The sequence below is a fragment of the Enoplosus armatus genome, chromosome 11, assembly GCF_043641665.1.
Source record: "Enoplosus armatus isolate fEnoArm2 chromosome 11, fEnoArm2.hap1, whole genome shotgun sequence".
NCBI lineage: Eukaryota > Metazoa > Chordata > Actinopteri > Centrarchiformes > Enoplosidae > Enoplosus > Enoplosus armatus.
Window position 1 is genome coordinate 3,564,125 of NC_092190.1, and position 142,821 is coordinate 3,706,945.

General features: G+C 42.7%; 9 protein-coding genes and 1 non-coding gene across 11 annotated transcripts in view; 3 read left to right on the forward strand and 7 right to left on the reverse strand.

Moving 5' to 3' along the window:
* The first annotated feature begins 2,805 nt into the window (after positions 1–2,805).
* LOC139292324 (trace amine-associated receptor 13c-like) lies at positions 2,806–3,972 on the forward strand. The gene is made up of 2 exons (XM_070914637.1): positions 2,806–2,999; positions 3,153–3,972. Exons 1-2 carry the CDS (start codon positions 2,842–2,844, stop codon positions 3,970–3,972), a joined length of 978 nt encoding a protein of 325 aa, XP_070770738.1. The 5' UTR covers positions 2,806–2,841.
* Positions 3,973–6,494: 2,522 nt separating this feature from the next.
* LOC139292122 (trace amine-associated receptor 13c-like) lies at positions 6,495–8,028 on the reverse strand. The gene is made up of 2 exons (XM_070914299.1): positions 7,853–8,028; positions 6,495–7,314 (listed from the first exon to the last, which is right to left on the reverse strand). The coding sequence occupies exons 1-2, from the start codon at positions 8,026–8,028 to the stop codon at positions 6,495–6,497; spliced, it is 996 nt and encodes a 331-aa protein (XP_070770400.1).
* Positions 8,029–18,732: 10,704 nt separating this feature from the next.
* Positions 18,733–19,674, reverse strand: LOC139292611 (olfactory receptor 4K1-like). The gene has a single exon (XM_070914972.1). It carries the CDS (start codon positions 19,672–19,674, stop codon positions 18,733–18,735), a length of 942 nt encoding a protein of 313 aa, XP_070771073.1.
* Positions 19,675–38,632: 18,958 nt separating this feature from the next.
* Positions 38,633–39,574, reverse strand: LOC139292919 (olfactory receptor 10A6-like). The gene has a single exon (XM_070915321.1). The coding sequence runs from the start codon at positions 39,572–39,574 to the stop codon at positions 38,633–38,635; it is 942 nt and encodes a 313-aa protein (XP_070771422.1).
* Positions 39,575–43,417: 3,843 nt separating this feature from the next.
* On the forward strand, positions 43,418–50,839 carry LOC139292695 (uncharacterized). Of its 2 annotated transcripts, none has more exons than XM_070915058.1 (10): positions 43,418–43,681; positions 45,128–45,620; positions 45,699–45,848; positions 47,008–47,240; positions 47,835–47,990; positions 48,148–48,235; positions 48,329–48,534; positions 48,714–48,800; positions 49,308–49,386; positions 50,190–50,839. In XM_070915058.1, exons 2-10 carry the CDS (start codon positions 45,182–45,184, stop codon positions 50,468–50,470), a joined length of 1,719 nt encoding a protein of 572 aa, XP_070771159.1. In that variant the 5' UTR covers positions 43,418–43,681; positions 45,128–45,181; the 3' UTR covers positions 50,471–50,839. The 2 variants fall into 2 exon arrangements, with proteins under 2 accessions (XP_070771159.1, XP_070771160.1); XM_070915059.1 differs by having other exon boundaries at positions 45,171–45,620.
* A 186-nt stretch (positions 50,840–51,025) lies between these two features.
* Positions 51,026–74,345, reverse strand: fer1l6 (fer-1 like family member 6). The gene is made up of 45 exons (XM_070914004.1): positions 74,260–74,345; positions 73,357–73,468; positions 73,103–73,157; positions 72,684–72,815; positions 72,487–72,549; positions 72,184–72,262; positions 71,764–71,920; positions 70,863–71,049; positions 70,122–70,223; positions 69,928–70,018; positions 69,641–69,758; positions 69,304–69,538; positions 68,880–68,988; positions 68,058–68,301; positions 67,024–67,144; positions 66,678–66,778; positions 65,451–65,553; positions 64,600–64,719; positions 64,322–64,474; positions 64,041–64,212; positions 63,504–63,628; positions 62,509–62,643; positions 62,239–62,388; positions 62,025–62,132; positions 61,558–61,620; positions 60,289–60,387; positions 59,968–60,193; positions 59,527–59,663; positions 59,310–59,432; positions 59,176–59,221; positions 58,428–58,472; positions 57,762–57,856; positions 57,313–57,441; positions 57,083–57,223; positions 56,179–56,306; positions 55,931–56,101; positions 55,497–55,651; positions 54,508–54,650; positions 54,053–54,141; positions 53,854–53,952; positions 53,557–53,677; positions 53,313–53,433; positions 53,003–53,160; positions 52,815–52,915; positions 51,026–51,914 (listed from the first exon to the last, which is right to left on the reverse strand). The coding sequence occupies exons 1-45, from the start codon at positions 74,330–74,332 to the stop codon at positions 51,734–51,736; spliced, it is 5,616 nt and encodes a 1,871-aa protein (XP_070770105.1). The 5' UTR covers positions 74,333–74,345; the 3' UTR covers positions 51,026–51,733.
* Positions 74,346–80,682: 6,337 nt separating this feature from the next.
* prkag3b (protein kinase, AMP-activated, gamma 3b non-catalytic subunit) lies at positions 80,683–91,245 on the reverse strand. Its single transcript, XM_070915357.1, has 14 exons — positions 91,228–91,245; positions 89,077–89,146; positions 88,559–88,665; positions 88,353–88,434; positions 86,262–86,320; positions 86,094–86,139; positions 85,900–85,951; positions 85,319–85,445; positions 84,764–84,929; positions 84,469–84,506; positions 83,989–84,135; positions 83,331–83,424; positions 82,525–82,623; positions 80,683–81,086 (listed from the first exon to the last, which is right to left on the reverse strand). Exons 1-13 carry the CDS (start codon positions 91,243–91,245, stop codon positions 82,559–82,561), a joined length of 1,071 nt encoding a protein of 356 aa, XP_070771458.1. The 3' UTR covers positions 80,683–81,086; positions 82,525–82,558.
* A 5,317-nt stretch (positions 91,246–96,562) lies between these two features.
* Positions 96,563–107,641, reverse strand: ttll4 (tubulin tyrosine ligase-like family, member 4). The gene is made up of 20 exons (XM_070914806.1): positions 106,941–107,641; positions 105,718–106,195; positions 104,607–104,781; positions 104,420–104,496; positions 104,209–104,272; positions 102,174–102,292; positions 101,810–101,920; positions 101,199–101,275; positions 100,863–101,057; positions 100,657–100,739; positions 100,435–100,563; positions 100,053–100,175; positions 99,466–99,564; positions 98,830–98,964; positions 98,563–98,700; positions 98,245–98,341; positions 97,794–98,004; positions 97,411–97,478; positions 97,233–97,303; positions 96,563–96,984 (listed from the first exon to the last, which is right to left on the reverse strand). Exons 1-20 carry the CDS (start codon positions 107,565–107,567, stop codon positions 96,795–96,797), a joined length of 3,267 nt encoding a protein of 1,088 aa, XP_070770907.1. The 5' UTR covers positions 107,568–107,641; the 3' UTR covers positions 96,563–96,794.
* A 693-nt stretch (positions 107,642–108,334) lies between these two features.
* Positions 108,335–108,444, forward strand: trnal-caa (transfer RNA leucine (anticodon CAA)). The gene is made up of 2 exons: positions 108,335–108,372; positions 108,399–108,444. It is a non-coding gene; the product is annotated as a tRNA-Leu (tRNA).
* An 18,823-nt stretch (positions 108,445–127,267) lies between these two features.
* abcb6b (ATP binding cassette subfamily B member 6 (LAN blood group) b) overlaps positions 127,268–142,821 on the reverse strand; it is a 25,843-nt gene continuing 10,289 nt past the window's right edge. Inside the window, exons 15-19 of the mRNA XM_070914770.1 lie at positions 135,666–135,840; positions 135,359–135,471; positions 134,675–134,769; positions 129,531–129,599; positions 127,268–127,389 (exon numbers count right to left, since the gene is read on the reverse strand). Of these exons, the coding sequence (XP_070770871.1) occupies positions 127,275–127,389; positions 129,531–129,599; positions 134,675–134,769; positions 135,359–135,471; positions 135,666–135,840 (567 nt within the window). The 3' untranslated portion in view covers positions 127,268–127,274. The remainder of the gene's footprint in view (positions 127,390–129,530; positions 129,600–134,674; positions 134,770–135,358; positions 135,472–135,665; positions 135,841–142,821) is intronic.

The window sequence follows — 142,821 nt, forward strand, 5'->3', positions numbered from 1 at the left end:
AAACTACCTTGTTGTGGCTTTTAGGTCAGCCACGGACAAGCAAGCTAAATGCTGACGACATGATGTTTTTGTGTGAGGAGTGCAGAGAGCAGTTCCAAACCTGCAGCCTATTGAGTTTTGTCTTTTACCAGAGGGAACTTAAACACAACAAACCCCAAACCTAAACTCGTAAGTTATCAGTCAAAACATTGCTGGTGATCCTAGCTTGTTGGTTAGAGACCAAGCTAGCATCAAAGCTACCAAAAGCCAATCTCAACCGTCAGCTAATAGTAACCACACTAGATATCATAAAAACTGCACTGGCCACCAAGCTAACGTTGTTCCCCCGCTGCTTCTGAAATTTCATTAACTCACCAGTATACTGCTGGTTACCTCACACAATGCAGTCACCTTTGGTTATGGCTACCCAACCTTTCAGTGTGTCGGTTAATCCACTGGTGCTAGCTAGCTTGTCTCAGCAGGACCCCATGCTACAAACACAATGTTGCTGACCCCACTACCAGAGCTAACAACTCCAGGAACCTCATAGCAGGACTTAGATTTAGACTTAGACTTTATTAATCCCACAGCGGGGAAATTTACAAGTCACAGCAGCAAAGACAGAAAGGTGCAGAAGCACACAGCAGACAAGCACTGTGTCAATAAGAATTAAAAGTATTTTTTTAAAAAGAAAAACAACATACAAATAATAAATACAGATATAAAAAAATATGGGTAGCAGGTGGAGGCGGCTTTGGCCCTTCTTGTACAGGGCCTGAGTGTGGTTAGACCAGTCCTGTTTATTGTTCAGGAGAACACCCAGGAATTTGTAGTTCTCCACCACCTCAATGTCCAAACCCTGGATGCTGGATGACACACCATCCACACCAGCTGACAAAGTCGCTGATGACCTCCCTGTATTCCAGGTCATTCCCCTCAGACACACATCCAACGATGGCAGTGTCGTCAGAGAACTTCTGGATGTGACAGCTGACAGTGTTGTGTCTGAAGTCCGAGGTGTAGAGGGTGAAGAGGAATGGAGAGAGAACCGTACCCTGGGGGGGCCCCCGTGCTGCAGACCACCACATCAGACACACAGTCCCGGAGCCTCACATACTGTGGTCTGTTGGTGAGGTAGTCCATTGTCCATGAAGCCAGGTGACGGTCCACTCCCGCTCCCTCCAACTTCACCCTCAGCAGTGCTGGCTGGCTGGTGTTGAAGGCACTGAAGAAGTCAAAGAACATGATCCTCACAGTGCTTCCAGTGTTTTCCAGGTGGGAGAGGGATCTGTGTAGTAGCTGTACCCCGATTCCGGGACGGTACAGCAAACTGGAGAGGGTCCAGCATTGTGCTCACCAGGGGTCGCAGGTGTTTGAGGATGATCCTCTCCATGGTCTTCATAAGGTGAGAGGTCAGGGCGACAGGCCTGTAGTGGTTGAGTTCCCTGGGGTGTGCCGTTTTGGGTACCGGGACCACGCAGGAAGTCTTCCACAGGGCCGGGACTTTTTCCAGACCGAGGCTCATATTGGACATGTGCATGACCACCCCACAGAGCTGGTCTGCACAATCCTTGAGCAGTCTGGGGCTGATTCCGTCTGGCCCCGAGGCCTTTTTCACCTTGATGGATCTCAGCTGCCTTCTCACCTGGTCCGCTGTTAAGGAGAGGGGGGTGGGGTGGGGGGAGTTGTGGACTGGTGACAGTCTGGTGTTAATAAGGAAGGGGACTCCAATGGGTCTGTTGAGGCATTTGATGCTCCTCTTTCCGATGGAGAGTATTTTGACTCTCTCCGGGTCTTTTCATCTGGCCAGGTCGCAAATCCACTGCCGCCAGAAAGAAATGACACTGAAGGTGCACCCATTGGCTTGTAGCATGTGTATGTAAATGCACCTGTGACAAGCTGGACATTCCTGGGCCTTCATACTGTCATACCAGGCCAAGCTAGAGGAGCACGTTCTGGCTGTCCCTGACAGTGAGATATGGGATTAGCCTTCATCACAGATCAATCTCACTTCTACAGAGCGTCTTGGTTGTTTTGGTTTTTCAGTGTGAAACTTTATCGTTTGCGGTCAGTCTCATCCCTCTTATCAACCTCTCTTCCAGCCACATCAGGCACCTGTTTTTAAGGTAAAAGCTCTCAATAGACCCACTACGCTACCTGGCAGCTAAAGATCCTGATACAGTATTTCTCAGGAGTTCATTGAGACCAAAACAGAGCTAAAAGGAGAGAGAGAATATTGGACTTATATCCATCAAGTGGACACAAACACAGAGTTGTTTTCAGCAAATGGTACCTGCAGCAGCCAACAGCAGACAAAGTTAGCGACCCACTGGAGAACATAGTGTAGCATTTAGCTGCTGAAGAGCCAGATATTTCTCTGAGGAGAGGGTGGACACCAAAACGAAGCTAAATGAGAGTGAATATAGGACTTGTATTCACCAGGTGGCAAGAAACATGACTCAAAATGAACGCTTAAGTTGCTGCTGGATGTTTTGCTCACATGTTACAATATGTCAAACATGTGTGCAATGTTTGTTATGGATTTCTGCCCCCAGGTGGCCAAGAAATTGATGAATATTGCTTTGAGAATTAAATTGTTATCACAACATTTCAAAAAAACATTATCAGATTATTATTCAAATGCAAAGAGACAGACAAAACAGAAAACCAAAAACAAAACAGGTATACAGTATGGAAAAAAGTACGATGTAAAGATTTAGGGAGGAGGGACGTCAGTCTCCACGTACGAGAAAATGTGAGCTCTAGGGTGGAGGAGGCAAAGGGAGGAGAATGATAAAAGAGCTGTGTGACAGAGTTCTGGCCAGTAAGCTGCCAGAGCTCAGCAGCTTCTCCTCTCTGGTGATGGAAACCCCCGCTGAGCTCTGCTTTCCTCAGCGAAACTCCTCTTGCAAGAAGCCTGCACACCCTCAGGCCATGCTGATTTATGTTCTGCTTTCCTCCATTTCTCTGACCACTGTGGCTCTTAACCTGGTGGTCATCATCTCCATCTCCCACTTCAGGCAGATATAATAATCTGAAATGTTCTAACTGTCCTAAACTATCAGAAGACATGTGTTGTTATTTTGCCATTGCCATTTCCAAATGCATTTAAACACATTACTCCTTTTAAATGTCTAGATGATGATAATAGTGATGGTGTTCTTCCTCTCCAGGCAGCTCCACACCCCCACCAACCTCCTCCTCCTCTCTCTGGCTGTGTCAGACCTCCTTGTGGGCCTCCTGCTGATGCCGGTTGAAATCATTTACATAGAGGCATGCTGGTTTCTTGGTGACATTCTGTGCACTCTCTATTATGTTGTAGACTACGTCATTACCTCTGCCTCAGTGGCCAACATGGTGCTGATATCAGTTGACCGCTATATAGCCATTTGTGACCCTCTGCATTACTCCACCAAAGTCACTAAGAAAAGAGTGCAAATTTGTGTTTGTTTGTGTTGGGTTTGTTCTGTTTTCTATAGGATTCTCCTTTTAAATGATCACCTGGAACAACCAGGCAGGTCCAACTCCTGTTCTGGAGAGTGCGTGGTTATAATCAATTACATTGCAGGAATTGTTGACCTTGTTTTCACCTTTATCATACCCATTACTGCCATCATACTTCTGTATTTGAGGGTATTTGTGGTGGCTGTGTCTCAGGCTCGTGCACTGCGGTCTCATATTGCAGCTGTAACAGGCCAACGTTCAGGGACTGTAAATTTGAAGAAAACGGAGATGAAAGCAGCCAGGACTCTTGGTATTGTTATAGTTGTGTTTTTGTTTTGTTTCTGTCCATACTATTACCCCGCTCTGGCAGGTGAGGACACCTCAGTCGATGCTTCCTCTGCAGCCTTTGAGATCTGGCTGGCACATTTTAACTCCTGTTTGAACCCCATCATCTACGCCTTTTTCTACCCCTGGTTCAGAAAATGTATTAAACTCATTCTGACACTTCAGATACTGAAGCCTGGCTCCCGTGATGCTAAAATGCTATAGTGACGTGCAGAGGTGTTCGACCTTTGTCTTTAAACTGAATTGTCCTTCATGAAAGGGGAAATGTAATAATTTGTGTTGTTCTTGAGCAAAAATATCTTGTGAAAACCTGTTGTTTTTTAATCCTATATTACACTGTATATGTGTATGTAACTTTTGATTAATCTTGGGGCCTATGAAACATACTGCTATCAATTTTCATCACAGACATACATATACACACGCTGACATTTATGTGTGAACCTGTGTTTGTATGTGTGATTAATATACTTTCCATGATTAGCTCAAGCCAGAAACATGCACTAAAATGAACTTAATTTCGAATTATTTGATTAGTTTCATACATTCAGTCATACATTCATTTCTGTTTAAAAACCAAAGCCATGTCTAACTTTTGTTTCATTCTCTCCTGTCCAAATGACAGTTCTACAACAGAACGGAGCCATAGTTTTCAAATAATAAAGATGCTGTGTATAAAATAATAGTCATGTTTTATTTATTATATTGGCACAAGAAACTGTTTTGCTTAAATATAATCTACTCTCATCAGACAACAGCTGTCAGGGAGTAAGTACAGCGGCAGGAAACACACTGAGAGAAGTAGAAAGTTGATGAATGTCTGTTTGGAATTAATAATACGATGAATTAATAATATGATGGCTGCAGGAGCTAAAAGAGTAAACAACTGGGGTGGAAATGCAGGAAAATAACATTAGTAAAGGTGCACAAAATGTCCAAACAGTAACCATACAGGGCCTCATCCCAAATGTAGGAGGGACACACACACACACACACACACACACACACACTGAGTGTTGTGGCAGATCATGCAATTCAATCAATTCCTTGATTCTTCTTCTGAGAGAAATGTTGGGTCAAAGGTGATAAAAGACCAGTTCAGTTTAAGACACTTACTAACTAATTGTGTAACCAAATTAAACTCCCAGCACAACAGACACATCAATAAGTGTACAGTATTCAGAATATTATGAATATATGAAGTCTTTGTAAAGTCAACATCAAAAGGTTCAACAGATATATGAGTTGATGTATGTGAATGTAACTGGATGTTACGAGTAATATGTGAATGAGCCACTGATGGTGAAGCATGAATGAAACAGCCAATAGCCAATCAGCAGAGACTTCACTGCTCGTCCTGAACTGACGCAATCTGCTAAGCAGCTGTGTCCGAAATCACTTCCTCGTTCATTCATTCATTACTCCTGATGTGATAAAAAACAAAAAACAAAAAGAGCGTTCGGACACTCTTCACACAAGCACTAAATTAAATGTTTAGATAGAGTGAGATTTTGTTTCGTCAGGATTTCAGTATGAGTGTATTCACAAAACAAATTAAATAATATTGGCTCTGTTATGAACTCGCCACGTGCGTACCTGATTGCTTTTGCACTTGTATGAATTTATTTTCTGCTCATTAGTTCATCTAAAATGATCAGCAGGAGAAAAGCTAAGCTCAACTTTTATTCCTGGCAACAAAGACACGTATAATCATAAAGGCAGGTTTTCCTTTATTCTGCCTAACTAGACTTCTGCTCAGGTTAAAAACGGTTGACAGAGCAATCCTGGAGTTAAGTGAGGTCAGACTTCGTGGGCATTTGTCACATTGTGTTTATTGTCGCCTGCTGCTTGTGATCACCTCGCTCCAACATTTCAGCAATTATATGACCATTTTATGATATAACGTAAGGTGTGACAAACATCGACCTCTTTGAATTTGCTGGTGTTTATGCTTTATTATGTGTTAACAACAATATGATATCATAACAGAAGTTGTCTGAGTTACCATTTGAAATGTGTGCTGATACCATATTTCTTCTGTGTTGTGTGAAAAGATAATTCATGGTCATATATCAGATCCCAGACCAACAGAGTAAAATCATCTGGTTTAGTGATTGTTTGTGAAGAATGCAAATAATGTTGATAACTGAACTTAAAAATGTTGTTTATGTGTACAACGGCAGGTTATCTTTATCTTTAATGTGTCAGATAAACTATTCTTCAGATCAAACATAAAAAGATTTGACCAGTGTCATCAGAGGTGATCTCACAACCTGTCATTAATTATTAAGATATAATCGATAGATTAAATCATTTACAGCATTGTTTTAATGTTTTGCCTTTTATTGTGATTTCAGTCAATCACCTACTTTTTTTCTCTGTATTTTGTCTGTGTTTACTTGATCATTTGAAAGCTAGGCAGGCCACTTCAAAACCATGGAGAAAACAATTAGCCATTTTTCATCTACGTTAGTTCACAGACTCAGAATACACAAATGAATCATGATAATGTTCATATACAAGTTCAGGGTATTTTAGCAAAAAATAAATGTTCTGTTCTGATCCAGCTAATGTAAGGTTGTTGAACTGAGTCACCCAAAGACATGAACAATAACAGTCTCTTGTGAAAACAACAACAAGAATCTGCTCCTTATTTACTTGGTAAAAAAAAAAAACCCCCAACAAAAAACAAACTTTTCTGTGATTTTAGTTCTCTACAGACGTCTCTACAGTATGTTGGCATCACATGAGTCAGGCTGCAGTATCTGAAGTGTAACAATTAGCTTAATAGATTTCCTGAACCAGGGGTAGAAAAAAGCGTAGACCACTGGATTTAGACAGGAGTTACAATAAAGGAGCCAGACCCCAAAAATTGAAAATGCCACACTGGTTGACATGTCCTGGCCCGCGAGAGAGGGATAAAAATAAGGACAGAAACATATTAGAAACACAACCACGATGACACCGAGAGTTCTGGCAGCTTTTCTCTCAGATTTCTTAGCAGTTACTTTCACCGAGTGCCGGCGTGAAACAGCTGCAATATGAGACCTCGTGGCTCGAGCCTGAGACACAGCCACCACAAATACTCTCATATACAGAACTACGATGACAGCAATGGGGCCAATAAAGGTCAACATGACATCAACAGCTCCTGTTACGAAGCTGATTACAACTACACACTCTCCATAGCAGGAATTATATCTGTCTGGATGTTTCAGGAAGTCAATCAGTATCATACCATTATAGAACACGGAGCAGGCCCAACACAGACAAACACAGATCCGAACTCTTTTCTGTGTGACTTTGGTGGGGTAACATAAAGGGTCACAAATGGCCACATATCGGTCAACTGATATGAGCACCATGTTTCCTACTGAGGCAGATGTAAGGATAAAAGAGGCATAGTAATACAGTCCACATATCAAGCTCCCCAAAAACCAGCAGCCCCCAATAAGGAGGATTTGAACCGGCATCAGCAGGAGGCCAACAAGGAAGTCTGAAAAAGCCAGCGAGAGGAGGAGGAGGTTGGTGGGGGTGTGGAGCTGCCTGGAGAGAAAGAATATCATCAGGGAACATATTATTATACGTAGTAGTTGTAGAATTCATAAGGATATTATCATCTGAATAATAAAATAAACAAAATATGCCCAGATACAAAACAATACAGTATAGAACAGTATAGTATGGTCTAGACCTGCTCTATGAAAAGAGCCCTGAGAGTGAACTTCTGTTATAATTTGGTGCTATATAAATACAATTTAAATTGTAACATGTTTTAAATAGCTAGGATGTGCTTATCAAAGACAGATGTAGTACATATACCAGTTTTGAATACTACTTTGTTTGTGTCTGAAGTCGAGGAGGAGAAGGTTAGAGAGTATGCAGCAGCTTGGATGACTCCGACATTCATATAATTCATACATTCACTGATAGCTATTATTAGCTGTAGTAGTAAGTTAGTACTGGTAGCACTATGTTTCATCTCAAAACATCACATTTTTTTGTAAAATGTAACAATATCTATGTTGTCCCAAAGCCAACTCTTTCAACATTAAGTACTTATGCTTATAAATTCATCTTATGCCTGAAGTGGGAGATAGAGATGACGACCAGCAGGTTGAGAGCCACAGTGAGCAGAGAGATGCAAGACAGCAGGATGTAAAGGAATACGGTCTCAGCACGATGCTGCAGTGGCTTCCTGCAGGAGGTGTTGAGGAGTTGTGGGAAGCAGAGTTCGGTTCCTTCCAGGGTCTCCATCATCAGAGAGAGAAAAGGAGGCGAGAAGCTGTGGAGCTCTGATAGCTTTCTGTCTCAGTTCCCGTCATAAAGCTCTTTTATCTTGCTCCTCCCTCTTGTCCCATAATCAAAACACAACGCATTGATTCTATGATGTAATGATCAAATGCATTCACTGTGACTCCTGCAGGCTATTGAGTTTTTATAGTTTTAACAACAGCCAAAGAAACAAACAACTTTAATGCAGATTCTATGAAATATAAAAAGAAAATTAACATTTAATTAACATTGTCGGTCAGTATGGAGACCTGTCCTCAAATTAGTAAGAGTATCCTTGTGCAGTTAAAGGACAGAGCCCACCAACACCTAAGGCTATGGCACATGGCATGGTGTTACACACGAAAGCCTTTGAAAATGAATGAAATCTTTTGGTTATTGAGCAAGAAAGAGATCTTCTGCCATCTTTAGTTGTACATGGTTTTACTGGCTTTAACACTTGTTAATGTGACAGAATATTTGACTTTTTGTCCAGTAATCCTCTCTGGAACTCATGTTGCAAAGCCTAAGAAAAAATAATTTCCCTGGGAAAGGACTTGAGCTGTACTGGAGACGTAATAAACGTGATAAAAAATATATGGTGGTAGCCTTATATGTCTTTCATGAATGAAAGTCCCGGTGATTGTGTGTGTCCAGGATCCGCTGTCCATAACATTTAGCAGAATCAAACAAGGATACCAGCAAAAGAATGAGCGAGCAGCAAAGCGTCTGCACTGTAAGAAAGCAGGAAGCACACTCCAGGGAAGATCAGGGAAGTGGTAACAGGTGTCAAGATGGGTGGGACAGTCAGGTGATGGGGTATAGTCCGAGGGTGGCCCGGTTAAGGACGGCCGTTGCTCAGGATGACGGCTGTCTCTCTGGATCGCTGTTACACCGGTGCCGCCCAGGAGGTGGTATAGAGCTACAAGCTACAAGCTCCATACTCAACACACTTAACAAAGAGAGAGTCAGGAGATGAGGCGAGGTACAAAGTGTAAGGCCAGTGAGTGGCGCCAAATCATGAAACAAGCAGAACAAAACCGAGCTTTCAACACAACCCCCACTGACTTACCACAGCTGAAAGTAAAAAACTAATGAACTAACATCGATCTATACACTTATAAGTCTGAGTTAACAGCATCACAAAGTCAACATCACAACACAGAGGGGCACAGACACGGACTGCTCACAACGTCACTTATATCAGTGGGAGTAGCACTGCCAATCATGGAAAGACTCATGATTGGCAGCCGGAACCAGTGACAGACCAAAGGGGAGGAGCCGCCGAAGATGGGGAAGACTGAAGGCAACCACAGGTCTCTCTGCAGTTTGTGGTCGTAGTGGATATCTCAGATACACGTGTGGGGGCCATCCTCTCGCAAAGCTCCAGTTCGGACCAGAAGCTTCATTCTTGTGCCTTTTTCTCCAGACACCTAACCCCTGCTGAGAGGAACTACAAAGTCGGCAATCGGGAGCTGCTGGCTGTCAAGATAGCATTGGAAGAATGGAGGCATTGGTTGGAGGGAGTTGAACACCCGTTCTTGGTTTGGACTGCTCATAAGAACCTGGCCTACATCCAAACAGCCAAGAGGTTTAACTCACGGCAGGCATGGCGGGCACTACTTTTTCGGTAGGTTTAACTTCACCTTAACTTACCGCCTGCTTCTAAAAACATTAAACCTGAGGCTCTCTCTCGCCAGTTTGTCTGGAGGTTTCCCCCGTCCCAGATAGCATCTTTTCACGTGTGTGGTGGCAGCCATTTCCTGGGAGATCGAGTCAGCAGTAAGGGAGGCCCAGCAGTCACAACCTGATCCTGGTAACGGTCCACACGACCGTTTATATGTACCTGATTCAGTCTGCTCCCAGGTCCTCTAGTGGGTGCACAACTCCAAGTTCTCCTGTCACCCTGGTATGTCACGCACTCTATCCCCTCTTAAGACAAACTTCTGGTTGTCATCCATGGAAACTGATACCCGCACCTTTGTCTCCACCTGCATGGTATGTGCCCGAGGAAAATCCTCTCACCGTCTTCCATCTGGGCTGCTCCAACGCTTCCTGTCCCGGTTCGTCCCTGGTCCCACGTCGCCTTGGACTTTGTGACGGGTCACCTGCCCACCAAAGGTAACACAGCCATTCTCACCATTGTAGACCGTTTCACTAAAGCTAATCCATTTTGTGGCTCTCCCCAAGCTTCCATCTGCCAGTGTAATGGCCGATCGGTTGGTGTTGCACGTGGTTCGGGTCCATGGGATTCCGCTGGACATTGTATTGGACCTGGGTCCCCAATTCATATTTCAATTTTGGAGGGCGTTCTGCCAGGCTCTGGGTACCACCATGAGCCTCTCATCTGGTTTTCACCCCCAGTCCAATGGTCAAACTGAGAGGACAAATCAGGACCTCGATGCCGCTCTGCACTGTGTCACTGCTTCCAACCTCTCCTCCTGGAGTTCTCATCCCCCATGGATTGGATATGCGCACAACTCACTCACCAGCTTTGCCACAGCTTTGTCCCCTTTTGAAGTTTCTTTGGGATATCAACCATCTATGTTTCTCTCTCAGGAGAGCAAGTTATCTGTTCCCTCAGTCCAGATGCATCTCAGACGGTGCCGCCAAGTCTGGAGACACACCCGTGCTGCAATGCTTTGCTCTGTGGAAGACAACCAAAACATCACCAACCGCCATCGGACCCAGGCCCCGAATTACATACCAAGTCATAAAGTTTGGCTCCCAACCAAAAATATCCCTTTAAAGACTGCCTCTAATAAATAACACCTCAGCTGTCCGCTTAAAACTACCAGGTACCATGAGAGTTTATCCCACATTCCATGTCTCACAAATTAAACCAGTCTCTGACAGCCCCCTTTGCCCTCTGTCCGAACACCCTCCACCCGCCCGGGTCATCAATGATCATCCCGCCTACTCAGTTAATCTGCTCCTGGACGTTTGCCGCCGCGGAAGGGGCCTGTGTTCCGTGATCATTCATTTTGGACACTCAGCTCATTAAGGACTTCCAACATTGTCACCGCTCCACGATTCAGGTCTTAGCACTGTTAGCCATAATGTTTTGGGTATTAGCACTGTTAGCTGTGTGAGGCGTCCCACCTGCATCAGAGGGGACGTTCCCCCTTTCCTCCCCCGTAGAGGCCGATCCTGTCGCCTTGGCGCCAACAGCCCATCACCTGGCATGGGTGTGGCTCTGTGGTCCTCTCTCTGCCTGGTTGGACAGGACGCTGCGAAGGGGCTACGCTATAGTTCTGCGGCCAGCCACCTCTGTTCAGCGGCATAGTTCAGACCTATCTCTCTGTCCCCGCCGAGAGGGCAGCCTTGGAGGAGGCTGTGGCTACGCTCCTCCGAAAAGGAGCCACTTTGGTGGTTCCGCACTTGGAGGCACGAACAGGCTTCTACTCCCCATATTTCTTGGTGCCCGAGAAACCCTTTATACTGAACAGCAGACTGTTGTGTTGTGGTGCATACATGTGCTGTAGGAACAGATTTTATAGGTGATTGATGAAGAGCAGCCCTTTGAATAATCTTTGTTGAAGGCCTAATAGAATAGAGAGCGTCGTATGTTGTACAGATTGTAAAGCTCTGAGACAAATGTGAGATGTGTAATTTAGCTGATTATAGGACCACAATGTGAATGAAAAGCTGTTGACACCTGACACTGTAGTGCTCAGGTTTCAACAATTCAAGTTTGTGTCTGTGTTGGGTATTTTCTGCCAGAAGCCAGAAAACGTGGTGTTGTGGTTGTAGTTGTTCTCTGCTCCTGTCCATATTATTGTTTTAGTGTTGTAGCCGCAAACAACGTTGTTGAGTTTTTTGTTGTATTTTTAACTCCTGTCTAAATCCTCTGATCCATGCCTTTTTCTATTCCTGGTGTAGAAAAGCTATGAAACTCACCATTATACCCAAGATACTGCAGCCCAACTCCTCGGCCAAGATACTGTGATGAAAGTATGTCATGCAGAGAGTACGATGGAGTGACAAAAAGCATTTCTTGCCGCTGAAAGTGAAAGTAAAAGTTTTTTTCAGGTTGTTTTGAGTCAATAGATAGATGTCTGGATGAATAAAAATATGAAAACAAATAGTGCTAAAAATATGAAAACAATAAGAATAAATGTCTCCATCAAACAAGCTTTTTTTTCTTTCCAACAGAGATATTATCTAATTAAATATGAAATATTTGATAAGAAAAGATACTTTCATTCTTTGTTTTTGACTACATACGCTTGGCTCCCGTCAATGCAAATACATCAGCTCAAGTCCAACATGCCACACAGGTCAGCAGTATTGCGACGTCAGCACAGGAATGATGTGGATTCAGTGTTTTTCCTCTGGAAGTTGATGTTCCTACTAAAGGCCACCAGAGGGAACCCAAGTGAATTTTAGTAGTGATTACAAAGGCCAATTACATGCCGTGCAATCTGATCAGCAACTCCCATGGTTGTTGTTGAAACGTGCATATTCCAGGGCCATATAGATTAAACAGAAACAAAACAATAAAACAAAGGAATGTGTCCATACTTTTTTCTTGATGCCTGGCCATTTTTGGTAGTGTAAGGTAAAAGCTTCAAAGGCTTTGTCAACAAGCAGGAAAAAAAAAAAAAGTAAAGATGTCATAATGGATGCCTTGTTTCGCATATTCTGCCTCTGTCCCTCCCTTCAGCAACATCCCCACTTTCCCAGGCTCTTGCATTTCCTTGAAGCTTTGTAGTCACTGCCATTGTCTACCTGTCCAACAGATGCCCTCAGACTTTTCCACCTGTCCCAGTCACCTGACTCCCATTGTCAATGTTGCTTCGTGCCTTTGCTTTCTTAGCCTCTGAATCGCTGAAACTTCAACATGCATCCAGCATCCTGAAACCTTAACCGGATTCTGTACTCGCCTTTGAAAAGCATTCAGAAGATACTGTAGAGATAACACACTGCATTACATTTTACATTTCAAGCATTTGGCTGATGCTGTTATTCAGAACAACTGAAAAAAAACTGATTTAAATGAGTAGACTGACAATATGGTAAATGGCAAATGCTGTCAGCAGAGCTTATATTGCAAAAATTATCATATCTCCTGAACACTTTGTGCTACTGTAACCAAGTTTGGTGGAGATGTTTAGAAGTCTGACGTCTGAGTGACTTTAACAAATTTGGTGCCTTTTCGCCAACAGGTGGCACTGTAGCAGCATCACGAGTTTAAATAGCCATAATGCTCCTGTTTGGTCCGTGCCATTTTGTTCCCTCAAAATGTGAGAAGGTGCATGACAAAGCAAGTCCTCAGTGGCTCACAGTGTAAGTCACCTCACCCGAGGTCCTGGGTTCAAGTCCCACGATGATCAAGTCCTCGCATAGTCTTCAAGCTTTTCAAGCTCTCTTCCTCTCTGAAGCCGGACATTGGACCCCACCAATATCCACTTGTGGCTGTGTTTGATATTGATCTTTAGAATTGTTAGAAAACAATGCATCGAAATACCTCTTATTTTTGTTAATCAGAAATGTATACTTTAAAACTATAAGAAACTATAAGAACAATTGCCCCCCTGGATATTAAACTTTAGCTCTATGCTTAGAATTTGATTGTGTTAGGGTACATTCATTTTTTTGTTTTTTTCTTTAATGCATTCTGTCACTGCTAAGTTACTGAAAAGCTCATCCACTCTCATCTAAACCAGCACTGGTGCGATCTTAATTATTGCCAGCAGATTGCAGGATCTACTGTAAAATGTAACTTATGGGTGCTGTACGCAGACACATGCTGTTATACCTGTATTCATCTAAAACTAGTGCAGACAAACTCCATATAATATACATATATACATGTTATTTCTCTGTTAATGTGCGGTTCCATATTTTATGCTCAGCAGGATATTAGTGTTGGAAACAAGGCAGTAAAAAACATGTAAAACCACATACCTGTATTACTTTTGCCTAAATATCAGTCACTTTACTAGTTGCACAAACATATCATCCAAACGCATTTTACAGGTGTATCAGCATTTATCTCTGCATTTATATATATGCACTATACAGTAGTCTGTAAATGCATCAATTGAAGAAGCGTGCAAATTGATAACAGTGAGAATTTTACTTGTATTTTGCCTCACTAATTCATTCCTTTCGCCCTAAATCCTTCCATTCAAATGCAATACCAAGAGTTGGCCAGCAGATGTCACCATGTTGTATCAAATGCTCCACAGTGATGAACCATTTTCAGCCCTGTTGCTTTAAAGTGGCTCAGTGTTTCAGAGATCTTTGTTTCCTCCGTCACTGCCCTGGAAGAAGCAACAAACTCCTTCTTGTATAAGCCGTAACCTCTTCTACTCCAGGAGTTTCTTACCCTAGACTGCGCAAAAACGTTCATTTTTCCCCAAAGACAACCTAAATAACTGAGGCCCTTTGACAAAGTAGGAAAAGCACAGGTGTGAATGATAAAATGTATCATGGTTGAATTCCATTTCCGTTTCAGGGTCCTGCTATTACTCTTCGCTATTAGTAACACCTGTGCTTTTCCCACAATGAAAAGTCAAAATGCCTGCTGTGAAAAAGGCCTACTGGCTGGGTCTGGGATAAACAGAGGGGACAACTCAAGTACAACTGAGAGAATCTCAGATCAAATTGATTAAATTAAGATGTCAAAATACCCAAATTCACGTTGATGTTTTCTGGTTGTGGAGATAGCTAAAATTATGAGTCTGGTTTGGTTTATTAATTTGAGTGACACATGACAACTTTGTGGGAGTTCGTGGGAGTGATTAACTGATATGACAGTGAGAGGTGTGTTCAACTGGTGTCTGGTCTCATCTGTTCAGAGCACATTCTCGCAAAGATTTTTGGCTTCTCCACAAATGGTTTGGTGAACTCCAGTCAGGCTTTCTTACGTCTCTTATGGCCACAAAACATGGGAGGTAGCGTCTTTCGCCTCAAACTTCTTGGTAACATTGTACTCAGTGAACATAAAAACAGCTTCATTACTTCGTCTCTTCGTGTTGTGTGTGGTGTACACAGTGATGAAAAGAGTGACAGAATTCTTCTCTGGTTCAACAGGTCGACTGATTTTTTACATTGCACACACCTGCCACGCAGCACAGTGAGTTTATTTACAAATGAAAGGAAAGTTTACCTGTGTGGAATCCCATTATTTCTTAAGACCTCTGAAATGTGCAAATATTGTCCAGAACAATGGGCCTCATGCAGCAACATATAACACGATATAAGGCCAGGTGTTGAGCTGTGTGCAAATACTGTGGCACATACTCAAGAATTGGAGAGATGCCACCAACAAAAGGCTGTATGAAGAAGAAGAAGAACTTCAGCAGCAGTGAAATCGAGGTACTGTTAAATAAACTTAAACAAAGTAAACAGGATTTCCCAGAGCGTCAGTACTGGTGTTACAGGAAAATCAAAAACAAATTCAAAATTCAAACAAAAATGAGTAAATAGCAAATGAGAAGGAGAAGAAAGCAAAGTGCATTGGATTTCCCTGCATTCATTTGCTTTTTTTGTTGCAGTGTAACACTAATTTAGAAGTGATTGCGTTAATGGAAATGACAGCCACATATATTTAATTCACGCAAATTGACAGAAAAAAAGCAATAAACTAAACTTTTAAATTCTGGAAAAAGTACAGCAGGTGCACCCCAAAAGTCTGGTGTTCATTTGTGTCTCAGACGCATGAACCGAATGATGAAATACAAGTAAGTTATGTAACAATCCATCTTGGCTTACAGCATTTAGATACTGTCATTTTAAATAGCAACAACAACAAGCCCAGAGGTGATGTAAGCTTACTGTAATGAGTGTCATTAGGTCCTCTACTGTGACTTCCCCAGTGTGCCGCCTCTACAGTGGTGAACAGGCCTCAGGGAGCAGGGCTGGCTACTGTCTGTTGGCCTCATAGGATGTCCCACTAAGCGCATAATTCTCAACTCAGTGAAATTATCCAAAAGATTCAGTGTCATATTTAGCGTCGGTCTTTTTGTGTCAGTTGTGATGTGTTAGTTAGATGCACAATCATCACAGTCGAAATGGTCAACATGTGCCTGTACCTTCGTTATCCCTTGAGACCAATTAAACAAACTGCACCACTGTGGACAGCCAGCCTGGGCATCAATCCAAACAGACATACAGCAGGTTTTCACTAACAAGCAAAACAACAGGGTCACTGATGTATTTTAGAAAGTCCCAGTTACCTCACGCGACTGGTTTTAGGCCACTCATTCTCCAACAAATCCTCTACACGGATCCGCTATGGTTAAGGTTTTAGGTACAGAAACATCTTGGGAGAGGTCATGGTTTAGGTTAAAAAAAACTGCTTGGTTAAGGTTAAGAAAACAATCGTGGTCATGATTAAAAGAGACCATTATTGACTGTAAATATGATGTGAACCACGGCCTCCCATGTCAAAAAGTCACACACTTTGTATGTCCACCCTAACCTCCTCCCTAAGAGATAAGAGACAATGTCAGGCTCGAGAAAGGTCAGGAGGTCACAATCACAATTAGTATTGCTCATCCATACCATAAATATCCACTCAATATGTCATGAGGACTGAGATTGAATGAGAAGACGTCTTGTGGGCAGAGAGAAACCTCATGGGTGGGCTTGGAAAGGATTCATCGTCTGGTGCACATGCATGAGCTCAGTAGATTTCATGGCAATCTCCTCAATGGCTGAACAATACTGCATATTGAATTAATTTGATTCATTTGAATTTTTATTTTTGCACAATGTGTACAATGTCTACATTGTGAGTCATTACAACATGCACAAAAAGGTTACTTTTAACCAAAAAGTAACGTCGATGACAGCTGGCTACATTAGCAGTCTTGAGTCACGACAGTCCTGTAAACTGTGACGTGAATAGTTCAACTATATGCACATCCGCCGCAGTTTATGGGACTCTCTTGACACAAGGTGTTTCCCAACTTTCTAAAACTCAGCGCAGATTCCATCCTAAAACATTGCATACTCACAAACCTCAGAATCTCCTTGAGCCAGAAAATATTTAGATGTATAAAACACTCTTCTTGTTATATATACCCACCTGCGGTGACTTGTGCGCGCATGTACTCCTCCCAGTGTCGTCCCACAATCATTCATAAATGGTCGATGCTAGATAGTGCTCATCGCTGAGGTTGAGCACCGTAGAGGTGTACTGTTTGGGGGGGGGGCTCTTTCCCACAGTGTTTAAATAACTCGAGCCACATGCATGAAGTATTTTGTTCCATTTTATTTAGACACTATCTTCAGTATTGCAGTGGCTGGTGGAGGTGAGGGGGGCACCCCAGCGGCGTCTCCAGTGTGCACCACTCGGCCGCAGCGTCCAGTCAGTGAGATTCGCACAATCAGTTTTGTTTTAGTATATTTGTTCAGCCCATACTTGTACTTATGTGTAAGATATGTGACTGGTGATAATAATAGATATATACAATTAGAGGTAGGCCTATATATGATGAAGTTTTATTTCGTGATCTCACCATTGGGCGCTAATTCCCGCGTCCAAAAAACTTTTGCGTGAGCTCTATGCATGTGTGAAAGGATACGTAGAAAGGGAAAGATCAAGGTGTTGCCAAATAAACTGTGGTTAAGGTATGGTGAAGTTGGCCAAGTAAACGCTTGGTTAGATAATGTGACCTTATGCGAGAGACAGCGGGTGAAATCTACATTACCAGTTTATAGTCGAACCCCTCCTTCTAAGTCAAGATTCAAAAGCTTTATGACGGTTAAAACCACCTATCAATCCATTCAGTTGTTCATTCAGTGCAAATCTATGGTTTGGAAGTTTTGGATAATACGCTGTTGACTTCATGGAAGTTCTCTGCACTTTGAGTAGTTAAACAGGCTAAGTCAGGATATATTAGGGTTATTTAAATCAAAATCTAAATTGACTGACTTTGGAAACCATTCAATATGTCCATTTATCCAAAACCTTTATCCCGTTTTACTACATGATTGCAGTCAGAGAGATGATTCCTTTGGGACTGAATCCTGTGCAGGACAAGTGCATGGAATTGAAAACAACGTTTTATAGATGTCACAGTTTTTTCCTGGAAAATAGTGTCATATTATTTCAGTCATTGCTTGTGTCCTATAACTATAATGAATCATAATTTATTCAATATGTACGTCGCTTGTGTCCCTCCCCAGGCAGCTCCACACCCCCACCAACCTCCTCCTCCTCTCTCTGGCTGTCTCAGATTTCTTGATGGGCCTCCTCATGTTCTTTTAAGTTATGCTCATAGACGGCTGCTGGTTCCTCGGCGACCTCATGTGTACTCTGTATCATGTTTTTGACTATATTATTACCTCTGCCTCAGTAGGTGCTCATATCAGTTGACCGCTACATGGCTATTTGCGTTGTCACATTTAAAAAACACATTTCTGAATCCTTATTCTTGTTTGCTAAAAACTGCTGTACTTTAACCCACAGTACTCCATCAATCCTCCATCAATATAATTCTAATAAAAATGTTATTATTACAAATATTTGCATTTGGAATATTGCAAACACAAAACATTACTTGCTCTTAGTAAAGTGAACAACCCCAGCAGAAATGTCTTGAATTTAAAGCAATTGCATTTTTATTGTCAATAGAACAGAATCCGAACTGGACTGTGTATTATATAAACACAAACTCTATCTTCATTTCATTTTCATTGATAATGAACTGTAGAATTTAAAAACACCACGAACATTCAGGGTTGAATTGTTTCTAATGTAAAGAAATGTTTACAAGCATGTCTAATTTTGGACAGTTTAAGACCATACATGATTGGATTTTGAAGAGGCTGAATGATCACTACATACATGGACAAGAAAACACACAGTGGATATGGAACAGAGAACATGTCAAATCTCTGGGTGATTAAACTATAAAAACAGGCGAAGACGAAGCTAATAAGTGAAACAAAATGTGGAGTGCACGTCTCAAAAGCCTTCATTTTGGTCTCTCTGGAAGCTTTTAAACATACAGCAAAAATCTTTACGTAAGTGAATGAAATGTAACTGACAGGAGCAGCAACAGTGAAAATGAGGCCAAACACAAGATCATGAATAAGTGACACTGTTCTGTCTGATGAACAAGAAAGTTCAACCACAAGGTGGTGTGCACAAAAAACTTTGTTGATAACAGTCCCACAACGCTTTAAACGGATGGTGAATGACAACAAAACTCCAACCTCTACAAAAGAAACTATCCAAATAACAAGAATGACCTTTTGCACCTTTCTTTTAGTTATTATGACATTGTAATGTAAAGGCTTACAAATACATATATATCTGTCATACGCCATTATTGTCAAAGTTCCAAATTCAATGGCTACATATGTATGAATGTTGAATATTTGAAGGAAGCAGTAAAAGGCAGAAATTTCGTGAGTCTCTGACAAAATGTGGACCATCAAGCAGGGCAACAAAGACGTGCTGCCATATATCTCATTAACAAACAAGCTACACAGGAATAGATACATGGGCTCGTGCAGATTTCTGTCCACATAAATAATAACAATAAGAACAGCGTTGGCAAAAATAACTGATATGTAAAATAGCATTGCCAGAGTGAAATACAGGTACTTTAAGTTTCCTATGTTAGTATACATAGACAACACGAATGACACGATCTGTGTTGAGTTTTCCATCGGCCCTGTAATAAGACACCAGAATTCATGTGATCGTTTGTATTTTGAGTAAGTGTGTTGTGTAAATGTTGAGTTTCAAGAGACAATGGGAAAAAAATACTAAAACCATTTTCTTTCTTTTGTTATTCTGTTTTGCACATACAGGCCTTAGAAATATATGTGTTTCGATCATGTTTTCAAATATGTGCATCCCTGAACAAGATAAGCAGCTTAAACAGTGGATTAAATCATGGTTATAGAATATAGTTATAGAAAAGCGTGGTTATTTTACTAATAAACATGATCTATTTAGTAGATTTTATTATCTATAGCAAAACATATAACACATAACACACAACAAATTCCCCAAACAGTCTGAGAGATGGAGAATGAATAGAAAACAGGAGACTGCTATGACCTACTGGGACAAACAGAAGCAGTTGCTGAACCTTTATGATGTTCTGGCAGGCAAACAAACATGACAAGCAGAATATGACCAATCAAGACTGAGTTATTTTTTCACGTAGAACGCAGCCATGTATGGATGTAGAAAGTTCCAGAGGTGGGACCGAAACATTATTTTGAAATTCAAAAGTAAGTCACGAGCCATGACAACATAGTCCCAACACAGGTTCCAAAGTCAAAAAATCATTACGCGCTCTTCACAGCATTAAATACCGATTAAAAAAACGTTAAAACAGTACACATAAAAGTAACAAAATGTGGTAAGATTTGATAATAGAAATAGTAATAACCTCTGCTGGAATAAGGAATTGGGGCCTACTCCTGGAGCCAGGCCTGACAGGGGAGCTCGCTGGCGAGTGCCTGGTGGCCAGGCCTGTACCCATGGTGTGATGTCAGTTAGGCAGCAGGCAGTGGCCTTGTCGTACTAACCCCTGGCTGTATAAACTTGCAACTGGGATGTTGGATATCACATATGGGGGAAAGTAGCTGGAGTTTGTGAGGGAGGTGGAGGTTGGAGAGGGGCTGGATTCTCTCTCCTTTAGAGTTGCACAGGGTGAGTAGCACTGGCTGATGGTGGGGATACAAACGTGCCCTCCCTAAAGAGGGAGCTGAGCCTGAAGGAGAAGTTCTCAATTTACCAGTTGATCTAAATTTCAACCTATGGTGACCCTCTAAGGATAAGCGGTTATGGATAATGGATGGATGGATCTATGGTCATGAGCTTTAGGTAATGACTGAAAGAAAGAGATCATGGATACATGCAACTGAAATTAGTTTCCTTCGCTTATATTTATATATATATATATATAAATAACATTGGGCTGCCCTAATATCATGTCAGCATCAAGGATAGGTGAAGGGGTCTGGTGTGTTTGTATGTAAGGTCAGTTTGGGGACAGGCAGAGGAAGGGGCCTTGGCATACTGACCCCTGGGTGTATAAACTGGCATGATATATAATATCACCTCGTTGGTGGGGAAGTAGCAGGAGTTACTGATGGAGGTGAAGTGATACCAGGTAGAGTAGATTGTTGAGTTCACCTCTGCACAGCAGTTTGGAGCACCTAGCCTTAGAGGAACCAGGTGGTGCCCAGGACTTTGCCCATGGGAGTTATCAAATCCAGTCTACATGTGCTTTATCTTGGGGTTTTGGTATCTAGGAGATTGACTGTTTGGTGCAGCGTTGGCAGTGATGTGGGTATTTTACCGGTCTGTAGTGAAGAGGGAGTTGAGTCTGAAGGTGAAGTTCTCAATTTACCATTTAATCTACATTTCAACCCTCATCTATGGTCATGACTGCCTGAAATGAGTTTCAGAATCAGAATCAGAATCAGAAACTGTTTATTGCCAAGTAACATACATTACAAGGAATTTGCTGTGGTCTGAAGGTGCTATTGTTTTGATAGCAAATAAGTAGAATATAAAGCTAAAATAAGAATAAGAATAAAAATAAAAAATAAGATAAGATAAATAACAGCAGTGCAGTGACCAGAATAAAGTAAAGTGTCCAGGTAAAGTGTCCAGTAGGGGGTGGGTGCGGACAGGGGTGATGTACGTTAATATAACGTATAAGTAGTGTTTGTGTTCTGGGGGGGGGGGGGGGGTCAGTGAGAGTTTGTCAGGTTGACTGCAGAGGGGAAGAAACTGTTTTTGTGGCGGGAGGTTTTGGTCCTGATGGACCGCAGCCTCCTGCCAGAGGGGAGGGGGTCGAACAGATGGTGTCCGGGGTGGGAGGGGTCGGCAGCGATCTTCCCTGCTCTCCTCAGGGTCCTGGAGGAGTACAGGTCCTGAAGAGATGGAAGGTTGCAGCCGATCACCCTCTCTGCAGAGCGGATGATACGCTGCAGTCTGCGTCTGTCCTTGGTGGAGGCAGCAGCGTACCAGACGGTGATGGAGGAGGTGAGGATGGACTCTATGATGGCAGTGTAGAAGTGAACCAGCATTGTTTGTGGCAGGTTAAACTTCCTCAGCTGCCTCAGGAAGTACATCCTCTTTCTTTTGCAGAGTGGCTGGGTATCCCCTCCTGGAGCTGGGCCCGGGAGGTGGGCTCTTTGGCGAGCACCTGGTGGCCAGGCTTGTGTCCATGGGGCCCATTGGGCTCAGCCCAAATAAGCTCTCAATTTGCCAGTTGATCTGCATTTGAACTTCCATTTATGGTAATGAGCTTTGTGTAGTGACCCGTGAATAAGATCATGGATAGTGGCAAAATTTGTTTCCTTCCAGGGGGTTGTTTAGCGCATCCTTGTGGACAGGGTGAAGAGCCTGGGTATTGGGTAGAAACTCAGACTAGAAGCGTTGCTCTTTACCCTTGAAAGGAGTACGCAGAGGTGTTTCAAAGCTTGCCAGATTGTTCATTAGCCTTTTCCTGGCTGCCGGCCAAAGTTAATGAGACTTCTGCTGCAGTTTAGTTGATAAACTATTATAGTTCATGGTATTGTCATGCAATTGTTGTGTAATCATCTCCATATATGTGTTGGTAGATTTACAGGGAAAAAGATACACAAGTAAACTGAACACAGAGGTTGAAAAAAGCATTTTTGAATTTTATTGTGACTTAACCCATTTGTGCCCGCGACAGAAATTTAGAATTTCCTTTGGTGGAAGTGTTCTCTGGGCTTTAGATGAAAAGTGAGTTTTTCTCACTTCTATCAGGGAAGCAGCTTGATACTGTTGCTGACCTGACAAGTCTAAAACTTGGTTTATGCAAGTTTCTCTTCATCGTGTATGCATGTGTGTGTGTACTTGTACTATCTTTCTGAGAATCCATTTAAGTCTTAGACCTTGGCAGTGAGGACATTTTTGGAAAGTGAGGACTTCTTGGCCAGTCCTCAGTTGGACAGACCTTCAAAGGATGTTTGAGGGTTCAGAAGGTTCAGGTTAGGATTAGGATCGGGGTCAGGCATTTAGTTGTCATGGTTAACGTTAGGGTAAGGGGCTAGGAAATGCATTATGTCAAAGAAGGTCCTCACGAGTATAGAAGTACATCAAATGGAAAACATCTAATAAACATAATTTTAGTATTTTCCCTAATTTTTCAAAACTCCTAACTTTGACCATTGATAAAAGTGTGATTTTGCTTGTGATCTAAAAAATTCAAAGTTCTCCTGTTAGATACTTGTCCAAAGTACGTCTGTACCAAATATCACGACTTTAGACCAATCAGAACAAATGTTGTGGCATTTCCTTATCATACTAAATATAGTCTTTGGGCGCAAATGGGTTAAAGAATCATAGAAACAGTTCTTTGTCTGGGTGACACCCCAATGTTACCAGTGGCACTGTGAAAGACACAAAGCAGACAGTGTAAAGATGGAGGATTTGACATCCATCAAGGTCCTCCTGTGCCAGCAACCAAAGACCAACAAACTACAAACTGAGCAACATTTAGAAGTCTTATTTTCATTCACTTTTGTGTGTTCTCCAATGTATGTCAGTGCAGCCACGGCAACAGAAACAGAGTACGGACTCTGGACAACCTAGCAACAGGGACTGAACACACACACACACACAGAGTGCAGTCTTTGTAAGGGAGACAGCAGGTGAGTCCAGTGTTTTGTATTTTAATGCTGCTATAAAAGATGATACAAATCAAGAAGATGTGACGAGGAGCTGATAAACTAAATGTACCGACACAAAAAGTCTAAATCTCCCTTCCTTACTCGACTTTTTGTCAGGCAATTCCTTCTCAGGGAATATTTTCAGGGCTCCAATCCTTGACCTCCTCTCTGTTGGTTACTTATAATGTTGATGATTGAGGAAATTAAGTTTATTCTGTTGTTATATTCACTCACTCTGTCTGAATGAGGACTAGCTAAACTGAAAGCTTGATTATTCACGACTTTTCACTCGCGTCTTGCCCTCCATGTGTTATCAGCTGTGATTCATATCCAGTTGTTGCATTTAGGCAATATTGTCCTTCTTATAGTATAGTATAGTATAGTATAGTATAGTAAGACAGAAGTACAAAGTAACAGTCTGAGATAATGAACTGTGGACCACAATGACACATTAACACCAATGTGCCTATAGCTTTCCTGTTTTCTATCTTAAACTTTATTTGCACCCAGTGCCCCATTAAAGGTGATTTCTTACAGTACATTCATACAACTGTAACCCTATGTATGAGATTAGGAAATGATTTGGGGACTAGAGATAGCATGGTTCTGTGGCTAGACAATGTATCTGGATACAAGGTAAAGATACAAGGGGACAGGATATTCCACAATTGGAGGACTAGTGAATTAGCCACACACCTTAGGAAATGGTTGCTGGAATTGTATTCTAAGTAATGTCCTCATTCTTATACCCAGTATTCAGCCATCTGCTTTCTATACCCTTATGGTTGCAGGGGTCTGGAGCCTGTCCCAGCAGACGTTTGGTGAGAAGCAGGGTTCACCTGGACAGGTTGCCAGTCTCTCTAACACACATATAGAAAGAAATCCCAATTCACACTTAAACTCATACCTGCAGGCATGAATTCACCAAAACCAACACAGACACGGGGAGAAAAAAAATCATTGTTATCTTGCTTACCTTGGAATCTATGGAATAACCTAATTAAGCCTTGTCCCACTTGACTCAGCTGTCCTCCATGACGGAATGACATCATGAAGGATTTGTCTCTGTCCCTGCTGAGTCGGGGGTGTGGTCGATTCGTCTCGTCCAACAGAAACACAGGGAGGCATGATGGACGGCTGGACGTCTGCTTCACACCGCAGGTACTCGCAGAGGCTGTACTGTTGGAATATATATTAGTATAGTACATTAGTATAGTTATTTGTTTGTTTGTTGCTGGTTTACTGTCCTTGTCGTGGAATGTATCCGCATTCAACCTCCTGTCATCAATCAATGAATCAATGAATCAATCCAGACAATCATATAATCAATGTCATCAATCAATCGACCAATAGGATTACTATATCTGGAAGTCCCAGGACTCTCACCTGCGACTGTCCAACAGCGCCCGTCTGCTTGCGGAGGCAGAGTCAACCCTTCCAAAGACTTACAGCACTCGCAGGGGGCCACTTCTACTGTACTCCCAGGTATCTGTCTCTGTGTGTGTGTGTGTGTGTGTGTGTGTGTAACTACAGTTATGGTCATAGTGTTTCAAGGAAAATGTGGCCAGACACAGTTAACAAGACAGAGACCCCTGCCGAACCTCTACTGAAATCTTCATATTGACCTACGCAGACCTTTGTCATACAGAAACCAAGAATGATGTTTTCAGGTTGATTTTTTTCTCCCCCCACCTTCTTCTGTCTCCAGGACTTGGTTACTATGGAAACCAGTTGTCATTCAGAGACCAGAGACAGGAAGCAGCAGGTTGTTCGGCGGTACACTCAACGAGTGGAACAGCAGCTGAGCACCCTCAAGGAGCTAAGTGCAGCCATTTTGAGCTACGGCAACAAGCAGGTAGGTAGATTAGACCCGGAATAACATCTCTAGGTTTACTAAGTGTATATATGTATGTATGCATGTTGTGTACTATATGTATAATGGTCATGTAGGCCCTGTCCTGCATCAAAAGAAGGAATTTGCTGCTGATAATGAGGGCCCAAGTTAACAATATTAATTGACATTATCAACATTTATTGTTTAAGTAAACCGAGCATTTAAGAAAGGTGATGCTCCATTAATCTATCATCACATGGAGCAGTCATACTTGGATCATCTTTTGCTCAACTTTTACTTGTCAGTCCTTTTAGTACCATAACTTTGATCTTTAATGGGATGATTATGTTGCTCTGTGTCTTCTGGATATAGGAGTAGTGGAAATATTTGTTATCTATAATAACTTTATAAGGCCACAAAATGTCAGAGCTGTGTATCTGTCAAAAATTGATTCATGCCAAGTCTAATGTTTCCCTTCCCCCTTCGTCTCCCCTACTTCCAGTTCACCTCTTCCAGACTTGGTCCACCCTTCTTTCCTCCTCTTCATCTTCCTCTTGCTTCAGACTATCATCATCCCAGGCCTCCGACCATGCACACCAAACGAGAGCCAGTCCAGTCCAGTCCAGAGTTGCTTGTACAGTTGAACCCCCAGTGGCTTCCCGCAGAGAGAAACACAGAACAACTGGAGAATCAACCTGAAGGTAAAAAAAATGCACAGACGGGTTGATACAAATTGATATAAGTGGAGATATTCAAAAACAGAAACTCTGTTGGAACCCACAATATTAAATATTATGGGGCAAAATATGCATGGGCGTCAGTTGAGACACTGGAAACCCTGACCCCACCATATAGCATGCAGTTGTGAGCAAGGAAAATGGAACAAATTTGACGTGAAAACAACCCAATATGCAGCCTGTTAATCAGTGTGAATCTACGCAACTTATCTGGCGGAATAACTTGGGAGCCATGTGGCTGAAAAAAAAATGAATAAATAACCAAGTGGAAGAATGCCACCAAGTCACCTCTCCCAAACCAATTGAAAGCAACCCGGTATGGTTAGATCCTAAAATGAAGCTTCTCTGCAGATAAAGAGGAGGAGCAGGGCAGCAGGAAGAGAGTCAGGCTTGATCTGTTCCTCCAGATACCCTGCACCTCCAGGACTCCAACTCCACAGATGGAGCCGCAGCTCTGGGTAAACTATGTAGCAATGACCCCTGAAGAACCAGAAGAACCTCAGGTGACATCTGAAGACGTGTGTTAATGCTCCTTTATCTTTGTAAATGTATGTGAATTCTTGTACATTTTGATTTATTTATCGGCCAAATGTCTTTCCTACTGCCTGCAGACTCACTTCGACATGAGTCCGCAGAACACCGAAAGTTCACAGCATACTGAAATAAACTACCACGGTGCGGGATGGGAGCTCCGCGACGTGGCAGATGATCTAGGCTGTTCCGTTCAAGGCAATGGAACGGTCGTTGATGAAGGCAACTATGAAAGATCGATAAGTGGGAACAGACATGGGAGGATAGGTGTGTGTGTACGTGTAAGGTCTGTCATAAACACAGTAAGTTAAAGTTGTAAATGTGTAATGAATCTAAGTCAACGAGATGTCCTGAAATGCAAGCTATCTTCGTGCACTCGCCTTCCTCTTAGGTATAGCAATAACATTTTCCTGTTTCCTGCTGTCTAGTCAGACTATGTGGAGCAGAGCAGCAGTCAAACACCGAGCCTGAAACAAGTACTACCACAGGTATTGTCCATTGTAGAAGTAGCAGTAGAAGAAGAAGAAGCAGCAACAGCAAAGCAGTAAAACCAAACCTTTACATGGTGTATGTTGATAACCATGATGCTCCAATTGCCTTACCCACGCACAGGCCTCCTTCCTCCTCTGACAGTGGGACATTCAGTCTGTCATGGACCCTGCTGGGAGAAGACAGACAGGGTAGGACAGTTTATTGTTTTACCCTTTAATTTACAGTTTTTATCCGCCAGAGTTTTGAACACATTTCATAATCCCCAAAGAGCAGCGTGGAATCCTTATCCTTATTGAAATCCTTTTTTTGGAAGTTTGCTTAAAACATTGCAAATATATGTATGCAGCTGCACTTTTTGTACCACCAGGTGTTTCTTATCCGAGCTCTGGATAGAGGCACCACATGTGCAGAAAACTGCTAGTGACATAAAAAGTTGCACAATTCAAATCAGTATTTTTTATGTCAAAGAGTCAATGACTCAAAAATTTAAAAATGTATTATTTCTCTCTTTAACTTTTAGTGACATTGATTGGTAAATTAATTTCCTACATCCTTGACTGAAACACACATGTTTAGTTTTATTGGAACTATTTAACTACTTCCATTATTTAACAGAGCAGAATCCTTTCTTTTTGTTGTTGTATGTTTTCATTTCCAGGACAACCAAACAATATTGGTTTTAATTGAAATACTGACTGAAATCCTAATTTCCCTAATGTGGCATTACAATAAAACTAGCAGACACGCCTCTGCTTAATGTTTCAGCCGAGATGGGAGCCCCCCAGCAGTGATGAACACCATGCACAGTGCCTACCTCCCATAGCAGAGAGTCACACTGTTGCCCCTGGCCGGGCGATCCGGGCTCCGACTCGGCAGGATGTGCCAAAGGCAGAAAGAGTCGGGTTTCAATCCCAAGAAAATCTGAACCAACTCCATCAGCAGTCTCTGTTTCTGCCTCTGCTGTTTCCTGGGAAGGAGGGTACCGCTCCCTATTCACTGTATAGTGCACTACATGTACTGTCCGCCATTTTATTTCAGTGTCCGGATTCTGAGTGTGAAAATGTATCCACTAGATTGTGCCCTCGAAAATTCCACAATACAACAAAAAAAGTACTGTGCACTGCTTTCTGCTAACAAGCCCACAATGCATGGGGCTGCGTCGCATAGAAAATTACAGTTGTGCCACTCAACAGCTGTAAGTAAAGATGCAAAATGATGATGATAATTAAGTGTCCAAAATCTTAATTTACTGCTCACTATTGAGTGTCTGTTAGACAGGGAATACTGAATGAGCGGACACAGGAGCGATTTCAGACACAGTCCAGGATTAGTTTGTTAATAATGATAATGATATAATATAATATAATGAATAATATATATCATATATGAAATCCTTTGTACCTGTTGGTATGACTTTGTTTTATTTGGTTAAATGTTGTTGGCGGTACTGATGCAGTGTAGAATGAGTGGTAAATATCACATGATGCTAACACAACAGACACACTTATCGTTTAGTCTAATGTCCTACCTACCTCCTTTACTCTCCATCCTAAATGGGTCATGTTTCGTCAGTTATGCTAGCTAGTTCAGTTAGCTATGCAGTCACTGAGTGAACTATTCAGTCACAAGTTAATTAGTGATGTGCGAATATCCTCTTTGCAAACATTTACATTATAACAAAGTTTGAACTCCTGGCGAGTAAAATGTTATTACCAAAACTGGAAACTTGAATTACTTGCCAATACACAATATACTGTGTTATATTCTGACCCTTCTCCCTCTGTCTTTCAGAAGAGATAAAGCATAAGCAAAGAGGAGGAGGACAATACTTCAAAAAAGAGAGAGGAGGAGGAGGAGGAGGAGGAGGAAGGCTACCCTCTGAGAAAAGCTCTATGATTCTGCTGGAGTCAGGAGAAGGTACAGCACACAAGGAAGTGGAGATGCTGGGAATGAAAGCACAGACTCCTCCACTGAGCTACATCTCAAGCGACACACTCCAGTCGGAGGATATTTTCTGCAGTGGTTCACCATGCTCTTTGTGCTCGTCACACTGTCTTCTCTTCTCTGCCGTGTCCTCCCCTTCAGAGCCTCCTCCTCCAGTAGGAGTGTTGGGTTGTGTTGCGGGACGGAAAGGCCCGGGCAAGCAGAGCTCTTTGGCCTTCTTACAGAACCGACCACCTGACCTCCAGGATCCCTGCGAATCCAGCGATGCTAACAGAGGCGTGGTTAGGGGCATTCTGCCTCTGGAGCTGAGAGGTACGGGGAGCTAAACCACTGTGACAGAACACGAAACCACGTTAACTATTATTTACTATGTCCTGACAGTAGCCACCGTATGTTTAATGCAAACTGACCTGAAAAGGCTACATAAATCCCCCAGTCATCCATGTTTTGTGATAGTGTCAATCATGTAACTGTCATGAGGACACAAAAGGCCTCATGCAAAAACCACTACAAACAAATTCAAGTGATTAAAGGGGGGGCTTGGGGGCTATTGTTATGCTAATGATCACATCTCATAAACACACACCTCCCCATGAACGGGTGGTACCTGAAACGAGCAACTTAGAGAGAGAGTTAGCCGAATCTGACTTGGAACTTGGAGCCAAAAAATAAGAGAGATTTTGGATGCAAATTAGAAAATGGTCTTGCATTTGGGCCATTCTCTGCCTTTTTGTCCCTCCCGTCAGCCTTGTACTTTCTTACTTACTCTTCTGCCAGATCGTACACTGTGCCACCATACCTGCCCTTGTTCTGCTGTGTCTGTCTGCTTGTTCATGATTTCTGCCGGTCTTTTGGATTTTGCCTGTTTTACTGCTCCCCTTTTGGATTCGCTGACTGACCTCATGTTGCCCACCTGTTTCCTCAACATTTGCCAAGTAAACCTTGTTTTAACTCTACCTGCACTGCCTAAAATCAGCGAGGGACAGATAATGTTGTTACACTTTCATTCATCCTTCAAACGGTCCGTGTCTCTATACCTCAGATTTGCAGAACGGAAAATCTGTTGGCAGCCTGATCCTGGGTCCTGATGGGGAGATCATTCAACTGTCGCTGTACGACAACAACCAGGACACATCTCAGGGTGATGGTGACACACAGGAGCAAGGTACGCTCAGTGAGAACATTTCCATCTTCAACAAATCCAAAATCTGCACATTTCGTCTGGAGGAGAGACAACATTGGAGCAAAGTAAAGACTTGCAGCAATTATCAGTAACTCACTCTTTCTGTCTCTCAGCTCTCCAGGTTTTGTCTGCAGCAGGAGAGAAGTTACCCTGGGTTATTCTGCTGCAGCCTGAACAAACACATGGAGGTCTGCACACACTTCAGACCACATTACATTGGCTCACATTCATTTCCTTGAAACTTACCCTAAACTTGAAACTTACTTTAACCTAAACCTAAGTCTAACTAAACCAAGTCCTCTCCCTACATTTACGTTAGATAATTACGTTATGGGGACGTTACATGTTTGGAAACAGATTGATGTCCCCACATGAGTAATACATGTCCAAACACACACACACACACACACACACACACACACACACACACACACACACACACACACATTCTTGTGGTCATTTGTAGAGTTGGAGGGGTGGTTGTGGTATCCAACACTGAGAGAAACACAGATGTATGAATTACACTTCACTTGTGAGGCGCGGCCATATATATATATACAGTGCTTAACAAATGTATCAGCCCACCACCCAGTGTAAGGCGTTTTCCACCGCTGCCCTAAGTTAACAGTATTGCTTGATTGATTACCAAAATATTTTATGTATCTGTAATGAGCAACAACAAAAAAGCAGAAAAAAATAGTAAAGCACGTTATTATTTTTTGATTGAGATGCCAAATTACAGTTATTTACTTGCACTCCTGAACAGAAATATTTGTTTTGTGGTTACAAGAATGCAAGCTGTTATCAGGGCCAAAGGAGGTCATACAAAATATTAAGATTTTTGGTTAATTTATGTGAATAAGGACTACTTAGTTGTTCCAGTTTGTTATTTGCCTAATAAATAACAATACAATTTTTAGTTTGAAACAAGTTTTTGACAGATTTCTCAAATATTTGTGTGTTCTCATTTTTATGACAGGTGGTCTAATAAATTTGTTAAGCACTGTATACATATAACACTCAGACAATTCTTATATCCTCAGCACTAAAACTGTTCTGAACAAAAGACTTTCTGTTTGCCTTTGTATTTTCTTCTATCTTGAATTACTTTTTGCTGTCAGAAGTTCACCGGGTTAGAACAGTGTTTGTTTGCCTTGCAGAGGGAGGGGTGGAGCTGAACACAGGCGTCCCTGTTGGTGACATCCAGCACCATCAGTCCATTCACAAGGTAAACTGACTATTTTCAAAGGTGTAAAGCATGTGCGCCAAAGACTGGAAGTGTCAGGTTTTTACACTAGCCTTGTATTAAAGGTTAGTGAGAATGCACTTTTGAGCTCATCCAATATATATTGAAACGGTTGTATTAGCCCGAGAAGTAGCAACCCTGACGTTTATCTGGAAATTAAAAATCACCAAATTTGGAGATAACAAAATTGATAATGTATTATTCAGTTTCAAAATATGAGGAGCTGATGTCTGTGTTGTGACTCCGTTTTAATGGGTGGTATAATTAAGTACAAATCCTCCATGCCGTGTTCACACTATGGCGCTGCAGCTCATAGCACTGTTCATTTTGTATTGCTATCATGCCAATTTATTAGAATCCTTAGTTTGCAGATTGTGCTGCTCTCCAGTACAATCTAATGGAGCCAAGCAAAACAAACACAAGAGTCAAGGATTTCATTTTACTATTCAGACATTAAGCATCCTTTGTGTCTGTACAATATCTTTCACTATTTGTTGAATTCTGTTCTCCAACCAGCTCTTAGATCTTCACAGATCGACACAGACTAATGCACCCAGCAGCCACGCAGACCCAGGTAAAACCCTGCTGCTCATTTCATCAGAATTTGAATTTGAATGAATTTTATCAAAACTTTTAGTTTGTGGTTCCAGCAGCTTTGACCGAGTCAAAAACAAGGAGCGCAGAGGCAGTGGCGGAAGCATGGAAGGAGCCGAGAAAGGATGCTAAAAGCAATGTTAGGATGCCTCCACTGAAGGAGGGGGCAGGGAAGGAGGAGCCTAGAGGAGGCAACACTGAGGCTGAGGAGGAAGACGAAGAGGAAGAGCGGGGCAGCGCAGGACAGACTAACCATCTGTCTGGATCGCATCAGCCAGGGTTGGTGTAACTCACTTATATCTATCTCGTGTAAATGTATGAATGGATTTTTCCTCAGTTAGCTGATGACTCTAAAAATGAAAGTAATGATTTCAACAAGATTTCTGATACAATTTTTAGTTTCAAAGGCCAAGAATCAAGGTGAGAGTTGAGTCTGAGCCTTTCTTCTTTTGCACCAAAGACAATCATTTCATTTTGTTGTTACACACAAAAGACCAGCTGTTCCCCATGTCCCTGTCAGAACCCTCAAATCTGCATGGCAAGTAACGTTTCATTGGATCTGTGGATGACCCCCTATTTGACCTCTTTGAGCGTCCAGCGGATAAACAAGAGGCTGGACTCAACCAACATGACATCTTTCCCACCGTTATCTCTGCAGGATAAAGGTTGCTGCGCAGGATTTCTGGGCACTAAAGTTCTCAAATTAAAAAAAAAAACTTGCTGGTACTCATAGGTGCCATTCTGCAAACCTTTTATCTCCAAACTGGACATTCAAGATGCCTCTCTACATGGCTCAATCTTCAGTTTAAATCTTGCACCATTTATGCTAAAATCGTTTCTTACTTCTTTGAAATAATCAATCCTTCACATTTGAGACGCCACAGTTTAAAGAAATGATGTCTGACGCAGCCAGCAGAACGCCAACCCAAATGAAGCAACGACAACAACAGGGGGCGCTGTGGACAAAAGGAGGAAGAACACTAAGAGGAAGGACGCTGAAGAAGCTGCCATAACCACAGGGTGAACTAGGGATACTCACAAACTCTCACGAGATTCAAACATTTCAGACACTTTGGTTCGTGAGCCCTTTTGATTTTTCTAAGAAACAAGAACAAGCTGCTCACACTCTCTCCCACCCATGTCCCTCCGTTTATTTAGGAAAAGGGATGTGAAAACATTGAAAAGTGCAGAATCAGATGGACAGAAGACATCAAGGACGAGGAAGGGGGGAAGATGGCAGAGGCAAAAGACAGGAAGTGATGTTCAATCAATCAGGAGCCAGAAACGAGAGAAGACCAACAGAGAAGCAGCAGAGACTCAGGACCATTCTGCTGTCCCGTCTGTGGCAAGTATTAATTGACTGATTGACTTATTGACATTTGTACTGTGTAATGCGGTGAGGTAGCTGCTTCCAATCAGTTTGAGGAGAGCACATCAATTATTGGGGTTATTGAAGTTTCTAAGTACATCCTCAAAGTTTATGAAATAAAGACGTGCCCCAAAAAAGCATTGATTACATACTAAGTTATTTATAAAGTATACCAAAAATCGTCAAATGTTTCAAATGTACACTGAAATACCAAAAATAGGAAGGCCTGTATCAATCTGAAGCGAAACATAAAATGACATGCCGCTCAGGTTTACAATGACTCTTCTGTCTTTCAGCAAAGGAGGACGACAGACGGGGGAGGAGAGAGAGGAGAAATGAAGATGAATGAGGGGAGAGAAGAGCGAGGAGAAGTGACGAGGCAGAGGGAAGAGTCTGCTGCGAGGAAGAGGAGAGGAAGGCTGAAACACAAAGAGTTGGTCGTCGGTGCGACATCGCAAACAGTCATTCTACGTGACACTTGTCTGTTTGAAACTGTCGCCTAACAACGGCCATCTGAAAATCTCTCTCGTTCCTTTGCTCATAGGAGACCACGAGGGCCCCCTGGAGAACGAGGAAGTGGAGATCAACCAGGAAATGGAAGAAGAGTCTCACCCAGAATCCACCAAGAGGCCCTCTGCAACACAAAGACACAGTAACGAAACAGCAACAACTTCAGAGGAAGACACAGACCATCTTTCCACCTATGTGGACAAACACAGCAGCGTCCGATCAGTGAGCTCGCTCAGGTCCGCTGCATCCCGGTTCAATCAGAGGAGCTCCAGGAGGTCAGCTGCCTCTTCCTGTGAGGGGACAGTGCCAGCCAGCGCCACGGGACCCGCTTCATCACGTGGCCGCCTGTCGTCATGTTCAACCGTCATGGTAACGGAGAAACAGCTGGTGCTGAACCCAGTAAAGCCAGAGGTTGGTAGGAAACACTTTTACATGTGTTTGATTTACACATTTGTAACCTTTCTAACGCTGTCTGACAGTTTAACACTAGATTATCTTTATTACATGATTACTGGTAATGATATGATACCAGAGTTATTCATAATTAATCCATCAATTCCCCTTCTTTTACTCAATATATTAAATATATAATATCAAATAGTAAAAAAAACACAACAAAGTATCTGCATTAAATAATAATTTTAGTCATTATACATATTTGGACTGTGCGTTTTAGTCCACCAGGCCCAGAAGGAGTCAGGAGGAGGAGGAGGCTGCAGCAGCTCTGCGTCTGGCCCAGCGGGCGGAGAGACGGAGGCAGGAGGTGGAGAGGAAGAGGAGAGAGCGGGAGGAAGAGGAGAGGAGGCAGCAGGAGAGGGCGCAGACGGAGGAGAGGGTGAAGAGCGAGCTGGAGGAGGAGAGGAGGAAGAGAGCGGAGGAGCTCAGGTCCTACTTTTTCTTCATTGACTCCTCACAGGATAGGTTCCCAAAGTCTGTCTTAAAACACTGAAACAGGTTTTGCTGGCTGTAATCATTCCTCCTGTTGGTACCGGCCATTGAGAGATCCCTTCCTTCCGCTTCATTTACGTTGGAAGCACATTTGGATTGGTCACACACAGGACTTTCCCCCCCGGAGACCACTGACTTATTTTAACTTACCTACTTAAGTCTCGTGATGTTCTTATTTTAACCCTAACCGTGATCTTTTCCTAAACCCAACCAAGTAGTTTCGGTGCCTAAACCTAACCAAACTGCAATCAATAACCACGCGTTTATCATTGTTACCATGACGACAAATGTCCGGTACGCCTAGTGCTGGTACTCTCCAACCATCATATATGTCGTTTGGGGAGTCATCGGTAAGCGATCTATATCAAATTTACTCTTTCAGCTCTGGTTTTGGTCTCTACCAGCTCCTGCTCTCACTGTTTGGTGTTTGAGCTTTTCCCCCCAAAAAATATAGCAACTATATTCTGCTTATAGTGTCTAAAAAGTGATACAAAATACTCACAGACAAATGGTGTCAAAGGCAACAACGAAGATAAACTGCAGCAGGAGAAGCAGCCACACTGTCCTCTACCATGCCTCTTTAATCGGAGGGAAATTCCCTGCTGTTGACTGACCGGGGGGGGGGGGCGCTGCAGCACACAAACTACCATTTAACAGTTTTAAATGATTAGTATTCAATCTCTATCTCCAGACTGAAGAGGCTGGCGGAGGAGGAGGAGAGGAGGAAGCACGAGGAAGAGGAGCAGGAGCGAGCGAGACGGGAACAGGCGCAAAGAGAGAGAGAGGGGAGGAGGCAGGAGGAGAGGAGGCGGCAGGTGGAGCGGCTCCAGAGGAGGAGAGAGGAGGAGGAGCAGAGGAGGAAAGGTGAGGACAGTAGCAGTGAAGAAGAAAAGGATGAAGAAGAGAAAGGATTGGTGGACCTCAGACCCTCTAGGGGGGTCCGGGGACATGCTCCCCCGGTAGAAAATATTGTACATTTTAAAGTTAAATGCATCAATCTGGTGCACTTTCAGAGCAAAATCATGAAGAACTCTGTGCTCTTGCAAACAATTGAATCATAAACACGTTAGCTATATAGATATGAATAGTATTGCGCTGAAAACCGTCACCTCGGTCTCTCCTTGTGTATAAATTGGACTGAGACCAGACAATCAGCCCCCCAAAAACAGCTATAAGGAGCCAGCGAGGCCCAGAGCTCCGAGGCAAACTGCGGCAACTGCATTATCCCGTTAGCTGGTAGTAATTCCATTTCTGTCCCCATCCAGCTGAACTGGAGCGTCTGCGCCTGGAAGAGGAGAGGAGGCAGGAGGCGGAGAGCAAGAAGCTACAGGAGATGGATGAGAGCGAGAGGATAGAGTACCTCTGTAGGAAAGAGCAGGAGGAGGAGGACAGGAGGGAGAAAGAAGAGGAGTGGAAGAGGAGAGAAGAGGAGGCCGCCTCGCGGGCCGCAGAGGAGGCCGGGCTGCAGGCGGAGCTGCTCGCCAGGTAACTGATCATATATTCAGATACATTCAGAAGCGTTACACCTTGTATTCTCTCACAGTACTTCTACCTTACCTCACAGCACTGTCACTGTCCATTATACAACTCTCTCTCTCTCTCTGCGCTCTGTCTGTCCTCCCTGCAGACAGGTGGCGCTGTTGCAGCAGCAGTTGGCATTTAAAAGGGGTCTCGTGTTGGAGGCCGGAGGTCTGGAGAAAACTCAGGGTATCTCCAGACCGTGGATATACTCTTATTTCACTTTGTTGCAGCTACTGGGTCTAAATCCAGCTAAAGCCGAGACCACGACCCCTGACCTTTAACCTCCATCTGACATCATGATGGACAGGTGGGAAAAGATTTTAGTTTGGTGAAATGTTTTGAGGCAAATGGAAGATATTCAGTGATGGGAGACGAACATCTACACGTCCATTCTCCTCAGCTATTGCTAGAAAGGAAATACCTTCTTCATTGTCCGTTTGTCAAATATACACTCCCCTATTGGAACAGTGAGGCCAATTCCTTTGTTTTTGCTGTAGACTGAAAACATCTGGGTTTGACATCAAAAGATGACTACGAGGCAAGAGATCAACATTTCAGCTTTTATTTCCAGGTATTTACATCTGGATCTGATACACAACTTAGAAGATAGCATTGTTTGTAACGCAACACCAAACTTTTAGGCGAGCAAAAGTATTGGAACAGATAGACTTAAAATAGATTAAAGTGAATAAGACTTAATATTTAGTTGCAAATCCTTTGCTTGCAATAACTGCATCAAGCCTGTGACCCACTGACATCACCAAACTTTTGCATTCTTCTTGTTGTGACGCTTTTCCAGGCTTTCACCGCAGCCTCTTTCAGTTGGTTGTTTGTTTTGGGAGGGGGGGGGGGTTACTCCCTTCAGTCTCCTCTTTCGCAGGTAAAATGCATGCCCCATAGGGTTTAAGTCTGGAGATTGACTTGGCCAGGCTAAAACCTTCCACTCCTTGCCCCCTGATGAACTCCTTTGTTGTTTTTGGGGCATTATCTTGCTGCACGATGAAGGATCTCTAGGAGGATCTTTAAATTTGCAGACAAAATGTTTCTGTAGACTTCTGGGTTCATTTTGCTGCTGCCATCATGCGTTACATCATCAATGAAGATTACGGAGCCCAAGCCATGACATCACCTCCACTGTTTCACAGATGAGCTTGTATGTTTGGGATCATGAGCAGATCCTTTCTTTCTCCAAACTTTAGCCTTTCCATCACTTTGGTAAAGGCTCATCTTTGTCTCATCAGTCCTTCCTGTTCTTCTTGCTAATGAGTGGTTTGCATCTTCTGGTGTAGCCTCTGTACTTTTGTTCATGAAGTCTTCTGCAAACAGTGGATTGTGATACCTTCACTCCTGCCCTCTGGAGGTTGCTGCTGATGTCACTAACAGCCGTTTTAGGGTCTTTCTTTACAGCTCTCACAATGTTTCTGTCGTCAACTGCTGCTGTTTTTCTTGGTCTACCTGTTCGACGTCTGTTACTTAGTACACCAGTGGTTTCTTTCTTCTTCAGGACATTCCAAATGGTTGTACTGGCTATGGCCAATGTTTGTGCAATGGCTCTGATTGGTTTTCCATCTTCTCTCAGCTTCACAATTGCTTGTTTTTCACCCATAGACAGCTCTCTGGTTTTCATGTTGGTTACACCTCTAACTATAAATGTACGTACGTAGACATTCAGCGCTATTTGTTTGAATAATCAATGTAATAGGACACACCAGGGCAACAAAACACACCTGTCAGTCACATGTTCCAATACTTTTGCTCACATGAAAAATGGGTGGGTTGAAACAAAAGGTGCTATCTTCTAAGTTGTGTATCAGATCTGGGTGTAAATACCTGGAAATAAAAGCTGAAATGTTGATCTCTTGTCTCATCTTTTGATGTCAAACCCAAATGTTTTCAGTCTACAGCAAAAATAAAGGAATTCACTGTTCCAATACTTTTGAAAAATAAATACAGTATGTTGAATAAACAAAATGTATATGATATAATATTATTCATATATCGCCATCAGTAACAAACTATGGAAATCAAATACCATCACTGTACGATGAAGTTACCATGTTTTTAATGTCACAAACTTACTAAAAGCATGTCTGATTTTTGACAACTTCAGACCATATATCACTGGATTTAGAAGAGGTTGAATGATCAGCACATACATTGACAAAATAACACGCAGCTCAAGTGGAACAAACGACATGTCAAATCTTTGACTGACCAGGCTATAAAAACAAGCAAAGACAAAGCTGAAGAGTGACACGAGATGTGGAGTGCAGGTCTCGAAAGACTTTATTTTGGTCTCTCTGGAAGCTTTTAAACACACCACAAAAATATTTACGTAAGTGAATGAAATGTAAATGAGTGGAGCAGCAACAGTGAAAATAAGGCCAAACACAAGATCATGAAGATATGATACCGTTCTGTCCAGTGAGCAAGAAAGTTCAACCACGAGATGGTTTTCACAATGAACTTTGTTGACAACAGTCCCACAAAACTGTAAACGAATGGTAAAAGACAACAAAACTCCAACTTCTACAAAACAAACTGTCCAAATAACAAGAATGACCTTTTGCACCTTTCTTTTAGTTATTATGACATTGTAATGTAAAGGCTTACAAATACATATATATCTGTCATACGCCATTATTGTCAAAGTTCCAAATTCAATGGCTACATATGTATGAATGTTGAATATTTGAAGGAAGCAGTAAAAGGCAGAAATTTCGTGAGTCTCTGACAAAATGTGGACCATCAAGCAGGGCAACAAAGACGTGCTGCCATATATCTCATTAACAAACAAGCTACACAGGAATAGATACATGGGCTCGTGCAGATTTCTGTCCACATAAATAATGACAATAAGAACAGCGTTGGCAAAAAGAACTGATATGTAAAATAGCATTGCCAGAGTGAAATACAGGTACTTTAAGTTCCCTATGTTAGTATACATAGACAACACGAATGACACCATCTCTGATGATGTGGAGTTCTCCATGATCCCAATGATAAGACAAAATATGTTTAATACGTACATAATATATATTTAATATATTATAATACGTGTCTGCAAAAAAGACATGTAATGTTTCAATCCATGTGTTTCAAGAGATTAAAGAACAGTCGTAGTACATTGATAACTAATAAACATCATATCTTTGGTAGAGGTTGCTTTTTTTAGATTAGTTAGTTGTAAATGAGTTGCAGTAAGATGTGGACAAACTCCCCCCCCCCTCCCTGCTGAGACAAACAGGAGCAGCTGCTGAACTTTATACTCATCTTTCAGCGATGAAAGCACACCAAGGAATTAATCAAGATGCAGCTGATTTTCACATTGAAGGTAACTTACTTGCTGAAGTTACCTTGAGCAAATCATTGCACCTTTCAAAACACAGTTGCGAAGTGTTTTACAATAAAAACAGAACACATTATAAAACACGAAGAGAGCGAAACAAACTCAAAGCCATGAAAGCTAAACCCATTATAAAACACAAAGACAGCATGAAATGAACTAAAATGTCGTGCAGGTCGGACAACATGAATGAAATCATCGAAAGGCAATTTTTGCAAAGTCTCTGTCACCTTTGTGGATCGATCCGGACATTGGAACAAGAAGGAACGACGCATCCGCGGATCTCAGGGGGGGGCGGAAAGGGACACAAGGCAATAAAAGATCTGATAAATAACTTGGGGCGAGGCCTCTCGGGGATTTGTAAGTAGTCAGCGTTAGCTTAAAAATCAATTCTAAAAGCAACTGGTAGCCAGTGTTAGGAGGCCAGGATCGGTGAAATGTGATCATATTTCCTAGTCCGAGTCGAAACCCTGGCAGCAGAGTTCTGGATGAGCTCGAGGCGGGAGAGAGATTTTTCACTGAGAGCAAAGGATTACAGTCTACAGTCTAATCGACTAGTTCTAAAGGCGTGGAGGACAGTTTCCAGATTTTTGGCAGAAAGAAATGGGTCTAATCCTAGAAACGTTTCTGAGGTGATGAAAGCAGGATTGAACCACTGATTTAACATGTTGGTCGAAGCTGAGGTTTTGATAAAGCAACGTTGAGTCATTGAGTGCGACAGTGAACCAAGACTGTTTGATATTACGGTGTTAGCAGCCTCTTGACCTATGATCAGTGTCTCAGTCTTATCAGCGTTAAGCAGGAGGAACCTTTGTGGCAGGATTAAGTTTAGACAATGATGCAAAACCTGCTCCAACAGGGTTAGATTACATTTATCTTTGCAGGCTTGAGTCTTTACTGTAGTCTGATGCTAATTACCTCAACATCACAAAAAGTGCTAACTTATAGGACCAGTGTGAAGGATTTAGGGGGATCTGTTGGCAGAAATAGAATACATACTTGAGACAGAGTTAGGTCCAAAAATAGCTGGCTAACCCGTTAGTCTCACTTCCTGGTACACGTCCCTGCGGGTGGTGCTGGAGCAAAGAGACAATCTTTCATAATAAAAAAAGTCCCTGTTGTCCCTTCAATAAAGGTATGTGAAGCTCAAGCCTGACATATTTGGAACTGCCAACAAGCGTCTTCAACTCAATGATGTGAGGAGAGCCTTGGATGAGTTGTTTGCATAAACAAAGTCGAACCTGGTCTCTGAGAAGCGCTTCACAACGCAAAAAGCAATTCTGTGATGTCAGGCCGAGCTCAGGGCAACTGGAGCAGCCAACTGCCGAGCCCATCAGAGGATGCACGTGTGCGCACGGACTCTCTGATGACTGACTTGTAATGTGCCTCTTGACTTGTCCAAGCATCTAAAGTGCATTTTCAACATGCTGAATGTTTGCCCAGCCACAGCTCTAGCCCTTGATAACACAACTCTGAGCGCTGAACCACTACGGAAATGATTTATGCCAAAATGAGTCTCATGTAGAACCAGGACAATTGTCAGACACTCAGGGAACCTTGCATTGTGCACCAACAACTTGGTCATTGATATCTTGGAACCCTTTTGAGATTCACATAGATGTAGTTGTCATCTGAGAGGGAATGCAACGTCGCGTGTGTGCAGACTGCGAAGGGACAACCTCCACTGATGCGCTCCATGACTCTGTTAAACCACATCACTTCGGGAGGATGCAAAATTCATTACAAATGTGTGATCAAGTTTAAATGTGGATCATGCACATTACATGGTGACACTGTATGTCAGCCACTATTGGTTAGTCTTTTATCAGTGTATTCAATTTGATACAATTTCCCATTTGTCCTATAAATATTAAAACCCAATTGTATCAAAAATGCAACTGCGTCTTGCACCCTCTTGTCAAGCGTCATTCAGACAGAAGAAGTCGTAAAGGTAGTCTACAGTTGCCAGGATGACGGATCACGGAAGGGAATATGATGAAATTTGCTGCTTTTCTGCGAGTCACCGCTGGGAAATATGACAGTGGTGTATCCTAAAAAGTTCATATTGCTATAAGAGTTAGCTTAGTTTGCTGCAATTTTAGGCTAATGTTAACAATAGCCTTTCAAGTGTCTGTTGGTATAACGATAACAAATGGCCAAAAAATAAGGGTGAGGTGAATGGGGCAAAAGGAATTTATAGTGGGCACCACGGGAGTAGACATTAAAGAAGAACTTTAGAGATGCACAGTGCACAGATTCCAGGTTTGGAGGCCTTTCTGGTCTGATTAGGTATTAGGTATTAACTATAACTTGATAGATTATGTGTAATTATACAAACAAGAGGACGACAACAAATTGTTTTGATTTGTGTGTGTGTGTGTATGTGTCCGAAAGATGAATTGAAAAGGAAATTTCCAGTCATGATGAAATACATGCGATGCAATGAGCCCACCCTCAAACTTATTTGGATACAGTAAGTTCACTAACACTGGGCCACACACACACACACACACAAGCCCAGAGGTGATGTAAACTCACTGTAATGAGTGTCATTAGGTCCTCTACTGTGACCCCACCCCCCAGTGTGCCACCTGGACAGTGGTGAACAGGCCTCTGGGAACAGGGCTGGCTGCAGCCACACTTACACAGCTAATTACTGACCGACCCCTCGTGGGACGCTTCCTCGAAGCAAATACCTCACACCTCAGTAAAATGATCAAAAAGATTCCAGATGTAATTTTATTATACAGTCTGAGTCAGTAGTGATGACTGTCCTTCTAATAACACGTGTGATGGCTACCTCAGAGGGCATAGCTGTTGTTTTTCAGCATGAACTTGGGTGTGCAGCTGTTTCAGTATCCTGTGAGAGAAATAATATCAAACTGCAGCACAGTGGAGACCCAAACATGCAACTAACAAAGTAAACAACAGGGTAGTTAGTACTGTCTCTGTAAAGTATCATTTAGTTTGGAGCAAAATGTGGAACTGTGTAATATTTTCTTGGAATAATGGATTAATGGAGTATTTCTACATTGTAGTAATGGTACTTTTTTAAAAAACTTTTTTTTTTACCTGAGTACTTCTTCCAGTACTGTCTGAGTATGTCAATGCTGTCATGGCGATGAAGAGTCTACAACATTAGATGGTGGATTGGTTTAGTCAGAAAATGATCAGAATTTATGGCATCGCAATTGCTTTAAATGAAGTGATCTGTGAGGCCTTGAGCTCAGCGGCCTATAATGCTGTACTCGGAAGCAAACTGATATTTAGAAGATAGAGAAGAAGAAGAAGAAGAAGAAGAAGAAGAAGAAGAAGAAGAAGAAGAAGAAGAAGAAGAAGAAGAAGCGCCAATTTCAACACAGAGTGATCATCTTTCCAGTCTTTTCGATAGACGAACTTTGCTCATCCTGTTTACTTCGGATGTTCTGACCCCGGAAATACTTCCCCGTGTAGCGTAACTGTTGTGATGGCAAAACTACACTGCTGCCCAGACTTATTCCCTAATGTATGGTGAAAGAAACACTTTTTGATAATTAAATCTCTCTCTGCTATTTGTTATAACAGCAGAGTCTATGTAATGGAAAAGTAACATTTAGCAGTCTTTTAGAATAGCTAACGCTAGCTAGTGTTAACGCTACGAATGCTGTGCCTAATTAGCTAGCTAGCTAACTAACGTTATATTAGGAGCTGCGAGTTAGCTAAGTAAGTAATCAGCTACTTTGCTAAACTGTTTATCATAAGCAAGCATAAACGGTGAGTAAAATGTTTTTTTAATTTTGACTTTAATAGGCGCCATTAAACACAATCAGACACAAAAGTGCTAAGATAACGTTTGCTCACAAACTGCATCTGCACTGTTTTTAATGTCGGTATAAACAGACCTGTTTGTGTCTGAAACCATGCTGTTTCTCAAGGTTGGGGATCCTTACATAAGCATAAAATATACTTCTAGGCCGCGGTGTGTTAGGATGTGTTATTAGGTCTGACATGTTCAGTGTTTTATTTAATTACCCTCGACAGGACACTGAAAGTGGGACAAAGTTGTGTCACTTTCTTTGTTTATTGTAAAGATTGTCCACACTGCAGACAATTTTCTTCCCAGTGGAAATACCTTATTACCCCAAACACATGTCGTAGTAGTGGTTGTGATATCTTAAAACACATTTCATGAAGTATGGTTTTGGTCATGTGGCACAAAGATGACACATTTTTGATGTTTTTTCCAAGCAAGGTTTCAATGCATAAAAAGGCAGCTCACTCTCAAATCTAAAATGACCACTCCTGCTCGATTTCGCAGAGTCCCTGCTCAAAACTACATTATTGCATGATGATAATATAACTTCCTCTCAGGAGGATGTATTTCCTGAGGCAGCTGAGGAAGTTTAACCTGCCACAAAAATTGCTGGTTCACTTCTACACCGCCATCATAGAGTCCATCCTCACCTCCTCCATCACCGTCTGGTACGCTGCTGCCTCCACCAAGGACAGGCGCAGACTGCAGCGTATCATCCGCTCTGCAGAGAGGGTGATCGGCTGCAACCTTCCATCTCTTCAGGACCTGTACTCCTCCAGGACCCTGAGGAGAGCAGGGAAGATCGCTGCCGACCCCTCCCACCCCGGACACCATCTGTTCGACCCCCTCCCCTCTGGCAGGAGGCTGCGGTCCATCAGGACCAAAACCTCCCGCCACAAAAACAGTTTCTTCCCCTCTGCAGTCAACCTGACAAACTCTCACTGACCCCCCCCCCCCAGAACACAAACACAAGTTATACGTTATATTAACGTACATCACCCCTGTCCCCCCTGCGTTACATTAACGCACCCACCCCCTACTGGACACTTTATCTGGACACTTTACTTTATTCTGGTCACTGCACTGTTGTTATTTATCTTATCTTATTTTTATTTTTATTCTTATTCTTATTTTAGCTTTTATATTCTACTTATTTGTTATCAAAACAATAGCACCTTCAGACCACAGCAAATTCCTTGTAATGTATGTTACTTGGCAATAAACAGTTTCTGATTCTGATTAACGATAATCTTTAATTTAAGATTAAATGTTCAGTGTGGTTAATTTCTCTGTATTATAATGTCTATAATCTGTTGCTAATTAGACAGTTGGATAAAGTCACATAGTTGTTGACAATGAGCTGAATTAATAACCTGCACTAAACTGTGATGTAATTGTGCATGCAGGTAAAACTTTGAGGAACCTTATCCAGCTGTATTGGGGTCATAGGTCTTTTCAAAATGGATGTCAGCATCGCCGTGTCGCTGATTCGAGGCCAGATGGGTGCCGTGGTTGAGCGAGCGGTGAACGGGGCGGTGGAGACGGTGCTGGCTGAGATGCTCAAAGTAGTCGGGGTCAAATTTGAGGAACTGAAAGCCCAAGTGGTCCTGATGAAGAGGGACCTCACGGCCTTGCAGAGGGAAAAGGCTGTAAAAGAGAAGGAGAATGACAACATTCGAGCCAAGCTGCGCTACACTGAGCTGAAGCTGAAGTACTACAGGCAGGGAGTGGAGGAGGAGCTGCAGCAGAGAGCCTCTGCCTCCACCCTGGTCCGCATCCACCCGTCCACCTTCACCCAAGCACAGAGAGGTGGTGCAAATGTTTCCTCCACCGAGACCTCTCCATCATGCTCGACTCAGACCAGGACCTCGGAGGGACCACTGACGAGAAGCAATCAAGGTAATGACCCCGGAAAAGACTGAGTCCTACTTGGACGTCCACTCCAATGAGTCTCACTTCCTGTGTTTGTACTCCCAGAATGCACCTCTCCACAGAGCACGAGCAGGTGTGCGATCAGGGTGCGCTATCATTCAGATGTGGGAGTTGCCTGCTCTGACCCGTCTGACTCGCTGCTGCCTGTCTCACTCTCTGTGAACACACCGACAGAAGCTGTGGCCAGCAGTACAGGTAGAGAGCTGAGGGGTTCTGGAGTGGGATGAGCTAATGTGTGTGTGTGTGTGTGTGTGTGTGTGTGTGTGTGTGTGTGTGTGTGTGTGTGTGTGTGTGTGTGTGTGTGTGTACTGCTGCATGCTTTTCTACTTGTTCCACTTGTTCTCTCCGAACTTTATCTTCTACTCCTCTGCTGCCCTCATCACATGAGATGAGCCTAAAGTAAGACTAAGGTAGAAGTCCATCAGAATCTAAATCTCAATTGTTTTTCTTACATAGGAATTATTTTTGCCTCTAACATCTGTTTTAGCATCTGCCCCATAAATTCACTCCTGGTCAGGCTCTAGTCACCAACAACTGATGCTAATTGGTCATTTATTATTGATCAACGTTAGGGCTAACTGAACCGCAGCTTGCTGGCGTCTCCATCATTGACATTGAGGGTGAATGTTGGATGGTTTCTCTTTAAATTAGAGATAGACCAATAATGTGCATAGGCTGACATAAGCTTGTGTACATGTTGTTGGTAATTTAGAAACAGTGTCTCCACTACACAGTTTGTCCACCAGAGGGCACTGATCAGTATTTTATAACCTGAAAATGTCCCACTCAGCTCGTGTTGTGTAGAGGTCACAATTAAATCAACAAATTTAAGGAATGATTATCATAAATGTTTATGGTATCTGTTTATGTAGAAAACAGTGATTACCAGCTGATCATTACTATCATCATTATTATACTTATAGGTAAATATTGATGCCAGAATTGGCCTTGAAAATCCAGTACTGGTCAGGTTATACTCTGAAAGGAGAAAATGAAACCCTACAGCAGTGGTTCCCAACCCCTTAAAAAGGTTCAATGTCTGCTTGAGACCCCTCTTCACAGGTTGCATGTGTGTACTTGTTGTCACTAGTTGAACCAAAGAGTGTCTTTTTTTCCTTGTTTCACTGAATAATTATTAAAAGTACAATTATCTAGTAATTCGCAAAGATTACAGAAAAGTCTAAAAAATGAAATATGATTTGGTGTAGCAGATATATGTTTCTCTGCTGCCCCATTTTCTTTCTCATCTACTGACCCCTCAGATTTGTCTTGCGACCCTTCGTGGGGGTCCTTGTTGTCACAGTGTACCTCTGCGCATATAAAGTAGACTGAACACACGTCTGCGTTTGTGCAGTTTTGTTCTGTCCCACAGAGCGAGACGCAGCTCAGAGCAAGGACGACGATCAGGAGGACGACTGCGAGTGGACCATCAGTCTGCAGCCACATACAGACGGTGTGGACCCTGTCGCGGACCCTCCTCCTGTCCAGGCCCTGACTCTGGATCAGGGGCCGCAGGCTGCTGGCTCGATGTCCCCAGATGGTTCCACCCAGGCCGATAGCTCCACTCTGCCCTCCTCTGATCCACAGGTGACAACACACACCCTACTGAAGTGGCCCTACCTGCTCTGTGCTTTGACCTCTAACCTTTTTAAACGAGGACAAAGGGAAAAGGATGGCTCTCTATTTTACTGTGTTTGTAGTAGGAGAACGCAGTAGCTTTAGATCAGAGAAAGTATGTTTAATGATCATTTATGTATTGTGTAATGCTCATCATAGAAAGTGTGTGCCTCACAGAATGAAACACCCAAAATCCAACCGAATATACAAGATAAAAAATTATAAACAAGAAAAGTGCTTTTAAAGATGACATTCTTGCATTTAGTTATACTTGTACTGCTGAAACAATACGCTGATTAATCAGTTAATCAATCAACAGAAAATAACACAGAAACAATTTATAGTTGATTAACCATTTTAAGTCATTTATCAAACCAAAATTCTAAACATTTGCTTGTTCCATTTTGTCAAATATGAGGATTTGCTGCTTTTCTCTGTTTGATGCCGTTAACTGTCAGCTGTATGGTAACATCTGCTTTTTTAATGTTTCCCTACTCATTTATTCTGGGTTTTCCTTTTATTTGTCGGCAAAATTCAACACAGAATATACTGTTTGCGATGCAGGTGAAGCAGGAGGCCCAGCAGGAGGCAGAGGAGGAGGAGGAGGAGGAGGAGGAGGAGGTGATCTGTATCAAGGAGGAGCCAGAGGACGAGCAGGAGGTGATGGCCACTCTGCTGCTCGACTGCCAGGTGCAGCAGGGTCATCTTCCAGAGTCGGAGGTAAGCTCAGAGCCGAATAGTCAGCAGTGTGCTCTTTCCAAGAGAAAACAAGTTTCAAGAACTTGTAAACGAACGATCATTACAAGATGCACTGAATATCACAGCCTGCTGAGAACGATCTGTGGAAGAGGATTCATGTTGTTGTCTGTTCCTCCAGACTCAAAGGTCAGTGACGGAGTGGTCAGGACTTCCAGCAAGCCAGAGAAACCACACTACAGCCTTCAGCTCAGCCGGACCGAGCACCTGTAAGTAGATCTGTGCTGAAGGCCAACATAAATTATAGAAATCAGCAACTTCACATATTGGTCTGCCTCTTCCACGTGTGTGTGTGCTCTCAGATCTGATGCCTCAGCCGATGGCCTCCCTGCCATCGATGGCGGCCTTGCCACCGGGCCTCCCACCTCGCCAGGCGGTGCGGCCGTGGACTAAAGACCTCTGCCTTTATGAAGAATACAAACTGCGCAGGAATGAGCTCCGCCGGCGGAGCCTCAGCAGACGCAGAGAGCTGGAGAAAACGCTGCCTCAGCCGCTGCTGGCAGATCTGGTTAGTCTACCTCAGTGTTCAGGGCGACTCCGTCCTTACAGAAATATTCTAGTAATAATCTATGTGATGTTTAAAGGTTGGAGAGTTTAAAAGGACTTTTAAAAAAAAATGTTTTTAATCAAAGTGTCTTCTTGCAGTTTCCTATATTTAATGTAAAATATGATGATGTTGTGCTGAAGGTGCGAGAGCGTCGAGAGAAGACCAGACTCAGGGTGGCCAGATGGAGGGCAAAAAGGAAACTCCAGGCCTGTCTTAACCAGGCTCAGGTCAGTCAGGACTTTGTTTTTTTTTAATCACAGACAGGAGTTCACGATGTAGAGTAAGACAACGGTTGTCCCTGTCAAAAGGAAGTGTCCTATTTAGCAAACATATCTCTGTAGGAAAACTGAAAACTGTCTCATTTCTTTCATGAAAATTCCTTTTTTTTTTTAAGGGTCTGTGTTTTGGATTTTGAATGAAACATTCACTGATTCATTTTAGTTCATTCTGTGTGAGGGATGTTAATGCAGAGTCACTATCAGTGAGCACACTCAACTTAGTAAGTGATACCTAACACAACAGCAGCAGGTCCTACTTAAGGTTTCATGGTTAATACATCACCTAATTGCACAGTGTCCAGGACATGGTTTAGTTTTGAATAATTAAGAAGCAGCTGCTCCCTACAGACCTCACTATCACTCACTGACAAGGAGTCACTCGGACTCAAGTGACATTTACACGGAAGGAACCTTTCCTCCCAATAAGCCTGTAACTTTTGTCTTGCTCACTTTTAGGCTCAAGGTGGCGCTGCAGGTCTTTCTCAAGCTGGCTTTCCCATCAGCAGCCAGCATCAGCAGCTCAGAGTGCCTTGCGGTAAGATGAGACACCCCTTGGACCTTGTTTGTGTTTGTCGTCAACTGTTCTGTCCCAGTTGTCACTTTCCTGTCTCATTCCGCAGTCACAGTTTTGAATTCTGGCTCCGAAGCAGGGCACTTTGAGAACATGTGGAACGATACCTGTGTGTGCGCAGAGAGAATCCATCTGTTCATCTTCATTCTTCCCTCTAGATAAAAGAGCATTTGAAGGACAGCATATTTTAGCAGGTGGGCCATCCCGCCCAAAACCAAAGCAGCCTCCGCTTATGTCCAAGAAAGAAATGTACGAAATATAGCATTGATAATCAGCTGATGACTGAAGCGTAGAAACAAAGTGCAAATGGCTCAATTCAGATGGATGTGTGGGGGAAAACACCAGGCAGAATGTAGTTTTGTAGTCGCCAGCTGGACACGTATTTTACCCAGTTGATTAAGCCAAGTCATATCGATTTAAGAAGTAGGGCACAATTTGAGAATTTTCTACTATTTTCATTTTACCGCCTTTACCACATCTACTGACAGATTTGGTGTGGGAACCCTGTTTGGGGCTTGTAAACATTACTGATGTATACAAACCTTAAACGACCTCAATACAAATGATATATAGTTATTGTCTACTGCTATCAATAGAGTGATGGCAGGTTAGCGGTTTCTTTTCTGAGATTTATTTAGATTAGGTGTAATTAATTAAAGTTGAATTAACATGAAGTTATGGTTTTTCTCAGGAAAGTGGGGGGGGGGTCAGCAGACCATGCTACTTTTATAATAAATAAATAAATAAATAGTCATCTTGTGTTTCAGCTGCCACCTCCAGCAGTCGGCAGAGGCAGAGCTCAGCGCTGCTTCAGTCAAACAGCTTCCTCAACATGTCGGCAGCAAACAGCATCTCCTCCACTCTCCCCTTCATACCCTCCACCTCCTCCACCTCCTCCTCCTCCTCCTCTCTGCCCCTGAGAGGCCACAACGTGGCTCCACATCAGCACGCTGTGACGTCATCGTCCTCTTCCTACCCCCAGGTCAGCCTGTCACAGCATCAGAGTATCTCTCTGACGGACACAGACATCTTGCAATGTGACGTTTGAAATCATCAGGCCATGTTGGATCCTCATCAGGCCAAACTGACAAGCACCTTATTCCTACCCGTACGTACAGACAAAAGAAAATAGCGGATCACCTTGTCTTTGATGTAAAGCGAGGGTTAAAGACGAGTATATAACAGCAGTTACACATAACGTCCAGTATCAGTAGCCCAACACAGTAAACTCATAAAATGTAATGCATTAAATAAAAACACTTCCAACAACATTCAGAAACGCATCAGTAAACTAATCCTCCTATACATATGAAATATATACATTATTTAAATTCAGTTCTTTTTAGTTTAATGTCTATAAGTGTATATATGTGGAAACTAGCTCCTGTACATGTTTACTGTATTTGATTGAAATACAGGGACAATTTATCGTTGTTGTTTTTGTTTTTTTTTTAGTCTTTTAAATACTGGACAGAATGGTTTGTCCAGTGCGTGGGTGATTGTAATAAGTGCACCTTGTCGCGGAGCTGAAATGTGTACGAGACGCTGGTGAGGACACAAAGACGTGACCTGAGAAGTGTAACAAATGCAGCTAAAATAAGCACAGGGTTGAACTTTTATTCGAACAAAGCTTGACTCCTCCCCAACAGATCAGCATAGATTCAGATTTTTCAACAAGTCAACACTACAGTATGTGGAAAGAGTTACTGGTCGCTGTAATCATCCCTCCTCTTCGTACTGACTGTAAAGCAGTTCCTTCGTAGCATGACTACGCTGTAAATTTGGAAAATACCCACTCACGCTGGAGTCTCATAGTAGCTTTGGCTGAACAGAAGAGGGACAGTAGATTGTGTTACACTGTTCCGTGGCACAACAACGGGATCTCCTCATGGCCGGTATGGAAAGGAAGATAAATTGCAGTGATCAATAACTCTTTCAGTGTACATTTGGCATGCAAGTATTGTATTTTGATAGACTCGAAAAAATCAGAACCTACACTTTGAAGGCTAAAGCTGGCGATATGTTCGATTTTTGGTATTCCCATGAAAAGACCAAAAATCAATGTGCTAGTTGGTCTATACTTTACAACGCCCCTATGGCGCCCAAGCCCATTCTTTTCTATTGATGGGCCATGAACACGTACTTGCACAGGGATATACCGGTTTCTCTGTCACTTTTGGAGGAGCTGTCATTGTTGCCAGGCAGGAGGGGGCATCATCTAAAAGTCATAGCCATAAATACTCCACAGATGTTCAGTGTGAACATATTCCAGGTGTGTGTGTGTGTGTGTGTGTGTGTGTGTGTGTGTGTGTTATCCATTGACTATCTTCTGAGAAATGGCTCCTGGCAGCGTGTAGAACAGCAGGGCGAGGAAGAGCACTGTGATGAGCAGGATCAGGGCGATGATGATGTACTTCTTGTAGCTTCGCCACACCAAGTGGAAGAAACACTTGAAGGGATTGACGAACCATGAGAAGGAGGTGTCTGGACGACTGGGGGAGGGGGATGAAGAGAGGAGAAAAGTGCATTTAGCAGCATTGGTCTGTTTTAACAGCATAATTAAAAGTGTTTTGGATAATTCTGACAAAAACAACTTACGAGGAATAGTTTGACATTTTGGTAAATATGCTTATTTGATTTCTTGCCGACAGTTTGATGAGAGGATCGATACCACTCATGTCTGTACTGTAAATGTATGGCTATAGAAGCTTAGCTTAGCATAAAGACTTTTTACAGGGGTTACGGGGGTCTTGGTTGTTGGCAGTAACTTTGTTAACTTTGTTTTGCAACCAATGAAAACTCTGGTGAAGTCACTGTGTTCGGCCAAGAAATAGTCACATAACACCCAGTAAAACCACAAATTGCCGTTTTTACGCCATGGCTTTTGCACAGATTAAACAAAGAGATATAACATGTTAATAAGTGCAAGTAGAAGGATCTTCTGATCCAACTTGGCAAGAAAGCAAACGTATAGCAAAGTGTATTTCACAAAATGTCAAACCATCCCTTTAACCTACATACATGATATTGTTCTTGTCTAACTGCAAGTAAAAATACAAACAATCTTAACAAATCTACCAAAATGTCAGAGTATTCATTTAAAAGCTACCTGAAACAAAATCATACAGCTGTGTCTCCAGGACAAACTGCAGGTTTGCAACCGAAAACAAAAGCACTGCAGTGCGCACTGGTTACCGCAACAGGTCAACAATGTCATGAGGAGGGTGCACTTTCAGAGTCAAAGCAGTTTGTTTTGTGCCACTGTGCCTCATGAGCTCCCACCTCTGACGTTTACTCTGTTGAAGGAACACACACCTCCGCAGAGAGAACACACACCACATCTGATTTTGTTTAGAGAGTCCTGCCAGACTCCCGAGTTTGGCTGCTCTTACTTTGGTTTCGGCAGCGGCTCTGGCTCCTTGCGGGCTCGGCCAACAGGAATCTTCTCCGCCTCCTCAGCCGTCACGAGATGGAACTCCGCCTCCACTTTCCCCTGACGGATTCAGAGCACACGACACACCTGTCAGTCAAAGTGTCTGCCAGGCTGTATGACTTGGTTTGTGTGTGTCTGCGTACGGACCGTCAGCTCGCCAGACTTGCTGAAGGGCCACCAGCCTCTTGCTCTCTTCTGCTGGAAGATGGAGATTCTCTCTGTCCGGTCCGTCAACATGTCCGCCTTGCATGACTTTGCCGTCTTCGCCCCCCGAGGGAAACCATGGAGGTCCAACTCCAGTGTGCCTACACACACACACACACACACACACACACACACACACACACACACACACACACACACACACACACACACACACACACACACACACACACTTAATCAGTCAAATATACAAATACAAAGAAACACATGGGGAAGCGGTCGCACACACACACACCGAGGAAGTCGTCAGAGGAGAGCGTCTCAAAGTCCCAGACCTGCAGACTGAGGATGGCAGGAAGCTTCTGCTCTGTTTTATCCAGAGAGAAAATGCTCTCTCTCTTCCTCACCACTATCACCTGTGAGAGAGAGAGAGAGAGAGAGGAAGTTCATTGCAGTTAATTTCTCTACATCAGCACAACAGCTGGAGCTGCTGGGGATTCCAGGTCATGATCATTTCAGCCGGGTCTGTGAGTCAGGACCTTCTCAGCCGGCAGGTAGCTGAAGGGAAACACAAAGCGCCAGTTGAAGTTTCCTTCTCCGGTCAGAGAGTTGTAGTGGACGTCCGTCTCCTGTCGGTCGTCCTCTAAACCTTTCAGCCACCTGCAGAGAAAGACGGAAAGTCAAGTCAAGACATGCAGTCTGGGTGTAAGCGGGAGGGAAAAGCAGGCTGAGAACTTATTTTTGAACGAGAAAATACGTGCTCTGTCTAGAATAAGCAAACTAAAAGCAAGGCTGTCTAACGTCTGCATTTGGAACAGAGAGGAGCCTGTAGTCACCCCTTGATGTAGATATCACTGGACTGTTGACCGGTCAGGAAGTTGCTGTCCTCCAGAATCACATCTTCTGTGTTCCAGATGATGATACGCAGCTCGTACCTGAACACACACACACACACACACATTAAGGGTGTTACGGTTTCAAAAACAAATGTTGTTTTGTCAAGACTTTAAAAGATTGGCCTTCTGGTGGTCTCACCCTTTTGGTTTTCGAGGTGAAATGTCCACTGAAGGTCCCGGATGAGGTAAGTCCATGGGAAACATGTCTACCCACATCTGGACTTGACCCTACACACACACACACGAGCAGAATCAGAAACTGTTTCTTGTCTTGTATTAGTGCTGAAAAGGTGCTTCTACTCTAGTGGCAGTGACTTGGGAAGTAATGATAAGTCTATTCTACTATTTCTTATACTACATCCTATAAATATATTTTGGACACCACTCTTATTGGTGTGAGGATAAAGACATATACTTTGTGCAGTTTATAAATCAGATTACATTTGAAATTATGCTTTTAATCTTTAAAGATTTGAGGCTGGTGGAACATATAAAAAGCTTGGTGGCATATAAACGCCTGCTCTTATTTTGAAGCAGGATCTGCGAGTCTGATAAAAAAACCACTTTGATAACGATCGATAATGTTAAAAGTACCTGGTCCATGCCGGGCCGAGCCTTGTTGAACAGAGTTCTGGTCTCGATGTGTTCTGGTACCAGCTTGCATTCCACAGCTTGGATCTCCGCCCAGCGGTGCAGGATCTTCAGAGACAAGTGTTCATAGGACTCCACCGGCTGGTCTGAGACACACCGCAGGATTATTATCAAAAACTAACATTAAAGATTGACTGCTGTTGTCACCAGTTAGGCTCAGAATTAACATACACACACACACACACCTGAACTGCAGCATCATAAAACACTAAAGATTCACCCGATCTAAAAACCACACAGCATATTAAAATGCTTCTGTGGGAAAATCCCAGTTCAGTGACATCTTGTAATCCCACACTGACCAGGACTTTAGATGTCACTGTGTGCCTGCATATGATCAACTTCACTTAAACTCCCCTTTATTTATAGGCAGTATAGAAACACTTAGCGTTCGTCTTTGTATTGTTTTTATCTGTTTGTATTTAATTGATTCATTTTGTCTTGCTTTTGTTTGGCTTCCTGTTATATTGCTTTTTGAGTAACCTGCGTTGTTTGTCAAAGCACTTTGTAAACTCTGTTTGTAAAGGTGCTATATAAACAAAGTTATTATTATAAAGTTATTATTTAATAAATGAGTTTATAACACCCGATTATGTAGTGGTAAGCAGATATGTGTTATTAATGTCCACAACTATAACTCCTCCTGTGGGCCGGTGTATAATCAGAAAACAGATAATGAATGACAATGTAGTAAAACAGTTTTCACAGAATAATGTATTTATTGATATATATAATAATAAAATGTGTTTTCATGGGAGAAGTTACAATTGTTGACAAATGCTACACACTAATAAACACCTAAAATGTCTTTTAATCTGCTCGCAACTGCCTTATAGTGAGTTATAAACCATTAATTAAAGGTTTACATGGTGTGCATAAATTCAAGCGTCACAGATTGAAGAGTTTTCAGCGTGTAGGTGTCCAGTCTTTACCTTCGTCCATGAAGAGCGTCTTGCCAGTGAAAACCTTGTCAGCCACAGTGATGCGTCCCGGTCTGAAGTGAGGGCCGTCCAGGCCGCTCTCTCTGCACAGCTTCGACAGCAGCTCTGACGGCTTCAGACAGTCTCTCCAGGCGTTATAACCGTCACTGACAGACAAACAGCCACTTGTTATAACTGTGGTTATTACACAGGTTATAAGGTTTTAGCGGAAGCTTCAGAAAGGTTTCTCCAAACACGTCTTTCCTGCTTTAATCGAACTTGTTTTTTTGGGGGGGTTTTTTTAGATAAAAATGACAGCTGTTCAACAAATACGAGCTCAGAGATGCAGTAGGTATGAAGTAAGGGTTACTCCAACCAGCAGGATGATAATTTACCTAAATGAACCCAGTGGACACATAACTGAGCTGAAGGACGGCCAGACTTACAGGCTGTACTCAGTAGGGATTCCACAGGTGGCCCTGTGTCGGCTGTAGAATCGGTTCTCCAGGTCAATGCGAGTCTCTCCTATCAGGTCGTCCCCTCCCACCAAGTCATGGTCGTAGATCACCACCGACAGCAGAGACTCCTGAGGAAATGTCGCCTGCATCTCGAAAGATCTGGAAGAAGAGAAACAGCTTGAAAAGTTCCGTGTCACGAGTGCTTTCAAACAAAGGGGTGAGACGTAGCCACGTACCTTCCAAACACGGGATTCAGCTGTTTAGGGACGTAGTTGTCTCTGTCTTTGATTTCGTTCTTGCCGAGCCGAAGAACAATGTAAGGGTCCGCCTTCCCGTCCTGGTCGGCCGGGTGCAGGTTAGACGCCTGGGGAGAGAGGAGGGAGCATCACATGATGATATGATAAAGCACGATGGTTTAAGTTTAGTCTCACACAAGTGACAGGGTTCTGGATTTAAACCCCATGTGTGGAATTTGCATGTGTGCCTCCGTTAATATGATCCGATCTGCCAGTAACGGGGGCTCAGTGAGGTCACCTGACAAATTACAAAATCAAAAACACAAGAAGCGTGGAGGAGGATGAGTTCATGTTATTCCGTAATATACCGCTTTTCTCACAAAGAAGGGACTTAAAAATGAAACGGCCTTGACTTTATCTAATGTGGTGACTTTTTGATCGGAGACAAGCTCCTGATTCATGCTTAAAGGGCGACATCTGCCCGGTAAACTGATCACAGTGCATTCGGTTTGTTTTCGGATACTTTAAGCCAGTAAAATGCAGCAAACCGGAAGCTTTGACTGTTGACGAAACGCACAATTTATTCAGAAATACTTTTGGGAACAAAAAAGGCCTCCATTTTGTAATTTGTTTGATTCTTGATGGCATTTCAGACAACTTTAATACAGCCTAGTTACTTTAAAATGAATGTATCAACACTGCCTGCATTCATTTGCTTTGTCTGCCTCTTATATGTAAAATAAAAGTTATTATTATTATTATTATTATTTATGGACAGTTATGCTGAGATGCTCCCAACAGCTGTGCGTGTGCATTCAGTCTTAAGTGCTGTTTTGGGATCGTGACCACATTCATATTAAACACTTTAACCCTCATCATTAGATCATTAGAAATGAGGACGCACAGAGACGATGTAAACCCGTATGAGGACTTGGACCGGGCCGTTGGGAGGGATCCCCCTGTTGACTCTGAAGTGCCCAGTGTCAGCGGCTTCGTCCCAGTCCTCCTCTTCATCCTCGGCCAGTTTATACAGGCAGAATCGTCCCTGCAGAGGAGCATATGCACATAGTGGATTAGATCAATAGTGGTTCCGAAAGTGGAACCCGGTGAGGACATTCAACCTAATTGTCTCACCTTGAATTTTCCAACGAATCTCTCCTCAGTCGCCCCCTCTTCCTCATTGGCTTTCCCTCTGAACAGCTCATATGTGTTCACCCAGTCATCAAAAGGCCCAAACTCTGCCTCCAGCTCCTTGTTGTACAGCTGCAGGGAAACTGTCAGCATCAGTCCAGTGAACCTCTCTCTCTCTGACATACATCAATACCAAGATATGTTGTTCTCTTTCTCTCTAAGACAGTAAATAGATGCAGGATGGAGGATCACACGCTCCGCTCAGATCTCGGTTGTTATAAATTCATGAAATGCAGCGTGAGTTTGTAAAAAGATATTGGGTTTGTTGAAAAATGAGTTCAAAATATATATTTTTACCAAATGCAACAAACTTTCTGCAAACTGCAAAATTACAGCTACTCTTTCATTGTGAACATCTCGTCGGAGCGTCTGCCGTGATCTTATTGGAGTACCTTAAGTGTGGCTAATTTAGTAGGTAGACCCAGGCTTGGCTCCGGGGTTCCTTTTCCTTTCTGTTTCTTCTTCTTGTCTCCATCCAGCTGGCTGACTGATGGAACAAACGTGACACAGTTCAAACACTGACACGAAGCACAGCGGAAACAAAAACAAAAAATTCAGCCAGTTTTTTTTTTTTTTCAGTAACTTAAGAAACTCAGCGACGTCTGTGATTTAAGTTGCCTTCATCTCCACCAGAAGAGACACAAAAGATGAAAGAGTTCCCCGTGTGCGTATAAACAGTTTATTGCCGTCCGTCCTTTCAGAAGAATATGTCGCAAATCTTTCGAATGCAGCCCACCTGATGCAATAAAGAACACCGCACTGATCCCTCCAGAATGAAATCCAGAGGGATCAATACAGTTGTACACCCAGTAAAGTGGCCACCACCACTTAGCCACTGCTTTAAAGTGTGCAAACAGAAGCGGAAGCTGGAGGGTAACAGTGGCACATCCAGTACATCAGCCGTGTGACACTCTGAACTAGCCAGAAACATCTATCTATCTACAGGGTTGTACCACAGAAACCAGTAAGATACAGCCAGCTCCCACAGCCTCCTTGAAAATGCTCCATGTCCCTTAATGACACATCTTTTTTTTTTAGCTGCATGTCTTTGTCCTTACCCAAGGAGTTTATTCCATCGCTGAGCAAGCTGCTGTACGGAGACGCTGCAACGCACAACAATGTGTGTTCGAGTCAGGGCAAAAAAAAATATAACGGGACAGCTCTTCCCAAGACCAGTTGAGCAATATTCATATTAGACCTAAATTGATGGAATCACTGGTGAAAACAACTCGCTGTAAATATTTCGCTGATCACAATTACTGGTGAGATAATGCTGGACAATAAGATTAAATCTCTTCTTCTTCACCCTTTTTTGTTGTCAAACAACAAAAGTGTGCACCACAGCCAACATGTAGTGAGGAGTGGAGCTTATACTACCTTCTGTGGGGGTTCACTCACTAGCGTTGGTTGTGTACACTGTGAATCTGCACCAACTGATTTTTATTTAAATATAATATTCTCTCTCTTCTAGCTCTGATTCTGGTCTCCTCCACCTCCTGAGGGAAATATCTGTCTCTTTAGCTGCTAAATGCTCCGCTATGTTCAGCAGCTCGCCTCTAACTGTGTCCGTCCGCTGCTTGGTGCTAAGTAGGTCGTGTTCAGTGGCTTTTTAAGAGCCTTTTCACTGAAAACAACTGAAAATGTCGCCATGAGAGTGAAAAAACAGTAAAGTTGCAGCCGGACAGATAAACAATGAGCTGAAACGCACTGTGAAGCTTCATAAAGCCGAGAGGAGCCGCAGATTCAGGTGAGGGCACCTTCAACATGACTGACAGAGGCATGATGTCACACCAGAGGAGTTCTTACTTTTTTCAAAGACCTGAGGGAATGGAGCGTCGCCCTTCTGCTTGGCCTGGAACGCAAACACATGAACATATTTGTGTTTTTTTTTTAACACATTTTAAAGACCCTCTGCAACAAAACCCAACGATCAGTGCCACCTGTTTCTCTACAGATGCGTAGTATTTGGACCACCAGTCGATGACAGACTCTGCTGACTCGTCAGCGATGGTCCGCCTCCTCCGCTTGGTGGATCGACCTCGAGTGCTCTTTGTCCTGCTGTCCTGGATTTTAAATATACACGCATGCAAAGAATAGTCAGAGAGCGATCCGGAAGAACGTAGCTATTTATGTTGTTGTTAATGCAGAAACTTTCACCCTTGTCTTCCTGGGCACTTTCTTAGGGGTGGGTGGGGCCGGGGCCGGGGGCCGGGCTTCATCCTCCACAGTGATCAGGAAGTCCTGATTTGTCAGTGCTACAGTTGAACTGGTCTCTCCAGCGGGCTGGGACAGTCCTATTGGACGAGAGACACCGATAAATCTTCATATGGGACAAGATCAATCAACATAGTGGACTGGAGGATCAATTAATCATATTTGTATCCTGTATCATCATCATCATCATCATTTTCTTATTATTGCAATGGGAATATTGACCAAACTGGACATTTTCCAGAGCTTTCAGCCATGTGAACAGTAAGTGATTTCAATATTGAATCGCTCTGAGCGGTTGAGAACATTTTTTTCAGTTTAAGAGTTCATATTAAATGAATGCATTGGCCACACACACACACACACACACACACACACACTTATTACCCTCAGTGCTTTGTGGCTCCGGAGTCAGTTCAGGTCCAGCGGCGTATGAGAGCTTGGGGGGTTTGTGTGTCTGTATGGGAGCAGGCAGGGCCGGGGGTGGAGTGTATTTGAAGTCCTTGAGGTTGTTGATAATGTGGTTTCCAACCAACGTGCTGCGACCAAAGGCCCGCCAATCGACCACAGTGATACTGAGAGGAGGGTGGAGGTGTTCGTTCTCTGGTAACTCCTGAAGGACGGCGGAATAGAGAAGAACTTACATGTTAAAATAGTCCACAATAGTAACATTGGCTGTGTTGAGAATGTTTTTCCATGCTGTCTCACCAGCTCTATGGCATCAACCAGAGTGGTGAAGTTTGGGTTGGACTTGTACTTCTGAATGACGGAGGAACGCAGTGTTTTACCTGCACACTCTATGAAGACCTAGAGGAAGAGAGTTTCACCATCTGTTTTTACATCACGTTCTCCAGATGATTATTTGTTTATTGACGAGTAGGTTTAGTGCATAACAATAAACACAGTAAGTAGAAAACAAAGAACCGAGGCTCTAAGGACAGAGGGTGTCGTACGCTGCACAGATTGTAAAGCCCCTTGAGGCAAATTTGTGATTAGTGATATTGGGCTGTAGGAATAGCATTGTCTTGACTTGACCTGACGCTATGTTTGAGTCCTACAGTCAGAAAGGAGCACATATTCGACTAAATAAAGACAACACACAGTTGTACCACTTTTTAATCGAATCTGTTTATTTCTTTTTAAATGTGAAGCACTTTGAGCTGCATGTTTTGTATGAAAGGTACTATACAAATAAAGATTATTAGTATTATTACTATTATTATTTTTTTTTTAAAAAAAAGGGTGAAAGCAGAGACATGGATTTTAAAGAGTTTGGAGATCACTTCACCTCCACCTGCAGTGAAGGTTTTGCTTTTTTAAATGATAATTTAAGTATTGTGGTTGAAAGAAACATGTTGCAACAATTTTTCTTTTCAAAAAACATTGTTTATTCATTTTCTTATTGACTGTCCCTTGCAGTGGACATCGGGACTTGCTTCATACAGAACGCAATGATGTAATTTTATGATACTGAATTCATTTTTGAGTGGATTTCTTTTAAAAAATTCTAAAAATTGGCTGCATTCCCTCCGATTCCAAGTTGCTGGTCAGTGAACGTATTCTTGCCCTTGTAAACCTCAAAATCCAGTACCAGACCATTGGGACTGGCAAGGACAAATACTTTCAGTCCTGTGGGGTTTGGTTTCCCAGGCACAAACTGCCGTACAGGACGCCGGCCTGTGAACGGAGTCACCTGCTCATCTACACAGGCCTTCCCTGGCCTGGTTAGTAAGTCCTGATGTCCACTACAAAGGACATTGAATGAAAGTTGTGTTTTGAAAGGGAAAAAATGACTGTGACTTTTTAAAAATCTTACTGAATGGAAGCCAAGACTTTTATTTTAAAGAAACAACAGAAACATGATATCTGGAAAGAATTGATGACTTACCTCTCTTGTTGGCATAAAATGTGGAAGCTGAACTCATGTTTGTTAGTATGTGTGCGTGTGCGTGTGTGTGTGTGTGTGTGTGTGTGTACCTGTGGGCGATCCACAGACAGGAACTGAACCTTCTTCAGCTCCCTCAGACCCCAGAATAAGACCTGATGTAGAGAACACACACACACACACACACACACACACACACACACACACACACACACAAAGGTTTGTTAGAGTTAAGTGCTCGGTTAGGTTATGGTGTTAGGTTATTGTTGGTTATGTTGAAAGAAAAAAAACCAACAGAAATCCCCACTCCAATGTCATGGATAAAAACATGTCAGCTTCTCAAGAGGAAAACATGTTTCTCCTAAAGTGAAATTATATCATAATAAATGAGTGAGAGCCATCCAATGACGGAACAACTTCATTTTCTGTGTTTTTTATGGATGTTGCCGTATTTACCAAATGAAACAAAAGAGAAAATCTTTAAAAACGGGGTTAAGCCTAAGTAGTGTCCTAAAACACACACACACACATACACACACACACATGCAGGCAGCCAAACCTCCAGCCTGTAGGTGCTGAGGACGGGTCTGATGTTGGCTGGAACCGTGTAGATGCCTCCCTCCTCTTCCTCTAACGCCGGCAGACTCTGCTCTCCAGACTCTGGGACCTACACGGACATCACGCCGGTGCTGCGTCATTATTAGTGCTTCATTTTACATTCTTAGCTCTTCATCGTGATGGAAAAAAACGAATGGTTATTGTCTGTGGCTGACCTGCAGCAGTTCAAATGCAGCCAGCAGCTCTCCCCCCGGCTGGCTGCCGCAGTGCAGCGGGCTGTACTGCAGGGTTGGAGGCGTGTAGGGGTCAGAGGACAACCGAACCTCAGGCACCGCCACCGTGGCCCCCAGATACTCCGCCTTACCCTGACGTCGGAGGGAGGAGGTCGCAAGTTCAACTCAAAGTGTCAGCAGCAAAATATCTGAGACAGTGATTAAACCCATGACTTCATTAATCTATCAATCAGTCCATGTGCATAGCTTTACCAGAGCGTCGTCGTCGTACACCTCGATGAGAATGCGAGGCGGCTCCTGCTGGATGTGCTGCAGATCTCCACTCAGCAGCAGGCGGCTCATCGGCAAACACTGATTCCATGTCGGACTGAGAGTCTGACTGATCACCTGACCGCGACACACACACACACACACACACAAATAAACAAATCAGACCTGCACAGCAGCAGCTCAGGAGACACAAACCTATTCACAGTATGAAGCAATAACACTAGATTGCAAGAGTACAACACAACCCATTAACAATTAGCAACTGCTAACAATAAAGTCCCATCTCAAAAAGGTTAGGTTTGCATGAGCTAATTGGCTACCAGCTGACTAACAACATCCAATCATATTAATACAGATTCATGTACACTCAGTGGCCACTTTATCAGGTACACCTGTACAATCTAATGCACTATATTGAGGCTCTCAGTATAATGCAGTGCAGCACAACAACACCGCTATCTACGGCCGCAATGATAAACATACATGTAGCCACTGAGTGTCTCTGGAGGGACTCGTTCTCTTTAGTCCTGATTGCTGCCAACAAAACTTATTATGCAACCTGCCACATGTTTTTGATATTATGTCTATAATCCTTATGTCACGACAAATCATACAGCGTTTCCTCCAGAGCTACAGTGAAGCAGCATTTGGACCTTTCCCACAAGCCGTATCACCAGTCCCGAACTCAAAACAAAGAATCATGTGATCTCCAGTGACTGTCTTTGTAAAACAAGCAAAATACTTCTTCACCGTGCACTGAAGCAACATTTTTTTGTTGCGGCAGAAGAATCTAGATGTATGGAAATATGCTGCATGTTGTTCTGTAGTTTTTAGATTTTACACATGGGTTATTTCTTTATCTGAGTGTAATCATCCATGTAAAAGTCTAAAATAAAAATGACTACATGGAAGGCACAAACTACGCCTCCGACGCAGGCAGCTAGACCAGCATCACCAGAGACACTTCATGGACCTACATTGGTGGTTTGGCTGTTTGACAGATAGGTGACTCGAGCAAAAGGGTCAGACAGGCCGGAGTTGTCGGCAGCGATCAGACCGCGAGCCTGATACATGTGGCACCTCAGCTGGAACTGATGCTTCCCTGTAGACACACACACACACACACACACACACACACACACACGCACACAACATGCAGTTTATGGTGACTTTAAAGCATCAGTTAACCCACATCACAAAAACAGATTTGTTCACTGACCATTAGTGGTATCTAGCGTAAGTGATTTGGAAACTAATGTAACTGTGATGTTACGGATTTGAAGGTAAACCAGGACCCTTCCTGTATATTGTAATATCCAGACATCTAAATACCAGAAGCAAATACTAAAAGCAGAATTAGGTTTGGTGTTTTAAGTTATTTTGTCGATACTGACCTCCTGTTTCCAGTCAGTGGTCAAAAAGAAGCTAAGAACAGTGAGTACTGTCTTTCGAAATGCGTGAAATTCAAAGAATAACCACAGAAATGAAGGGGGTTGTAATAATCTGTCTGTCACCTGTGCAGAGCAGGTGTGATGGAGGGCAGCTGGCGTCAGCGCCCCCTGTGGCCGGACTGAATCCTGCAGGCAGGTCATCCAGCATGTGGATGGAGTCTGACCAGCTTCCATACCACAGATACACGTCCAGCTTTGCTTGGACTGACAAGCCTGCAACACGCTTCCCTGGAGGCTGCGCACACACACACACACAAACACACATAATCAGTCTTTCTCTGCCAGACTTCCTCCGTTGGAAAGTACTTGTGTGTGTGTGTGTGTGTGTGTGTGTGTGTGTTCACCTTTAGAAACAGTGTTATGATCTTGCCACAGAGGATTCCTCGGGCCTCCTGGCTGCTGGAGAACAGCAGGTCTCTGGCTCGGATCCGAGCGCACGCAACGCGCTTGTTGTTGCTCAGCAACCACACAAAGACGTCGGGCACTGTGTGCTGGGGCTGCGGTGTGTGAAGGCGTGCGTATAAGAAAAGTTAGTACGAACAAGGTAAATAAAGAAAACAGCAATGTCTTACACACACACACACACACACACACACACACACACACAGGGTGAGTCCCGTACCTCCTCCACAAGAAAGCGTAGTTTGTGTGTGAGTTTTGTTGCGTCCTGCAGCATTTCTTTCACACCACCAGCTTTTCTCTTCCTCTCTCCCAATGACTGGGCCTCCCCTATCATAGCCTCCTGCAACACACACACGCACACACACACGCACACACACACACACACACACAAAGTTGTGTTTCCATCACTTCAGAGGACATTACATTGGCTTACATTCATTCCCGGAGACTTGGCCTAATCCTAACCACAACCACTACTTGCCTAAACCTAACCTTTAAACCAAGTCTTCACCCTAAAATGTAATGATTTATGTTATGGGGATTTGCACTTTGTCTCCAAAAGGAGGGCGAGTCCCCACAATGTGACTGAGTAAACAGATGTATGTCCCCACAACGTCAGTAATACAAGCCCACACATACACACACAGTTGTAATGCATGATTCCTGCACATCTTTGGTGTAAATGCTCACTGCCTGTCAGGCTTGGCGTAGCACATTTTATATGAACTGCTGTACATATGGAAACTTTTTGTAAACAGTTTGCATTTGCCACTAAAAAACAATCCACCAATGCTGGCAGCATAATAACAAGTCCATGAATGCACTGCATTGTAAAAACAGAGAAAAGAAAAGTTTTATGTAACGGGTAAACCGACTAGTCAAAGTCTTTTTCCAGCAGAGAAGCATGATTCTGGTTTACATTCTTTGGTGAGTTCACACCTCAAAAAGGTCTTGATGGGCCACAAAATATTGGGTCTGGGCTTGCAGGACTGAGCAGACTTGTTTTCATTTAAAGAAGTGTTTTCAGTCTCTGTGTGTGTGTGTGTGTGTGTGCGTCTCAGATTTTCCTACCAGTTCCTGTTTACACATGGTGAGGCGTTTCTTGTCCAGCTGTGTCAGGTAGCTCGACTTTAGCTCCGCCTTCAACTTGGCCTCTGCTGCTGCTATGAAACTCCTGCAACAGGACACACATTTAACACAGGCAGACAGCCCTGGGCTTCCTATCACTACTGCAGGAGTAAGAAAAAAACTTTAAAATACTCCGCAGGTCCTTTCCAGTGTTTAAAGAGACAATGCACGCTGTTGTTATTTCGGGGGGAGGACATTCCCTGTGAACCGCCATCCCAGTGAAGCTCATCATTAGCAGGTGGAAAGAAGCAGCTGGTGACACCATGTATCATAGAGGCAGCACATATCTGTCCACACTCCCCCCCCCCGGACTACAGTAGAGTTATAGAGGATTTATAGTCGTGCGTCACAGCGTGAGGCGGTCCTGATAATTTATAGTTCGGCATCAGATTTCACCCATTGGCACCACTGGAACGTTAGATAGGTGTATCGTATATTATCAGGCTGTATAATGGTTTAGTTATACACCCCCACAGTCATTTTGTTTACATTCTTTCATTCTCCTTGTGATTTAGAGCGACCATGGGAAGGTTTGCTTTGTCTCTCTGCTGAATGGGAGACTGTTGTTCAGACAATCTTTCATTCACTTTATGACAGCGATGACCGTAAACGGTTTGCAGTGGAGATGGCTTTGCCAGAAGTGTGTTAAGGATAGGATGACTGAGCATTTTCTCTTTTTTAATATTTAATGCTGCTCAATGCTGCATTGGAAACTGGTAGGAGAAATGTGAGTGTTAGTTACAGCGTAGCTATGGACGTCTATGGAAATCTGACTTTAGCCAAGACATACATCATCAAAAGCTTCAAGATCACCTTCCTCTCAGTGGTGGACTTGGGACCAAACATGCAGTGTTGGAAGTGGGGAGGGGGAAGGCGGTGGAATGCGAAACTTGTAATTATTAGCTAATCAGGCGCTTTATTCGTCAGTATTGATACAGTATTATTTAAACTGACACGTACTTCAACCAGATATTTGTATTTTGTATATGTGTACCAGATATTTGTTTAAAATGGTCAATTACAACAACAGCTAATTTAACTTAAATGTTTATCATTTGTCTTCCATTTGATTTTTTTTTTATAAACAAACACCATATAAAACAATGCTGTTAAAACTTTCCCCTGTGAGACACAAACAGTCGTATCGTGCTCCGATTATTGTCTGAATACCTGGCGTCCATACAGAATTCTTTGAGGATGATTTTGAGCATGTGCTCCGCCCCTGGATCCGACTTCCTGTGGAGCTCGGCTGCACTGGCCACGCCCTCCTCCTGAAAGACAAGATTTTTATGGCTGTGGAAACTGTTCATACGCCTATCAGGTTTTTAAAAGCCAGAACCTGCGTCAGGTGAGTCACAGTGACGTTATAAAAACACTCTTTGGCCATTTAATGGACTTTTCAAACGCCCATATCGAGGCAATAACACACATCCCATTTGACATTCGGACTAAATTTGATGTGAAAAAAAACATGGTGTGTGTGTGTGTGTGTGTGTGTGTGTGTGTGTGTACATACAAACAGAACAGCTATATTCTCCAACATATTGGAGTTGTAGAGTCGGTAGGTTCGGTCCTCCCAGTGACTCAGCACATTAATACACGGCTTCTGCTTCTCCAGAGGCAGATACATGTAGTACCTGAACATACACAAAAATAGACACACACACACACACACACACACACACACATATCCACATAATGAAGACTTTAGAGAACAATGAAGGGCAACATACTGTAAGCTAAAAAAAAACCCTCCTCTTTGCAGGAACTGAAAGACAGTCGGATTTTTTCTTCCACTTATAATAAATATCAAATATGTAGACTTACTTCCAGGCAGCAGTCAGCTAGTCCCATTTATTACATGCTGGAGAACTCTAGTGCAAGATTATGTAACTTTTGAAAGACGAAATAACACAATCTTTCTCTTAAAAAATGAAGAGTTGAATGTATAAGCAATATTAAGCGCCCTTTCTCCATTCGACACATTCAGGGGTTTTGCTGCTAAACCCCTGGTTTGACCAGTAGCTTGTGATGGCTGATGTTAGCAAACCTATAGATAATGCTACGTACTGAGTCCTTTTGCTGACTTTTTTCTGCTTGTGATTCTATGAAGGGGAAAAAAAAACAAGTATCCTTTACAGCCGTAGCACACACGCTCCCAGATGTTGATGGGTGCTACATAAATAAAGTTTATTATATTATTTTATTATCACACACATTTCAATGTTGTTGTTTTTTACAAAAATAAAAAAAGAGGTATGTATGGCAAAAAATCTTAACCCCAGGTCAAGAGCTCTCAACTACATCTCTTCCTAGGTTGATTAAAAGCTCTGGAAATTGCTTGTTCAAGCAAACTCTGGAATCCGGGAAGACCTTGAGATGTGGTTGAAAATACCTGAAAAAGCTAGCAGGTGGACCTTGACTTCGTCAAAATACTGTGTCAAGGATGTACTTTCACACTCAAGGACGTAGTAGCAACTGACTCCAAAGATTCTTGGAAAATTAAGTGAAATTCAGTATCTTTAGTATCAACCAACAGTGTGACTCAACTTGTTTCCCTCGACAATGAGCGGTCTTTCCGGAGGAGTGCTGGACTTGGAGGTCAAGGCCGTGTCCTGAGGCTCTCTGGGTAGGAGGGGGGAGGACGGGGAGGTGGAGAGGGAGCTGAGAGTAGAGGAGCCAGACATGTCACTGATGTCTGGGACATCCAGCGCTCTTCTCCTCCGACTGACAGCAGGACTGGGGACGTTGATGTTGGGCTGCCCTGCAGGCTCCAGGACATTACCGTAGTTACCTGAGGGAGGAAAGTAACTAAGTACATTTACTCAAGGACTGTACTTAAGTGCAAATTTGAGGTACTTTATACTCTTTACTTTTTCCATTTTCTGCTACTTTATATTTCTACTCCAATACAATTCAGAGGCAAATATACTTTTTACTCCACTACAATTATTAGATAACTTGAGCAACTTAATTAACTTGCAACAGAAAAATAATATAGCTCAATAAGTTGTGTGCTTAAATGAGAAAGGGGAGGGGTGAGAAATTGGACTGGAAAAGAAACCAATGCCATCAAATGTCATTGTTTTAGGAATTAAAGCTACTGTGAATTTATTTTTGGGTTGAGTGATACATACAGGGTTGACAAAGTAACTTTAAAATATAATGCAATCCTGAAATTCAACACAATAACAACGCAAACTACTCAAATAATGACTTAACAGTTGCATCGACACGTATTACTGACTGAACATTACAGGCTCCTCAGAAGACGACGGTTGTTACATGACTGTCGTATTTCATTACTTTAATGTTCTATTAAAAGAAACACAGGGAGAGAGAAAAGTGAGAACAGTGAGTTCGGCGACTCACCCAGGGAGAACTCGAAGCTGATGGGCTTGTCTCCGATCTTCCTGTCAATCATGGTGGCTTCAAACAGCGTCCCGAACAGCAGGAATCTCTCCTTGTTGTCTGCATCCAGCTGGACATCAGAAACAGATTTACCACATTGTTTATTCAGTCGGGGAAGCTGTAACCGTAATGATCCCTTCGGGACATGAGGTTTTATTTCTATGCAACAGCTGTACTTTCTGTGGCCCAGTGCAGCTTCCAACAGCCCTCTTCACAGTACCTTCATGGAGAAGTATGTGGTAATGAAGGTGTAGTCTCACATAGCCACTTGCCGAACCAAACTCCAACTAATTGGTCTGACCTAACCATGTAGTATTGTTAAATTACCACACTGTGTTTCTCTGTTGGGGGGCATTGAGGATATTTTTAACAGAAAACCTCCTACCACAGGAGGAGATTCCACAGGCAGGACCTCTGCTGCCACAGCTTTTCCTTTGTCATCTTCAGCAGCTCCTCCTGCTGCTCCTCCCGCTCCTCCTCCAGCAGGAGTCTTGCCGTCCTTCCCTCCGCCTTTCCCTGCTTTAGCATCCTTCACAGGTTTGATCATTCTGCTGAGCTTGGACTCCGAACCCGTCCCTCCCGCTAGGATCTCCACCGCCAGCTCCATGTAAACCCGACCCCTGGCACCAGCAAGGATCGGGCAGTTTGTTGGTTAATCATTAATCTGTCCGTTTTTCTCGTAATAAGAAATATTTGAATAATTATCAACTTTTAACATTGACCTGTAGGACACGCCCTCTCCGATGCCCTCATTCAGCTCCGCTGTGTCATCGCCTAATGAAAAGTTTCGGGCAGAGCCGTACAGGTTAATCCAAGCAGGACCAAATGTTGGTAGAAACCCTGGAGAAAGAGAGAATACGATGGGGAATGTGTCAGAAACTCAACATGAGCCAAGTAAGGATTCACCTGGATTATGATTCCTGTCTTTCCTCCGTATGTTTCTATTTTCCCGAAACTCTTCCTTCATGACTTCATCTCTGCTCCCATCCCTCCATTCATCTCTCCTTACCTCTGTCACCATCCTGTTCATTGGAGATGCGTCTCAAGTCAAAGTAATGGGTTCCTATGGCAACATCACTCATGCTTCCCTCATCCCAGACCTACGAGGAGAGAGAAGCCAGAATCCTGTGACATTTATACTTGTCTTATGATGTACATCGGCAGAAAATCAGTCCTTCCCCTTCAACATAATAATGTCCAGACCTGGATCTTCAGTCTCTGACACAGAGGGGGAAACATCTCCGTGAAGACGATCTGCTCATTCCACACCGGGTCTGCTGTGGACTTCTGAGTGGATGTACGACCCTGAGATGCAAGTTAAGGAGAATAAAAAATGGATTTAGACGTACATAAAACAACTTACACTGCATTCTCAACATGACATAAAAACTAAACATGACTGACTGAAATAACTCCTTCTATGTGGAACCATGTGATCCTTTCAAGAGGCAGCACTAGAGGACTTAGCAGTCAGACAGTTTTGGAGCTAATATTTGAAAAAAAGAGCAAAGCGTCATCAAAATCGATTAGGTTTTGTAAACCAATAAGTTCATCTTTTCTCAGGACAGTTCAGGAGTGATGACTGTTGGTCTTTGAGGTCATGTTTATATACAGTACACCGCCAACCTTAATAACTGACATGTCTGCAACTATAAACCATATTTAGTTTAGAGATATGAGATATATCCACAAATGCAAATATGAGATATATCCACAAATGCATTTTTGGTACTTGGAATTTGAACTTCTTGATCTTGAGTCAATAATCACACCTCTGTATTTGAAATATTGTACAACTTTTGTACAAAAACACACCTGCTGTCTTACTCTTAAGAATTGGTCAAATGTTGAGAAACTGCAGTGAGCTTCAGAGCAGCGTCCTTATTCGTTTTTAAATGAACATATATTAAAATGTCCTCTGCTAGTTGTTGATATTCAACCCACCACTTTTTTGAAGAAGCTGACCACTACATATGGGTCTATGAGTGCTGTGTTGTCCCCTATGAAGGCCTTGGTGACGTTGGCCATGATGCTGGAGTTGTTCCGTGGAAGGCCTTCAGCTCGATACACCTTCACACAGAAACGAGCCCAGGGCCGCTCGGAGGGAAACCCTTCTGGTATTAGAAGGCTCCTGAGGAAAAGGACATCACAGCGATGCACAAAGATATTTCAACCCAGCTCAAAACGATTCATAAGGCCCTTTAAACAACCTGGTTTATCAGCAACATCTTGAGAGAAAACTAATTACAGTAAGATGTACCACATGTGTAAGTGAAAATGTTGGCGTGGCAAAAAGGTCACGGGTCTCTGGGGACCATGAGTACTCCCAAAAAAGAAGTATGTACTTCCAAGAGGCAGAGGGTTGACTAGTCAAATCTTAGTTAAAAATAGCAGAGTGTCGTCTGCATATAAAGAGATGCGATGACCATAGAAATTAGAAAGGGAGAAGAAGGCACCATCCTCTCAGTGGAGAATATTTAATATAAATAAAATTACATTTTCTAGATGCCTGTTGTATCTTACTATACACATCTCTTCAAATTTCTGCCAGATATATTTGGTATCTTTGGAGATTTTTAGATTATTTTATATGTTATTATTATTATTTATAGATTATTCTTAGATTTTAGGTTTTTACAATTTAAAATGACAGTGGGACATTTTAAACTGAGGGGTTTAGGAGGTGCTGATGACATTGTATGTCACATTCTACCTGAAAACTACTATCACGTCACACCTCTCCTACATCGTTCCTGTTTCCGTAACCTTTCCCAGAAAACCTTACTGGTCAGATAAGGAAGGGATACTGCAAAACAACATTTAGAAAAAAAGATGGGTATAATACTTGTCTATCTGCTCCTCAGCATCACTCGCTTTTGGTCCTGGCTGCATGGCGTCCCCCTTCGCTGAGACGCTGATGTCACACTTGACGTAACCTTTGACCCCAGTGCTAATGTCACCAGGATTGGTCAGCATTGCCCACTTATTGAGGAACTGGTGACCTGAGCGAGCAAGAAAGAAACAGAAGGGTGAACTCTGAATGAAATGAGTAATGCTGCCAGCTCATTTAAGAATTATCATCAATGTGCCAAAACATTTCCCCAGTAGAGGACTGTCCCAGTGGCTTTTGCACCACACTTTATGGGGAAAGGGTAAATCAATACAAAATGTTGAAAGTTGGCGTTAGCTTTCAAAGATTGCTTTGACATCACTTTGAAACCTTCTTTAGGTAAATTAAGAAACATGTCAGAAAGAGGGGAGCTACCTGGCTGTTTGTAGACTGTCCACACATCCAGCTTAAAGGACCCAACACAGAAACTCCTCAGCATTTTAGAGTGCATCACCTAGGGAGAGGAAGATACATTAAGAGACAGAGCACAAGCTTGAAACTAGCATCACAAAAACACTAGACCATGGATGCAAACAAAACTCAGATCATAGAGTATGACTCTAGATGACACATTCAGACAAAGAACACCTCATAATTTCTATGAGTATAAGCATGTAGGCTTTTTGAATCGATCATTTACAATGTAAGACATGACTCGTTTGCCGTTTTTTTACTCACCGTCAGCTTGATGACTTTGTCGAAGAAGACCTCTTTATGGGCAAAGAAGTCAAACACGAAATACTGAGGGAAAGAAAAGAGGGGGAGAATAATAAGGGGGAGACAATAAAGAACGAGGGCTTAAAAGATTAACCATCGACAAATAGACTGAGACTAAAAATCACTGGGTTATTCAGGTTGTCCTAATTCATTCTTACTTCATTGTAAAAGGGAGCATTGGTTCCTTCTTTGACTGAAGTCTGTTTCTTCTCATCACCGATCTCAATCACCACGCTGGGGTCAATGTTTTCTCCCACCAGCTGCCTGGCCTCCGTGATGTTGATGGCAATCTATGGGACAGACAAGAAGTTACATACTACTGCACAGACTCATATTGCAGAACACATCCTTTCGTTTGTATTGTTATTGTTATATTGCAAATGTATTTTCATTTATTCCATCAACTTTGTCCATCACAAATGTATGCGGTTTTGTCTTTATGCATTAAAATGGTCAGTTACTTGTGTATAATATTTTTTTGTCTACCCCTCCTGATAATTGCTTAAGTTTAATCTTACATTTGAAGTAATATATAACTCAAATACAGTCCATAATTGTGTGTTCTGTATGTTATTACCTGGAAGCTCTGTGGTTTCCCTTCACTGTCCTGGATGCGAGTCTTTAGCTTGGACCTGTGGAAGTTTTACTGCACAGGTCAGTGTCTCAAAACATTACTTAATATTATCAACAAGCAAAATATTATATATTATTATAGATTACACTACACAGCAGTATATAAGGTGATTAAAATGAGCCCCACCTAACCCAGCTGCAACATTAAAATGATGTACACATTAATGCTGTGTGTTGTGTATTGAGTATATTTCATACCTCTTGTTGTTTGGTATTATTCTGGTTCTGACTCCAGAGCTTCCTGGTTGATCCTCAGGGTTTTCTCCCTCCAGCAGGGCAGACGCTTCAGGAGGCACCTCCACCTCACTGTCTGCACACACACACACACACACACACACACACACACACAGTCGTGTTTCCATCACTTTTGGGGACATTACCTTGATTCATACATTCATTCCCTTGAGACTTGCCCTAACCCACTACGTGCCTAAAACTAACCCTTAACCTATCCTCGACCTAGACCTAACCTTGCCCTAACCTTAAACCAAGTCTTCACCCTTACATTTTACGATTTACGTTATGGGGACTTGAATTTTGACCGCATAAGGAAGGCGAGTCCCCACAACATTACAAATACCTGCCCACACACAGAGAAATAAAGTCAATAAAACCTGATATAAATTATCTCAAATACCCGTCTAACTACTTCCAAATAGTGGAAAAGGTTAGTGATTGTATGATTACAAATCTTGGCAAACAGTGTGAGGTCTCGGTTGCCAGTCGTCTTTTAAGAAGGGCTGGATTTTGGTGTCTGAAAATAAAGTTCTAGTTCTACTGTTTAATCCCACCCCTACATCCTGTTAGATGCAGAAACATTTCAAACCACAGAAGAAAATGATCTTAAAATCATTTCAGAGTACCTTTATTAGCACGCTAGGTAAACAGACACAATTATTTCCAGTGATAAATGATGTTCTGTGTTGTCCTTGAAAACCTAAATTGCCTATAATTACTCTTCAGTATTCAATATGTGACTGTTTGACAAGGGTTAGTCTCACCCACAGTGATATGACAGGGATAATTGTACACTGTAAATACAACCAAGATGGTGAGATTGTGTGTGTGTGTGTGTGTGTGTGTTTGTTTTCCAGGCCGTACCCACAGCTCCCTTGTTTGCCAGGACCAGGTCTGTGTTGACTTTCTTCTTCTTCTTCACTTTCAGGCCAAACATCAACTTGGCCTTTCTGCTCGCAGAAGAGGAAGACTTTTCAATGAGTCAAATCATATTTACAACCGTATCTGCTACAAATGACCTTCATATGTAACGCAGCAATGAGTATGAGGTTGAAGTCCTGATTTAGCTGTGAATGTGTTTGAGGGTTTACACATCCATGTTGGGTGAATAATGCAGGATCAATAGCCTTTTTTAAACATCATCCCCCAGTTCTAGGACATCGAGTTTTCACCTGGTATCACTCACATGTAACATGATTATTACCGACCGAAGGCCAGACTGAGGTGAAGATGGCCGCAGAACAGGCCGTGTGGTTCTTCTACCAGTGAAGATAGACTATACGTTTGTTTTCATTTTCAATAAAATAACAATTTGAACACACACCCAGTGTTGTGGGTGATATTGCACTACCCACCCACCTTGTTAGCTAACTCGAAGCTAACACAGCTCACTAGTGCTCGTGCTGACGTTTTCCTAATGATGTGACAGAGTTGTGCCATTTATATCATTTTAGGGGCGATTAAAAATAAAATCACTGCTGGTTGCATAAAACAAATGAATCAAATAAAAATCTTCTCTGTTTTGTGTTCTGCGCATCATTTTTAAATCTCTGTAATTAGCCCAAAAAAGAAAAGACCTCAAAACTTAAGACATAAATGACAAAGCAACAAAAAGTCTGTTACTTCCTTGTAGTGGAAAAAAACAGTCAACCTAGAACAGAAGGGCCAAACAATTAGACCTTTCTTTGTCTTCTTTGTTGGACAAAGATGAATGGTAAATGGACTTCACTTATATGGCACTTCCCAAAAAGCTTTACAGATCAGGTCTCATTCACACGTTCACGCACCGATGGCGACCGAGCTGCCACGCAAGATGCTGGCCTCCTCCGCTATTTGGGGTTCAGTGTCTTGCTCAAGGACACGAGCACATGTGATCAGCCCGCTCTACCCTGCTCCACCTCCCATGCGACAGTGCTAACCACTGCACCACCACCATGCCGACCTAACTAAATTATCAGGTCACATCAAAAGCAATATCTGGCAATATACAATCAGTATCTTAATGTATCACTTTTGTTTTTCTGGGTTTTATTTGACGGGTACAAGTAAGAAACCTTGCTGAGTTAGGTGTATATATGTAACTCGCTTCGCCAGATAACTGGTTGTGTTACTATGAGTGGTTGCAGTAAACATCTTGACTTCAGAGAACATTTTTATAAAAAGAAATGCGTTAAAATACTCGGGTTGCGACCTGTGGAGCTCTGTCAATTTAGTTAACTATTGCAAAAAGACATTTCAGAATAAAGACTAAATTAATAATTGCTTTTAAATGTGAGAGGTGCCATAGACCGACCATGATCGTTCCAGATTTGTCTGACCTTGTGCGTACAATTTGTTAATTGTAAGCATACTGATATTTTCTTTATGAATATTGAAGTTAATCTGAGAGCATTTTTCCCCCCCCCACACAGTTTTAATCTTCCTCCAGCATCCGTTTCCAAAACAGGAAAACATCCCTAACTGAAATCTAACACAGAGGTCATTTAGACAAGACAAAAACGCTTTAAACTGCTCACCGCCGCTGGGTCGCAGGACTGTCTGAAACATCCATTCTGCCGAAGTCCAGAGAGGTTTTCTTTCTCTACTAACAGGCACCGGGAGGATCAGGTTCAGGTCCTTCAGTTTACAACTAAAAACCAACAACTCACACCTGGTTTCTTTTCTGCTTCAGGATGTCAGAGTGTTGGTCACCTTCTCATGTCTCTGCTCAGGCTAAGACATCGTCCCTCTCTTGGACAGAGCTGAATAAAACAGCATGCTATCATCACCAGTTTTCCAGGATTAATGGCTCTGGCTGATTTCCAGGATTATACGGTCAGCCCTCTGCTCAACATCATTCATTCTTTTACTGCCCTTCATCCACTAGAAGAGCCTTTATCATTTGACATGACTGCACTGTAAATAAAGACCTATGGAATCCTCACGAAAAAGCTCTCCACTCCCGCCTCCTCATGCCCAAATAAACAAACTTGATCCTGTCTCAGCCTTTAGTATCTCTGCACTTGAGGATTAAACCTGACTGTCCAGCTCAGCTCCCTCCTCCTCGTTCTATAGACAATATTTTGATCATATTTCTCCCCATGTTTAACTTGCTGTGGTTCCAGCGGCTCATTTTCTTTACAGTGTTGTTAGTTTGTGGTTTAGGTACAGGGACCTGCCCTTCTCGCTCCATTTAAGAGTCACTCAAACATCTTAGAAAGCAGTATTCGTTACTGCTGTCTGACACTGCCTTCGCGTCCAGAACGTTCGCGCAAGAGGATTTCAACTCTGTGGAGTTTTCTCCTTCGGTTCAGTTTTTACAGGTCAGAGCGATGATGAAAACTTCTGAAAATATCCGGGTAGAAGAATATGACTGAAGTTGAGCATGTCAGCAGAACAAAATAGAGTGAGCTGATGCTTATCTGCGGTTAGTTTTTTTTATGCGTGTTACTGCATGGAGCAATATTCATACACAGGAGGCAACACTAGTCTCATGATACTCTATATTTTACTTATTTAAAAACAATCCCACGACAAGACTAAAAACCAACAATGCATTAGTCCGTCCCTCAAAACTTCCACTTCCTGTCTCTGGCACACAAGCCCATTGGTTCCCTGTGAAGACACTTAAAACGGGCTACAAACATACAGGTTAAAGGGCTCGGTTATTTCCTAAAACAGCTGGGCACTGTAGCTTTGAGCAAACATGACTCAAACAGCAGGAAATGCAGGGGACTATTTTCAGCCATGGATTAATATGGGTACTAATGCACTTGTGACTGCTTCCAAGTCACGTTAATTCGGGCAAATGTTGTATTTTCTAACTTAATTTTAATTGGCAATACAACTGTTGTGCCTTCGACACATCAAATTGATTGAATATTGGCATATAATTCATCTCCACATCCTCATACTGTACTTAACGTCTCTCTCGCCCTAACTCTAACGCATTTGGATTGGTACATCCCTATAGTTTCCTGCAGTATGTGGGATTGAAACAAAATAAACTACCATGTTCACAGTAATGAAGCGTGCAACAGTGTGGAGCCACCAGGCCATGCCGCACTCTGCTCCAAGGCTTTCTTCGTCTTCTCTGGTGGTCATAAAGAGGATGCAAACATGAAGACGGGCAGTAGATGACCTCTCGTTGAGACTGAAACTGGACTTTTATCCATCGTAAACAACGTCAGGCAGAAAAGGGAGGAATATGATGGACAAATCTGCTGCCATGATTAGCAGAGAAACACTTTCACAAGACAAATCTCTATTTCCATGTCATATTGTGGTGAAGGACATATTGTCTACTGTCCTAGTTTCCTGTGGCCCTTCTTGTTATTGATCATGGATGGAAGTCACGTTGTAGTCTGGAAACAATGCTCACATTCAGCCGTTTCTTCTTGAACTTTTTGAGCTCTTTGTGATCACAGAACAGATCGACATAAACTAAAAAACAGGTTGTTTGTCATTAATGACCCATTTGGGTATTTTAGCGGGCTGCTGGCAGCAACTTTAGCTCTCCATCGGTGTCTATACGTACACAGTACTGATGTGTGGGTCACCAGCTCTTCGACTGCTCACTCAGACTCCAACACGCTACATCGCTACACCCACATGTTGTGGCTACGGCAATAAAACACGAGTTGTTACGTAGCCTGTTAATTAAGATGTGCACAAGAGAGAACCACAGAATCAGAATCAGAATCAGAAATACTTTATTGATCCCCGGGGGGAAATTGTATAGACACCTCTTGTGGTGCCGTAGGACAATCACCTCTGTCTTTGCCTGACAATAGCTAATTATTCACACAACCACCAGATGATGCTTGCCGGAGAAGTGTGAAGACGAGTCGTATTAAAAGATCCCGTCCAGGCATGTTTTAAGACAAATAAAAAAATACTCCGCTTTTGAATAATAACGGGTCTGGTGATTTTTCCACAAAACAGTTCTTAAAGTTACATCTACTCCGTCAGTCACTGAAGAGTCTATTCCCAGAGGCTTCAACACCTCACACAGTTGCACACTGGACCACGGTTGGCTTCCAAAGTAGCTGCGATGCCGCAAAATCATCTTGTTCGTACGCGCGTTAAAAAAAAAAAAAAAGAAACTTTCCCTCTTCAGCAGATGAGTGAAAACAGGCTGCAGGTATCAAACTCTGCACGTGCATCATTCGGCACAGTGAAGGTCAAGTGAAGCAACAACAAGAAAAACACATTTCTCAGAGGAGGGGAACTGCTTTTTCAGGCGAGGACAGTCTTGATAATTAGAGCCTTGCAGAATGATTTATGTCATAGCACTGTGTGAGGTGTTGGGTCCCGGTGAGTACAACGGAGTACGACCCAGGAAGTCCAGTTGAGTTTAGTAATACATCTACGAGCTTTGAGGCTCATCAGATACTAACATGCTGCAACTGCTGTTTCATTGATTAATTTACGAACGCTGGAAAGTTACCATGACGGCAATCACCATGTTGTCCTCTGTCTCGTTGATCATGAGGTAAACAGCTGAATTACCTTTCGCACATTACAAAGTAAATCGACCAGCAATGTGCATGTATTTCATTGGTCAATGTGGTGCACTGCCGGATGACGTTGCTTTCGGTCGCAGGAAAAGTTGAGCCAGGTTCAACTGTTTTGACGGATGATCCTGTTTTGTTTTCTTTTCCAAGCCTCCGCTGTGCCAACACAGCGAAATGAATAAGGAGGACACTTTGCTGTCGTCTATCTGAACACAACCTCACAGGTCACTAAAGCTATGTACACAGTGTGAACCTGAAAGACCTAAAAACCTTTGAAAGACTCCGGAGCTTAGTCCTAGTCTCTGGAAACTAAAGGGCAGAGCTGGTCTCCTACCTCAGTTTGGGATCCATCACTGCGGTCAGAAGTCGGGGTCACTCGTCAGGTCCGGCGGCTGGACACGCACCGCTGCATCCTGTCGGCATGTGTTGTCTCAGACAGAGTCGGGGAGTTAGAGGTTGAGAGTTGAGTAGCAGCCTGAACAAGCGATTGGTGGCTGAACTGTTTGTTCAGAGGATGAAGTTGTAAAGCAGAGGGAGCATGTGGCTGATGCATGGCCGCCTCCGGATTGATGTTTCTTTGATCACCTGCTGGAAAGCTCAAGAGCTGCAGAGTCTCTAAAGCTAGTTTCTTTTGAATGGTATTACTTTTCATTGTTTTGTCAGATTTGATATCTTCTTATATTTGATATTACACTACTATAGAAGTATCACTGGTAGCAGTAGTGTGGTGTTAGTAGCAGCTGCCATAATAGAAGAAGCAGCAATAGCAGTAATCTGATGTACTGTTGGTGGTAGCAGCAGTATTGATTGTTATTATTTCTTATCATTGCCTGTGAATAACCATAATATTAATCAGTTATCATCTACAGCCTGCCTTAGGTCACATATGGAGGGACATCCATGGTGTGTGTGTGTGTGTGTGTGTGTGTGTGTGTGTGGACTGGTTATCATGTGACCAGGATGTATGAAACTGGGAGAGTTAACAAATCCTCCCCTGGTAAACAGAGCAGTCACACCCTGTCAGGCTCACACTCGTCACATCAGCTGTCTGTAGATCAGCTCGCCCGGTCACATTAGACACGTCTGAACTTCATTTCTCACCAAACTAAATGCTAATTCAATGTATTTTAATCGCATTTTGACTCGTCAACATAAAGTCAGGGGGAACGACGACATATTGAATGTGCTTTTAAGCTGTTCTGAATCTCAAAGACGACTTCAAAACGAAACGTGTTTTCCATTTCTATTTCTGCATTTTTGTTACACTGAAGCCTCCATCTGCGTTTCCAGGAACCGACCTCTGACCTTGGTGTTTAAAGTTTAAAGTATTAAAAGGAACTGAGACACCATTTAAAATGCACATGTAACAGTAATCCTCATGTAATGGTGAGGGCGATATACAGATAGTTACCTATGATTATTGCAAAAACATAAAATTAATATCGTGTTTTAGTATGTTACTATTACTACCCCCTTTTTCAATATAGTAGAATCCCCCTTTATCGCACCTTATGTAGTCTTGATTATATTACCCGGTTTTACCCTCATGTTTCTGCTCCATTATTACCCTATTACACAAATGAAACCACTAATTATTACCAAGATATTACCAGGCTATTATATTATTATTATATAGTAGTATTGTAGTTGTAGTTACCAGTACATTTCAAAGCAGAGCGTTTTTTTTATTTTTTTTCCCACAAGAGCATAAGTGCAAATACAAAAATGTGATGACAATATTTTCAATATAAGAATGACTCATTAGTAATCGTTCTTAGAGCAGAAAGTCAAGTACAAACCATTAAACAGAACATCTTTTTCTGTTATCATATCTTTGTGTCAACAAGACAGTTTCCAGGTATCAAAGCCGTCAAAATGATCTCTTTATGCTTTAGTCAAGGTCAGTTTAAAAGTCTCTGGATGCGCGTCATCAGTTCGATGCTGTTTTCCAGCCACAGCCTATCGGCGACCACTGAGCAGCTTCACCTGGAAATCATAAGTCCTTACCAAGTGTGAAAGGGTTTCCATGCTTACTTTCTCCTTTCATATTTCTTCCTCTGGACTGGGATTGAATCCAGTGGCTGCTCGGCCACAATCCTGCTCTGCTGACCTCTAGTTTACTTTTCCACCTCGTAGTCTTGTTTTTTTTTTTTTGTGATCAGTCTCCATCTTGTTTTCCTCAGTCCTGACAAATATCTGGAAAAAGATGAAATGAGAACATTAACAAAAAAACGTTTGAACTTTTGTGACCACAATGTGACTAAAACCTCACTTTAACCGATGTTTAGTCAAACCTGAAGTTATTTGGCTTTTGTGACGGAGGTGAGAATATGTGTATAGCTGTATTTTCACACAATCTTATGCGCATTCACAACGCTACTTATGGCGTTTGTAGACAGAAGACAAGCACTCCAGCACACAGTCTAATGCTACTTGATGAGTGTTTCATCAAGGCTGAAACTCAAAGCCATGTTCACATCATATCAGAGGAACCAGAAAAACTGGATGACATTGTATTTACAGCCGGAGCGGAATAACAAGGTTACGTTGTTGAGCAGCCCTAAAATCAATTATTGGCAGCTTGCTCATAACATAACCTTTGATTAACTAATTGACCGACGTCAGGGATCACAGATGTAACCACCCCTGGAGGAAAACCAAGTGGTAAATGTCAAAGCTGCACAACCGACAAATAGCTCCTCCAAGAAGGCTGCTTGTATTTGGGGTAAATCTGGTATGATGTGGATGCAGCATACTGTAACGACATGCTGACAGAGGTCAGGGGTGATAACGCAGGCTTGGTTTGTGAGGTCTTCAGCCTAACGTGTTTATTCACTTTTGTAAAGGTCCATTCAGTAGCTGCTCTTGAGCTCATGTTTTAAGCCTAACATGGATGAGAAGTCCTAAAAGTTCCCCAAAATAATGACATTTGAACTGACAGCTACTGAATATGGTGAGTTTGTTTTCTCAACTGCTGTTTTCTGAAATGAACTTTTTTTTATTATTTAATTAAATCTTATAATGTAGAAAAGATTTTTAAAAAAAGCCAATGGTGGGAGACATGACATGTCAGGCTAGAAGAGGTCTATCCAAGCAGCATCCAGACAGCCACACAGGCGGCTACGCATTGACTAAATTAAATCAATCCACCCTTTGTGACATCCTTTTAAATTCCCAAAACACAAGCCACTTAAATGTCGACTCTGGAGATTCAGTTTCGACATGAATCATCAGATGACTAAAGGAGGAAAGGAATCAGATTCGACTCTCTCTCTCACTACTAAATATCACATTAATTAGTGTACAGTAGAGTACAGAAACATTGTGATGTGATGCTCTGGGAGCAGATAACAAGTCCCCAGATGTCAACAGAATCTTAAACAAGAGGAAGGTGCAACATTGGAATGAATAGCACAGCATGTGGGCACCTTGATGGTGTATGATTTGAGATTCGCTGCTTTATCGGGGTAAATATAATAAGTAACATATTACATTAAGATATGTTGAATTGAAAACCAGTCAAGATAGATGCCATAACTACATGGGTACCAGTCCCCCCTCATGTCATCCTTTTGGAGAATCTACAGAAGAACCACAACAGTGAAGATGCAAGCTCAGACTGGCAGCTTCCTACCTGGGACACGCTGGCTAAGAGGTGGCTGGTGGTTTCAGAGGAGGAACTGCAGCATGAAGACGGTGGACTTTGTAGGACCGTAGAGGAGAAGGAAACTGCCTGGTTGGTAGGTAGGATCACAGGATTTTGGTTTTGAAGTTGGATTGGAAGATTAAGCATTCAATAGTGAAAGCAAAAGGTGGCTTGTTGATTTCGGCTGGGGGTTTCGAGAGGGCTTTTGTTTGTTTTGCGGGGGCAGGATGCATCAGAGCAGGCTCTGGGAACACTTTGTTTGATGCTTCAAATGAGTGTTATGGAAATATGCGGACACTGGTAGGAGCACGAGGTTCCAGATGAGGTGGTTGGTTGATATTGAAGGAGCAGAAGATTTTTTTAGAAGAGATGGTTAGTTGGTCACAGCAAGGTTTAAGAAAAGATTCCAGAGGTTGATCTTTGCGCAGAAGAAGCCCTGAAGGGTGTTTGTTAATAATTATTCTTGGTAGGAGTAACAAGGTGGGTCTAGCTGAAAGGATAAGAAGATTTCAGAGGGATGAAAACCATTGGAAGTTTGATACCAGAGAATTTTCACAGGAAGAGAAGAAAAACCCTCATTGTCTTCAGGAGGATGAAAAGTTGAAGATGAAGAAGGGTTTGGCTGGTGGGAACATCAGCGAAATCACAGGAGGAGAAGGAGCATAGATGGCCAGAAGCAGCAGGAAGCTTTCGAGGATTTGACGACAGTGAGCAGATGACCGGGGGGGGGACTGAGAGAAAGAGCAAGGGACGAATGGAAGGGGTGGTGAGTTAGGAGTACAGAGCATCAATACCTGCAGGAGTGAGAACCAGGGCTTGTAGAAGGTCAGATAGGGAGACAATCCCTCTCACCACATCGTCCCTGTCAACCAACACCAAGCGATGCACCTGACAGAAAAACCCAACAGGATTTGGTTATTATGCTTCTAAAGCCAGTCAAGATAAAAAGGTAATGGAGGTGAGGAGAAAAGGAAAGAGAAACTAGAGAGGTTACAGTTCTACACAACAAATGAAAATGCTTACAAACTACATTTAATCATTGTGGCGTTACAACAGTCTGACAGAGAGATTTAAAGACACTGGAATAATACATTTTCAAAGAGCCTTGTTGAGGTCTAGTTTATTAGACGCCAACAGTCTTCTGCAGCTCCATATTGCTTTGTCTCCACTCAGCCACGCCCACTTCCAAGGGGTCCAATCAAATCTGAAGGATATGATTTGAATCCTTCTTGTAACTTTACACTTTCGTGGCCACTAATTCTCCCTTCAAAACAAACCACTTGGTCACGAATCACATTACTGAATCTAAAGACGCTCAAACTGACGGGAAGCTGCTGTGAGTGAGCATTCAGTGTGATCTTTACAAACTTTACTATAACCAGTCAATATCTGAATATTATTGATCCTACATTTAATGAAGACATGCCGGTCAGACAGCAGTGCCTGTGTCACCTCAGCCTTGGCGATGCGGTCTATGATGGTCTCCAGCGTCTCGTGAGGGTAACACTTGAGGACTCCCTCCACACAGCAGGCTCTGGAGGCGATGGCCTCCTGCATCGTCATGTTCAGGTTGTTGTAGTTTTTCTGGGCTGCGAGGTTCTGAGCGATGGAAGGAAAGAGCGGTTGCTTTCAGGTGAACATGCCGTCGCTGGTAGCGACCACAGTTCAGTAGCGGCTGCAGTTTGACCGACATCCACCATTTTGTCAGATCTAATGTTGACAGGCATCACAGCTATTTCGTGACTGTAACTACAGATATTACATCATGCTTCAGTCACTTTAGTACTAACATAAGCTAACCCACAAAGATTGTCAACCAGACAAAAATGTTAATAAGTGTTAACCGAACAACAACAACAACAAAAAATTGAGGGAATCAGTTGTTTCAGCTAACAAAGTTGCAGTGATGCAGGATGTGTAAAATTAACTTACAATGACGTCAAACCTGGAGTACAGTGCCACGACTTTACCTACAGGAGACACAGCGAGATGTGGACCACAGATACAGGTACAGACAAAACATGCAGACATACAGTAGGTCAACTTGTTTTCTGTAAGCTATTATGCAGAAAAACATTGGAAAGAAATCACACAATAAAAAAATGGCATCCACACTGGCTGCTGGCCTGAACGAGAGGCAGAGGGCTATAAATTAGCATAAAATGAACAAAATGACCCTTTTCCAGGTGGATTAAACCCCCAAAATGTCAGTGTGATGTTAGACTACCTTCCTCATTGACTACAGGCAGAGCGGACACTCTCCTCTCTACAAAAATGGTCAGAGCGTCATAGACAGAGGCCGATTCCTGGACTGTCGCAATCTGTTTGAAGGTACCGATCTCCACTTCGCTGATCCGCTTTTGAAGGAATCTGGGTTTAGGAATCATAGATCCCTGGAGGGGCGGAAAGAGAACTCATATAACATCTAAAAATCAAATCAAAATAGAAAATAATTTAATAGAAATCATACAGACCAACAATTGCACTCTCAGTTATTCAGTTCTCCAATCAGAATACAAGGAAACATATATTTTACTGTGAAATTGAGATCCTTTTCTAGGACACAGATGGAGCCCGTCTCCCATTTTTTAATCTTATTTTTAGAGCATTTGTCTTTTAAATGTCATTAAGAAATGACATTCAGCAGGATTTTGTTGTACAGTAAGCAGGAGGGATATGAATCAATCAAGTTCAAAACCTTGTGACAGGCTCCCAGCTGTGGCCTTTCAAAAATTCTCTGATGCCTTCAGAGAAGTGTTGCAAAGGGAAGAAGAAGTCTTACAAAGATGTGCAGGAACTTGAGGATGCGTTTGTGAGTGAGGATGTGGAGGACATTTCCTGAAGCCGGGTCGATGACCGGCAGCCGGTGTATTTTATTCTTCAACAAGGAGTAGATGGCATCGAACAGACTGAGGAGACACGATCAAGACTCTAATAGTCACACGTGAGGATTGTAACATGGGAGAACAAGACACATTGTGGATTTGGTGCTCTGTTGTCCGTCACTCTACAACTGGAGCTCATGCAGCTCAGACCAGCTCAGTGCATCCTGCTGATAGATAGCAGGGAAGCTGCCCGTTGATGTTGCGCTTCAGCCCAAATGTTTAAGACTATATACAAATATCATAAAAACGAATGTAATTCGTTAACATTAATATAATATTTAAATGAACAAGAACTGGTAAAAAATAAAAATGGTGGGGAATAAAGGAAGATGAAAAAGGAAGACTTAAACATCCCATCCGTCTCAGACACCAGAGATGTCTCAATTACAACAGCGGTGGTATACTTACAGCAATATGGTATACTGCATTGGAAATGATGAAGAGTAACTGTGACCCTGACTTAAATGAATGATTTCACCTGCATTCAGGAGTGATGCTGATCAGTCTGTTTGAGTACTGCAGATAGATCTCTGCCAAGAGAGAGAAACACAATTTATTAAAACAAACCACCAAAACCAAATGTAGGTGTTGTTAAAGAATGTGTGTTTTTAAACAAATTAAACCTTTAAACACTTTCTGCCATATGTAAGGATGTGGCTGTGTTGTACAGACCTCTCCACGTCTCTATCTTGTGTTCTTCCAGCTCATAGATCTGAACCTGCAGACAAAACAAACAGATCAGACGGTGACGGTTCTCATCTATCCGTCCGGCCACAGGCCGAGAGACCTTATGCGTTTATTCTCTAGGAATGTTTAATCCAAAGATACCATTCAGCTCACCAGAGGAGACTTGTAATAACGATGGAGAATGTTGATGAAGTCAGTGATGGTCAGCATACCTGCACACACACACACACACACACACACACACACGGCGCATTGGAAAACATCTAACATGGATTTACCAGTAGTCAGTAGCAACAACAGTAAATTATATCCCCCAAAGTTTCTTCTTTATTGCATGAAGAAGAGGGTTATCATGGTCATGGTTCGAATTACGATTACGAGATTGGGGAGGTCTAATTGAGACTTGGACCTCCCCAAAAGAAGTAAAAAACCACCAGCTGGGAGGGGGTTGAAACATTTATATATGCTTAACAACCTGTAATTGGAAATATTACAATATATTTCCCATATTCATGCCTGGAAGAATCTTGTAATACGATTTCAGACACCCCTAAAGTGGACCATACCATTTCTTAACCTTGATGTTAGTTCTTCTGCCTGCGTCACTCCCAAAGCTGCAGGGCCAATGGAGACGCTGTAGGTTATGTAAGCAGCTAGCAATCTGGCTAGTTTTATACACTTTACTTTCTTACCTTCAGAGTTTCGAGTTGTTGTGTGGCTGTACTGGTTTTTATTGCTAATCAGCAAATGCTAGCATGCTAACATGCTAAACAAAGATGGTCGACATGGTACAGGCATTATATCTGCTTAACATCAGCATGTTAGCGTTGCCATTGTGAGCATGTTAGCGCTTTGCACTGTTAACGTTTTTGGGGACAGTCCTAAAGCTAGCGGTAACGTTAGCGTGCTTACGCGTATGTTAGCGTGCTAACTGTGACACTGCTGGCCTGCCAGCACGCTAATACAAGAAGCTCAAAGCTGAGCCAAGTACAGCGTAGGTTGACACAAGTCTATTTTAAAACGGCGCCAACTCTGACGATGTAGAGCTGAGCCTGACAATCTGAATCTGAGAGCTCTTACAATGGCCCCTATACAGTGATAAATCCTCAACATAACCTTTACTCTGGCATCACCCTCAGGCCAAACTTTGTGCTGGCGCCCACTAGTGGTGAAGATCTAAAAGCCACAAATACAAATCTTCACTTTTTGTACATGCAACTTTTTTTTTTTCTCTCCGTGTACGAAGCATTATAACGTCAGTCTGAAAGTCTGGTTTTAATCTTTGGTATACAGCTATATCAGTATGTCAGTTCTCCCAGGCTGATGGACATGCACTTCAGTTCCAAGCAGAAAATCAACACCCACCGACCTGGTCCGAGCGTCATGATGATCAGCTCGCTGTGTTCACTGAGGTGACGCGCTTCGCGATGCAACACAAATGTCTTGTAGTTGACCTGCTTTCCTCTAAATGTTAGCGCGCCAACTGGGACGGGACCACTTGAAACCACTTATCTATGGGAAGGAAACCTGAACCCTCACATCTGCGCTTCAAAACTGTGGGTAGGAATCCAATGTAGGTCACACACCTATCAAATGCTGGGTTGTGGAACCTCAGTACTGGCACTGAATGCTGCATCGTTATTCTTGTTTACGTCTTATTTGATCCGATCGATTGAGTTGATTTTCTTCTGTATTTTATTCACAACTTCCAGCTGTTTTAGCCTGGCTAATCATTTTGAAAGAAAAAGATAAGGTAGTTAGATATTTTTAAACACTTGCATGATGACACTGAGCCATCTCGTGGAGTTGAAACAGGAAGAAGGCAAGGAGGATTATATTATACGAGTTATCATTATTTCATTATAATAAATAATGTACATGGTTTAGATCGCTAGGTTAAATTGGCTTTGTTCAAAGCTAGCAAACTGACTGGTTTGTATATCTTGGCCGGAGCCTGACAGATTCCCTCTAATGAAACTAATGAGAATGATGCTATTATAAATATTGAAAATAAGGTTGCTCAAGATGCTCAAAATGTTTCACCTCAGACAAAGTAATCGGATCCTGATTATATTGTGACTTTCCCTGTTTTCCAGTGAACAGTGAGGAGAGCTCAAATACCAGTGACAATGATGATTCAGTACCGTCAGATCATTCGTTTTCTGAACACCTCTAATGTGTGTATGCAAGAGAGACACGGATATAGACAGATTCACCCAGGCTGATGGACGTGTTATAGCTCACCCACGAAACACTTAAGCTTGTTGTCCCACAGTGGTGCTGCCCTCACGCCGTTAGCCACCAGAGCAAAGAAAGCCTTCTTCACCTGACATGAACACACACGAGATTTTTCAATAATTACAACCCGAATTTGTCAGGCACTTTTTGCAAAAAGAGGGAATTTGTATTAAAAAAAAAGAAAGAAAAAAAAAAAGAAAAGCGTCCTATACCTGTAGTGTTGTGTCAAAAATGACCAGTTTTGAGCTGGTGGGGATGGCATCATAGCAACAGTGACTCTTCATGAAGTTCATGTATATAAATGTGTCAGGGTCTGCATCTGCAGGGGGCGCAAGAGCATGTGTTGCATGTTTACAGCCACATATAGAATTGAAAAAAAAACAAACAAACAATTTCCACTAGTGCCAAGAGATGTGAGATGTTAAAACCAAATATCGACAACCTGTTTTTGCAAAAATCATGATAAAACGGTGGGTATTCGTGTTTGATACGGACCTCAGCATGCGGTTGTCATAATCAAGTCAGGTTGCATGTTGTCACAGCTGCCATTAAGCCCAGTGGCTGTGACAACCTGGTCAATGCCTGACTATTTATGATCAGTTTCCTTTTCTGTACACATGCAGCATATTCTGCAGAATAGTAGGTGTAGTAGAGGCTGTAGAAGTAGTAGTAGCACAGGAACAGTAACTATCTTCGAACAAGTCACACAAAGTAACCTTCCCTTCTTTACCTCTGCCCTTCATTGAGAGAACGTCCTCGTCCTCATCCTCCTCCTCCTGGGCCATCTCAAATAACGGGACCTGGCAGAGGAAGCACATCAACACTTTACTATCCATATTTTGTGGCCATGAAGGTCTTCGGCTCCGTGATGGAGATTTGAGCAGTCGCGGTTCATTTCTGTGTGTTTCTGAGTGATACCTGATCACCTCCTCGCTGATCTATCTGACTGATGCTGTGGTTTGATGCCAGACTGTATCTTGTTAGCTAGCAAGCTAATCACGTACAAAGGTGACTTCTGAGAGGCTGCGTGCAGTCACTGGGTTCAGCTGTTGTTGGTCAAGCTTCGATGGGTAAACTAACTGCTCCTTAAACCAAAGTGTCTTGTTTTCTATTCGAGTCTTTTTGGGCTAAACCCCCCCCAAAAAGAAATGGATATTTATTGTATTATTTAACTCTCAGAAAGACAGTCAATGCAAAGGCAAAATGTTGGGAGTATTCTTTTAGAATTTGATCATAAGACCATTTCCGTAATGGAGACTTTGGAGTTTTTCTTTGTCAATGACAAGACCACCTCGAGGTGATAGTTTGTTGCAGAGGAAATCCGTTGGAGCGTTTGCGCTGGACAGGCCAGGCAAGTCCAGATGTACCCTAGGAGTTTGCTGGGAACCCCTGTCCTTGGTCTTCAGTGATTTCTCACTTGCAGCTAAACAAGTGTCGTCTGCCAGACGTTGAGGATATGTAGTAGGAACAGACTGTGTTGAATACGTTTGTTGTAGAAGCAGCTGTAAGTGTCCGCAGGTTGGCTGATGCATGTCATGGCAGAAAGCCGAGAACCTGCTGGTGGACGTCAGCATTGAGGGAAGGAAGCATTCTTCAGCAGTTCGCCACAACTGACGAAGAGGTAAATTGTAGTAACTTTGGTGATACCCGGACTGTTCATCTAGCGCCACCATCAGGTCGAATTCTCATTTTAAATGGCGTGGACATATCTGTTTAACACCAGAATGTTAGCATGCTGACGTTAGCATTTACCTCAAAGCATAGCCTCACAGAGCCACTAGCATGGCCGTAAACTCTTGTTGTAATACAGCCCGTAGTATGGATGCCATGTCATCCCTTGGGCACCTCCCTTTTGAAGGTATAGTTAGTACAACTTACTAGAAGACAAAAACCTATGATACCCTGAAAGGACTACATCTTCCAGCATGCAGAGGAGCTACTCGAGATGCCCTGAAAGAGCTGGAGGAAGTGGCAACAGCTCTGCTGCCACCAATGAACTTGGGGAGTGATTGACTGGGTGAGATGGATGGACTGTCTATGTACTGTGTCTTATATCTGCATTGTCACTTTGCGGCGTATATATCCCTACGCAACAAGTGCTGTGTCATTTTTTTATCCACGTTTACCTTTAAAGGTAAGTCACCATCTGCTTGTATAGCCTCAATGCAAATAATGCCACGTTCTATGGGACCAATGTTTCCACAACTAAGTACTTTCATCAGGATCGTGTTTCAGGACCATCAAGTCAATTTCCTGATATTTACTTGGTGATTAAATGGTTAAATGTCTCTGGTGTGCTTTCAAATTGTAACTGAGAGATACATTCTTAAACTTGGTGTTTGGCAATAAACAAACATCGTCTGTATCACTGATTAGCTTAACATAAATCAAGAAAGAGAGTGAATTGGATCAAAAGTATTAATAGCAGCCCCGTTAGCAGCTGCTGCTGTAATGGTTCCTTGGATTTTGTGTCACTGTTGGCTTTATGTCACAAGTATTAAATTAAGAGCCCCATTACTGTCTGAACTAGCCTAACCTTTCACCTCCCGACCCAGGTTTCCATCCCTGCTCACCATTTCAGCATTTGTGGAGTTACTTCATGTAAACATGCATGCAGGTTGTAAATGTGCTTCACTTTAAAAAGGTAAATATAAACAGGTGATGCAAAAACAAAATTGCTTAAGGTGAAAGGAACGTGGCTTTGAGACCTGCAATGTAAAAGTAGCCCTGGTGTTTTTTTCTTTGCAGCCTCTCAGTTACAAAGTCGTGTCCAAACACACACCAACACACACGTTTTGGTAACCAACACAAACAGACGTCCAGCAGAAGTGGACAGATCAGACGGGGGGGGGGGTGAGGATGAGTCAGCAGAGCGGCTTACCTTCGCAAGAGGCTCCATGGCTGGGGAAGAGGAGCAGGAGGTCTGCTTCTGTGGAACCAGACCGACTGGCGAAACCCTGGACTACAACCCTCGACCAGCTGTCCAACTCAGACATCTGGCAGGTCCTGCTACCATGTCAGACAGAGAGGTGGTGAACGAGTCCAGGCATGGTGAAGAAGGAGCAGAGAAGGAGAGGAGGGAAAGAAGGAGGTATTGGATGCAAAAGACGAGGGAGACAAAGGGATCAGTGCACTACCGGCCAGCTTCGGTCAGCTGGGTCTGAATGTCTGGGAAAGACTAAGGTCTAAATCTGGACTGAGGGGTGAGAGGCCTGTGGCATTCACACAGAGCGAGAGAGAGAGAGAGAGAGAGAGAGAGAGAGAGAGAGAGAGTGGGAGGGGAAACATGTACAAGAGAGTCGGGGAGGCTAAAGACAGAAAGACAGATGTTCCTGTGGCGACAGCCATTACAAGTGCTGCTTTATCATCCTTTGGTGAAAACCTCTGGAGGCAGCATCGTCAACGTTTTAAGAGGAAAAACAAAGACCAGAAAGACCTCAGAGCACAAACCTCATCCCTGTCACTTTAATCTTCTGATGGTGGGAAAGACAGAGCCGGACCACCAATAAAGTCTGATCAGCTGAGATGGATGAACTGAGCCCCAGTTAATCCAAACGCTGATGATTTGCATTGGAGAATGGTAATACGATATTACAATAATGTGAAGTATGTGCAGTCTGTAGTCATGTAATACATGCATGACACGTAGCTACTGTGCAGTCTCAATAATTGATGTGACAGGAACACATTTCTAATCTACAGCAAGCTCTGCCTGCCACAGTTTGTTTCAATAGATGTTGCAAAAGGTGTTTTGCAAAACTACTAGAACAGCAACAGCTCCACTGTCATCACCTCACAGCAGCTCCTGGTTCTCTCTCTGCAATAACATCTAATTATGAGGGAGTCTCCCAAAACACATGGGAGGTACCGTACAGCCATCAGCAGTGCCTTCTCTGCCAACGTACACGTCAAGCAGACACAGAGCGGCATTGGCATTCATTATGGGTTGTGTTTTATTTTGTGTTGTGAGAGTGAACCAAAACAGCAAAGTTGTAGGTTGCAAAACCAAAACAATGAGGTGAGAGATGCTGAAATGTCCTGCAGAGTCAGGTGATAATTCTGTGTGTGTGTGTGTGTGTCACAATAAGTGACAACTTCCACATCACACAGTCATTTGATCCATTGTTTAAAAGAAAAACAAAAAAAAAAATTGGACCAGTGCAGCTTTAAGGCTTTGCCCGTCCTACCGTGGGAGACGTTCAAGTTTCATAGGGCCATTACATGTCAAACTATTTATAGACACACAGAAGGACTCGAGGAGACTCTCCCCTCCTTTGCACATAGTTGTGAGTTAACATGCAGCCTTCAAATTCACTAAAATACTGAAAACAAACATGTAATCAACGCTTACATTACCTCGTTTAAATGACCCCTTTAACTCCAACAGAACATCACCTGTCAAGTCAAAGCTGAGTGCAGAATTAAAAAGTGAACTATGCAAGTTATTTAAACAATACGCCGAGCTCAGCAAAATCCCCGCAATTCGCTTGTACACGTTGGCGGTGAAACCTGCGGGTTAAACTCTGCATTAATTCACCACTTTACTAAACTCATTCCAGGAGAGCCAGAACTTTAGGAAGTTTTCTCAAACCGGTTTCCAAGTTATATTTCTGGTGTAAAACAATTGGACAGTGTCTCTCTAATAATACATGCATGTTATCTGAATGGGCCCGTCGCTGCTGGTTAGAGAGGAACTCAGATATTAATAGTTTAACTGCTTACAGAGTCCTGACACACATTCAAAATACCACAACCTGGTTTCTGTGTCTTCACTCACAGGGCGTCTTACAATTCTCCTAATAGCATGGAGTGTGTGTGTGTGTGTGCATGCATGTATGCATGTACAGTATGTGTGTGTATTTTAAACAGATGTAAACTGCTTTAAATGGTCAGACATTTTTACTACACATATTTTAATAAACTGTCTTACTTACATGTCACAGTAAGGCATTACGTACATTTGCTTTGAATTAAACAATAATAAAATGGCTGCAGATAATAAAGCCCCCTTTTCTGCCTGAAATTCAGGAGAACCGACTGTGTCCTGAACATAGCCCCCATTTAACGGCAAAACACTGTAAAACTGAAGATAATTAGTTCAAACATTCAGATAAAGACCCAATCATGAGACTTGTACCACAAATAACTTTTATTTTGAAATTGTCATCCTGAGCAAGTCATACAGCCCTTTAACATGAACATTTAACAGTTTTCAAGTTAGTAAAAAATTGTATAATCTCCGCTTACTGTCAAAAACAACCTCAAACGCAGTGTTATTATTCAACTTGGTATATATAAATATATATATATAACCTCTGAAATGCAGCCACCAAACCTGACGGCGGCGTGGCTTTATATAAATTGGCTAAATGTAACTTCTGTCAAAGTATGAATGATTTTCCCCCAAAAAGAATTGAAAGTTTAGGAGCTAATTTATAAACTGCCTCAAGGGCCGTGGAACCCTCTGAGAGTCATTATTTGAGAGCAGCTTCACAGATCATGAGCTGTGTTGAATGTCTACAGGGTGGTTTTGCATGTTTTAGCTCATTTAGCTTATAATTCTAGATAACTGCACAATGGGACAGGTTTTAATATAAGTAATATATTCAATATGTCATTTCGTGAATAAGCAAAAACATACAAAACCCCCTGTAATAGCCTGTTGATGCCGACTTCATGTTCCTTACGGTGGACGTGAGGTGCTCGGCTAATACTGCGTAAGGCCCATTTCAGACAGAGAAATGTAAACTGAACTGAAGACGCTTCTGTAGGAGACGGGAGATTAGAAACAACTGGTTAATTGTTTGTCATTTATCAAGCAAAAATGTTAAACATTCATTGGTACCAGCTTCTCATATTTGAGGATTGTTTTTATTTTCTGTTTTTATATCATTGTGTGCTTCTGTAACTGAAGCGGACTGCTAATGGGACGCAGCAGGCACTTTGAAGACGTCCTCTCGGACACTGGGGGACCTAGATGGCCTTTTTTTTCTCCTTCCATTTTCTGAAATTATATAGACAGTTACTTTTAACAGTTATCAATTATTACACAAAGTGATAAAAGGGTTAAACAATAACTCTACTTGAAATACGGGGAATTTAAAAGCACTTCTCCTCAGCGATGCTTCTCTGTGTGAATGGGCCGTTAGTGTCTGCTTTGAGTACTTCCATGAAGACTCTGCACACCAGGGAAAGGCTTCCAGACGCAACTTTGTGCTTCCACATCACATCCTATTTAGTCTAAATGCAATGACCTATGTCAAAATTACTGCATTTATATATTCTTATTTCTCCTCCTATCCCATGTTAATTAAAAAAAAAAAAGCTCGTCTGCTACATACTGACACTGCACAGCAGTTTGGCATCTGTTAGTAAATTGCATGATAAAACTCATCTGTAAAACAGGTTAGCTTCCACACCTTGTCTCGTGACTTCTGACAGCAGGAATGACTTTGCAGATAATGTCCACTAGGATATAAAACAGGACGTCATAATGACTTTGTTTGGAGGATTTCAAATCTTCACGCAGGTAAGACTGAGGTCAAGATGACGTAGATGTTTTCATGTGACAGCTACACTTTCCTCATCTACAACCAGCTGTCAGTTTGTTGTTGGCTTTAAGAGAGAGTATATCCAAACATTTTCAACTTCAAGTAGTCCTATGTTACTTTTCTGAAAGTGTCCTCACAGCAGATTTAGATTTTTGAAATAAGATACTTTTTTTTTTTCCTGAGGATACATAAGAAATCTTAAACTGGTTCCACTCAAACAGCAAACGCTGGACACCAAACCAAATTTGGCTGCTTTCACGAAATACATACTATAATTTGAGTGACGTCGTCGTCACACAGAAAGCCCTTTTTAAATGTCAAATTTGGTTGCCGTTACGAGAACGAGTTAAATTACTACTAATAGAAATGTCGTTGATAACGTTTACCTTTTTCTGGGTCCACCAACATGCATCAAACCGAGTAACCAAAGTTTCATCTTCAAGTATCTCTAACATACTATAAGTCAACATCGTAAATCAAAATGAGGTTTTGTGAAACACACCAGTAACACCATCAACCAGTGAAAATAAAATCAAGTACTGACACTTTAAAGATGTCTGAAATAAGCTCCAGCTCCACGTCCCTTCCTTTTTTCTTCGCCTCACTATTTGCACACAAAGACTTCATTCGGCTAGGAATGTGACACTTGTGGGATCAGATCACCAGTCTTAGATTTAAGACATTAGAGAAATCACAGTATTGTGTCATTATTTCACACCTTAACAACTTTGGGCCACGGTGGAGTTGGCTTTGCAGTTTTATTTTCACTTATATTCCTAACGTTGCTTAGCGGTGTAGGTTGTGAGGAAGTCCAGTATGTCTTGGTCACAGCTTAAGTTTAGTACAAAAGGCCAGTGAGGACCAATGTGTGTAGGCAGGCGGGACTGTGACAGTCCGAAGCAGGCGTTCACTGAAAATGGCACAGCGTTTAAAAAGCACAAGGTTCTGTGTTTACCTGCTGACTACAGGTGGCGGGGAGAAGATGAAGTACCATCCAGTTTGAGTAATACATCCATGAGTTTTAATACATATCCAAACACAGCGGATTGTAATACTACGGGAAAACTCCGAAACGTCGTCACGTCGACAACCATTTCACTCTCTGTCAGCAGAATAACGCAGTTCTTCTTTCAAAGTATCTACCAGGCGTGGAGCTAGCCCGTTCTTGATTGGCCAATGCATCGGCATGCAGGATGACGCTGCACTGAGAAGTTGAGCCGCGTTAAACTTTTTGGCTGTACTTTCTTCGTGGAGAGCTTCTTGCGTACGGTTCTCCGCTGTGTCTATGCCGTGATCTTACTGAAATGAATGTCATGTCTGCACTGCATTACTATATGACAATGTGAATTTGACAAATTCAGCAGACATGAAGCTCCCTGTGATGAATTATGTGTCTCCAGCATGTTTCAAGTCTCTGCAGGACGATGGATTTTAATACAGCAAAGAAAATCAAGGAGATCAGTGGCTGCTCAGAATAGATCAGAATACATTTGACCTACAGTTGGAAAATGGTTGGCATATTATTGATTTGCAGTAAATGGGCTAAAACATTAAAAAACTGCTATGGTACTTTAAGTGTTATATTTTCACTGGTGTTGCAGTAATGTGGGCTTCCCTCAAGACTAGAAAGGATGAGCCACCATTTTCTGCACAATCCCATTAGTATATATTAGTAACTGAGGTACTTCCTTCTGATAACTACAATCCACTCCCTTCTACAGTGTTTGTTAAGACTGGGCTTCAAGCTGATACAGTAGTTCTAAGTACAGTTCTCATTCAGGGTTTCTAGACATGAAAGAGCAATAGGAGGGTGTTTGGGGGGAGGTGAGGGCTAAGTCCTAGACCCTGAGCTTTGTGTCTGTTCTGGGTACTGAATATCGTGTTGGCAAACCGAGTCTCAGAGCGAGGCGAACTGTTGGGGCAGCAGGCTCTGGGTGAGGCTGGGCTGAGGGCTTGCACAGGCACTGCTGGCGACACTAGATCCAGGACTTGGCGAAACGGGCAGGCTGGAGACCGAAGCAACCTCCCTGTCTGAACCGTTGTCATTGTCATCATGATGGGAGCGGTGCTGATGGCTGACCACCACCCTGGAGAGCAAGACAGGGGAGGGCAGCAGGGAGATAATCTGGTTAATTTACTCACTCTAAATATCTTTGATACTAACTTTGAGCCTGTGGCAAGTTTTTACAACCTCAGCAAGTATTTCTACCATAAACATGAAGATGGATTTTATGGGATAATTAAGTATGCACCCAAGTGAGGATTTGTTTATGTTTGTTTGTTTGCATTCCTGTCACCTGACGTTTATTGATTGTGTGTGTGTGTGTGTGTGTACCTGGATCTGGATGGGGTGACGGGGTCTTGTCTGTGGGGTTCAAACCTTGAGATGTAGCTACACTTGGACCACTATGGAGTCAGAAAGAAAACAGAATGGTTCAACATTATAAAAAAAAAAAATATCACAGTCATGATTTATTCAGACAAATTATTTTAGGGTCTCCACAGTTGCTCACCATGTGAGCCGGGTCACTGGTTCCCAGATGGACTCCTTTCTGACAGAGAGTGCTCAGCAGACTGATACCTGCATGTAAAACAAACATTTCACAAACACAGAATCCATAAGATCTGGACGAACTCTCCCACCTGTTTCAGTGTTTCCTGCCCTCCGTGTGTTATTCCTTCTTTTCCTCACATAGTGCATCTTACCTTACATGACATATTACATTAACCCACACAAACTATTTTAGATGTGCTTCATTTCTGCTGTTTAACCTTCAGTGCAGCCCAAAGTAAATATAGATAAACAATCTCTATCTTATCAGGGTCTAACAAAGCAAATCCTTAATAAATCAATGCCATTGAGAGCAAGTTCATTATTATGAAAATGCACACGTACCTTTTGTCCTGTTGTTCCAGTGCTTCTGCTCCCACTGGTCCAGCAGGATGTTGAGGTATCTCGGACACTCGAAGAAGCGGAGGTAGCGAGACGATGACGGTGATGGGAAAATTCGCTCAAACTCTCCAAGACGATTGAGCTCGTCTTCGCTCTCTGCGAGCACGCGGACGTCCTCAGGGGTCAAGACGTCTAACACTGAAGAGAGGAAGTCCTGACAGAGTGAGAAGGAAACAAAGTTGGTATTTGTTTTATTTACCAGTACTCATCATCACCAACATCTACACCATCAGTGGCACAGAGGTAGAATAATGTGTGTATATAAAGGAAACAGCCTCAGGCACCACCCTGATGAAGGCAAGATGGCTGAAAACCTCTTATTTAGCATATATTACTCGATCATTAATCCACTTTCCTTGATCCAAATGTTTAGTGTGTGTTAGTATTCACTTACCTGGTCTGCATAGCGCTGTGTGAGGTAAAAGGCCCGTTTGACCCTCTCATCCGCAGACAGATCTGGCTTGGTCCTCTCCCTGGTCCCCTCACACAGACTACACACACACACACACACACACACACACACACACACACACACACACACACACAGGTGTTGATTCAACGATAAGGTCTTTTCTGAGGCTTACTGAAAATATATTGAATTATATTGAAAGTTGTTCCTAAATTGTGACCAGAATTCACTAGTTTCATCCCAGTCACAGGACCCCTTTTGGACCCTAACAACAGCCTGTAAGGTGTAGTTTCACCTCCCTACCTGCTGGTGGAGCTGGAGGTGCTACTGCAGGGGCCGACCTCATCTTCTCTTTGGGGAATACGGAAGCCCGCCAGGTTCAGGAGGTCTCTGATCATCTGACCTTTAATGGAAACATCCAGCGCTGTGTTGGAATGGAGGCTGGACCAGAAACACAACAGTTACAAGATCTAGTTTGAAAACTTGTATGTGTTTTTATGTGTGTGTGTGTGTGTGTGTGTGTGTGTGTGTGTGTGTGTGTATGTGTGTGTATGTGTGTGCGCGCGTTACCTTGGTGATATGTTGACCTCCAGGATCCAGGGTTTGAGCTTCTCATCCAGCATGATGTCAAAGCCGAACAGCTCGTGGCAGCTGTAAGGTGTCCGAAGGTGCATCTTCAGCAGACTGTTGACGTACGGTTCTGACCTGATAACCAACACACAGGAGGTAGATAGATTATTACATAATCAGACTTTTCTAACAGTCTCTAGCAATTCACCACCTCAGCTCCACATTTCATAGCCTCCCTGCCTCTACTTTCTCCTATCTATCACTCAATCACCAAACGGATATCTGCAGTGATACAAGATACTTAAAGTCTAAAAGATACCAGAATGACAGTGCCATTCAAGCTACTGCATATGCACTAATACACTCTGATATTTGTCAATCAAGGTACACTATATATCTACAGGCTGTCAGTCATCTATGTCATACAATATTTAGAAGTACAAAATGAAACTTTGTGTATTAGTCAACTAGTTTTGAACACTGTCTACAAAGTGCTTCATTAGGCCTCACAAGATACAAAAAACAAGAAAAATACACTTCACTGAAAGTTTCATAAATAATAACAAATAATAAAAATTAATAATAACTAATAACAGTTGCCCTGCAGCCAGTGAATGACTGAATGGGCAAACTTACGCTATGATGGTTTTGATCACAATGTCTTTAATCTTCTCCCAGATCAGAGTGGTGTTGACTCCCTTAGAACCAAGATACTGCCACAAGGCCTTCAGAGCCCTGAAAACACACACACACACACACACACACACACACACACACACACACACACACACACACACACACACACACACACACACACACACACACACACACACACACACACACACACATTTTGTTGCAGCTGGAGAACACACGTGCTCAGACAGCACACATATAACAGTAGCAAGGACGTGTCGCAGATTTGAACATTTGAATTTGAAACATTTGTGGGAGAGGAACCTGCTTAGGATGTGTAATTATAGTCGCTTGTTTACTTGAACTCTTTGGAGGGAGCCAAAACACAGAGTGTTAACTTTTAGTCAGGTGCCCTTAATCCTCCCTTCTCACCAGTCAAACGTCCTTCCACTCTCCCCTTTTACGCCCTGCTTCTTTTATACTTCTTCCTCCTTCGTTCTCTGCTTTCACCTCTTCAGATAGCCACCCTCCCTCCCTCCATGCTTCCTTGATCCAAACATAAACATTTCCCTCTTTTCTCTGTCTGTTACCATTTGTGTCCCTGGCAGGCCTTGTCATCGCTGTTTGTCTGGTATTCAGAGTTTTTCTTGTTGACGCTGTAGTTGGTCAGGTGCATGAACTTGTTACCCAGAGTCTTCATGGAAGACGAATACCTAAAGAGGAGAAACATCTGGAATTAAATCAAATATGACCTCTATCGTGAGCTTGTTGCAAGTCTACCACATTTTATTCAAAGCGTCAGAGTACAATCAGCCATACCAATCATATTCGTGTATATATTTAACTAGATGCTACTACTTTTTTCCTGCTTAAATGATAGACTTTCACCTTGGGGATCATTTACGTTCCATTTTAAGTAACTAATCTACAGTATTTGGCCTTGTCACGGTAGTGGATGAGATGAAAACTGACTTGCAGCTGGCGAATCGAACCAGTCCGTCAGAGAAGATGTAAATTCTGAGTGGGTCGTAGGAGGTCACGTAGACGTAGATCCGCAGGTCAAACTTGTTGCCACTGATGAGGTAGGGCTTGTGAAGGTACCTGCAAAACACAACCACAATTAAGATGTTTTTTCATAATGACTTTCTAGTACCTATGTTTTAAACCATTAGCGGTCTATTCTGGGCTACTTACTTCTGGACCAGAAGTGGTCTCTTGCGGGGCATCTGGCTCCATTTGTGGATGACCTGGATACCTATTCCTCTGGCTGACGCAGGCTATTAGAGATGAGAGAGATATTCAGAGATATTTTTTCCTGTGTTTTGAGACCTTGCCTTCACAGCTTTGGTATAGTTACAAGCAAACGGACAAGATGATTATTATCTACTAGCAGAACGTACAGGTTTGATGATCCATTTCTGCCTGGAGCCACTGTCCTCCCAGGCCTTGCGGAGCAGCTTGATGTCCTGAGGAAGGATGAAGGTGCGGGGGAAAAAGCTGAACTCTTGTTTGCCAAAGCGAACCTGCATCTTGGACAGGTTCCTCCACAGCCGGTCCTTTCTGCCAATCTGAAATGTTCCCGGGAAGTGGTTCAACTAGGACAAAAGGAACGCAAACACAGACAAGTTATGGAAGGATGGAAGATCTAAAAGGTCATTTGATCATTTCACCTGCCTTAAAAGGTAAGGCTTCCTCAGAACATAACTGGAATGAGTCGTGCATCTACAGTTTCTCACCTTCTGGTGCTCTCCAAGGGCCTTGAAGCCAGGGGACTTCATGTGGTGTCCCCAGCAGCCCAACCAGTCATGGCTTTCTACGTGAAACAGAACAACAAACTGATTTGAATCATCCAGGACAACTATCACAGTTATCTCTTACATCCTAATGCTATGTTTCACCTCGTGCATGTTAACCCTAACCCTAACCTATGTTACACAGAAATGATCTTTTAGAGTATAGGAGCAGTGAACTACAAAACATGACCTTTTGTTGTCCAAAATTATAGGTTTACATTTTCAAGAAATATGCATGACATCAATCGCTATGTGAGACACAGAGTTGAACATAATTGATTTAACATGAATTAAAAAAGACAATTTAAAATACACACAGTCAGCAGTGACAGTCTTGAAAAGAAGCCAGAAGTATTATAAGACGTTCAAACTTTGACACCTCTACACTGTGACCTCTGTGTGGCTGGTGAGCCTTAATGATTTAATCCACAAAGACTAAGTTGATGTTCAGCAGATATCATTTTTAGATCACGGTCATCCCCCGTCTAGGATTTAACCGTGAATTATATGTGGCAAACGCAAATATGTCTTAGCAACAACGACTGACGACTTACTCTTGGTGACTTTGAAGTGGGACCTGCCGATGGTGTGTTTGACAATATTTGGAGTGACGGTGCTCATCTTCCATTTTAACAGTCGTCTTTGTTCTGCAGGCAGAAGTTCCACTGCGGAGCACACAACACAACAAAGTTATATGTCATTTATGACCGTATATTTTTCTACAACGAATACAGATCATGTCTATACCGACTACAGGCATAATGCTAATATTAAAATAGTTCACAACAACTGAAAATAATCAATAAGTTGGCATTTGATGTAAACTGTTTATTTAAATTGATGTAAGCTAAGCAAATTTAGCTTTGCCTAATATTATAGCTACTGTTGATTTCACACGACAGAGGTGCGTGTCCTGACCTTTCTCGCTGGCGGTGCTGAAGTAGAGTGTTGGAGCGATGAGGGGGAACAGACTGGGAACCAAAGCTGGTCTCTCCTCGCGGTCATCTTCCGCCCCCAATGACATCGGCTCCTCGACACTGAGAGGAAGAAACAGATGTATGATTAGTGGATATCCAAATACATGCAGCCTCTCACGTCCACACCAACATCTTCAACAGTACTGTATCTTGCTGGTCATATCAAAAGAAGGAGGTTACATGTGATGGTCACATCGGGAACTTTGTGACCAAGTTTGGTTCACTGACCAAAACAAGTGCCATTTATGAACATTTTATAAAGCATTTTTAGTCGTCCCATCTCACAGAGCAGCTTCCATTTCCTTTTTAAGAAACGTGTCAAGAAGCAGCATCTTACAACTGTCTAGTTCAATCACATTCAAATGACACATATTTACTTTCTATATGTTGCAATCATGTAAACTCCATCTACAATGGTCGTTCTGTCCGGTTGCTGTTCTTTCAGCACCACGGCTCTGCTTTGCTTGTTACTATTAAACGAGCAAATTGCAGTCTCACAACAAAATTAAAAGGTAATGCAGCTCGAGTTACGCTCACTGACTTCTAACTAACGGAAGTTGGCATCCAGTCACCACTCTAGTTTGTAACACAAGTCGAGTGTGGACTGGATGGACGAGCGTTTGCACTCGGCACTGGTAACATGACGCTTGTGAGAATTTGGGGTTAGAGACATCACACATAGTGTACAAGTACATTTTGAAGAAGACACAATTAACCTCAGCAAAACAACACTAGTGCTGTAGCAAGTTTAGTCCAACATTAGCAGGTTCCTGAGCTTTTTTTCCCCTCCAAAATAACATCACTTTTCACGTCAGATGAACACAAAATAATAAACACACGAAAAGAAAAAAAAACACTCACATGACAGTCATATAGGCAAGGAAGAAAAGACGGATGAAGGAACAGGGGATGATATTTTCCTCTTCGAAATACTGTCTCTTGGATAAAATCCTTCCACCACCAACATCAGGGATACACTGGCATTACAGCTAGACTAACTTAACACTACACTACACACTATACATACAGGAGCTATAGCTTTCAGTAAAGGGTGGGAGGACAGTGGGGTGTATGTAAATGAACACATAAACAAATCAGCTGGTTGGGTGGGGGGGGACAATAGCGGTCCCTATCCAGGCTGTTTTAGCAGAGAATCAGCTCCGAGTCTTTGGTAGGGAGTTCCACTGTTGAGGCCATCACAGTGGAGAACAATATGACACACAATGCAGCAGACCTTTCCACCACGCTCTGCTGCTTTCAGCCTCTTTTAACAATGCAGTGAGAGAGAATGAAAGAGAGAGAAAAAGGGAGTCCACAGGATCTCATGCATATATGTTTTATGCCATTTTAGGAGGCCAATTAGAAATTGGATGTTGGGCGGTCCGAGGAAAGGACACTGACATTTTGAACTGGACTCTAGGTTGTTCGAGTTGACAAAAAACTTGGGCTTAACACCAAACGTTTGGTCTGTTAAATGGACAAAAATGTTAAGTAAACCACATAATGAACACTGTTTTTTTTATTATTGATTCATCTTTTTTATCCGCCCACCAACTATTTATATGGCCACAGTGAAACCACAGCTTTAAAGACAGATATAGTTTCATCAATTCATATAGAAAGATTTGTATGATTTGAATGGCTGCTGACAGTGATTATGCTTCACGAGGTACACATGAGGAAGAAAGGGACTAAGCATATAATAACAGAGAATGTGGTGGAAAGACTCAGAGTGAGTGTGGATTTACACATTTCTAGAATTAGAAGGGTATCTGCTTCATTAGAAAGAAAAACAGACAACAGTCCAGAAGAAACTGTCCAAAAATGCTCCATTACCGTCACTGGGACGGCTCATTAGAAACAAGAGAGAATAACAGTCCTCTACTGAGTTTGCATCAGTCATGATCATCATCAATCATGTTAAATTACAACATAAATAGAAATAATGAAGTGTGTGGTCACAGAGTGTGTCTTACCCAGAAAGGAGACCGATGGATGCTGTGGATGAGGTGCCATTAATGGACGAACAGTCTGAATCATCTGAAGACAACAGGAGACAACTAAAATCAGCAGTTTACAACATCAATAGCACAAACTGCCAGCTGATTAAAGGCAGCTGAGTATGATGAAGTACTCAGAGTGTATATTGTAAGTCTGAGTGTGAATGTGTGTATTTTAACTTCATACCGTCGTCACTACAGGCATTTTCCAGCTCATCAGGCAGCTCCTCCTCAACTCCATCCACCTGCATGACATACTCCTGGCTGGAAACAATTAATATGAGGCGAAATATTCAGAGTGAGAATCAGAAGGGGGGGGGGGGGGGGGGACAGAACTGCATCTGCTGATTGAGAAGCAATTAGCTTTTGCTCACCCAGAAAGCTGAGTCCCTCCAACCTGACACTCCTCTGTTGGCAAGGGTGAGGAAGGGAATGGAGATGAAGATGACGATGACACTGAGGCAGGCTGTCCTTGCCTGGTTAGGTGGATCGCGGAGATCTGAGTGGTCACGGAGCCCATCAAGACTCCTGCTGGACAGGAGGCCACATCTACAAGGGAAAGAACAGTCGTACATCCACGAGTTTGTCATGGTCCATTTCAGGTTTCATGCTGGCTACTTCAGAAGTAAATACATGAATCATGTGTCTTTCTATTTCATGATATTTCACCGGAAAGAAAACTAACTGCAAACTCCTCCTTAAAGATGTTTTCATTATTTTAAAGCCCCTGAACACTTTGCATGAAATCATAACATCAAACAATCAAATATTTCTCTAAAACATTTAATATTCAGTACTAAATAAGCAACAATCAACTTAAAAAAACAGCATCAAGTATTACTTATTAAGGGTTTTATACTCCAAGTGACCAAACAGTCAACCAACAGTCATCAGCTTCTGATTAAAATTCAACTAAATCCTAATTGGTGCATGGAAGTACATGACATCACCTTTTTCCCCAACTGAGGCCACCCACTTAAAAAGAAATTAAAACCTGAAATATCTCACGTGCAACTACCAAAACTGTTCTAATTTTGGTAGAAAATAGTGTGCTCATGTCAGATCCAACATGTTGCCTGCTTTGGATATTTTCTTTATATATAAAGAAACCAGCGGGAAACCAAAAGACAACAAATGTCTAATCGTGCAAAACTGTCATTGTATTGTGTTAGCTCATGCTAAAATATTTACAATCAACATGATGACGTTCTCACAAAACAATAGTGAGATGTGCCGGTGTCCTGATCTCCAAGATAACATATTGCTGTGTGTACACGTCCCTGGGAGAATAATAGCTTTCTGCCTCTAAAGATGAGCATTAACAAAGTTTCTTAAAGAAGCTCAGTATTACCAGAGCTCCATGTACTCATGAATAATTCTGTGAAACTTGTCCTTAGTATGTTCCTGACTCCCGATGTGCAGATTCAATCTATCGCTCTGTGACAGCTACAGTATGTGTCATAGTAAAACAATAATTCTGATTACCTGAGATGGCGTCCAGCTGTGGGGGCTGCTTCTCCTGAGTGGCACTGACACTGGCACTGAGCACTCTTGGCATGGGGCCATTTGGAAAGGGACTGGCTGCTGGAGGACTGATTCTTCTGCTTGTGGACAAGGTGCTTCCCGCTGGACAATTACTTTCTGGGGCCTGCATGTTTAGGTCTAGCGATGCTATTGTTTGGGGCTTGCTGTTTGTAGTTGCTGCCATCATTGCTGGAGGGCCACCTCTTACTACCAAGTGACTGTTTAAAGCAGTTATTGTTGTGCAACTGTTTTGTGTCTGACTGCATTTTGTTGCTGGTTTAGCTGAATGGCTCCTCCGTGTAGTTGTTGTGCTTCTTCTTTCTGCTTTTGTGCTGTCAAGGCGGGAGGCATCCTTTCCCAATGCTGCCCCCTGATGTTCACAAAGAGTAAGGCATAGAGGAGGCACTGATGGCAAGGAGGAACGGTCTGCAGCTTCAAGCTAACAAGACAAAACAAGGAGAGGTCACTGACTAAAATGTTTCCTTCATGTGAGCTAAGTTTACACAAACTTTATCAATACTATAATACAAAACAATACAACAAATCCAAAGCATTCAATGCTCATAATGCATTTTATAGGAAATTATAGCCCGACCGATACTGGATCTTTGAGGCCGATACTGGAGAAAATATATGAAAATAATGATATATTGAAAGATAGCTGTTGTTTTTTGTAATAAAAACACAAACAAACAATCTTGATATGGATCCCTTAGATTTGTTTTTTAAGAATTGTGCCTACGATTCATACTAACCGGGACAAGTTATAATTGAAAATCAACTTCTTGTTGCTCTCTGGCGAACAAACTATGTAATGGTGACACTTAACCTCAAACCTAGTTTGGGATTTCAATACTGCACTTTCTTGCTACTTATATGCCCTCATATACACCAATAATGATATATCAGTATCAATCAATACAAAAAGTAAAATATTCTTCACTATACAGCCATTGATCACCTGATGGAGAAGATGCAGGTGGCCAATATAAATGGACAGCTGGAGCTCCAAAAATCAACCTCAAACACAACCACATCTGTCTTTTTTGAGATTTTTATGTTCACTTGTTCACTCTGCACTTAGACAAGCATTTAATGTGAAGAGTTGAAAACCCAACTACATTATACAACTACGAAAATGTTCCGCTTGAACAACAACAACAACAACAATAACAAATACTCACCATCAACTTGTTAGTTTGCTGCAGGGTGGGCTGTCCTTTGATGAACAGGTCTTGATGACAAACTGACAAAAAAGGATCCAATCCCAACAGCGAATCACCTGCGGCAGCCTGACGTCTGTTCACTGCTAAACCGTTTCCAGGTTGAGAAGTTTGAAGCGACATACATTTCTGCATGGTACCTGTCTGCTGGACATTAAACCCAATCTGGCATTCCTTCTTGGGGATGGAGGAGGGGGCACTGGATTGTGTCTGCTTCAGTCCAGTTGCCAGTACCTGGTTTGGGCTTTGAATCCCATTAAGTTGATGTGGCAGGTTTGGAGACCCATCTGGCACAGTGGTGAATTGGCTCGGGATGATGGTTTTATTTCCGTCCCCCTTCTCCCATACAGAGACAGATGGGGCCACTGTTGTCTGCCTCATGGGGGAAGCAGATGAGGCAACATTAGAGAGAGGTTTGGCTTGATCCTTTCTCCTGGAGAGCTCTTGGGAAGTCTGACTAAAAGGCACTTTAGTGGCCGCAACTGTCTTGGCGTGTGTGCTGACAGAGTTTGTGGTGGTGGGACTATCTGAGTTGGAGCAAGCCCGAGGCTTCCCCCCACCCCAGGGGGAGGACTGGTTGGAGGGCATGGCACCGCCCAATGAAGATGTGGTTATTTCTGAAGGGCTGAGTTTAGGTCTTGGGTGGAGACTGATAGGCAGGATAGGAATTAAGAGTCGAGACAATACCAAAGCCTGAGATGGAGGAAGGTTCTCTTCCCTGAAAGACCCCCTGTTCCTCCTAGTAGCTCCCCTCTCAATGAGCGGTTCCTCTGTAGGAATGACTTTTGAGATGTCAGCTCCAGCTGAAGGGAGTTGTAAATTTTCTGTTGGTCACTGCAGTTTGACTACAAGTTCTTGATAAATCAGTAAACATAACTGCCGCCACAGATGCAGTGACAGCAGTACAACACTTGGGCCTAGCACCTGTGCCACAGGTCAGCAGGGCTATGCAGTGTTATCAGCCTTCACGTGAGGTCCAGACAGGCAGGCACATGCGGTTCTTTTCCTGAGGCAAAGTGGTTCCCACTCTAACTAACAGTCACACTCAGAGTTGCATATAAGACCGAGGATGAGCCAAGAGTCTTGAGGATATTACTTGATGCAGACTGAGCCAAAAGCCGTTTCTCCTCAGTCTTCTCAACAACTCTTGGGATGAAATGTAAGCTTCAGGCTGCCCAAGATTGCATACTTGGCTCACATTAATGTGTCAGGTCTTGGAGGAGGAAGTGGTGTCCTTAGGCGTCTCAGCTGATTCACAGCAGGCAATAAATGAACAGCTTTCACCACTGAAACTACACAAGAAGAGAGGCAGAGTCAGTCTAAGAGATCCCATAAATTCTCAGAAAAGCACAGTTGTCAAGATGGCCGAGCGGTCTAAGGCGCCAGACTCAAGGTGACAAACCTTCCTGAACATGGGACTTCTGGTCTCCGAATGGAGGCGTGGGTTCGAATCCCACTTCTGACAATACCTTTGTACAATTTCCCCCCCGGGGATCATTAAAGTATTTCTGATTCTAAACCTCGCCATGAAGAATTCCCTCATGTATGGAAAGAAAGTTACTCAAAACCAACGCTGAAACTTATTCAGTATCCCTGCGCCAGCTGTTAAAAAACATTTTTTTATCAAGCCGTTACTGTTTGAGAGGAAGAAACAGTAAACATTAACATAAATACATCAATAAAAACAGCAACCGAATGCAAAAAAACCCAAACACTTTGGGTAGTTACAAAGATTAAAACATGTAATTTTTCAACAATAGCTGTTAAGCTATTGTACATTGGAAAAGTTGGTGTTGTGGTGCTTAAATTCAGGACCAGACAATTTGATACTATTTGTGAGTAATATTAAGGAGGGACATTCTTATTGAAATCGCGGCTATGTGAGCTAGCTAAGGTCAGTTTGTTAGCATGTATCACTAAAGCAAGCTATCCTACATACATTATATTTAGGGATGTCGCCAGTACTTAACATTTTTTCTTTAAATTCACTACGTCTTTTGAATTCTCCTCTCAGCAGGCATCGTACAGTGTGCTGAAGCTATCCAATACACCCGTCACATTGACAACAGTGTTGGCAAGGAGCGTAGTTTCACGTGTGTGTGCTTACAGGACACGCTTCACGCTTAGCTTAACGTGAGCTAACGAACTGACTGACTGCTGTAATAACGTTAGCTCAGGTCAGACTGACTTTAAGACCGACGTGTTCTTGAAAACAACACACTCATTCCCGCGCTGTAATTGGGCGGACCTGACAGTTAACTGCAAGTTACCAATTACCTTTACTTTCGCTAGCTTATATCCGTTCGTGTTTACCACTGCACAGTCCAGACAGCGTTAGCTTAGCAACAACGACCAAGGCAACAACTGTCATGGGGTCTTTGGAAGACCCCCCGCCGGTGACAACAATAAAACACAGCCTTGCTATCATTAAAAAATATCTTAATACCTACTGCGTCCCCTGTGATGCCCCTAACATGTTGTTCCGTTGGTCTGGCGAGGGGCTACTCCTTAGACTTTCTTACATTGCAGTAGCTAGCTGAAAAGTGCGAGTGGCACATCATGGCCGAAGATCGTCTGTTGCGACAAGAGTCACTCAAACACAGCCGACGTTACGCCTCACTCCTGCTTCGTCTTCTTCTTCTTTGGTTTGACTGGCGGACTACAAACTAACTTTACGGCGTATGGCGCCACCTACTGTACCGTCAAAAAACGTTTCAAACAAAACAAAACAAAACAAAACAAAAAAATATTTGTAAAGAAGTTATATTCTGGAAATCAATACAGTTTCATTTAAATGTTAAATAAAGGCCTTTTAACCTGTACTTGTTCGTCTCTAACAGACCTTTGATGCTCCACTCCCTTACGCATATCTACCACTCTGCCCTTCAGTCTTTCCCTTTCTACAGTGAACTTCCTACAATCTCTCAGCAACATGTTCAACAGTTTCTTTACGCTTACAAGTTTCAATAATGCTTCAAATCTGACCGCACACCTCTACCCCTCACTTCCGGATCTTTTACTTAAGTAAAAGTAGTAGTTTTTTTTGTGTGTGTTTTTAATTCTGAGTGAGGGTTTGGAGTAGTTCATATCAGCTGTATTTAATTTGTTAAATCAAAAGGTTGTAATCAAAAGAAAGAAACAATTTATCCGTTTTATTCATCTTAATCAGGTAGAGATGAAGGCATATCTAACTACTGTGAAGAAAATGAGAAGCGCTTCTTGGGAAAACAAAACAGTCAGCTTAAAACAGAGTGCTTAGGCATAGGTTGACTTTTCTCTTTATCCACTGCCAACTGAAGAAGGCAAGTTTATGGCCTCACTTCATGTTGTTGGTTGTGATGGCGGTTGGCTTTCAGCTTCAGCTGGTCTCTTGCCTTCATTTCCTTGTGCATCACAAATATCATCACTAGAGGGCTCACTGTCTTGCTCCTGTCTTTGCTCCCGTCCTTCATCTCCTCCCTACTTGCTCCTCAGGTTTTCCTCCCTTTCTTCTCTTCCTTGTGTCCCATTTTTATCGCCTTTCCTCCCTCCTCACTCTCATCCTTTCCTTTTTTTTTCTTTTTGTCTCCTTCTTACTTTCTCTACCCTTTTCATCCCCTGTCCCTCTTTTTCCACCTTCTTCCCACTCCCTTCCCCCCTCTCTCATTTCCTTCTTTCCTCTTTTTCACCCTTCACTTCCTTTTCCTCTCCTCCTCCTCCCTTCTTTCCTTCCCCTGCCCCTTTCTTTTTCTTTCTCCTTCCTCTCTTCCCTCTTTTTCTCTCTTCCTCACAGGATACTATCCTTTCCTCTTTTTGCTCTCCTCTTCCTCTCTTTTCCTCTTTCCCCCCTTTCTCACGTCTTTGCAGTTTCCTATCTTTTACTCTCTCAGTCCGTTCTTTTCTTTCACTTTTCCTCTCTGTCTTTCCTGCCTATCCATCTCTTCTCCTCTCTACTTCCTCTATTTCTCTCCTCCCTCTGCTTTTCACTCTCTCTCCTTTCCTTCATCCTTTCCTCCTCTCTCCCTCAACTCCCTCCTGCATTCTTTCTCTTCTTCCTTCCAATGTTTTTCTTTCTTCCATCACTCTTGTCCATTCCCTCCCCTACTCTTGCCTCCCACTTATTCCTTCCTCACCTCTTCCCTTTCTTTTTTTTGCTTCCTCATCCATTCTTCCACTCATCCTTTCATTGTTCCTGGACTTTTCTGTCTTCAGAGAAAGAGAGAGAGAGAGATAAGTGTGTGTGTGTGTGTGTGTGTGTATGTGTGTGTGTGTGAGAGAGAGAGAGAGAGAGAGAGAGAGAGGGAGAGGGAGGAGAGAAAGATAAAGAGACCAGGAGAGAGCGAGCAGACTGGAGCTGAGCAGTGAGCCGGTTGAGCAGCAGGAGTGCTTCTGTCCTCGGAGCTGAGGACGATCCAGTCTCAAGTGTCTGAGAGCAAAGAGTCCAGCAGGACAAACTGCTTGTAGTAGAACAAGAAACCGGATCTGTCCTCGGAGAACTGAGTTTATCGTTTATCAGGACAACATTTTCTTACTCCGGGATGATCTATCACCTTCCAAACCAACACGGAGCCTGAAGCTGCTCCGGCTCGGTTGAATAAATCATTCCCCCAAAGAGGAATAAAGAAGAAGCAGAGGAGGGGGAGGAAAAGTCAGTCAATCAACAAAAGACAAGAACAACCAAAAAAGTCTAAATTGGCGCCTTTGGGGACTATTGGATATATTGTCCCCTCTGAAATCCAGAAGAAAAGAGGAATAATAGAGAAAAAGTGACGCGAGAAAAGAAGGCAAAGGGTTTCATTGTAAGAACAACCAAAGGAGGATGTTGGCGTCTGTTGCATCCACTCAGATGCAAAGAAAAGAAGAAACAAAAGAAGGAGATACAAAGATGAAAATAAACATTGAGTAACAGAAGAAAAGCGTAACCACAGGTGTCTGGTATTTGCTTTTTTTTTTTTTTTTTTTTTCAATCCATAAAAAAGGAGGAATAAAGCAGAAAACAAAGACACAGAACAGGAGGAAGTTTTTCTGTCGAGATGTTGTAGACCAACATTTGTGTGACCTTCATCCTCTCAAGTCCGCACAAAGAAGGAAGAAAGAGACAGAACTAAAGGGGGAAGAAGGAATACCAGCTTGTCAGCCAAAAAAAAAAATCAAGAGTCTGTTTTAGTTCATGGAGATTTCAATAAATTATTGTAAAACAGAGGGAAGAAAACAACTCAAATTTGAATTTGCAGTTTGCTGAAGACAGAGGAGCAGGAAAAGTTCAAGGACCAACCAAAAAGTCAAGGAATAAAAAGGTTACTAAGGATTAAAGGAAGAAAATTAAAGCGGAAAAGAGAAATATCTGGAAAAAAGACGACAAGGAGGTTTAAAGCGGATACAGAGAAGACAAGGTACAATCAAGGGGGAAAAGTCAAAAAAAGGATGAGCCAGGAAGAAAAGGAAGAGTAAAAAGCAAAACAAGGACAGATCAAAATACTACGGAGGACGAAAGAACAAAAGTAGAAACAAAAAAAAGGGAAAACTAAAGAAAAAAGAATCCAGAAAAAAAACAGTTTAAAAAGGGAAAACCGGAAGGACCCAGGTGTGACAATGAGGATCCTGGTGCTTCTTGCAACTCCTCTCTCCATCCTCGTCCTCCACATTGTGGTGGGGACCTCCGCAGGCAGCATGGCCCCGGGCCGGCTGGAGCGCTGGGTCCGCTCAGGCCTCCAGTCGCTGCAGTGGGACCAGCTGGAGCAGTGCCTCCGCGTGTCCTCCCTCTCCGAGGCCGAGTGCAGGCGGCTCGCCCACCTGCCTCTGTCCGCTGTGGCCGTGTACGTATCGGAGCCACGCACCGCTGCAGGTAGGGAGGGCAAAGGTCACGCAGTGATCGTACAGATTAATACGTAAAAAGTCTGTCTATGACCTTGATAAGAACAACTGAAGGAGTCAAAACTTGCTGTTTGCAACTTGAATAATACAAGTTGTATCTCTGCTTTGCCTGAAATCCAGAAAAACATGAATCCATTAATGTTTAAGTTTGCTGGACCACTTCAGTTTTGTTCCTCTAATGAATTTTTAAAAAGTTTCATATTGTTTGTTTTGATTAGTATCGTCATTATAATTGTTGTATCATGATTGAAAATGAAAATGTAAAATGAATGCATTGCAAATTGCAATATGATGAATGACAGGATGGATCAAAGATATGTCGGAGTGTAGTACAAATCTTAATTTATCTTATTTATCACAATACGTTGCTTGTTTCTGTGGTGACTAATCAAAATTTGGGTAAACAATCGGCCTTTTAAATGGATAAAAATGTAATTTCACTTACACAATTTTACCAGATAATAAGAGTAAAATCTCCTCTTAATGTTTTTACAGATATTACTCAATTTGAGTGTAAAGTGACCATGTTGTATTCAAAGGAATTGTTTCTCCCCTACATAGTGTTATATTGTCACTGTGTTGCTCAATGCAGTTAATAAGTCAGAGTGAAGTTACATCCGATGATATCTATATTATTATGACTATAATATGTATTGGGTCTAAGAGTGTGTCGATAGGATTCCTGTGGACATTGTACACAAACAGATACTTCTATTTCTTTCTGGTACTTCTAAAGTGCTCTGATGTATTCAGTATATAATATTAACTAAGCATGAATACATTTAGTAACCTAAGCACAAGGCTGCTAGTGGGGTTCTCTAATATTATCTCTTTTAAATGGACCATTTTTCCTTGTATAGTTCATTTTTCTTAGTGACAATCTATTCTTCCAAAACCCTCCAGGTGTCTCAGACAAAGTCCTGGCCATCCTGCCGGACTCCTCAGGTGGGATGGTGAGCTCCAAACTGCGGGGAGGTTTCAGCGTCAGCCAGGTGCTGAACGGAGGCGAAGGTCCCAACAGACAACAGCAGCCTTTCCCCGGCTCCACGGCCCACGACGCCGTGCTGGTGCTGGATCCGAGCCCCGGGGAGAACTTCGGACACCCGGTGGTCCTCTTCTACGTGGATGTGAACGTGACGAAGAAGCGATGCTCCCACCTGGATGGCATTTACCTGGGTGAGTCACTGAGACACTGACAGTCTTTCTGTGCAGACGCTGTTAAATCATTGTTTACTTAACTTACTCAATTCACTCGTTGCCTGCAGGTGTGTTTGGCTGTTAAAGGCTGAATCATTCATTTGATATATTTTGGGAAATTTGGGCTAAATGAATCCATACAGTATTAAATGGAAAAGTAACTAATCAGAATTGAAAGTACTCAGTATTCAAGGCTCGGACCACACCTATATACTAACATACTGATTTAAGTACACGATCCAATAACTACCTTAGACACCCCATGTATGCGTATCGTGGTCTCAGGTACGACACACCTTTTAAATGGAATAAACTGCAAACTGCCCTCAAACTAGATTCATTCATTCCCCTTGAAGATTTCAAAGCTTCGTCATCTGATGTTTTTATTACTGTTGCTTGGTTGTCTGACTACAAATGTTTCTCAGGTCTCTCTTGAGAAAAAAAAAAAGATCTCAATCTCAAAGAGACAACCTGATTAAATAAAGTTAAAATAAGTAGCAGCAACATTCATAGTGATATCTATTGCAGTAATGAAATAGTAAGCTAGCAGTAATGCCAGCTGTAATATGCCTGACAGTAGCAGAGGTAGTAGTAGTGCTAGTTGTAAATAATAATAATACAGCAGGAATAGTGGATGCAGTAGTGATAGTATTCAAAAGCTGTACTAAAAGTAATATTATATGTTATAATATATATTAGCAGTAATATTAGGCCGCCTGTAAAGTCCACATGCCTGTTTGTGTTCTTTCTGTGTGTCGATGAATTTCTGTTTGAACCTGTGCGCCAATTATGCATGTATCAGTGTGTGTGTGTGTGTGTGTGTGTGTGTGTGTGTGTGTGTACTGCGTGCATATTAAGTGTGTATGTGCGTTTTCAGTGTGCGTGTAAAGTTCTGCCTTTAACTGAAGCAGAAGAGAAAGTTAAAGTTGGATGTGCGTGGTCTCACCCTCTGAAAGCTCCATTTATAGCTCATTGTCTGGTGCAGGACACTTTCCTGCACAGAGGGGGTCCGACCCAGCTACCTCTTCAGCACTTTCTGCACACAGCAACATCTGATACGTCTCCGACTGTGTGTGTGTGTGTGTGTGTGTGTGTGTTCTTGCACTTCTATCTTTGTGATAACCGATTTGAGTTTGTGACTTTTGCGAGGTGAAGGTAGCTTGGTTGATCATCACTTCTTTATGGACTTGCTTTCAGCAATAAGTTTAAAATTAGATTTAGTTTAAAGGATAAATTCCAGTTGAACTACACTGAAAATAAGAAGCAACTTGTAATAAAACTTTGCTTCAAGTTTACAGCAAAGGGTTAAGGTAAGACACGCAGGTCTGAAAGCCTGATTAAAGTCATGTCCTCACATGTGTAGGTAAATCCAAAAATGTCTTATCCATTTCATCTTCAACATTTTTCACCCACACTGAGGAATTACTGTAAAACTGACCATAGATTAAATCATCACAATTTTGCTCTTGTAAACAGAAAGATGTGAGAAATCGTAAACAACCAAATCCTGTGAGTGATAACAGAGGAATTCAGGAGGACTCTGACGGATGTTTTGTGACACTAAAGGCAAACCTTTTTGAGTTATTTTGGAGATATTTGTAAAAGGGTTGACAATCAAACACCAGCGTTTCTAAAAAGCTTCACTGTTAGTGGGGGCAAACAACGGCTTTACAGTGGATAAAAGGCCAAAAGGGAGAGTAAGAGAAGTGTTTCCAAAGTGCTTTATTCATGTAGAAATAGTCCAAGGGGACAGGAAGTGAATGTATTCTGTGATGGTCCTCACAGGTCCTGTAAAAGAGACGTGTTTGAAAGTGCAAGTTGTTGACCTCCCGCTGTGAGAGAGGTTAGGGCCAGATGTTGAGGTGAATTTGGCCCCATGTTACACGAACACACACCTGTCAATTATTCATACAGCACTGTGCCCCCTGCTGGGTCCTGAAGATGGATTTGGACCGGAGTCTTTTAGAGCGAAACTTTCTTTAGACCTCATTTAACCTGGAGGACAAGAAGAGAGAGAAAACAGAGGGAGGTTTGGTACGCAACGGAGGAGAAGATGAGGAGGGAGGGAAGAGAAAATGGGAGCTCGGGAAGTTAAGGAGGTGGAGAGAAAAGCATAAGCAATTAAAGTAAACTGGAGGAACCTCAAACAGGAACAAACACATACAGACATACACCCGTACCTTTTCAGCTGAGAGGGGGAGGCCAGGCTGACAGTGATGGTCCATTGATCATACTTTCTGGTCTTAACATGTCTCTGAAGATATCATCAAGATGTCTTCCACTCTCTGTGTCTTCAGGCGAGGAGTGTTTGACTCTGGCTTTGAAGGGTCGCTGTCAGAACCAGCTGAAGCGTCGGCAAGCCGGGCCAGAGAGGCTCATGGGTAACGGACACGGTCGCCTGGCAGGTGGGGCGCTGCGCGGAGGTACCATTACCACCAGTGGTGGAAGCCGCCTGGGGGAGCGGGCCATTGGAGGGCTCTGTGAAGTCCACTTCCTTCCACTGGTGGTCGGAGTCGGAGACAGCAACCGAACGCAGAGGCTCAGATGTGTTGGTAGGTCTGAAAACGCTCCTTTTGTCAGCAGGTCTGAACAAAACCCAGCCAGCTCTAAAGATAGGGGAATATAGGATTATCTACCTTTTGTTGAAGGCTAGCAGTTCCCCCTGCTTCCAGGCTAAATGCTAAGCTAGGCTAAACACATCCTGGGTCTCTACTGATCACACATTAAGGTGATATCATCTCACAACAGGTAAAACATCAAACTTTGACTACCTGAGAAATGGAGCATCCTTGAACACACAACAAGAAAGTTGTAACAAAACTAAGTTAGCTAAATGCTAAACGTCACCATGCTCACATGTTCACAATGACAATAATAACATGCTAATGTCTGGTAGGTATGTTCACCACGTTCATCATCTTAATTTAGCTGAGGCTGATGGGAATGTCATTAGTTTTAGGGAAAAGTCAGGAGATCAACAAAGTCATTCGGATTCATCCTCTGGGGATCTTGAATCTCAGCGCCAAACTTCACGGCAATCCACTCCAACATTTTGAGATGTTTAATTCAAAAGTAAAACTTCCGACCTTATGGCGGCGCAAGAGTAAAAGACAGATTACCAAAGTGATTCGGTTACATCCTCCTGGTAACACAGCATCCATGTCAAGCATGTTTCAGATGTGAAGAAAACAACATGTTGTCAGATAGTCTTGGGTGAAATTAAAGTTGTTAAACTCTTTTTACTCACAGTTTACGGACAGTGAGGATTATTCTCATGTCATGCCAAGACCACCCACACCTGCAGCCTCTGCCAGTAACCTGGGCCTCGTGAGGAAAAACTGCTGGAAAAGTATTATCATTGCAGACATTATCATAACCATGGCAAACAGGATGAAACCACAAACCCACCTCTGGCATGCTGCAAATATGTGGAAATGAAGTATTCCCTAATTGTTGATTGTTGACTCATTTACACCCGCTGTCCGCTGAGTATACTGGCATGCCAAGTTTGATTGGACCTGATGTCAGGAAATGTGTGGAATGTTTCAGCACTGAGGCTCTGCTGCTTTGTTTACAAGTTGTTTTCCAGACAAGCACCTGTGCTTTTTCTGTGATTCTCTTCACTTCTGACGCCCCCCCCCCCCCCCCCTCCTCCAACAGACCACGCAGAGTTTGCGAGGTGCCCTCAGCCTCTACCGATGAGCTCTCCCAGTTTGCCCGTGTCAAGCTGTGAGCTGAATAAAAACACCAGACGCTGCCATCAGCAGCCGCTGGCCACTCACCTCTCCTGCCGCCTCTACCAGACCTGTGACCACGCCGTGCTCATCTCAGGTAGGACGGTTCGTGTGCCCATTTTCATATTTGCATTGTTCTTCATAGATTTATAGAGGTCATCAAGGGAGGCTTTGACATCTGGAGTTTGAAGTTATTGCTCACTCAAGAGGTACAACAAGCCGTTTGAAAGCCTGACACACCCAACAATTTAGGCAGACATACCCCTGACACATACCTCCATTTAATGTAAGCCGTAATATCCTCTTAATGGAACACAACACAAACAATCTTCAATAAGACACACGTTGTAAAGTATTGCATTAACTACTGACCGGTGACAAATGTTCATGCAATGATAATTGTGGCCAAAAATATCACAAGAAATGGTATCATCATGATAATTATCAAGCGTCTCTGAAACACTACGGTCAGCGCTGAAATATAGTCCAATTACTTCATACCATGATTACTTTGGAGCAGCTTTGTTGGCCTCTGCATATGAACTAACATCATAATACAGTAAAAAGTGCATAAACAAAAACAGGTTGGCACTTTATTTTATGACGTTTCGGCTCTCAGACCTTCAAAAGGTAAAAAAAGAAGTAATTGAATTGGCGTCAGTTTTGGTTCATTTATCCAAACCAGCTTTCTAGAGAGCACGAACTGTGTGGCGTTAACTGTTTGTTATTGATAGCTAAAAGGCAGATGGTTGGATCATAATAGTGATGGATTGTGGCACAGTTACATAGGGCTCTTACAAGCCTCTAGCACCACCCACATACTACAATCAAATATCCCTGAACGTTACATCTCAGCACCCATAAACTGGCTGGAGGTCGCCCAGCTTAAGTTAGCATGGCACGTCACGGGCACAGCGGATAGAGCTTAGAGCCAGACAGGCACAGAGTCCGGTTCTCTGGTGTCGTTCTGCCGTGTTCACGGTGTGTACGTGCACTGCAGGCGGCTGGCAGCAGCAGATGACGTTCCAGCATCATGTCACGGATCTTCAGAAGTTCTACAGGATGCTGCAGAACAACGGCTTCCACAAGGATCACATCAAGACCTTCTTTGCCAGCAGCGGGCAGCTTCCTGGTAGGACAGAGTGTTGTTTTTTCCCTTTCTTGCTTCTGTCTCATGGACTGAATTTAAGTCAAACAATTGAACTTAAACATCTTATTGCAAAACACATTTCGTTCAAAAAAAATCTGTTTTATTTAATCACAAGTCAGGTGTTGGCATTAATGAAGTGGCCTGACTCATGATTTATACCATGTGTATACCAAGTATTTTAGAGAACCAAAAGATCAACTTAAAGTTTAGAGGACATTTTTCAGTAGACGAAGAAAAGCTAGTTGTGAGCAGGTTTTATTCTGTTTGGGTGGAAAGTAAAGAACCCCACCCAAGACTGGGCTGACCATCTTAACAACATGTCTAACTCCTCCCCCCCCCCCCCCCCCCCCGTCTCCTCCCTCCCCCCCACAGAGGATGTAGAGGGGGTGTACTCGGCAACAGAGAAAGCAGTGATTCGTAACCACGTGTCGTACGTCTGCAGGAAGCAGCACTGCGCCGACACGCTGGTTCTCTACCTGAACTCTCCAACACGCAACGACGGCACGATGCTGCTGTGGGACGCCAACCTCAACGGCATCGTAAGAGAGACACCTGCACATTTAGCGATCAGGCACTGGGAAACGAAAGATGAAGTGAATGAAGAAGAGAATGATTTGATGGAGAGAATGTGGGCGCGTGTGTGTAAGAAAGAAAGAAAGTTTCCATCCAAATTTAACCAAATTTCCAGAAATTCGGCAAAAGAAAATGAAAAATGATTACACATTTTCATCCACTGCCGTTATGGAAATGTTAGGAGATAAATCCATTGGTGGCGCCGAGTCTCCAGTTGGGTGCCGTTAAACCGTCGCAGAAGAAGAGGACGCAGTGAGATGATGTAATTTAAAGAGCGCCGGTCAAACCTCAGACAAACCTGACGACTCGTGGCATTTATGTTTGTTTCACGTATAAATCTGAGGAATGTTACAAAGTCCTTGCAATATTTCAACTTAGTTTCCGGCATTTCCGGAGATATCATGCAGCAGTCTCTTCCACACACAGACAGAGACGTTATGCAACAAGACTGGTGTCTTTAAAGCTGATCACCAGCACAGAATGGAAAACGATTTATTGGACACACGTGGGAGCCATTATCAGTGTGATAAGATGATTCCTCTGGCCACACACACACACACACACACAGAAGGACCACCCAGACAACAGTATTTCTGTCGTCGCATTTAGGTTTCTCAAAATGAGGACATGAGGTCATCATGGTTGAAGGCAATTATTCCAGAGAAATGTTTAACACCCATCGACCAGTCAGACGGCGTCCAGCAGGCTGTCACGGCTGTAAAACACATCCCGGTAAAACTCACATCAGATAGCATCCAACAATTCGTCCATAATAATTGGATCTGAGCGTGCATGGTGAATGTGTCTGCTACCACTATGTTAGCTAGTGTGCCCCCCCCCCCCCCCCCCCCGAAAACCATTTAAACAGCCTAAATTAACTACTATTAGCTACCTTTGGTTGTGCTTTATATTTCTAGCTGATCGTTTCAGTTACAGTGAAATGTAATCTACTTTGAATACTGGATTTTGTTTAAATGTATGTGTAAGTAACCGTGGCTTTGGCAGCCATTTTGCCACTGGTCGGTTGATACTGGTAGTCCTTTTCGCTAAATGGGAGACAGCGAAACTGTAAAAAAGTTTTGACTACAGTTTTGATTACAAATCTTGGAGGATGGCTGGAACGCTCTTTCCCACTCAGCTGCTCGAAATGAAGGTCTAACTTGTATGATATCGTAACCACACATGCTGGTGAGGTGACCGCCAAAGCCTTCTCAGAAAGCGTTACTCGCGTCTCTTCCTCCTCCCTCTCTCCCTCCAGGCCGATCTGAAGGAGCGATACTCGGTCAACGAGCTGCTGGCCGACCTGGCCGGCTGCAAGGCGACTCGGGTTTTGCTGTTTGTGGATCAGAGCTACAGCGGCGTTCTGTCCAAGAGGCTGCGAGGGTCCCAGAAACACCTCAACGTGGTTCTGATCCAGAGCCAGACGCGGCAGACCCACAGCCACCAGAGGTTGAGCCCCGGCTGGGAGGACGGCAGCTGGTCCTACATCAGCCCTGCGTCCTGCCTGCTGGATCACCTGGGAAAGGTAATTCATCACATTTAAGGGTTTGGTTTTTTTCCCACTTTTTTCTCTCTAAATAATCTTCTGATCTCCTCTTCCACCCATGATGTTGTTAGGGTGCTGGGATGTCTCGCCTCCTGGAGCCGTGGGCCGGCCTTCTGAACGTGACGTTGGCCGGCGCCCCCTGCAACGCCACGCCGCCTCTGACGGACGGCGAGATGCGGCGAGAGTACCAGGGCTGCCAGAACCTGCCGACCGCGCTCTGGCACCAGAAACACAGGAGGACCAACTGAGAGAGAGAGAGAGAGACACTGAGACTGACTGGGAGAGAGAGAGAGAGAGAGAGAGAGAGAGAGAGAGAGAGAGAGAGAGGGAAACAAACTAATTATGGACACACACACACACACACACAGACCGTACACAAGCTTTTGCATTACACGCATGGTGTGTGTTCACTTAAGACTTTAGTTTCAGTGTGCTTGGTGGACACTGGTGGGTGTGTGTGTGTGTGTGTTTCCTGTCCTAACTCAGACAGTAACCATGGCGATGACAGCTCATCCCAACGGGAGTGTCCTGAACACCATGTGAACCGTGTGTGTATGTTTGTGAGTGTGTGCGTCTGTTTGTGAGTTCAACAAGAGGACACCCGCTCTCGGGTACTGTTGCTAACGCTCGGGTCAGTGTGTGTGTGTGTGTGTGTGTGTGTGTGTGTGTGTGTGTGCCACATCTCCTGGGCTCCTGAACATTTCAGAGCCAATCATCTATCTCGATTTTTATCTTTACGACAGTTATTTCTTCTTCCTCCTTTTTTTTCTTTCTTCCTTTCTTCTACTCATTCTGTCCTTCGCTTCACCTTTCGTCAGCTGCTTTCCTCCCACCTCCTCTAACCTCCTCTCTACTTCCTTTTCTTTAGTCTTTCCTTTCTTTTTTGACTTGCATATCTCATTTTCTATCCCCTCTCTTCTTTCCTAAATGTCTTCCTGTGTTTCTTTTGTTGGCATTTGACTCCTTCGTCGAATGTTTTCTCAACTTCTTTCTCCGTCCATCATTTTACCTTTTCCTCTCTTTTTCCTTCCTTCTCCTTCCCCTCTTCCTTCTTTTGCCGTCAGTTTCTCTTTTCCTGGTTCTGACAGTGTTTGAAAAAGCTGAATACTGGAATAATTTAGTCACAAGACATCAGAACTGACAAAACCCGGAATCGTCCATCGATGTTATGTGTATTCAGAGAACCTGAAGGAAAACACATTTTTCTAAAAACAGCACTCACCGTCCACTTGCTAGCTTTTACCCGCATCTCACAGTTAAAAGCTCCTGAATGTATTTATTTTTTTGTCAATCAAGTGTTCCCAAGGTCAAGAACTTTCACACTCAGTATTGACAATATCTGTGGAGGGTAGGAAGACACGTTCTTCACCCAAACTGCTGCTTCTCAGATCACTCTGTCAGATGTCTGCTCAGATATGCTCCATATTTGCCAAACAGATCTATCATTTGTAAAATAAATTCTTAAAGTCAACATTTAGTTCACCCAAACCGTGTCCCATTGTAATTTAGACCTCTCATAAAAAAAAAAACCCAATCAGCCTGTTTAATGATATATTATTTCTTTCACAACTTAAGTCCTCACACCTTAAATGACAAAACATGTTGTTAGTCAGGCATTTCTCGTCTGATGCCGCTGTGTGTTCATGCTAGGTAAAGTTAGGTAACAGTTGTTGTCATGTTGTAAAGAAGCCAATAGGAGGAAGGACGTGAACCCAACCAATCGATTTTCTGGAGAGGACAGTTGCTACAGAACAAGATTTCATTTTGCAAGAGGGCAAACAACCTGAGTGACGAGATTAAATAAAATCCAAACACGTCTTTGGTAGTGAACATAAAAGTGAAACCCAGGAAATTGTTGGTCACGGAACGATGGTCAAGCCTACAAAAATAAAATCCAGGTTGTAAAAATAATTAAATGCGTCTGAAGTCGGGAGCTGTGTTTTTAAGATTTAGAGATGGAGGACTTTTTAACGCTTCTGAACCTGAGGGAGAGACAGCCACTGAGACAGCCAGGAAACGAGAGACAGAAACTGGTTGGCAGTGATCATGATTAAGATATGAAGCACTGAGACTGCCCTTACTGCTACACAGACTGGCTATGGCATTTTAATAAGGGCACGACTTGTGTGTATGTGTGTGTGTGTGTGTGTGTGTGTGTGTGTGTGTGTGTGTGTGTGTGTGTGTGGTCTCAATCACATGAAACATGCACACTAGTTCTAATATTAACCCATCCCTACACTAACAACGTACATGCTGTCCTCTACTTATGGTGGTACTTTGTGATTTTTGTCTGTACATGACCTCCTGTCTTTTATTCATCAGAGTAACCATATATCCCACAGCCCAGTGTACATCTTCATCCCGCCCCCTCCTGCTGTGTTTTGTACCGATGTCTGTTGTTGTCCAAGACATGGAAGTTGATCGGAAGAACAACTTTCCAAATGCGTGGGACGTTTTGTACCAGAATGGTGTCCAACAAGTTGACACGTGCATATTCACAGTTTGTGTAATGATCTGTACAGAGTACGAGATGTCATTTTAGCAGAAATGTTTCTAGTTGCATGCAGCAAAAGTCACAAAAATCTAGTCAATAAAGTACTTTTAGAAACCAGTGAAGAATACGTGAGAATTATTTGTCTGGCTTCCAGCTCTAAAGCAGTGACCTGATAGCACAGGTGCCATACCTGTGCACGTTCCTATATTAACCTTTTCTTGGTGTCCCGACAATCGTGTTTAGCTTTTGACCTCTCAGTGGTTTCACACAGTATTTTTAAAGCAAGTCATTTTTGCATAAACTCGTGAACTGCTGCCGTCTGACCCCATTGGCTCTAATGATACCTTTCACACACAACAACCTTCAAATCGAGGCGCCCCGTCTATTAACAACTAGACCTTGGAAAAGACCAGGGTCAGCCATCTTGGGCACCCCCCAAGAAATAATACATTTGGCGCCCATGCTTATAACGATAACTTGAACTCCTTCCACAAGCGATAAGCACGACAGAACATGTAAACGTGCCACTCTGACAGGCTGTAGAGTAGCAAAGTGGGGGGAGATATTTTGGGTGTCCATTTAAAAGTCATTTTATGAACGGGCAAAGCTGGGTGACTGGCAGGTGAAGTACCTCTAAATGCTGGAATGGAAATGAAGCTTTCCCATTTGAGTCATCAGTAGAAGCATCGAGCAAGAAAAAACGTCCCGGACCAAAGGACGTCATGTACACACAAATTGTGTGAAACAACAACAAAAAAAAAAGATTTAAATTCACACGTACGAGACTGTGTATGTAAAAACAACGACCTCCAAAATGCATTGCAGTAACAAACATCAATTCAGCAAGCTCAGCAACTCTGCTGCTTGGGCAGCTAATGGCTAAATGAAGTAAAATAGAGCCAGTCGCCAAACAAACCCACAGAAAAATGTGATTTCTCAGAGGAAAAGTTGACACGTCTATAATCGATCATCATGAGATTATCCAGACTCCTACTGTTCCTCGTTCTACATTGAGGATGATAATTGGAGGAAAACATTCAAATGCAACTACAACAGGAGAAAAAGTTGCTCGATCTTCCTCTTCACGAGGATATTGTGACCGATGCGAAAACACGAATACATTTTTCCCGAAGACAAAAAGTAGTAAACGTTCAAAACATTCCTGTAAAAACCTTTTGTGTGAAAAACAACATCTGCTGTTGTTCTCCGGTGTAGTTACATAACCTTGAACGTTCTTGAATGTTTCAAAGATGTATTGCCATGTGTGCTCTGTTTTTGTTAATATCACATAATTATTACATCGGTCATGTTAGGTTTGTATGAGAGCCTCTCAGCGTGACGGGAGATGAATCTCCGCCATGATAAAACACTTAGTGGTTTTCAGTTGTTTGACGAGGAGAAGCTCCTCGGTGATTTCAAGCTAATGTTTGTTACGTGACAGCCTTCATTGCATTGGAAAAAGTGTGTAACATACATGCCTGTTTGTGTGTAAGCAGATGCAACAATGTACATATGATACACTGTCAAACAAATAGCCCACCCATAAATAAAGAATCAAACGATGGGCTGGTGGTTTTACGTCCCTCTTTATCTCTAGTCTGTCTGTCTGTGTGTGAAACTAACTTGAAATGTTTTATTCTCATACAAGTCAAACACTGACAAACTAGAGGGACTATATACCCACGGACTGATGGGCTGATTGAGCAGGGCTGGGTAATGGCTGACAGAAGGCAGCTGACGGCCCCACTCTCACGCAGAGCAGACAACACTGGGAATTAGCACTAATTAACACTAGGAAGTATTAAAAATGTCTCCCAAAAACTGAGACTGTAGAGAAGTGTTGATTCAAACCTCACGATCGCGGCTGTAGAGTGGAGTGTTGTTGAATTGTATTCATCACACTGAAATGGGCTTCCAACAATTTTGCTGCCCCATTTATAAAAATGATGGCAGACTACACACGATAATCTCACCATCACTAGTCTGACCAGCCCAGACCCCCCCCCCCCCGATACGTTTTCTCATTGTTATAATGTATTAGATAAAACATAGATTCCTGTTGCCTGTTAGCCTACGGCCCAACGGCGCCCAAGACATTATGGTTATGACTCATTTAATTCCTTTTTGCTCATATGCTATTGATTACTACGTCAAGCGTTTTACATTAAAGGCATGGATGAAAGAGGAAAAAAAGTAAGACTGGATTTTATTATCTCTATGCATAAGAAATACAAATATAAATGTATTATAGTGCTGCTACAGGGCCGAACAAGACGCATAATCTCTCTCTCAGCAGTTTAACTGACATTATTACATCATTGCTTTTACATTTGTCAGATCTGTGACTAACACTGACAGGAGTAGGAGTATCTGTCCATTTCTTATTGCTATATATATATATACATATATATATTTAGATTACTGCACTAAATCATTTATACAATATCTTTGGTCTAACTATTGTTTATGGCGTCTCATCTTTTTTCCAAAATTCATTGAATTGGTTGTTTTGCTTTCACAGTTTCAATTGTTTCCACTAAAAAAACTCTGAAGGTAAACTCCTCTTTTCAACCTTTCTAGGAAGCGTGTTTAGCTGTGCTACCTGAAATGATAGGGACAGTATTAGACTCTTGTTTATTTAACCTTGAGCTGCAGCGGCCTAGATTTAAACATAAAACCTAGATCGGCCTAGATCTAAACATAAAACCGAGATAAAATTGCTCGATGCATGTCTGAAAGGGCTCTGTGATACATGTAGGTCCCACAAGTGAAATGTCACTTTACAAAGACAAGCCGAGACTCAGTTGTTGTTTCAGAGGCTTTTATTGGGAACTAGAGGCAGTTCTAGCTAAAACACACTCTCCATCTGTCTTTCTCTTTCTGGCCCTCAGGCTGCTCTTATAGTTTTACTCTAAACAGTAACCTTTGACTCCGGCACTTTCAGCCCATCCAGGATGTTTTTACCAAAACAATCTCAGTAACACAATCGCCTCGGCTTTTAATGACCCGGGTTGAATCTTGACATTTCCATTGTTCATTACTGCATTGCTGCCATGGCACCGTTTGCTTTCAGTTTCACTTGTTTCTCCGCAACTGAAACCGCATTCGTATGCAACAGTTTGGCATCGGCAGAGTATGTTAATAGGACAAATTTAATGCTGCACCAAACTGGCTTGTACCTCACTCACTCTCGTGTTTTGTAGGCTGGAGACACAACACACCTGAGAGCTATTTGGTCACTGTCACACCAGTTCTACACGTGTCCACCGGCGCCACCAACAGGAAAGGTAAGGAATGGCAGCAGCAGTTTAAACCCTCAGATGTAGGCATGATCCACCTACTGTCAATGAGCTGCTGCAACTTCAAAACTCGAGTCACCTGCAGACCGGGAGTGTTACAATTGTACTTTTTACTCATAGTATTGGAAAAAATATACAATGGATAGACGCATTGGCTTAGCATGGTTTCAGGTGCTTCACAATAATAGGTCTTTGTTCATCATCCTGTGTGTATGTTAGCTAATATGTGGTTCAGGTTCCTCAACTAAAACCACTTGGGTTAAGACAGATGGTGATTGCTGAATACGAAACACACCGTTGACATATTGTTGTTAACTGTGGCTGTTCTTGTCGCCTCTCAGCATCAGTGAAATTCGACAGGTATGAATCACAGTGCGCGTAATACAGCCGGCATGACAATGAGTACGTGGTGAGCATTGAATCAAAAAACATTCATACTCAGTTCAATGTCAAGTGTCTCGGGTCTGATTGTTCATCTGTGTTTCCGTTTGTGTGTCGTGACTTTTCTGCTGTTTCATCCACATGGCCGCATACAGACCTCCCCGGACCAGCAGCTCCTCGTGTCTGAACCGAGCGGGAAAGTAAGAAGCACAAAGGAGAGAAAATGAGATGAGGGAGTGAAGCCAAAGGAAATCCCAAACTTTTATTTACACACACGCGTGTTTAGAATATTTAGAAATTGTTTCGTATTTACATTCTGATGCACACATTTCAAAAGGAAAAGGAGAGCAGGCAGAGGAGAAGGCGGGTCACTCATAATGTCTTGTGACACCAGAGCTGCTTTAAAAACAAAGTTGAGCTGTCTGAAATCCTCCCGCAGACTTTAACCAACTTTACTATGAATTAGTAAAACCGCGAGACTGTGACTGTCTGGACTGCCAGACGGAGAGAGAGAGAGAGAGAGAGAGAAAGACGGCGAGGGTCAGAAATAGAGGATACACAGAAACTGAGCGAGATGGAGAGAGGAAGAGAGAGAGCAGGTTGATGCAGAGGAAACAAAGACAAGCAGAATTGCAGAGGGGAAAGAAAGAAGAGAAAGGAGAAAAGAAAAACATCTTGAAAGAGAACTCTGATTTAGCAATGCAACACTACAACCATGTCCATGTGGACAGTTCAAAAAAGCATCAGAATCGATGCAGCAGAATCTTTGTCTTTTTTATTCCACACATTCTTCCCCCTTGACAAAAGGCGGTGCCTACATTACCCACAATGCAACGCGACCACCAACAATTTGGTTAGAGATTCCGGAGTGTAATTACGTAGTTGCGACTGGCATGCGGACCTGATGCTGATCCCTGCTGGTGATTGGCTCGGTGATCTGAGGGACGGCGGGCTCAGTCACTTCCTCTTCCACCGTCTTTCAAATTACACTTGCAATCGGATAACCAACGCATTTTTAGAGATGAGGAAAATGAGGAATTAAGTAGAAAACAAGTGCTGTGCAACGGCGACGTACAGCCACTATAAACATTTTAATAAAGAGATGTCACACGCAGCTTTTTTCTCTGCTGTTTTCTCTCCATTTGGCCTTCAGTCCACGCCTGCTTCTCTCACACGAAATGAAAACGTCGCAATTATACAATATTATCTCGAGTTACTGTTTACCTGCTTAACATTTAGCATTCATGAGCTGCAATCAAATCACCGTTTTATCATCATTCCGCTGTCTAACAACATGTGTCAAACATGTAACTGAGAGTTCAGCTCTGTTAAAACACGTAGAGCAGGAGGGCTGACGGTCCCACTGCTTAACAGATGTTGGCCGAATGACGGTAACGAAGGAGAAGAGATTTTTTTTTTAGATCTTTACAAAAACCACGTAAAGACGTAGGTTTGGACGCATGTTGTGTTCGGATGTAAACGGTGTTTTCAGAATTAGCGGGCTTAGTGTGGACGCAGTCCTCGTAAAGGAATGTTGAGAACAGGGGCAGCCTGAGGACGGGATGAGGCCTCTTCCTGTCTCCGTTTCATGATACACTCCCACACTTTGTGGCAGAAACTTTGTGTATTCTGACACCGGAGGTTAAACGGGCCTGCCTTGTGTTTACATCACAGAGTCGATCAAAAGACGAATGGTTTTTGGCCGGTGTTCCCCCCCACATGCCTGCAGGGGTTCACCCTCCACTACGGCCCTGCATGTGACCAGCTCATCTGTCAGGCGTGTTCTTGTTGATACCTGGACGTTATTATGGACAATACGCTCAGCTGGATGATCTGTGTTCATCAGAACTTAAACATCAGAAAGTGAGATGTATCCCTTCCTTCCCCTCTTGCATGCGTGAGTGACTTCAGTGTGTGACAAAGGAACTCTTCATGCCCAGCTCCTATATCAAAGGACTGTATGCATCGGTAGTTAAGTGGCAGCTCCACTGTGTGTGTGTGTGTGTGTGTGTGTGTGTGTGTGTGTGTGTGTGTGTGTGTGTGTGGGGTGTGGTCCATCAGCCTCTGGGGCTGAGAAAGACACCAGAAGGTTTAAGGGTCACAAACAAAAACACACTCAGAGGTTTTGATCTACAGATAACAAATTTGCTAGCACTTAGGACACACACAGTCACTCAGGTGTGTCACACAAGCACACACACACACACACACACACAAACACATCAGTGGCTGCTGTCGGAGGATGAGACAAAAATGTCCTGATAACGTCCCAGCACACTTGCTTCTCAAATTCTACTTTACTTGCGCACAAAGGCCCTCCTTACCTTCCTCTCTCTGCTATCTGTCCGTTGTGAACCACCAGGATCTGGTTTGCTCCGACGATGGTGGACAACCTGCGACATCATACAAACATTACATTACCACAAAAGCTAAAGCATAACAACAATAATAGTCTGTAAAGACATAGAACACACACACACACAGCACTGAGCAGTTTGTGGTTGTGGCCAGTGGTCACCCGACAGAATCTATACACACGGTTTATTCCCAGTCCAAACTGCGCGCGTACCAAGTGAGTCCCAGCGGCCTTCTGGTTTGTCTAGTTTCACTGAGAATCCAACAGAGCAAGTATCTTTTACATCCATCAATATTAAACAATGTAGTCTTGTAGATGATCTGGAATTACTCAAAAACCTTCTTAAATTTGGTAAAGAGCAAAAGAATATCTATCTAGTCACTAGATTCAGTATATATTTATATTTTACCTGACAGGAGCTTTGTTCCGTGCATTTGCAGTGCTTTTGAGGAAGGGTATTTTATCAACATGTATGCCTGAAGATACACAGAGTGTCCCCTTCATCTCTGGCCACAGCACAGCAGTGTAACGACAGCCAAACACTTAAAGGCTAATTCTGGTTCATCACAACTTGGTTGGTCTGTAAACTGTGACGGGTGATGGATGACAGTTTGGTAACAACTTTGCTGTTCACCTTCGTTTCCTCTTCCAAATAAGTTTGATTACTAACAAAGGAAGAGGCAGAGGGTAGTAATTCCAGAGGTGCCAGAGGTCGGGAGGAGGGGGGTAAGATGAGGAAATGGGAAAAGAGGAAGACATGAAAGAGAAAATGGGAGGGAGTCGTGACGTGCGGTTAGATATTAAATATGTTCAGTTGTCTTATAAAAGTAAAACACACACAGTCATTCCTCAGTAATCACCAACAGAAACACTCAAACACACACACACACTCACACACTCACACACACAGCTGAGTGTGTCGCTCTGGGTTGGAGAACTCTGTATGAACTTGTCTGTAAATTATTAAAGTTAATATTTATGACCGGTCTCTGATGAGAGTCTGATTAAAGCCACACTCGGTGACTGGCTCTGAGCTCCGGACTCGACTTTGTGATGCGACCAAACACGGGGGGGAGGGGGGGGGGGGGGGGGGGTAAGATGCACGGGGGACTGTTTTCCACGGATGTGTAATTTTCAGCGTTTCTCTTTCGAGAAATGAAATGTCTGAGATAAACATACGAATCAGAAAGTACGTTTTTTGAAAAGTGAGGGGGGACATGTTGCCCCCATCAACAGCGAAATTACACCCTTGCGCATGATGCAGAACAAAAAAAAAAAATGGTCCAGCAAACCATAGAGCTCGCGCCTCTCCAAACTGCTGAATGTCACTTCAAGCTTCAGCAGAGCCACCACTCTGCTTTCATGTCATCAAGGCTATCTTTGGACGTCCACCTTCAATATTTGATAGAAAACCTCGGTCAAAGGTAGAAATATCTCTCCCCAGAGACTGCAGACGTCAAAGGGTTTTTTTTCCCCCACTCATTCAGGCTTTACAGCAAGAAGAGCACGTCCAGTGTGTTTACATGCGGGCAGGTATACTCTGGGTGTGTGTAGTTCATGGCCTGGTTTTAAAGGTTGGGCTGAGGATAAACTTTATATGCATGTCGTCGCCTTGCCTTGGGATGCAGCGAAGGATGAAATCCCTCGTGTTGACCGTCTTTCAAGGCCCGACACGAGTTCAGAATCCTCGTAAAAACAATGCGGTTTTCATGAGATTCAAACTGAATCTAAAGCGTTTGGGCCAGCACAGGATTGCGACAACAGGAAGTGAACACAATATTTTCACCCCTTGGTCCCATTTTTATTATTATCAAAATGTGTTCTTTATGCTTTCAGTCCAGCTTTAACAAATAAAATGTTGATTACCTGTCGTCATGAGTAAGGCCAGGGCCTTTTTAACTGCAGGAAAAGCACAGGCGTTACTCATAACATTAATGATGGCTGATTTGTAGTTACGTGTACCAGTTCCAGGGATAATACCTGGGTATTATGCATGCTGGCTTACTGTCATGGCTTGCTAAGACACTTCGATGGAACGCAACCATTGTTTGTATTGTTATTAGTTACACCTGTGCTTTTCCTGCCATAACAAGGCTTATTTAACCCGGTGCAGGTTCAGGTTCAGCTTGAACTATAGGAAAAAGTCATGTCTGCCCTAATACAGCCATTACAAACAATAATAAACTGCAATCCCACCGGTCAGCTCTTTGTTGTGATATATGAAGCCTCGATATAACACTTTAAGGCTGGTCAAATAGACATTTTGACGTGTCACAGTATGAGCAGAGTAAGGAAGGAAATGAATGACGGTTGAATTCCATTTAGCTGCTTCAGTTTCATGGTCCTGGTATTGTGCGTCACACTGTCACGGCTCACTGGGACACTTGAATGGAACAGAGCCATCGTTAATGTTATCGGCAACATCTATGCTTTTCCTACTATGACTATAGCAGCCACCGTTAATGGGATGTTAATGTCACATTAATGTCCCTCCTTCTCACAAGTATTAGTCTTTTATAGCCATATATTTTTCAACCCATGTTCAGTGCAACACATTTAGTCCTCCCACAAGGAACAGCACTCCTGTTCTACTTCCTCTACTACTTTTGCGCGGAGTTATCTGTATTTTTAAGACGATGGACTTTCAGGAGAGCACGCAGGAATGAATCCACGTTATAGAAGGTGAACAGGTAAAGAAAGGTTTTTAAAACCACGAAACTTTACTACCCATCAATGCAACGTACTCAGGTTTACCCACCCTTTGAGTCATCGCACAGTTGAGGGTTTGGTTTTATCAGCAGATTGCTTCCATGCCCTGAAGGGAAACATTCCCTCCGTCCAATAACTGAAGCCGATTAAAGAGAGACTTCAGCTCACCCTTCAAAGTAAAATCATGACCTGTCTGTCGTGACTGTGTGTTTTCATTTCATTTAAAGCCCAACTGATTAAGTCAATAAACAGTCCTGATCCTACGACCAGACTCCATCTGTTGCTGCTATTGAAAGATTAAGAAGCTGGTGGATCAACTTATCCAAAGACTACTGTTCAATACAGAGAGAGAGACTTACGCGGTAAACTGAGCATCACACGATTCATTTAAAAAGCAAGATAATAAATATTCAGAATACACATTGTGCCTGGCTGGATCATTTTGTATTTAGGATCAATAGATAAAGAATAAATAAACAAATTGACATAATTAAGTTGTTGTTTGGTGCCGACAGTAACTTCAATAACACAGGCAGTGGACACATTAACACCAGTTCAAGCCAATACAACCGCCAGTTTACGCAATGCTCTTTTGTTGAGGCTGTCATACAGATTAAACATCGAATTTAAATGAGTTTACTCACAATTCAGGACTTTTTCTACACCCGAGCAACGATCGGCTCAGTTAGAAAGAGTTTTACAAATGCCTGTTCAGTGTCAGGACCAGTCACAGTCAACATCTGTGAACAATGTTTGTATGCACAAGTCAGAGTTTCCATACAGGTGCACACGCGTTTGTTTTTATGAATCCCAGTTTTCCGGTGGGTGGCGGCGCACACATCTCCCCATGTGTGTATGACTATAAATGGGCAAATACATCCACCTCGTTTCAACAATACAAAGAGTCCACAGCCATGCTAGCAGCTCTGTGAGGCTGCACTTGGTAAACGTTACCAAGTGCTAACATGCTGATGTTTACCATGTTGACATCTTAGTTTGGCATGCATGCTAACATTAGCTAATTAGCAGGCTGAAGGGAATGTGATTAGTTTTCTCTGTATTTGGTCATAAACCAAAAGCGTAAGACAAACACTGATGATGCCGCAAGAGGAAAAATTCACAGGATCACCAAAGTGATTACAATTCATCCTGAGGGGGGCATGGATGTCCGAACCAAACGTCATGGCAGTTCATCCGGTAGTTTTTGAGATTTTCAGTCTGGGCCAAAGTGGTGGACCGACCGACGTGGCTTTGTTGACTGTTTCCAAAAGCCACGAGGGTCTAGGTCTAACAACGTGAAGCAGACAACACAGCTCAGCGTAGAAGAAGACTGACTCAGTTGGTCAATTAGTGGGTTCTCTTGTGGCAGAAAATACAAAATACGCACGTTTTGCTTTTTGACCAATTGAGTCAGTCTTCGTCTGTACAATAGAAACCACGTTTTGCACAGAGGAAGTGATGAAAACTGGGTTGACCCAGTGTAGCAGGAATCAGCTACTTCACTCCTGCTGTATTTTAATGTCTGCGAGTGTCAGAGCCTTTTGCAATATCACTCAGACTGATGAGTAACCAGACATCTGTTTCTTTTGCTTTTGTTGACCGGTCATCTCATATCCTCCAATCAGCTTTTGGTTTTAATCTCTCCATCCCTCTCTTTGTGTCTGCTCTAATCCTGCTTTTCCTTTCATCTCACTTACTCACATTTGGTTTTTCTTTTCAGCCTGGTCCTGTTTTACCACAGCAACTGTAATCACGTCGTAACAGACCAGACCACTGTCGTTTCTAGAGCGGAGTCGTGCGTTTATACACTCAAGTGTCAATGGAATAGAAATCCAACACAACGTTGGAGCCACTCAGCATTAACAAAACATATCCACGCTTCACTCCATCACTTTGGTCCAGACTGAAATATCTCCACAATAATTATTGAATGAATTTCCGTTAAATGGTAGAGACATTCTTGGTCTCCAGATGATGCATCCTACTGGCTTTGGCGGGCCCCTGAAGCTTTTAGTGAAATGTCTTAACAACTATCGGATGGATTGCCATACAATTTTGTACACAGATTCGTGATGAATTGTAAAGACTTTGGTGATACCTTAACTTTTCCTTATATCAAATACCTCTGGCCGATGGTGAACAAAATAAGCATTACCTGCTAAACATCATAGCGTTAACATTGTAATTGTCAGACTCACAGAGCTGCTTTCTTATTCCACTGCTTTTTATTGTGTTTTTAAGCCAAAATTGCACTTTTGTGTCTTCTGGGAGGGTTAAATGACTTTCTATCTGACTTCAATAATAGTCAACGACCACTGGCTTTGAGTTGCGTGGTGCTTGATTAAAACAAGGGAACTTATTAGCTTCCTAGTTATACGACACACAGCTTGGCAGTCATGTCACCTGTGTGCGACCACTATTGTCGTCCTGTTGGTGCAGACCTTGGCCAGTGAAGCCTGGATGTTCCTCTCAGTCTGGGTGTCCAGTGACGAAGTGGCCTGGTGGAACAAACACCAAACAGTATATCAGTGTCAGTAATAAGCAGTATAGTCAAAAGAAATGCTTTTTGTTGCAGTTTAAACTACTACTTAGGAACAGTTTAGAGTTAGACAAACTTGTCATGTTGTATATATGTATTTTGTTCTCAGATCTCTCGTTTTAAAGAGATCTTGATCTTCATGGGACTTCCTGAATAAATAAAGTTTAACTAACCAGAACGGGACACAGAACTTTTTGCTGATATAATGTTTAGGGCAGCAGTCATAGCTGGACACTGAAAGAGATGATTTTCATTTCATTGAAAGCTACGAATGGGCCACTATCAGGTACTCTGCATGTGTTGGGATTGCTGGCCTGACTCGTCCTCAAGTCACCATCTTTTGTTTCTGCAAAAATGAAAGTTCTCCAACAAGGTATTTCTCAATCTGCCTGGGACGATACTGCCTGGACCTGCCCTGTAGTGAATATCCTTTTTAACCGTTCATGTTCGCACAAACTACACAGGAAAGTGTGTGAGCAACGCCACTGGCACGTGAGCTGTTTGTCTGCACGAACAAGTTGTTAGAAAGTATGTGTCTGTATCCTCACCTCATCCAGCAGAATGATCCGAGGTTCTTTCAGGATGGTTCGAGCAATCGCCACTCTCTGCTTCTCCCCGCCGCTGAGCTTCAGACCACGCTCCCCCACCTCCGTGTCATATCCTGGTTGGACACAATGCAAACCGTTGTCATTATTGTCGTCACTATTCGCTTCCTGCATCCAGATTTTTGAGCATCAGGAAATCAAATTGGCACAACGTTACTGTTACAGATCTGCTTCAGCCAATGTCTAAGTCAAGCAACGAAAAGCCTTTTCATCGTCATCATCTACACACACTCACACACCCCAGCCTGACCCTGAGGTAGCTCCAGTATCCTGGCGTGTATGTCAGCAGCCATGGCGGCTCTCTCCACCTCCTGGTTGCTAGCTGTAACCCGGCTGTAGCGGATGTTGTTGCCGATGGTGTTGTTGAAAAGAACGGTATCCTGGGGGACCACGCCGATGTACGACCTCAGAGAAGACTGACGCACCTTGGACAGAGAAAGGGACAAAGTTGTTAGCTTTGGAATTACAGGCATAAGGCTTTGCTTCCTGTCAAATTTCCAGACCATGTTGGAGTTCTCTGTCTACTTGCTCCAACCCGACACCCTCCACACACACACACACACAGCATACATCTACATAAATGTTGCATGGTTTAATTCATCCTATACTATATAATGCATGCTGCACCAGGTCACAGACAGCACTCGTCCTAAAGCGATTTCTGTCCCTGTCTCTCCGTCTCTTCCACAAGCCTAGCAAGGCTGTTTTGTCGTGTAGGGATTAAACGTTCTATGAATGAATTTCTTTATATTGGATCGAAGGACTATGTGTTCTGCGAAAGGGGCTGTTCGCAGTCTTGAACGGAGCATCTTCAGATCACTGTTTTGGTATTCTGGCCCGATTTTTCAGCAGCAGGCAACTGTTTTCCACAAAAAAAGCTCTGATAAACCGACTGCACACCTCCTGCCCAGCACGAAACCAATGACAAACAAAGTTAGCGACTAGCTGGTGAGCATTCAGCAGCTTTAGAAAACAGTCTTTCCAGGGAGGGTTTAGGGCTAGCATTGAAATGGCTGATTTCCAGCAGCAGACCAAGCTCATTTAGGCATGCTGCAATTTGTAATAGTGAACGCTGCAGGTCAGTGAAGCTGGGCTGAACTATTGCCGTAAAACCTGGAGCAACTGACTTAAATGTGCAACCACTTACAACGCACAACACTGTTTTCCGTTGGCTTGTCACTTTCTGCCAGATTCTTAAAAACTATTGTTACATTAATTGTGAAGTTTAAACACGTTTACATCTCCAGACTGTGAAGAGCAGATGGCCCAGACTAGAAGGGACTAGTCTAACTTGGTCTGATCGGTTCAGATCAAAACCACATTGGTATCAACGAGTCGCTACGTTTTAAGAAGAAGCTTCTTGGCGTTTTATGAATCTGGCTCTTGAGCTCTCCAGAAATAATTTCCGGTTCTCCATGACTCTCTGGTGCAGTACTTGGAGTACTTTCCTGTGGAAAGCTTTCCTCCGCAGCCACAACAATACAAATTCCATTTCCTGCACCAGCTCGGTTTGGCTGGTAATCACTCACTTTCCCTTAATTTGATCTCTTGTGTTTACTTTTGGTATTTATTCCACTCAAGAGCAACACAGCATCTGTTTCTGATAGAGGCGGGCTGACAGAGCTTCTAACACCAAATGGTAGGAAGAGAGAAAGAGACAGATGGAGAGGGAAAAGAAAAAAAAAAGGGGGATAAAACAAAAAAGGAGGCTTTTAATGTTTTTCATTGAAACATCAACTGAGGATCAAAGAGAAAATATTAGTGTAAGACAGCTGTCCTCACACACAAGACATAAACACAAACATTACCGTAAATCAGTTAGATGATGCAGTATTGAAGATATTTCCCCTGTTTTCAACTAAATATCTTTAATCTTTAATAATTTGTTTTGCCAAATACGTTTAGCAGCAAACAGAGTTGCTCATAGAGAGGAGGTGGTTGACGTTACTGCTACTAAAACACAGAGTGGGTAGGCAAACATATTGGAATATTATTATTATTATTTAATACTATTATTATTATTATTTAATACTAAGACCACAGTCTTTCCTTATCCTTAACCATGTGCTTTTAGTTGCTTAAACATAGTCATTAAAAGGAAAATAAGCTTTTGCAAGTATGCTGCTAAAAGCACTTGATTTAATTATGTCAATCTCAGATAAGTTCGAGTTTACATTCACTTTTATGTAAGTGACGAATGACAGAAATTCACGACGCATCAGGGTTTTATTTTGGAAATTTTGTTGTGTAAAATTCAAGCAGAGTTGGATGAGAAGATTGATACCAATCTCATGTCTGTACACTAAATATGAAGCCATCGCCAGCAGCCAGTTAGCTTAGCTTAGCATATTTGAAACAGGGGAAATGGCTAGCCTGGCTCGGTCTGAAGGTAACAAAACCCCATCACCTCTAAGGCTCCCTCTAACTCTTTATGTCTTGTTTGTTGGCCGGGCGCAGTAACTTCCTGGAGTCTCTGCTTGTTGTCTGGCAGCCTCATGGTGATGACAGGACTCCAGGAAATCTCCCGTTCACTACACCCGTTTTGTATTGATTATACAAACGAGATATAACCTGTGATAGATGCTAAAACTGCTGAACCCCCCCCCCCATTCCTTTCTGGGGTCAGTGGCTGATGACTGAAACCTACAATCTGACAGTCAGATGCCCATGTCATGCAGTGACTGGCCAGGTGTGGAGGTGAGAAAGTAAACAGGCGCCATTATCTCCATAAGTTAATGATTGCTGCGCTTCCCTCTGCAGTCTTTGTGCTAAGCTAAGCTAACCAGCTGCATATTTACCGTACACACACACACACACACGAGAGTATCAAACTTCTCATTTAACTCTCAGCAAGAAAGCAAAAATTAACAATTCTTTTTAATAGTTCGGCTCTTAAAAAGTTTATTTCCAGAGGGCATGAATGAGGACTTTATAGAGTTTTTATTGTGGTTCTCTTAAATATCTCTTCAATGGTGTTTGTTTATGATGGATCTTGTTGCTCTCATACTCTTTCTATATATTGCACTTGGAAAAAGTCTTAAGAGTAAAGTGTCTCTCAAGTATGTCACATTAAATACGCACATTTTGACCTCTTTTTCCTTTCTCCATGCACCTTGGAAGAAGGTGAAGTGCCAGAAACAACCACTCTGGCTACGCTTTACTGACAAACAGGAAGATGTGACATAGAATAACAAGAAACACTGGCTGGTTATGAGCAGTGATTGCCAACGTGACAGGAACTAAACTAAGTTGAAACTGCTGTCTATATCTCTTAAAATCTAAAATAAAAGGAAACCTGACTGACACCTTAAAAACACACAGATGAGTCACACAAGCATTCAGTAACCAGCCGTCGGCCTGGAGTGTCGGGGCCAGCAGAGTCGGACTCATCAGAGCTTCACCACATGTGGCTGCCATATGCGGCGACAAACAGCGCGGCAGAGGACAGACGGACCAAAAGCAAAACCCACGAGTCCATAAGGCTGAGCTGTGTCCACAGCAAGTAAAGGAGTGGACGCACTTCTGCAGATCTCCCACATCGCAGAAGAGAACCAAAGGCTAAACCGCAGCTGAAATAACTTGTCCTTTAAGGTTTTGAAGCCACTAGTTGACACATTTACTTACTCATAAAAATCTATTTACAATTTCACATTTTCAGATTATTTTAAACACTCAAAACATCTGAATTTACAGACTGAGATACAGAATGCGAATAGTGAAACTATAGTATTAGGCAAAAGACTCGACTTGGCTAACTCACACTAGCTTAGCTTCAGATGGATGTTTCTTACAGTGTGGTAGCGCTAAAATCACTTCATGGCCAGCATGGAGAGGGGTAATTGCAGAGACCAATGACTCTCTCAATGTACATAATGTGAATAATGTATGAAGACAGATTGTGGAAAAATAATCTGAACTCCTGATCTTTTAAACTGCTGAAAAGAAAAGATCCCACAAGCGGAGCATCTTTCAGCAAAATCCCATCACAGCAACTCATTACAGAGTCTGCTGTCATCGCATTGAAAGCATTTGGCTGAACATTTCAATCTGTAGTAGATAAAAAAAAAATGTATAGCAGTTAAGTTAAAGTTAAAGTAGCAAAATCTACATACATGAAAGTTGAGCTTTCAACCACGTCTCAGAAGACAAACAACCCTGAGATGAAGTCAGAATAACGCTCGAGTGAGTGGAGCTCGAGTTGAGACATTTCTTTTGTCAAACCACATGAAAGGCATTTGTGATTTTTTTGAGAGGCCTGTGTGTGCACCTCCACAAGCTAAAGTGGTGAATATTTGCACATCTGTTTATGATGAGAGGTGGTCTGAGCCGGTGGAAAAGGCGCCTCCATCTTTCTGCAGCTAAACATTAGTCGGGGAAAATGTCAGCTTCTGCCAGCAGGCGATTAGTTTAGCTTAGCACAAAGAATAAACGGGGGCGAACAGAAAGGTTGGCTCTCTCCAGGGTTTTAAAAATGCCTCTACCAGCACCTCGAACTTGATCTTTTTGCTTAATCCGAACACAAACGGAAATTTTAAAAACGCCAAGTTGTGGTTTTACGAGGTGTTACGTGCTGAAGCTACTTGTTGGGCAAAACCAGGCTAGCCGTTTCCCTCCGTTTACACTCTTTATGCTAAGCTAAGTCAACCCCTGCTGGCTCAAGCTTTGTCTTCACAGTATCGTATAGAGATGGGAGTGGTGTCCAACTAGTCCTTTAGAGTGTTTTTGCATCCAGCGAAAATTTCATAATAATTAATACTGAAGATGAGACCGGACGACTTGTTAAGATGGACGTTGTTTTACAACACGAGAAATGTGTCAGATAAGCAGCAACATGTGGAACAGATGGTGAGTTAAAAAAAACACAACAAAACAAAAAAACTGCTGGCATCAAACCTAAAACACATGATTCTTCCTGTGATTCTCACTATCACTCTGCAGCAGAGGTGAGACTTTATGATCACCATCTGCTCCAAATTCTTTTTTTATTGATTCGCCACAAACACCTCTTTTCAAATGTGATTAGGCTGTTGAAGGGAATTACCAGCCAGTTAAATAGTTTATTTCAATATGTCAGTTTTTAATTTTCACCTGCATTGTTCTTCTCCATATCAAATGACTAAGAACTCATGTATTCCATAATGTAGATATTAAACGTTGTTGTTAAACTTTTTATAGACTTATTTGTAATTATATGTGAACCATTTGGCTACTGAATAGGCGATATCATCACACATGTTGTCCTAAATATATGGGCTAATCGGGTCATACTAAACCTACTAGTAGGTTCATTTTATTTCAACATTATATTAACATTAACATAGTGCTGCTGAGAGATATCTAACCTGCTGTCCTGGTAAACAGCTTACGTAGTCCACATTTTCTGTTCTAACTGGCATAAAAAACTCCACAATGAGAGCCAGTGGATGAGACTTCTAGAAAAGAAAAAAAAAAATGGCTTCCAGAAAAGGCCCGGCCCCGATGCTGCCCAACACAACAACAGAATAAGTCCTTCAGCAGAGGAAGCTGAGGAGTTCCTGCTCCTCTTCCTCCTCCTGGAGAGGCTCAAAAAAGCAGGGCCGATAAACAGCCTGAATCTGATTAAAGGCACGACCACATGTGTGTACGTGTCTGTTGATTAAATGGTCGTCCCGCTGCGTAATTATAAATGAGACTCCTCATAATCATCACCAGCCGTTTCCTCTGAACAAGCATGTCCGCCATATTAAAACAGGTGTGTGTGTGTGTGTGTGTGTGTGTGTGTGTGAGAGTGTGTGTGTCGTAAAGTGCTTGTGCAGTTCGGTTGTTATTGAGACTTTCGGCAAATCATAAACAGAGTTAGTTCAAATACAACTGCAATAAGTGGACTATCTTTACACACACACACACACACACACATCTAGCGTCTGGACTCGTTGCTGCATTATTCAGGAACCTTTTACTATGATTTATTCACAGTGTCACTGGAGTGTGTGTGTATGTGTGTGTGTGTGTGTGTGAGAGAGAGAGAGAGAGGGAAAGTGGAAGTCAAGGTGCGTGAAGCAAAGGCAGAAAAAAAGCAATGACGAGTGAGAGATAGAAAAAAAGAGAAAAGAAGAAAAAGATGAAAAGAGAAACGGACACATGAATCAGAGAGAAAGAAAGAAAGTGAGACAAAACTCCTTAGAGCTGACAAAAAAGGACTCAAGGTTCAGTTTGCTTTGTTGGACGGAGTTAGAGGAGGAGATCAATTCCAGTCTCATGTTTGTGCAGTAAATATGAAGCGGTTATCGGTTAGCTTAGCTTAGCACAATGACTGGAAATGAAGGGAAACAGTTAGCCTGGCTGTGTCCACAGCTCAAAAACCCGCCTACCATCACCTCTAAAGCTCAGTAATGTGTTAAAAAACCAACAAGTGGTGGTTTTACTGGGGGGGGGGGACTATGTCTACGCCTGCCCAATAACTAGTCCAGCACAGTCCAGTCTTTAGGCTAACCAGTGAACCTACATCAGCATGTCCGCCTGGCCATCACACCTTTTTGTGTCCAAGTTTAAGGACTCGGTCCCACAACAAAAGTTAATACAGAAATATGTTTTGTGAACACAATTCTGGATGTAATGATTCGTTTAATGCAACACTCCTGGACCCGTGACACCGTGGGAATTCAGCAAGTGGACCTCTACGACTTGTATTTGAGTTCCCCTGGTGTAGACCAGCAGCAGAGACCGAGGTCCACATCCCGAGACCGGTCTGTGGTTACTTTTAGGCAACCAAAACACTTTAATTAAGTGTGAAGGTTTGTGAAAGATTGTGGTTTTGGTTAAATGTTGACATGTTAAACACATCAAACAGACTTTTTCTGTATTAAACCAGCCACAATCTTCCATAATATATCCATGAAAAGTTTAATGATGCTGTAGTTACTACAATATTAACGTGTTAATAGTCCAGTTGGTATTACGTTTCCTGCTAAATGTATTTGTTGTTGCAAATTAGGTGTTAATAAACGTAATTTGTTGCCTCTGACAAAGGTTTCACTTCTAGAAACAGACCTCTGAGCTGCTCTACTCATCCTGCTGCCTTTATAAACCTGACCAGGAAAGTGTCTAAAACCATGAAAGCACTGATAAATCTCTTTCAGTTCCTTCTCCTGTCACTTTACTGTCTCGTCATGAAGCAGCTGAGAGCGGTTTTAAAGTCCTCCTGTCATCAGCTGCCAGACACTGTGAGCACTGCATTAGCTGGCTGATGTAAAAACAAAGCAAACAAACATAAAGTCTGCTGTTCACCTGATGACTCTCAGTGCACGTGTTGTGCACGTGTTGTGCAAGTGTTGTGCACGTGTTCGAATGCTCTGTTTCCCTGGAAGGACACAACGCAGTTGGCAGTAACAAAAGAATACACAATTTGTAGTTAATGAACCAAAGCA

Excerpts from the sequence above, each read along its gene's own strand:
- LOC139292324 (XM_070914637.1), top strand. The coding sequence starts at position 2,842 with ATGGAAACCCCCGCTGAGCTCTGCTTTCCTCAGCGAAACTCCTCTTGC. Across the intron at positions 3,000-3,152 it reads ATCTCCATCTCCCACTTCAG|GCAGCTCCACACCCCCACCA; the intron begins GCAGATATAATA and ends CTTCCTCTCCAG.
- LOC139292122 (XM_070914299.1), bottom strand. The coding sequence starts at position 8,028 with ATGATGGAGACCCTGGAAGGAACCGAACTCTGCTTCCCACAACTCCTC. Across the intron at positions 7,315-7,852 it reads ATCTCTATCTCCCACTTCAG|GCAGCTCCACACCCCCACCA; the intron begins GCATAAGATGAA and ends CTTTCTCTCCAG.
- LOC139292611 (XM_070914972.1), bottom strand. The coding sequence starts at position 19,674 with ATGGAAAACTCAACACAGATCGTGTCATTCGTGTTGTCTATGTATACT.
- LOC139292919 (XM_070915321.1), bottom strand. The coding sequence starts at position 39,574 with ATGGAGAACTCCACATCATCAGAGATGGTGTCATTCGTGTTGTCTATG.
- LOC139292695 (XM_070915058.1), top strand. The coding sequence starts at position 45,182 with ATGGATGTCAGCATCGCCGTGTCGCTGATTCGAGGCCAGATGGGTGCC. Across the intron at positions 47,991-48,147 it reads GTCATCTTCCAGAGTCGGAG|ACTCAAAGGTCAGTGACGGA; the intron begins GTAAGCTCAGAG and ends CTGTTCCTCCAG. Across the intron at positions 49,387-50,189 it reads GCAGCTCAGAGTGCCTTGCG|CTGCCACCTCCAGCAGTCGG; the intron begins GTAAGATGAGAC and ends CTTGTGTTTCAG.
- fer1l6 (XM_070914004.1), bottom strand. The coding sequence starts at position 74,332 with ATGTTTGGCCTGAAAGTGAAGAAGAAGAAGAAAGTCAACACAGACCTG. Across the intron at positions 60,388-61,557 it reads TGTCTGTGGATCGCCCACAG|GTCTTCATAGAGTGTGCAGG; the intron begins GTACACACACAC and ends CTCTTCCTCTAG. Across the intron at positions 52,916-53,002 it reads GCAAGTCTGGCGAGCTGACG|GGGAAAGTGGAGGCGGAGTT; the intron begins GTCCGTACGCAG and ends TGAATCCGTCAG.
- prkag3b (XM_070915357.1), bottom strand. Across the intron at positions 86,321-88,352 it reads CAAGCTTAAGTGTTTCGTGG|GTATGCTGACCATCACTGAC; the intron begins GTGAGCTATAAC and ends GTGTGTGTGCAG. Across the intron at positions 86,140-86,261 it reads GTTATTACAAGTCTCCTCTG|GTTCAGATCTATGAGCTGGA; the intron begins GTGAGCTGAATG and ends TTTTGTCTGCAG.
- ttll4 (XM_070914806.1), bottom strand. The coding sequence starts at position 107,567 with ATGCCCTCCAACCAGTCCTCCCCCTGGGGTGGGGGGAAGCCTCGGGCT. Across the intron at positions 98,965-99,465 it reads GTGATCAAAACCATCATAGC|GTCAGAACCGTACGTCAACA; the intron begins GTAAGTTTGCCC and ends GTTGGTTATCAG. Across the intron at positions 98,701-98,829 it reads GAGGTCAACATATCACCAAG|CCTCCATTCCAACACAGCGC; the intron begins GTAACGCGCGCA and ends TTTCTGGTCCAG.